This window comes from Fringilla coelebs (genome assembly GCF_963513975.1).
Source record: "Fringilla coelebs genome assembly, chromosome: Z".
NCBI lineage: Eukaryota > Metazoa > Chordata > Aves > Passeriformes > Fringillidae > Fringilla > Fringilla coelebs.
The window spans coordinates 22232412-22376590 of NC_140031.1; the positions used below are offsets into that span (position 1 = coordinate 22232412).

The 144179-nt window shown below is 39.7% G+C and overlaps 1 protein-coding gene across 1 annotated transcript; it reads left to right on the forward strand.

The window, feature by feature from the left end:
• The first annotated feature begins 14963 nt into the window (after positions 1 to 14963).
• On the forward strand, positions 14964 to 75371 carry PIK3R1 (phosphoinositide-3-kinase regulatory subunit 1). The gene is made up of 16 exons (XM_084224523.1): positions 14964 to 15092; positions 19627 to 20375; positions 48491 to 48583; positions 49976 to 50050; positions 52850 to 52981; positions 53866 to 54067; positions 54269 to 54348; positions 64370 to 64472; positions 65153 to 65251; positions 65373 to 65553; positions 66036 to 66161; positions 67157 to 67299; positions 67573 to 67749; positions 67847 to 67915; positions 70229 to 70399; positions 70849 to 75371. Exons 2-16 carry the CDS (start codon positions 20045 to 20047, stop codon positions 71036 to 71038), a joined length of 2172 nt encoding a protein of 723 aa, XP_084080649.1. The 5' UTR covers positions 14964 to 15092; positions 19627 to 20044; the 3' UTR covers positions 71039 to 75371.
• Positions 75372 to 144179: the final 68808 nt, after the last annotated feature.

Genomic DNA, 144179 nt, shown 5'->3' on the forward strand with positions numbered 1-144179 from the left:
CTTTTGTGTTTATATGCAGTTGAAAATCTATCAACCTGTTATTTCTAGAGTTCATTCCCACTGCACAAGGCTTTAAAGGCATCCCCTAGGAGTGTGTGCTGCAAAATCATCCTCCTATTTGAAGACAGAACAGCAGCATTTCTTCACAGCAGTGTGGATGCCTAGGGCTCAGTAGCTTCTCCTCTCTTTGGATGAGTTTCACTCCTCTCACAGATGGTTAAAGGATGAAAATTACATGCTTAGTATTTTTTTTTCAGGAATTCTGCCTTATTTCTACAGTGCATTGATATAAAGGTCAAATTCCATCAGCTTCTGCCAGAGAATTTTCTGAATTTTGTTCTTTTCTTTCCAGAACACCCAATTAAGCAGCACACATGCCTTTAAAATGTTTCATCTTTTGGGGGTTTTGTTAATTTATTTTATTCCAAAATAAATGTTACCTTTGTAAGCCTTTTGTTGATTTCTTTATTTAGCTCCATTATTTCAGCATTTAGTCTTCAGCAATGGGTTGAGTCCTTTCTTTCATTCTCCAAAGCTCTCAGGAGTGAAAAAGAACATCATGTTCCTGTGGACTGCCCAGGACACATGCTGCACAGCTGTGCCAAATTTGCAGCTGACCAATTGGCCTATGCTGCAAGACGAGTCATTTTCAAAATTTACAATCGTTTATTTTAATGCGTGCCAGATAGGCCGATTCACTGTGAGAATTCTTTGATTTTATTGACGCTTAGAGACTCATCCAGTTCCCAGTGAAGTCAATGGATGTCCTTCCAGTCCTTATAGCGGGACTTGGATGAATGTCTAAGCAGGCAGAACCGCTTCCTGTCACCTATTTTGCTCACTGAGACATACAAAAGCTCACCAATCCCCATTCTGTACAATATTATTTATCCTGGAATTTGAAGGAACTGCATGATCTTTAAAGGTAGCCAGCAAATTCAAGGGGGCAACTGATTTAAACTAATAAAATCCACAGTGATAAGCTTGTCTTGGAAAGAATAAAAATGGCATTATTTTATTTGGTTTTTTTCCAAAAATAATGTCCCATTTCGAGTCCTAAGCCCAGCTCAACTGAATATGGTGGCTTGTCTGGGTAAAGGAAGTACACAAACAAGGAAATGGTAGGCATCTAATCTAAAATACAATGCTCTGATTTCCCTAGCAGAATTTTTAAAAGAGTAGAAGCAGGCATAACTCAACCATAAAATGTTTTGATTAGCATTTTATGTCTGTAACTATTTCAGATGGAATATTTCAGTTTACAGTGCATATAAATAGACTTATGAAAACTAGAATTTACAGAGATGAAATCATAATCTGGAAGACTCCAAACCCAGATGACATTTGAGTCTGAAGCCAATAATAGCATCTCCTCTGCAGTATAAAATCAACAGGGTAGTAGCAATTTTCATGTACTTACTTGTATGTTAGTTCACAAGCATAAAAAGCATGTATACTCTACATGCTCTGATGCCATTTTCTGGAGCATGCATAAAGAAAGATCAAATAGACTGTTCAGTGCTTTTTTGCACCAATCTAGAAAGTTATTGGAATAAGTCTCCTAAAAACAAAAAGAGATTATTGTAAGCACAAAGGTAGGTGACTTCTCAGGAGTGTATCTAAATTATTGTGACATCTCAAGAAAGATATGTAGTGGGGAAGTCTACAGGAATGTAAATGATACCCCTCATAGAAGAGTGGGAGAACTACTTCAAATGTTATTACTCAAGGTGCTTGAAAATATCTATATGCAACAATTTTGGTATGAAGAGCATCAACTAGAATTATAAGGGGGCATTTCCATTCCCACTTTCACTACAATCTAACATAATTGAAAGTGCATTGTTTGAAAAAGTAAAAAACATTTTTCTATATTTCTGTAAAAGAAGTGAAACTCTATGAAATCAGTAAAAGGGAAACTCTAAATTTAAAGCCAAACAAATATAGAAGTAGTCATGTTAGATGGCAAGAAGAAAGGAAGAACAGACTTCCCCCCAAAAAAACAAGAAAGGGAAGAATAAAAATCTATGCCACCACAAATGTGAAAATTTTAGTTTTCTTACTAAAATGGTTTTCCAGTTGCATTGTTTTCCAAAGAGAAAACAAAGCCAGTCATAGAGAGCTGACAAGATCATGTAGGACAGATTGACTGTGGCTGGATGATAGGTGCCACTCTATCACTCCTCTCCACAACTGCAAAGGGGAGAGAAAATATAGCAAAAGGCCCTTGGGGTAAGAACTGAGAAAGATCACAAACAGATTACTGTCCTAGACAAAACAGGCTTGACTTGGGGAAATTAACTGAATTTATTACCATTCAAATTCACAGCAGAATAATGAGAAGTAAATCTTAAAAACAACTTTCCCCCACCCCTTCCTGCCTCCTGGGATCTACCTCCTCCCCTCCAGTGGCGCAGGGAGATGAAGAATGGTGTTATGATCAGTTCATTACAGATTGTTTGTGATGCTTCCCAGGGAGAGGAGCCCTTCCCCTGCTCCCGCATGGGGTCCCTCCACAGGAGACAGTTCTCCACAAACTGATTCACACTTCTACAGTGTGATCATTGCCATGGGCTACAGATCTTCAGGAAGGTGCAGTCCTTCAAGAACAATGGACAATAGGGTCACAGCTCCTACCAGAAAACCTGCTGCTGCATGGGTTCCTCTATCCACAGGTCCTGCACAGCACAGGCTTCCGACAGGGTCACAGCCTTCTTTTGGGCATTCATCTGCCCCAGTGTAGGTCTCCTCCAGGGGCTGCAGGTGGATCTCTGCATCCCCCAGGACTTCCATGGGCTGCAGGGCCACAGCTGTCTCACCATGGTCTGCACTAGGGGCTGCAGGGGAACCTCAGCTCTGGTGCCTGGAGCACCTCCGGTCCCTCCTTCACCAATCTTGATGTCTGCAGGGCTGCTCTTCATACTTATTCTAACTCTGCTCTTCTCTGAGCCCAATTATATCTGTATTGTCACTTCTCTTTTGCTTCTTAAGTGTGATATCACAGAGGCATTACAACCTCCTCTGGCTGGTTTGGCCTTGGCCAACAGTGGGTCCATCACACTCCTCTCCCTTCCTGCTCTTGCTGATCCTCAAACAAAAGAAGACAGCTGTAATGAGAAGGACCAAGAAATTACTTTTCATGAGTTGCTATATCTGGGGATCTACAAAGCCTAGTTTTTTCACTCTAGGAGGGATGTAAAGATATGAAAAGAACGGAAATCTGCCTCAGCTACTGGAGTTAGTGTAGTGGCTAGCTAAGATAGCACTCACCCCTTACTCATACTACAGCATCATTGAGCGGACAGAAGTTTCACAATCTTTGTGCTATGTTAGCACAAAGAAAGTTATCCTCTTATTGGGGCAGGAATTGTAAGGTAAAATGAGTGTTTTGAAAATGTGGTAATCAGTGAGGTGAAAGAGAAGAACAGAGAGACGGCAGACAGAGCACATCAAAGAAAGATGCTGAGAAACAGGTCTTAAGTCGGTGTTTCTGCCTAAGAAAATAATGGCCACTTCTTAGACTGTCCATGGGCTTAGCAGCACATTTAGTCATTTCAGTTCTCATCTGAACAAAAGAGTGGCTTGTACAGGAGAAGATCATGAAAATAGCAGAGTTTGAAAATTATGAAGGTATTATGGATGAGTATGCAGGTATATAAGGGGCAAGTGATGTCACTGTTCTTGGGCTTTGCTAGGAAGATTTCTTTACTACTTTTTTACTATTTCTTTACTGAGAACTATATCATCAACAGTGGTACCAAAAGGCCTGGAGGGGTATTGCTTTAAATTCATCAACCTCTGTATGCTGTGATTCACTGAGTGAGATAGGTAGTAGATCCATTATCAATGACTTTTAATTATTTATTGGAAGTACACATGTGGAAGAATGTTTCTGGACTACACATCTGACCAACAGAGCTGAGACTGCTGGAATTGACCAGGGCTTCATTATTTATTCTGTCTACCAGCTACACTGATTAAAAAGGAGGCTGCATAAAAATATACATAGGGTATTGCAGCAGGCGGTGCTGGTGATGAGGGCAGAACACTGATTTGCCCCTGCAATCACCAGGTCTGATTTTCAACCACATTGATGAACTTTCAATGGAACCATGAACCTAAGAGTAGGGCACAGAATACAAAAAGATAACCACCTCTTCTGAAATCCTAATTAAAGTAGCAATGACACTTAATTGGTCATTAAGTCACCTTTTGGAGAATGTTTATTAAAAATGAGCCAAATTGCTCTTTTAGCTTGTTTGTAACAATGTGTCCTATTGCAGGAGCAATTAATGTTCAACTAATAAACGAATAAATGAATGGTTTAGATCTGAAATAATACTCTGTTTCATATGGGCTAGCAATTTGCTTAGAGAGTTCTTGATAAGGATCTTAGATACAGAAGAGGAAATTGTTACTAAACCCTTGTTCAATTATTTTTACTTTCAACATTGCCTCAGTAATATTCACAGACTGCCCACTGAAGAATTCCAACTCTCTTTCTCAGAGATAAGCACACCAACACTCAAGATGTTCACATAAAAGATTAAAATTCCTTTCCATATCAACAACAAATTAGTCATTCGTTTTCACATTCTTGCACACTGGAATCAGAAAAAAAATTATTAACTACTGTTACACTCCATTTACAAGAGCAACTATTTTAGTTAATTGCTCTTTGAGGATGGCTTATAAACAAATGAGAAAATGCACTGTAAATTTTAGCACTCAAGTATATAAAGTGGATTCTACCAGGAACAATGTTAACACTTAGTGGGGAGATTTGGGGAGCAATTCTTCAAAGGAATAACTCTTAATACAAAAAAGATTTGCTGAAGACTTCATTTTCCTACATAGTAGTATAAAAATGGATTAAAGTGTTTAGGATACTATTTCTGTGGTATTTAGTTCCTATAAGTATTTTCTTACCTCCTATAGCAGAGAGTGCTTTTATTTGTAGACACGGGAATATGTTTACATGCATTTGTGATTATTTAATAGGTCTGTGTGGTAATTTAATAATAAAATCCAATTAAATCTTGCCTATTGACTGGATGAATAATTATGCCAAGAATATTTAATACTTTATTTCATAACATTCCAGAAAGGGAATCCTTTAAAAAGATTTGTCTGCATTGTTTTACTATCAATAAACTCAAATACATAAACAGACTAATGGCTTCAATAAATATATGCTGGTACACCTCAGGTGAGAATCTACAAGTAGGCTTTAATGGGACTCAACTCAAGGACATGGGACTATGTGGTTTGATTCCCCTGTGATTTGGGACAAGATATGAAGTAAAATAACTTTTCACACAGGTAAAGTAAGTCCTGAAATTATAAGGAATGTCCAGTGGAATGTACTCCATCCAGATTTATCACGCAAAAAAGTCAACATATGTAAATAAAGAATCAGCTCACAATTTTCTGAAATGAAAGAGCTTCTTAGGGGTTTAGATCTATGAATTAAAAATTGTATTGAAACATTAAAGTCGGAGAATACTCTTTTTTTCTTCATTATACATGAAACAAGGTCCTAATGGACTGAATTAGTGGTCCATCACAGTACCCCACCAGGATTTTGCTCACCTCTTCTGCAGATGAGAAGACTCGACCACATAGGCTGTAGCCAGGTGAGTTGGACATAATGGACTGCAAACATAGAACTTAAAGCTTTCTGCTCAGATTACAATAAAAATAAAGGCTGGTGAGACGTTAGGACTGTTGAATTGGAAAAGCTGTAGACCTGCTAACTGAGGCCTATGCTCTGTGAGCACATATGGGAAGAAGGAATTTGCCCAGTTACTTTACAGCTAGAGGATAAAGTTAATATGCAAAGTGTGAACTCGCTGGCCAAAGATGAGGCTCTGCAGAATCCTAGCAGGTTTCTCAGCATTGCACTACTCTTCTCCATTGGATCTGCGTAGTTCTTGATGCATTATGGAACAGAAGTAACTGCCACTAGCTGGAATCTGACTGCAGGGAAAGCAGTGAGACTCAAGCATTTCATTATGGAAGTCCCCAACTTGATTCTAAGCCTGACTGTCCAGTCCCAGCAACAACCCTGAGGGATACCATGCATCCCTGCCCTGCCACACAGCAAAACTGAATCAAGGTCAAGGCATCCAAGCCAACAGAGGTTTTCATGGAGAATGAAGCCACAAAGAGAGGCAGCACTCCAAGAGTACTGAGCACAGAGGGAGGCCCTGGTTGACATAAGCCCTTTACCTGCCTCTCATCATACAGGTCTCCAGAGTGAGCCTCTTTTTGCAATGCCTGTTCAAATATAAGCATAGCAGGGGCTCGGATCCCACTTCCACATCTAACTACAGGATATAACACAGAAAAAATTAAGAGCTATGGATCACATATATTTCTGTGAAGACACCCCTGCAACAAAGCTACTATAGAGGTATCTTTCTTCTCATTTGGAATTTGTGAAAGAAATTTTTTTTCTTTTTCTATAAGCACACTGGCCTCATCATCAGCATAAGCTGACTTAATGAGATGTCCTTTGACAGAGACAAAGGGCAACAAACTGAATATCCCGCTGTCTTCATGGAAGAAGGGTGAAGTCTTCAAGAAATACTGAGGCTCCAGAATTAAAACTCCTATTGAATGGGAAGTCCATCTCAGCCTACCCCCCAAAATTGCCTCTCTTTCTTGCCAAGGCTCACTGAGATTCCATGGAGTGGACATGAAAATGAAATTAGCACTTTGCAGAAAACAAGTTCACCAAGCTGAATGGAATTACTTCATTCCCATTTAATTGTTACACTAATGTATGGAACTCTGATACATAGATGATTCAGCCTGACCCTGTTCCTACTACAAGTAGTGGAAGCAAATTAAGGTTGCATTGTATGAAAGCAGAGAACTGAAATGTTCTTTAAAAAATTCAGTACATATGATACAGTCCAGTTTGAAATAAAAGAGGAGTCCCAGCTTGCAAAAAAGACACTAGCTCCTTGCAGACTATAAGCTCCTTGTTTATTCTTTCAAATAAGGTTCTTTCCAGCTCCCTGCTCCATCACAGAAATGCTATTCCAGCATTCTTTGCAACATTTTGCAAACCATTAGCAACAACACATGTGCACAAACAGAGAGAAAAATTACATAGGGGAAGCTTTCAGTAAAACTGGGATATTTGATGGTGAATTCAACAGGCCCCATATTCTCCCAGCCCTCCTGATTTTAACACTGTAGAGCCGTACATGAAACACCATGCACAGTGTTCACTCAGACCTCCCTCTGTCTCTCTCTACTCAAAGGAGAAATGCTCTCCAAGGACAACTGCTTACAACTTTTTTTCAAAGATCAATGTACCACACTTATCCCTGTACCTCAATTTTCCTGTGGACCTGGAGAGAGTTTTGCTCTCCAGCTGCTTCCATTTTCTTTCCATTTTGAGAGACCATTGTGGCTACACTAAGGCAGACAAATGAGATTTGAGAAAGACACCATGGGCTCACTCAGATTGGAGTTCCTCTGTGTGGCACTTTAGTTATGAATCTATTAAGGCATCTGTGCTGAGTGAGCACTGTGAGAAGACAACCCTGCAGAGATACTGGCCCTCCTTGGACCCCCATTTTCTACTTCCCAGCCTTGCAGAAAAAAATGTAGACTGCAGTCCTCAGGTGCTGTGGCTCGATCTGAGACAGGAGATTATCTTCCCACCGTTCAGACCCTTGTCAGTAATTCAAATCAGACTCATACAAGAACAGCCACAGTTTCAGAACATGTCACACTGTTTTAATAGCACTTCCTCTCATCATCTTCCAAGAAAATGTTTTGCTGTAGCAGCAATTCTTCTGTCCTGCGTTTAACCATGATGTTTCGTACGGTTACCTCACCCTCTGTTCCCACAGCCTATACATTTTGCATCTTTTTTCCTAAACTCAAGCCAACAGCATTTTCTGCCTCTTTTAAGACTTTCTAGAACAACTCACAAATGTCAGGTTTTTCCTTTGTCACATTTTATGGTGGATACTGCCTCAACCCACTTCTGTACTGAGTTCAGCTAGTTCTTACATCCTCAAGGCTATCACAAGATCCCTCTGAGATCTGATTTACAATATGACACAGCTGATGAACTACAAGTTCCCAAAATTGCTTTACTTCAGAAAGCTATGTTTAAAAAAACAGGCCAGAGAGCAGTAGTGTCTCTTAAGAGGCTGGTGACCCTACCATAAGCCCCAGTTGCATCACATCGAGGGAGTACTTTTCAGCAGAAAATTGCATGAATACTTTGCCCTTTGTAACATAGTTTCTGCTTCAGGCAGCTGGCACACTCAGACAAGGATGGTGAGAACAACAACATAACTCACTTTCATCATGATTTGCAGGAGATTATGGTATTTTTGAACCAGACACTGATTTTTGTTTGCCATCTAAACCTATACTTGTTCAAAACCAACAAATCAAATAAACTCCATACAACAGTAAAAAATACTGCTGGAGACTACATGGCTCTGTTCAAGGTTCATTTTCCTGTCTTGTGAAGGTTATTAAGAGGTGCTTCTTTTCCCAAATACATTCTGTTTCCAAAGTCATAGAGAAGTGGAATACTTGTTCTCACATGAAACATGTAACAACAATGTACAAATTGGTGGGTAATGGTAGACACTACCATCCTTATCTTTGAATTTCCATTCTTTTTCTTAGACCCAAAACCTTGCTTTAAAACTGTGGTTTGTTCTCCCTCCCCCAAGGCTCCCCCCGCTTTTCTTTGTGGCTTAACAGATAAAGTCAGAACAGGAGGAGGTTTCACCACTTTCACTGCATATAGAAAACATTAAATAGTTCTGTTATTCTGAGGCTTGCTGATAGTATGAAAATGACAACTGAACACCAAGGATAGCATTTTCTTTTTCTGCTAGTAACTGAGGGGTTCTCTGGTTGGGTTTTTCAGTTTAATAAATTCCCAATGCAATTGTCTTGATATGAGCCTTTCAAAAAAATTTATTCTTTTCCCTATTTTTTTCAAAGAAAGTACAATTTAAGCATTTATTATTTATTTATTATTGAAATATATTAGATCCTATGCATTTGCAAAATCCTATTTTTATCTCATTAAAAAGATTTCCTAGTAGTACATACCAAATAAATACTCTTATAGACATGTTGCATATATTATATTCACTCTACTACATTCCAAGTCAAAGTGAAAGAAATTAAAATTTCATAGAATCACTGACTCACAGAATAATTTAGGTTGGAAAGCACCACTGGGGGCTATTCAGTCCATTCTTTGTAATTTGCTCCAAGCATGGCTAGCTTCAAATTTAGATCATGTAAACAGAAAAAGGCTACAAACACTAATTGTTCTTATAATTGCTTCTTTTACAGTGACATTCATTTAATAGCTTTGTGACATTTTTACAGTAAGACATATCTTTTTTTAGTACAGCAGCTATGCTGTTGCCATAAAATGACACAAACGCCCTACTCAGATGGCAGGCACAAATAATGATCAGTTATATGTGCATATGTGTTTGTTGGTATGCAAGTGCACTGCAGAGACCATGATGAATCATCCTGTCCTATAGCTGAAAGGTGGGACTGAAAATCTTCTGTTTGCTGCTCCTTTGGAAGAGGTATAGGTAGGAATAATAGAGGCAATTTGCTGCCATGCATTTTCCCACAAAAAAAGTGAAAGGCAAATGTTCACAGCCTTCTCAACTAACTGAGATTTAAGGAAGCCTGACTTTCTAAGGTGCAGCTTACAGCTCCTGCATTATCATTTTGAGCTTGCGCAAATGACAGCTGTCATGTTGTGTGATAATATTCGCAATAAAAAGCTTGAAATTTTGGGCCTGCACCCTTAGTTAGCAGTAGAATGCCTTGATATATCTAATTAATCACATAACAAATTTCTCTCATATTTTAAAAATATGATAGCTCTGCCCCATCAGTTTAAACACCAAGAAATAATTTATTTATTGCTGCAAGAAAACAAACAACCAAACCAACCAACCAAACAAACCCCAAAAAACAAACAAACAAAAACCCAACCAATCAAACAAAAACCCCTCCTCCTTTCCTAGTCCAGGAAGCAAAAGGATACTAAATACATTTTTCTTTTGGCCCTGAATTCCTACTAGCTTCACAGAATGACCCCTAATTTTGTATTTGCTTCCTCGTACTGTAATTGCTGGATATGTCACTTTAGATGCATTTTATGTAGGAGCAGCAGCACATGTTCCTGCCTGGCAGAATCTGGATTATTCATGCACATATTGCAGTGGTTTTCACAGGCTGTACAAAAACACATCTAAATTGGCAAGCTTTCTGACGCATGGTCTTGCATCTTATCCACTCTGAAAGAGAAGAGAGTGTACCACCTATCAAATATCCATACTGAGATGTTCTGTGATAAGCGACTCCTCTGAATAATTGATTTAAGGATCCAGGATATCTCAGAAAATTGTAACAATACGTGACACCTTCCACCTTGATGTTATTGAAGAAATGACACAACTCTTACTCTGTAAAAACTGATAGATACAAAATAACTAAATGGTCTCAGCTTAAGTTGAACATCATCCTTTCCTGAGTTTATTTCTGCAGAATTAAAATTTCCCAGTCATCAGTGTCAATATTGGAAACTACAAACAGTATCTTTAGGAAAACAGTTTCAATAGAAAATGCAGCTACAAATGACCCTGGATATTAAGGAACATTAGTACACATGGAGGTCTTATTATTCCTAGCAGTCTTACTCAGACAGAGCTGAAATGTCAGTATAGATGTCAGTGCAAAAATGATACAGCGCCTGAGAAAACTCCTAAAATTTCTGTTCACTCTGCATCACTTCTCTACACTGAAGACATGAGTTTTACATGGCTGTCAAACCTGACTTTTCTATCATTTAGCATACAAGCATTGAAAAAGCAGAGGAGGAATTACTCATAGATTTCATAAAAAGCAGAATCTTTGTTTATGTAATTTTATATGGTTGAAAGATAAACACAGATGTTGCATTTGCAGATATTATATTTATAACATTATTTTATCAATTATGCTGTGCTTCAGACATGGAAAAACATGGTGTATTTATATTTCCTAATCCTTACAGATTTTTAAAAGTTTTTTGACACAATGCATATTTTCATACATTTCAAAATTATGAGACTAAAGAAAAAAATTAAATAAAAAGTCAACTTTCAGATAACTGAAAGTAGTTTGGGGGTTTTTTTAAGCAAAATATTTTGAAGAATTTCATGAATACAAAGTGTTTCCTAGATGAGATTAGCACACAAAAATCTTATTTTCCACTACTTTTGTGTTCTAAAAATGTGATCTAAAGCAGGCTGGAGAAAGTCCTTGCTAAAAGATCAGATTGCAGAAGCAAGGCCTTTTTTTTTTGACAATTGCAGTCACCTGTCTTTCAGATATTGAGTAGGAGCGGAGGGAACAAATTTTGGGCCGCTTCTATTCTCATGGGAAAATTTATTTAAGAGAAAGTGTAATTTCTTAGGATTTGTGCCTGCTTCTGATAATTTGTATATATGTCCACTTACAGAATCACAGAAGGTCTCCAGTGGCCATCTTTCTTCGGCTGAGTATGGGCAGCCAGTATCTCAGCTAGGCAGATATTTGACTACCTTCCTAAAAACATTTAATGATGGCAATTCCATTGCCTCTTCAGGTGCATTGTATCTTGAAGAGTGGAAAACAGCCTTAGATGTCAACCATGACATGAATATAAAGTGAAATACCTAAGGCAGATTTGTCTGATTAGCTGAGATATCAAAATTTACTGCTGATGTCAGAGTTTTAGCCAGAGAGAAACCATTCTATCCTTCCCACAGAACAGAAATAAATTCAAACCAAATCACGTTGTGATGCCCAATATGATTACCATGCTGCTAATCAGCTTCCTTCCAGTTTTAAAATGAAAGTTGTCAGGCTTACTTCTCTGATTCGTAACGAGATAGCAAGTTTTGCTTCTTTATTTCCTGAATTTCTCTGTCTTATTTTTAGCTCTTTCTTTTCCCTTACATGCTAGAAAGCTCTTAAGCAGCGGAGGAACTTGCTTTTCACAGTACTGTTTTGACTTCTGAAACACACTTAAAGCTACATTTCTGAAGAGCAATGTTTCCTTGTCCTGGCTATGACAGGAAAACATCACCATTCACAGTCTTTGATGCTTGTCCTTCTTGTGATCCATTGTACTTATTTTGCATTTAATTCATGTCTACAATAACTATGGATAGTCTTTCCTGTTGTTTCCGTGACTCCCATTCCTTTGGGAATTTTACATGAGTTATTTACCAATGTGTGCTAGTAGAACAGTATAACTATGCTGTATGAAATAATTTTCATCTTTGGAAGCAAAATGGATTGATTCTCCTCCTTCCCTGAAATCAGCTGCCTGAAAACCCCAGTGATGCAGGATGGTATGATAATATGTAATAAATCACAGGACCCTATTCTGAACTTAGTAAAATGGCATGTGCGATTAGCATTCATCACATCTAAGGTATATTCCAATAAAACTCCTCTGCACAGTTTCTTCCACCTTTGTCTATCTGTCCCAGGAGACCAGATTTGGCACTGGTAAAATCATAGAATTATTGATCTTAGAAAATATTTTTAGGATCATTGAGTCCAACCGTGAACTTAACACTGTCCATTAATCTAGGCATCTTTCTTCACAAATGGATTTGCTTTTACATCCTATAAGAAACAGAAGGAAATTTTCTTGCTTAAAATGTGTCAGTAAAGAAAAAAAATGAGTTTGTCAGTTGAAGTGGAAGAGATCCTATACTCTGGAAACTCGGCTTTCCCCACAAATCCTCTGATGAGGACGTTTTTTTCCTCTCAGTTTCCATACTTTAAAATTTCATTTGTAAGATCTAGCTGAACTTTTTTCCTAGAGGAAAGGGAGTTTCCATGTAGATCCTCTCCAGTGCTGCATGACCTTTACCACAGAAAGCTTACACAGACATAAGATGCAAAGGCTCATATCATCCAGCTGCTACTAGTACTGAAAAAAGGACCTGCTCACTTTTTTATTGCCTTCTCGTAAGCAGCTTCTAGCAGGAATGCTCAAAAGGTCTCCTGACAGATGGAGACTACAGTTGTTTTAGCCAAAACATGTGTGTATAGCTCATACCTTGGTGATCCTGCCCTCTTACCCATATTTTACCCTTCCATCTTCTGCTTTTCACTGACTGTTGCCTTGAAAGTCCCTCCTGTTTACATACTGTGTCAATAATATCCTTCTCAACAAACCTAGAACTAATCAAACACACCTACATGCATTAAAGCCCACTGTAAACTTAATATGCAAAAGCTTTATGGAGTCCTTAAGACCCTCTGAAAAGTAACTGATAGAAGAAGGAACACGGTTTTCAATTTGTGCATTCTCATTTCTGCCTCCTGTCTCCTGTTGCTTTGCAATATTCCTAGGGCAAAACTTGTTGTATAACTTTCACCTACCAAGATTAAACATATGAAATTATTCCTGGAAACATTGGGATACTGCTGTGATCTATGCAGAAAGAGGTGTGAAAGAGCTGGAGTGACCTTGAGACTGAAGTCACAACAGACATGACAGCAAAGTCAGCAAGGGAAGCATCAAAGTCATGTGCTGCTATTGCCTACTTTTTCTCTTTTGGGTCTTTTACTTTCTTTGATTGACAGAGAAAGCAGCAAGTTAGATGCTTAAGGTGAAATCAAAAGTCAAGTTCAGGGAAGAAAACTTGTCCAAAAAACAGAGACCCCCACACCCTGGAGCAGCAGAGGGTAAACAAGGAGGTGGTGCTGGAACTTCCAAGAGAGACTTTTCCCTCCCCTGAAGGATACCATGCCAGCAGGGAGGGAGCCCAGACATCAATTCTAGCCCTGCATTTCACCTGTGGGACAAATCTAGTCTCACAAGCTGGGAAATACTACTTGAGAGATCTTTAGTTACCCTAAATACCCATTGTTAGACCAGTGCCCAGGACTGGCATTCCAACCAGCCAGTCTGCCTAATCCCCACCAAAATCCATGCTGTTTTTGCCTTCAGCAATACCAAATGCCAGAGACAGCAGTCTGGACAGAAGAAATGAAACATCATTTCTTAATTCTGCTTCTGCCTGAATTTACAATTCCACAAACCCACCCCCCACTCCACCACCCTCCCAAAAAAACCCTGTACGAGCTGACATTTTCCTCAAAAATTTTACTGTTCACTATTTAAATTAGAGCAATGTTTTTACTTGTGTACAAGCAATAGTATCAATTTTAAAAGCAATTCTGTGTCTTCAGGTTGCCAGGTAGACTACTGAAGGTATTTTTACCATATTCCAGGGTCTGGGTCCTGGACCTTCAATATACAGCCTCGCAGGGCTCTTTCACACCGTGTGGGGTCAAATCCACACCGCCACCAAGCCGTGCTGCGGGGGGAGCCCCTGACAGTCTATCGAGGGAGGACAGCTGGCTGTACTGCACGGCCCTGCTCCACACACAGCCGGGCATCCACGGCCCACGGTGGTTGGTTTGTCTGGAGTTCACCAACTTCACATTTCACCAACGTGACACACCGCCTTAATACGGGGCGGGGGGGCGAGAGGGAAGAGAGAGGAGGAAAATCCCCAACGAGGAACTAGGCAGAAGCACGTGCTCCTCTCGCTGCCGCCTGCCGGCCTGGACTGGCGTCCCCGGGCTGCGGCGGCGCCCGAGCCTTGCAGGCATCTCTGAGCGCCGCGCCCGAAGGTCGCCGACGGCGGCCCAAAGGCCACTGGCCACGGCGGGGGGGCTGCGGGAAACCCAGCGGCGCCCGTGCCCCGGACCGGGCTGTGCCGAGGCCCCGGCGGGGCGGGGGCGGGCGGTGCCGCCGTCAGTCAGCGGCCGCGGAAGGCGGTGCCTGAGCGGGTTGGCGAAGGCGCCGGGGGCGGGGCGGGGGCCGAGCCGGCGGCGGGCACGGCACCGCCGAGGCGCTGAGGCGGCGAGCGCGGTTGGAAGCGCGGTGGGACGGAGAGTGGGGTGTCGCGGCGGTAGCTGCTGCCTGGCGGTGGGAGGGAGGTGCTGACGCCCTCACCGCCCTCACCGCCCTCGCCGCTCTTGCTGCTCCTGCTGCTCCCGCTGCTGCCGCTGAGGTAAAGGGAGTCTGCTGCATCCGCTGCAGCTGGTGCTGCCCCTCGGGCGGCTGCCGGGGCACGGGAGCGGGGCGGGAGGGGGCGGCGCGGGGCCGTGCGGCCGCCCGGAGCCAGGGCACCGGCCAGCCCTGCGGGGTGACAGTCCGAGCGGCGGCGCCGCCCCGCGCAACTTTTTCCCCCGTGCCGGGGCGGGCCGTCCGCTGCGGCCGAGGCCGAGCCCCGAGGATGGTGCAGCCTGTCCCCTCGCGGCCGGGGGCGGCTCGGCCCGGCGCTTCCTGGACGGGCAGGGCGAGCGGCGCGCTGCGGCCACCGCGGGGCTGCCCGGGAGCCCCGGCTCCGGGTGGCGTGGAGAGCCGGGCTGGTGCCCGCGCCGGGATACAGCCCCCCGGGTGGCGGAAGGGGTGTCCGTAGGGAGCGCTGGAGCGGGAGCGGTCGGCGCGGCGTCCTCCGTGCCCGGGGCTCAGCCATCGTCCCCGCGCCGCCGGGGAGCGCCGGCTCGATGCAGCCCTGCCCCGGCGGTGGAGGGGCTGCAGCCCCTGGGCACCGGCCGCGAGAGAGCGGCTGCTCTGCGGCGGGAACTGCAAGTCGGCATAGGGCTCCGGAGTGGTTAACCTGCCGGCCTCTTCAATAGGACGGAAGTTCAGACTGTACTGCTTTCCTAAGTTTTTTTAATTATCACCTCCCTTCGTCCATAGTTTGCAGCCTTTATGAGGTCTTTGAGATGTTTCAGAATGACATGTGGTGTGCAGTGCTTAGAGTACTTATTCAATGTGTATATATTGGGACTCGTTCAAAGACTTGTGATAGAATGTCCACAGATTTAAAATAATTATTTCAGACTGTAAGTGGTATAAAGGTATTACTACGTGATACATCACAGACCTCACTTTCTTGCAGAAAATAGTGTTCTAATGTGGTACTTGGTCGTCTCCGCTTGGAGAGCATATTTCAGAGAAAGCTGCAGTTTGAGTCACAGGTGTGTAGACACCTAGTGGGGAGAAGACTTGGTCTCCAAGCAAATTTCCCTGATTACCTCTCAATTCTCCTTATTTCAGTGTCCCCCTGGTATGTTAGTCAGCTCCTCTATCTACCAGGCTTATCCTGCAGTGTAAGGGAGCTTGTGTTAGGCACTTTTTCTCTACAGATTTTTGGAATTATTATTAGAGAGATTGCAGTGCAAGGAAATACAGTTATTAAATTTGTTAATGCAAAGGTGAAGAAAGTCTTTGCATCTTGTACTAGGCATGCTGTACCAGTAACCAGCCCACCCCTCTGGTATCACTGTGCATGTATATGCAGTGTAGAAGTTTTTGTTCTCCAGCACCACAGGCATGATAGCTTGTGTGGGAGGAAACCCTTGGGTACCAGTGAAGTGGGAGCCAGATGTCATATTTAACAGGGGAAGAAGGGGAGGCTGAAGGGGAAGATTTCATGTCCCCTTCGCTTTCCACCTAAATTTGTAGGAATGTCTCGAGTTTTTCTGTTGAATTTTAAATTTTATCCCTACTGAAATGCTCAACATAAACCATTCTGCTGAGAGACCGGAATTCTGCCTGAACTCAGGAATCTTTTAGTGGCATCATGCTCTTAGACAGTAAATAAAAAACAAATGAACATTGATTCTCTTACAATACTTCTCCCACCTTTTCCATTTGACCAGCCAAATGGAAATCCAGTAATAAAATCATCTCAAATATAGGAGTATTTCTTCCCTGAAGTGTTTGGTTTGTTTGTTTTAATCTATTTAAGGTGGTGTCTGAGCTATGTATTTTAGGGCCAGTCAGTTTAAGCCAGTTTGAGTCAAAATGCCTGAATGTAGAGACTGTGTAATTTCAATTGGAGTAAAGGGAATTTTTTTTTAATGCAAGATCTTAGCCAAGCACTCTAAGAGGGCATTTTGAATACACTGTGGTGTTACTGAGCAGGTGTGGAAAACTTGTGTTTGTCCTTGTGTTAGATCTATATGCAAGGCTCTTGAACTCTGAGTCTTTAGTTCATCCCTGAACCTGAGACATAGTAACAATAGAAAAAGGCATAAATCCAAGGAGTTCAGAATGGCTGACTCACAGGAGTGTCTCCAGGTACATGAACCATAGATCAGGAGGGCAGATCCCGGGTACTCTGTACTGAGGGTGGTGCTGATAAGTGAGTATGAACAGGTACTGCAGCTCTGAGCCCCAGGGAAACTGGATCTAAGGAAACTTTGCTACCATAACTTCATTGAGTTTTTCTAACGGTTTGAGTTTTTAAAATATGCTTTAAAATTGTCCTAAGAAATTCTACTACAACGTTTCCAGTTCTATATTTTCAAGAGATGAATAAGAGACAGAAGTACTCATTTAAAATATATGGCCATAAAGTTGCTATCATACGTTTGATAATAAAAGATCAGAGGAGTAGGTCAAGTCAGTTGAATTATGCAGTGTTTAGAAGACTTCGTTGGCTGCCAAAATGCCCACAGGCAGTAGGACTTAAATAAGTAGTTGTAGCAGAGCACTTGTTGAACCTTCCTTAAAAAGAAAATAAATATTTCAGAGTATTTAAAGTAGTCAGAGTGGTAATTTTCTAGCAGGCTTTGCTGTGTGCATAGTTGGTTTTGATTTAAAACATTTGTATTAATCACAACACTTGGATCAAAACTGTGTAAGTGCATTTTTTTTCCTCTTGCTATGCGAAACAGGAGAAATCCATACTTTTGTAAAGTCTTCTCAGCTATTTAGTTGGTACACTAGTACTTGTACTTTTTCCACAGTTTTTGTCGGTAGATTTTCTCTGGTAGAAGAGGCAAAATTAAATACAAGTGAAACTATTCATGCTAATTACAAAGCCTGTGATATTTGGTAGCATCAGTAAGGTAGGCAACATAGTTTGGTTTTTCAGAAGTGGCTGCAGAAATATCTAATTAAAACTTTGGTGGGAGCTGGGTGCTTAATACATATGGATAGATTTGCAAGTTGTTAAAATAAATACTTATGTGCAAGCTTTTTGAAATAGGAAGTCTAATTACGGCTCACATAATTCTTTCCTACAACAAAAACTGGTTGCAAGGGATGATAAGGAAGTTCTTCAAGAACTTAACAAGATTTTCTTCTGTGTTTTGTCACGAGAGATGTTGTGCAACATGCTGCAGGGACCTGATGGGCTAAAGAGGAGCCACTTACAAACTAGGGATCAGGTTCATTCACTGGCACAGAAAGCCCATATGCATTCTTATAAACACTTCTTAGCTTGTCAGTCACATTTCAAAAGACTTGATGACTGAGGCATTAGAAAAAATGGTATGGAAAAGAGCTGTCAGACGTTCCCTGTTCCAGCCCTGTCTACTCATGTCTCTTTACAGTGTAAAAAGGGAGTGTTTCACAAAAAAAAAAAAAAAAAAAAAAAGGGGCTCTGTATACATTGAATACGTAGTATATATGAATACGTAGTATATAGTCAATATTTACCTGCTGGTATTACACAGCTCTCTCAGGTCTTTTATTCATATGTAGTTTAGGACTTTCAGTGCAGCTTTGTGTAGTTAGTACTTTCTGGTTCCCAGTATAGCATTTCAAATTATGATTTGGCTTGTCTTTTCAAGTAGATGAAAATGAGTAACAGTTGAAATAATATTTAGAAAGCTTTCAGTGTTCTATATGTCTTCAAGCAACTGTTCTCTAAATAGATTTGGGTTTTAGTAATATTTTTTCTTTTACTTTATGGTTGGGCAACCTTGAGCTAAAAGTTCAGGCCTGTGTTCTCTTGCCTTAAATGTAATTTAAGCATGCACCCTGATACTTCACTCCTGTTAGGGCTGCTTAGGTGGTCTGGGTGTGCCTGTTTCAGTTGCTGATTGTTTTTCTAGTATTATACCATAAACACATTAAAAAACATCTGGCAGATGGGGGAGTGGTAAAGCCCCTCTTAAAAAAAAAAAAAGGCGGGGGGGGAAATATGCTAGTCATCAAGTAAAAGTTCTTTTGAGTCTTTGGTTCTTCTACAGATTATGAGAAGACATGTTCCTCCAAAAGATTTTTGAAATACAAGCTTTAGGATGGGGACTGTTGCTCATCCTCATCCTTGCCATAAACCAGAGGAGACTGGATACCTCAGTGGCCTATGCTAATTACAGTAAGCTCCTCCTCTGTCTTGCCAGACCTTTTGTGGAGAAGGGGTGTGGCTGTCTGGCTTCGGGGAGATAATATATAAATTCGTGCTGCCAGGTTAGATACTGCACTGGAGGAATAGCTCCAGGGCTTAGCCCTCTCACCCTGAGACTTTTCAGTAGCTGTAAGTCACAGAGAAGGAAGTGTGCCTCATACTGCAGGGGTACAAATTTGGTGCAAGTAATTTGACATATATCCTTTATAGAAATGCAAACATTAGCTGGAGATATTTTTTGTGCTCTTGCTTGATTTTATTGTCACATAGGATTCTTGCGTGGGACACAGCCTTTACCAGGGTTGCAGAAAGCTTAAGTCAGAGGTAGAATACCAAGTTCGCAATCATCAAGCGAATGTGAAATGATTTAATCAGATTTCTCTTCTCTTTCCAGGAAAAGCATGTGTGCAGAGTTTGGTGGCCGAATGTTTAAGGTATGTGGGCAGTCTGTGGCAAATACATCTGAAGAAAGCATGACCAGCTAAAGAGTCAGCTGAACTTGTGTATGGAGACAAAGAAGTGCCGGGAAGCCCAAGAAAAGAACTAACTGGAAGAATATTGCTGGACACAGAAGAATTGGAGCACCTAACTTCTGCAACAGACAGTGACTAAGAATAAATACATTGGTAAAAACATCAACAGTGAAAAGGCAGACTGTGTTTTTTCATTATTTTTTGGATTTTATTACTTAAGAGACATTTTCATCATCCCATTTATTTCATCTTGAATTTCTTTGTACATAAAACTATAACTGGACAATTGCATTTTAATACTGTTTAGTAACACTTTTTAATGTTAAATCATTTGCCAAGATGAGTGCTGAGGGATATCAATACAGAGCTTTATATGACTACAAAAAAGAGAGAGAAGAAGATATTGACTTGCACTTAGGAGATATATTAACTGTGAATAAAGGTACCTTACTAGCACTTGGATTCAGTGAAGGGGAAGAAGCAAAGCCTGAGGAAATTGGTTGGTTGAATGGCTTTAATGAAACCACAGGGGAGAGGGGGGATTTCCCAGGAACTTATGTAGAGTACATTGGAAGAAAAAAAATATCTCCCCCTACTCCAAAGCCTCGTCCTCCTCGGCCTCTTCCAGTAGCACCAAGTCCTGCAAAAGCTGAATCGGAGAGTGAGCAAGGTCAGTATTCAGAAGGTGCATGGTTTCAGGTATTTTTGTTTCACAGTCTTGTCTGAGTGCACTTTCATGTATATAGCACCTGCTGGTCAGCTAGTGTACAGCTCATTTCAGTCAATTAAAAATTGTTTCTACATTGTAATGTTTAGGTCACACACTTTGTAGTTTTGTGTGGTTTGTCTCAAGCACAGGGACTAGTGACTTACTGTGAGGTACATCTCACTGGTTGGAAAGTCTGCTTCTAATTCTCTGCTGTGAAACCCTAAGTGGAAAATGAGCCAATTAACGTTTATTTTAGGTTTCTAAGAAACTGGTGGGAGTATTTGCTTTTGTGGTTGAGAAAGTTCTCAGTGAGTCCAATACTATGCCTTCTAAATAAAAGTATGTTCTTACCACAAATCTCTTGCTAGCAGCAAAAGATATATTCTGGTCATGGGGAGGGTTACCTGGCATTAAAGGTAAAAATGAATATTTTAAAATTAACAGTGAAATTATAAAAAAGAGAAATTCAGATTTATAAGTTCGGCATGCAGTAGAAAAGATACAAAAAAAGGTTAAACAGAGGAAATACCTTCCTATGTTACTTTTTAACCTGTGTTTGTAACAGTATGTTAGGCACAACTAGGAATTTTTTCAGAACTCTTTTGTTAAGAGAAGAAACAAGTATAATTGGAAAAGCTTTGGGGTAAAAAACCAAAAGAAACAAAACTCTTCCTCCAAGTGATTTTGTCTCTTACCTACTGACAATCAGATAGTTGGGTTTTACAGATTAATAAGCCAAGTACATTTTAGAATAGACTTTACAGCTTACTGGAGAAGTCTAGAGTGGCTTATATTTCTTCAACTTCTAATACTTCATAAATTCTCTGAGTTTCTAACTGTAGGTAATAAGAGTTGTAGTATGTGGTCATGATTTTCACAGTGACACCATAGTAATCAATACTATCATCACACTTCCTACACAGAAATGTTTGCAGCATCACTTGCAAATTTGTGGTATCAGTTTATCAGCTTTCATCCCTCTGTGCATATTATAAGTTTATATTCAGCTGTGCTGATAACCAGCAAAGATAAGGGCAGAAATATACAAAAATGTATGTGGCAACTAAGTTAACCTGGCAGAAGCATTTTTAGGTTAGTGGGGACTTAATAAACAGTGAATCTGCACTGGTTTTATAGCAGTGTTCTGAAGCACTGCAGCAGGTGTGCTTACAAGTCTGCAGTGCCTAGATGTAAATCATTGTTAGGATAAAGTTGAGAGCAGATGAGGCTGTAGGGGATTTTAAGTTATGCTGTCCCTATTTCTGAAGTCCTTGAACTCTTAACTGCTAGTCATTAGAGCCTCGTGTTTTTTCTTTCGTTTGCATAGTTCTGAAAATTGAGTATTTCCTTTTAAAAGCTATTACATCTTTGATCCTTCCTTGTATTTGATATTAATTATGCTGCTTAGGTGACACTGGCTGTTTTCTTAACCCACCTGTGACAATAGTTATCACCATCCTATGTAACTGCAGAAGAAACATGGTTTTTTGGCTAGGTATCTCAATGCTGACAGGTCATTTTGAGCAGCAGAGGATGGAAAGAAAATCCCATTCTTTACACGTGCATGCTGTGGGGAAGCAACCGGCATCCTGGCATTGATGTTCATTGGTTTAAAATGTAGCACTTTGTAACTTCTTTGGTTTCTGTACTCATGCTTGCTCGATGCTTCTGTTCGCAGCACCATGCTGTGAGCTGGCCACAGCGCTGCACTGGGAAGTCCTGGTGTTAATCTTGCTGTTTCCAACCCTGCCCCAGGACTGTGTTTGTAACAGACATTTATGGGAGTTTCAGCTGCTAGGAGTTACTTTGGGAAATTCTGCTGCAGGTTTGGGAGGGCTCTGCTTATATGTAACCTTCTGTGTGAGATTTATTGCCTTTAGACAAAGTACTATTTACATGCAATGTGTTTATTTTTAATACCATGGGACTCTGGGAATTGAAAATAAGAAAATGTTCTGATTTAACTGAGAATCTTCATCTCAAAGCCTGCACACATAATCCTGCTGTGCTCTAAAATGCTTAAGAATCAGCTTGCAGTCCAACCTTGTTTTCTTCTGATCAAAAAAGAAAAAAAAAAAAAAAAGAGGAGTTCCCGTAGTTGGTTTTGAATTAAAGATTTTAAGCTTCATATAAGAGGCTAGACACCTCCATAATGCCCTAAGACCGGGGATTAGACCCTTCTGAATAGAAATTTGAACTTCAGGCTTAATTACTGTTAAAATAAAGTATGCTTTCCTAAAAGAAATTAGGAAAAGTAATTATAAGTATTCTCTCTTTACAGATTTTTTTTCTGAAGAGATCTAAGGCAGAGAGTACTTTGAATCTTAGAAACAGATTTGGAAATGTACTGGAAGAGTATTATAAAAATCAAAAGGAAGGTGAAATTTTTAATTTAGCAGAATGCTAGGAAAGTTAGGGTAAAACCAGAGGTGGGGGCAGAAATACAGTTCAGATAAAGAACAATGTAGCAATATATGTTTGACTTTCAGGTGGCTTCACTGTTTTTTTGTGTTTTATTTGGGGCAGGGAATAGCACAGTTAACATTGTCCAGCAGCCAATGTAATAGGCAGTAGGCCAAAAGATTCTTCCCAAAATGGTACTTCTCTCTACACCCTTAGAGTGTATTTCAAATAAATTAATGTGTAGTGTGAAGCTTGCCTGACCAAATGCAGTCAAGTTTACATTTTCACTACTTGATGAATTGAAAGCACTGTGGATTAAGATAACAAATTAATGTGGAACTGTAAGTTCTTAACTGTAACTTCTTAAATACACCTCATTTATTTGTAATCTGTATCCTTTTTTAATTCTGTGAAGAGTCAATTCTATATGTTCTGCTGTTGCGTATATGTTGAATAGAGTATTAGAAACTTGTGATTTCAAAGAATATATATGCATAATCAAAGAAGTTCCTTTAATTTGCCATATACCTAGGTATATGCCATATGCCTAGGTAAATATGGCAAATTTTCTTTTTGAAGAAAACATTTTTTAATACTTTCAATACTCTTTAATACTTAATTATTCACTCTGAATGGTTTTTCTCCTTGTCTTTATTAAGCCTGATCACTTTCTCATCAATGTCCAGATTGCTTTGTAATAGATATCATTTGCAGTATTTAAGCACAGTGCTGCCAGTACTCACAATGGCGCATTACTCATACACAAATAATCATAGACATATGAACACACTTTGCAGTCAATGAGACTGGTGACATGGGCAGAGCTGCTCATCAGGCCTGTGTCTTATGCAATCAGTCTTAGAAACAGGGAGCTTCCTAAATGTTAAAAGGCAATCTGAAAACAAAACCTCCCTTGCTGGTGGTTTTAAGTTCCATTAAAACAGTTAACTCTTTCCCCATATTTTTATTTTATTCATCACATAGTTTCTTGATCTGTTGGTTTAAGACAAGAATTGGCATTCCTTGGCTGAAATTTTAGGACTATTATATTTTGCCAGTCTTGTCTTTGTCAATAAAGAACTGATTTTCTGGGGATTTTTTTTTTAATTGCATCTGAAAGGATATGAAAAGAAAAGAGAAACAAAAGCCCCAAGAAGTCTCTAGCACCTTCCAGTCTCGGGCCTGATGCAATGTCAGAGCTATGGCAAGAGAGATGTAATTCCTCTCACTTGTTGAGAGGTTCCAAGTGACCCAGCATGCCACATTTTTTTTCCCACCAGGCAAAGGTGCCTGGCTGCTGCTGGGAGGATTGAGGTACTTGCAACAGTGGAGACACAGCGTAGGGTCATCTTTACTCCCCCCATTATATATCTGAAGTTTATGTGAAGCAGTCAAGATTTTACAAGACTGGGGTTTTTTTCTCTTGGAATTATTTTTTTTTTTAATTGAAGCTACATTAGGCTGGTTCCTCTTGCTTATCCCAGTTTTCCTCAACTCTTTGCAAATAGAAAGTACATAAGCTGTACAAAGTCCAGATATGTTTTTCAAATGTTGATTCAACTCATCTGATACAGCCATATACATTTAGAGTTGATTCATACAGTATAATTTCCCTACCTGTTTTGTGAACGCTGATCTTAAGCAGACTTTGGAGCATAAAGCTTTGATTGATGGACTGAAATACTTACAGATTTAACTTGGAATGCTAAATTCTTACTTTGAAATGAAGATGAGATTGCAGAAGGGTAGACCAGAACTTTATATGAATAATTTGTCTGTTTTGATGGTTTGGCACTTCCTGTAACTTCCTGTATAACTTAAAAGGGTTGTTTATGTTGACACTTGGTTCTATTTCAGCTGATTTTGGGCCTAAAAATAATCTGAAGCTCTTCCTTCTTGTGGTGAAGCTATAAAACAGATTTTTTTTTTTTTAAAGAAAAAGTCCAAACTCTTTTTCACTCTTCTCCTAGAACAGATACAGATCAGCAAGTTACACAAAGATAATGACACATAACATTTGGAAACTCTTTCCTTTCACCAACCAGGTTATGCAATATCTGATAGAGTTCCAAACTGACAGAGGGCATAAAACCGTTTGTGCACGGTTTAACAGAATGTGTTGTAGGATTTTTTTCTTTAATTTTGCTATAAAGCCAGTGTAGCAATCCATTTGAGAAAATTATTTAGATTTATGTATTGAGGGACATAAGAGTAAGTGAAATGCGGTGAACCTGGAGCCTCCATTGGCAAGAAAACAGTCATCTTGCCTGATTTAGGCAAATGGAAAAAGGAAATTATGGGACGAAGTGATGAGTCACTATCTCATGACAAATACAAATGGTAAATATATTTACCATTCAAGCCAGAGCCCTTGAGTTTTTTCTTTTTAGAACCAGTTTGAGTATAAGCCTTTGCCCTGCTGCAGTTGTCAGAACTTCATTGCAGTTATGAATTTTCACTTCAGTTGAGTTTGACTTGCACTGAGAAATGGGGCAAGTTCCTGCCATAAAGCCTTGCCAGCTACTTGTGATAACATTTCTAGGCAAATTTCTAGCTGCCAGATAAGTGCATGCATCTGAAAACAGGAGTCCCTGCCAACTGCTTTATCACTGATGATGGCAAAGATTTTTGCAAGCACCACTGAAGTGAAATAGAGCATTTTTTTTCACAGCAATAATATCAGGCTTGATAATAACTAAAAAAGCCTTTGTAAGCACCACAGGAAGCACAGGGATAGGCTTTGCGAGTTCGAACGCACGTGGATAGAGGGCCTGGGCAAGTTCATGGTTGATGCGTGGCCCCACCTGCTGGTACAGGAGGAAGGAAGCAAGAGGGAGGAAGGACCTTTAAACCCGGCGTCTTCCATGTTGCATTTTCGTCCTCACAGGATAAAAATTAAAGTGAGAGAGAGAGAGAGCTTTTTAAAATAATACTTTAATTGAAAAATAGGCATTTCTATGAAAAATATATGACTTGGGGTACACAGAACCCCCTTTTAGTCCTCAAAGGTGATCTTAGACTGAAAAGGCTTGTGTGACTGAAATGAATCTTTTTTCCCTGACTGTATCAATCTAATTAATCTAATAAAAAAATTTTAAAGGCCTTATTTTACACACTTTTGCATTAAGAAGCTGAAATAATAAGACACTCCTATTTAGATGCTGTAACAAATATTTGTCGGTTTTGTGTCATACTGAGTTTAATATGCTGTTCTGTGATTACAAAGGCAGCACTATGTCGAATAACTTTGCTTACATTTTCTTAGCCTTCTGTTATACTGATTTAGTCTGCTAATACCTTGTGCTGACATGAAAGCTCAGGCAGATGTAAAGCATGGCAAAGGTGAATTAGCCTACACCTCTCATTGCAATAATCTTGGTCCTGTAGCTGTGATCCAGGAACATCTGAGAAAAACCTTCACTAGTTAGCAAGTAGTTCTTACTTAGGGTTGCACGTGATAACATCAGTTTGTGAGTTTTAGCAATACATGGTACTAAGTGTTTGCCAAGAATGGATCATTCAGCACCCCAAGCAAATAACTGTGCCCACTTAAATCATTGTGTGATGCCATATATGGATCCAGATTTTCTTGTGTGAAAGAACACAAGTCTGTAACTGCAGCTGGCTGTGCACTGTTTCACATCTGCGTCTTACCAAAGCCACTCTCCATGATGAACATCCATGAAATCGATCTGAAGTCTGAAATACAAAGGACTTCTTTATTTTCATAGCTAAGAATGACAAAGGGAATTACACAATATTAAAGACATGGTTATTTTAACTGGAGAAGGATATTAAGTCCTGAGACTATTTTGGTAAGAATCTAAGTGCTTGAGAGAACTTAGAGAGAATTTCTGGCTTTAAAAAAAACCAACCAGTAGTAGCTCTGGTTAATAGTTGCTAACTTTTGTTCATGTCTTCAGCAAAATACATGTCTAAAATGCAATTCTATTTTATGATGGTTTCATTAAGAGAAGGCGCATGTGTACGCTTTTTGTTAGGGTTTTGGTTTTTGTTTGTTTAGTTTTTTCCATTGTGTTGTAGAAATGCCTGCATCCTTGGACATTGCCCGAAATCTTTTCATAAAGTGCTAGCAGGTGTAACCTTTTGTACTAACATGACTGCTTTTTGTTCAGTCTTTTATAAATGCTGTATGCTGCAGTCCACAAGAATAGCACCTAAATCTTATTCCTTATTTTCACACGTTGACCCAATTTATAAAATAGTTTGCATGTAAGACAGCATTAAAAAATTATATTTAAGCTGATGGCTTTTCAGGTAACAAGATCCTAAAGACAGATTTTCAAAAACTCACTATTGCCCTGATCCAGAGAAAGATGTAATTGCATATGGCTTCTACACTTCAAAAATATATTTTGAGAATATCTTCTACTTCAAAACTACTATGTAAACTATGACATGAATGATTAAAAACATCTTTAACAGTTCAGTTAGCTGTCATACAATTTTCTCCTACAATCCACTAGGTCTGTTTGTACATGCTCCTCATCATTTGCTATGTTAGAACATTTCCCAGAGGTCAGTATCTGAGATAATTTCTTCACTGGGGGTTGTGGATGTTGAGGGCAAGAAGAAAGATCTGCCTTTGGTAGGTCTAAACAGGCCAGTTTCCATCCGTGCTGGCAAATGACTTGGTGGCATCTGGGACCAGAAGGTGCTCCTGAAGAAGGGAGCACCTTAAAGGAATGGCACTTTAAGTCCATTTAGGCTCAGCTATTGTTATCTTTCCAGTAATATAGATGGAGTTGATTTTTCTCTGTGGGTTTTTTGCTTTTTTTTTTTTTTTTAGTGTCTGTGTTTTAGAAAAACAAAGTTAACTCTGCTTTCCTTGAACATTTTGATGCTTCCCTGTAAAGCATATGCACACTTTAAGTTGTAAAGGTAGCAGCAAAAAGCCAAATTATCCCATTCAAGAACATTTAATTCAAGTGGTCTCTACCTTGCTCTTTCTCCTCTCTGGGGCTATATTTGTTGGATGCAGCATGTTTGACCACTCCAGTTCCATAGCCTCCTGCTCACCACCTGGGAAGGAAGGAAGCGTAGTGCAACCTGAGATCTGTAGTCTGAGAGGGAATGCACCTCTGAGCTGGTTTTTGCTGGGATAGAGTTGCCACGACAACCTAGTACAAGGCATGGCTGCACCAGGTTTGCATGTCTTGTTTACAGATATAACAGTGGAATTTATTTGTTGGGGTCAGGAGAGAAAACTTCAATGTGTTTTTCCAAGATCTCTTCATCCTGCTTGCATAACATTGGTAGATAGTAGATAAGCATGGAGGACTATTCTTGGCAAAGAAACTTTTGAATGGTACACTGCAAATCAATGTTTCAAAGCATGTTACAGCTTCTCCAGCAGTCTCTCTCAAGGAGAAGCCTCTTAGTTTGTGAGGTTACTTTTATATTTCCCAGTCCTCTTCCTCATCTCTTTTTTGCTGGAGGGAGATGAAGGCACTTAAATTAGGGAATTAATGAAAGAAACCTCTAACTATGCATCATGGTAGATAAGGCAGCACGGCTGTATGTGGTTTCATTATCTCTTTATCCAGGAACATTCCAGAAATAAGTAGTTAAGGGGAAAAATTTTCAGTCTTTTTCATATTTGCACATGGTGCTCAACACTGTGAGCACGCATTCCAATCCTCTAGTGCTATTTTTTAATGCAAATTTCATTGCAATTTTTCATGTGCTGCGCTTGGATGGAGGGAGCAGGAAAATGTCTCTTGTGTTTTCAGCTTTACCCTTGAATTGTCTCCTTGCCAAGATGCAGCTGCTTGGCACAGGTGAGGAGCAACAAAGACCACGGCAAAACCCTCCATCATTTCCTGCTTTGCTCTTAGTTGACTTGTACATGCATGAGAGACATCTGTCCTGATGTGGTCTGCAAAGAGCTGTGAGGTGCCAGGACACAATGGAGTGCAGCGAGGTGTGATCTGTTACTTGGCCTTTCAGTCTCTGCCAGTATATGGGTATTCTGGGAAGGCTGATTTTAGGTACTTTGGAGTAAAATCTGTACGGATGTTTAAGTACAATTTAGAATATATTCTGCCCAGTCCAAATCTACTCAATTGTTCTGAAGCCAGAATAGTGTCAGTAGCCTAAATAAGCAATTTTCTTAATAAGAAAAATATTAAGGGGGGCTTTTTTGCTCCAGTGAAAGCCAGTTCTAGGCATAAAATTTTTTCTAGTCATCCTTGTAATCTGGCCTGGTCAAAAGATAGAATTTTAAGGAGCACATTCTAAACAGCAAGTAGCAAAACTTTCTTCTGAAACAACAGAAAAATAGGACCTCTGTTCATTGAATGAGGGCTTCTTAAGGGCACAGAGTGATGAATGTTTGAATTCTCTTTGCTGTATTTATAATTAATTACTGTTGGTTGAAAGATTAGTGTGTGTTCCCTGCAACTTCTGTGTTTTTCTGACAATCTCTTGGATCAAACTTAGTACTTACACCTCAAAAAACTTTCTGGTAGCCTGTGTAAACTACAGTTCCCTACACGAAATAAGAGATTTTCTCAATCCCATTATTGTCAGGATTTGGGTATAATATTAAACCACTAGTTGAACAATGTTTACTACAGAACAACTGCATAAATCTTGCTTCTTAGCAAGTTGAAAGTCTCATTATTTTTGATATTAAAACCTTCATTGAAAAAGCTAGTGGGCTGCTGGTGCCTCCCAAAGTGATTTAGGATGCAGGACTTCGAGTTGCATGAACAGTTTAGCAAAAAAGGGGAAGACAGTTACCAACTGTTATGCTTTTTCTCCAGATGTTTCCTCTAAGACAGATATGTAGAGTTTTATTATGATACAGTAAGAACATGCCAATTAGACGAGAATGGTTGTTTTGTTGGGGGGTTATGTGTGGGGGTTTTTTTAATTCTCAGTCTGTTTGAACTAAATAGCCAGTCAATCAAATATGGTGGTAAATTGTGTAGTAGTTTGGATGGAACATGCCCATGCTTGCTAATGTGAGCTGCTCTCTTCTAAATAGAGTATTAAAATCCTGTCTTCAAAATCCTTTTGGATGCAAACTAAAAATTATTGTAAAGTACTGATGTTCTTGAAAATGCTATACATGATTTAGGGTTGGTTTTTTTTTTCTTTACTTCAAGAACTTGTTCATACAAGAAGCCATAGGTTACTATTCTATTTTCCCTTAAACTGATGGCAAAACCCATCTTGACTTCAGAAGGAACAGGATCAGACCTATAGTCAAGATTTAGTAGCATTGGCAAAAATCCCATAGTTCTTAGTCTTAGTTCTGTTTGGCAAAATTCACTGTATCTTTAGGGTTTGGAGCACAAATCTTATCTCCTTTTGGAAGAGATTCCAGTATACCAGAATCATAGAATATGAATGTGCATGAAATACTACACCATAAACATGGGCGTAAAGAGCAGAGTCTGACTGTCCTTTCATAAATTTTGAATACAAGTAAGGGAAACTCTGTTGTGAGCATCTCTTCTGAAGTCCTGGGCTAAGGTAGGGCATGTAATTTCACCCTGTTATTCCTGTTTTGAGCTCCTAACTTCTACATGAATTTAAAGCCTGTTACTAATTAGTCCAAACTGCTTCCTTTAGTACATATTCTGTGTAGATTACTTAAATTTTTATCCCTTTAATATCCATTAAATGGTAAGAATTGTGAATTTAGTAGTAAAATGTTTTCATTTGGGAAACTACATATATTTAATTGTATTTGGTGATGACAGTATAGAAACTACTTTCACCAGGTTATTTTCTTTCAATATATTCATAACTCTTCACTGGTTATTTTCTTTCAATATATTCATAACTCTTTACTGATACATGTTAAAAATTTGCTCTAGGGTGACAGATACTTCTGCACAGCTGATGTTTTCCTTAGGGCTGCCTGTTTGGGTAACTAATGTGACAGTAATAGGGGTTTCTTATAATTGAGGAAGTGATATGGTGACAGTTTTATTTGTATATTCTGTTACTGTAATAAATTACTATATTTAGAATAAATACAGAGTTTTATCACCTTGATATATGTATGTATAGACAGTGAGCTGCACACTACAGTAGGAGAACATTAAGGTTTCAAAACAGCATCTAAATCTTGTGGTTATACATAAAAGTAAAACTTCTTTCAGTGTATACCATCTGATACAAGTTTTTTTTAGTGATATATAGTTGTCCCACACTTTCCCCCACTTACTCTTGCTTTGTTTTTTTCAAGGTCTTCACTGAACTAAAATTGCTTCATTCAGGTTGATCAGCTTGTGGTATTAAGCCACCTGTTCTTCACAGCCTTCAGCCTTCTCTCTGGAAACAGGTTTTTTCATTGATACTTGTGCTGTTTCCAATGACATGACTAATTAGTGTTTCATAGAACTTCATAATCACAAGTACTAAGTCATCATTAGGACACTGTTGTGAGCAAAGGTGCTATCATGGTTCCTGTAAGGAATAAGGTAAATGAAACAGACAATAAAAAAAACAACCAAAGAAACAAACCTACTGCTTCAAGATAGTCTAAGGTTAATCTCTTCATCATAGGAGGGCTACTTCAAAAAGGTGAACCTGGGGAGTAACTCTTAAAATCTCTTAACATATGAGAACCTTAGGAGTTACATTTCATTGAGATAAATAAAACCAGGAACCAAAAATGGATTAGGTTTGACTCTGTAAATCTTTATTTGTCCCCAGGAGTGAGTACCATATTCTCACTCCATGTCTGGCTTCAGTTATTATGTGATGGATGTCCAAAACAATTCCTTGCAGAACAAATCTTCCTCTTTCTGCATACCTCTTTCTGCACCAGCTGGAATCCAAATATAAACATAGAAATTAAAATAATTACTAGAACGTGAATACACAGATTCAACATACATGGTAACATAATTTAGTGTTAGCTTACTTGTTTCATGATTTTGCAAATCCAGAGTTTCAAATTCTCAGTACTTTGTTGTACATGTTAAACATGTCTCACAACAGAACATTTCAGTTATACATGTTTTAAGCACCTCTTACTTTAGGTTTTTATGGTGCATCTCTATTAGTTTTGAGGGGCTTTTGTTGTATCATAGTTGTGATTCACAATACAGGAATTTTTGCAAATGATGACACTACGTAGTAAATTACCATTCTTGAAACTTGATTTTTGCTCTTCTAATACTAATAAATAACTTGCTTCCTTGAAAGACACTCTTGCTCCCATCCTTATCTTGCTATGTAGTAAAATGCAACCTTGCTTAATCAAGAGGTGCGGCAGCGCAATTTTATCCTAGTATGACAAAGTTCAAAGATTTTCCTGGGTTACTCTGTTGCTAACATCATACATTAGATTCCTCTTTCAGGAAACACTAGTTTAGAAAGTGAAAGTCAAGACATCAAGTGTGGATGACAGATGAGTAATGGAGGAGGTATCAAAAATATTCTTTACACCTGGAATGGTTATTCACTAACTTTCCAGACACGCTGGAAACATGGAAAGAGTGTTCTGCCATGGAGGAATCTGTGCTGTCTTGCAGGAGATTTCTGCCAAATTGGAGAAATTGAAGGATATACTTACTCCATATGAAGTTTTCTGCTCTTACTCCCTATGAAGTTTCCTGCACAAAAACCTTTTTGTTTTTAAGTTTTTCGTTTTTCATATCTTTGGATGTTAATATAGAAATTGCAGGGTCATTTGGTTTGAGTGTACAAACAAGGCAGAGAACTCTGGAGAGCCATGGCATTTGATCTGTGAAAACTATGTATGAATGCATGCTCCTCTGAAAACCCCAGATTGCAAAAATCATTTGTAGTGGGCTAGAGAGGTATTTGACAGATTATGTGCAAGTACATACATGTGTGTTTCATTATTTGATTGCCTTAGGAGACTGGTGTTTAAGTTGGCAGATCTACTTACTAAAAGCAAAGCTCTTTGGCTGGCAGGATTACAGAATTCCTGAAGGAGAGAGTCCAAATGCTGAGAGCAAAAAAGAGGGAACGTGTAATGTGCAGAAAGCATGGGGAAGTTATAAAGCCAGCAGGAAAAAATAGACTTGAATATGGTTCCAATTTTTTCTGTTGGGCTCAAGTTGATAGTCATGCAGAAGTAAAAACATGAAATTCTCTTATTTCAGTATCTTGTTAATATTCTGGAAAATACTGTGTTTTCTGTCATGCTAAGTATTATTTGGTTACCTATTTGCAGCTTGTCAGAAATTTTTAATCCATGCTTATTTTCTGACTCAAATTTTAAAAAACATCACCGCTTGTTTGGATATTTACAGAGCGCTGTCAGACTGTGACATAAGTGGCCACTATAATAGGCTATGAAACTTTATTAGCATGACTCAAAACTACACTGTTGCTCCCAGTATATGTTAAATTTCTGCATTTAATTTTGTGATATGTAATTTGTTGCTATTCTGGGAAAAAAAATGAAATAAACCCCCTACCCAGTCTTTATGCATGCAAGCTTAGAACAAAACTGTCCTGCAATGTTTTGTAATCAGCAGACAAACAAGTTAAGTATGTGTAGCTAGAGAAGTCCACACCTGTGGCCTAGCACTTTTTTGATGTCTTGCTCCTCAACCTCAGGCAACACAGATTAGCATTTTGACTTGATTCTTTGAGTTGCTCACTCCTATCTGAATGCCATTGTACAGTAACCAGCCACCTTGCTCTGTCTCCTAAGACTTGCTTCTCAGTTTGAGAGCAAGGTTTGAAATATGGGAAGCTGACCAGTGAAAAGCAGACTGATGTACTGAAACAAGAAAAAGAGAAGCAGAAGGGCTGGCTCCCCTGAGAGATCAAGAAATTTGAAAAAAAACCCAACCACCAAAAAAGCAAAAATAAAAGGGAATTTCCCTTTAAATAAGGCCACAGTTTAGATGATTGCTCATACTGATACATCTAAATTATTTTAGAGACTACTAGTGGCACATTTACCATGAAATGGTAAATCCTTTGAGAGGTAATAGGTCCTGCAATAAATAGGTACCTGGTGGCAGCATAGCAGAGCTTAGATGAGTTAGACCAGCTGTCTCTGCTGCCATTTTTGAGGAGCTTTAGCTTGTAAAATCCTCAGTAAAGTTCTCTGAAGTTGCCACATCTGAGCTATTTAGGAGACAAGTTTTTCCAGCTTCATGCAGGCAGTTTATGTGAACTGTGCTTAAAAACAAGGAGTCACATGAGTTTTAGAAAAATCAGGTCAGTTTAAAATTAATGTATTCCTCTTTTTTCTGTTCTCAGCAGGGAACTGGTTCTTTTGGAATTATTTTCCTTCTGGGAGTAAGATACCCTTTTTCCTTCTGGCATAGCTGACATTTAAACAAATAGATAGATAGATTTATAAATAAATTTGAAAAGACAATCAAAATGAGGAAAAGGTGTTCCCTTCTGTTAGGGCCAAAAAAAGGTAACTGGTTCTTTCTTCTGGCAAAATGACCAAGGGATTCCTCTGGAGCACAATAACAAAAAGACCATAAATATAAGACTTCAAGACTTCCTTTCTTTCTCCTCTCTCTCTCTCTCCCTCCCTCTTTCCCTCTTTCCCTCAGCCCCCCCACCACCCCACACCCAGTAGTATAGCAGGAAAACAAGCAAGATATAACTGGCATTTTGACAAAATAGTCAATTCTCAGTCCTTGCTGGCCAGTGTGGAAGAACACTTACTCCAGTCAGCCAGCAGCCTTTCAGCCTCTCAATCCCCCACCCATTTCTTAGTGAGTCATAGCTAGAAGGCCTTTTCACATGCTTGATCACATCTTGTTCAAGTCAAGAATGTATTTTCACTCCTTTATTGCATCCTATAAGCAACATTCCAAGTCAATTGAGTGATTGTTGCTTTAAGCTCTGTACATAAGTGGAAATGGAGATAAATATATAGATAGTGCCACTATATTTTCAGATATGTATGGGTTAGAAGACCAGCTAACTTTCTTGGCAGGAGCAGGATGGTGGAAAAACTGATTTGGATGTTTTATGTGTGTGACCTCTACAAGAGCTGTACACAAGCAGTACTTAAATATTCAAGACATTAGTTTTTCTTGTCATTCTCATGTATACACTTAGTAGTCCTCTAAGTTCGGAGATAGCATTGATCCTGTTACCCATGAATTTTCTACAAGCAAGTTGGAGAATATCTACAGCACATTCCACTGTGCTGGAGTAGGTCAGTGTAGGGCATCTGCTGAGTTGCCGAAGTAAGGAATGGAAGCAATGGATCAGAATGCTTCTTGATCATCCCTTGGGTCTTTGTAGAGGACCTAAAAAGATCTTTGTTTCCTCATTTATTCGATGAAAGAGCTGCTTTTATTTGATTCCCCTGAGCTAAAGATCAGAAGGAACATGTTGTCAGTTCTTAACCAGATTTATGTTTTCTAGTTTTGCCCTTCTGTAGCTTACACCTTCCAAGATCACTTGCAAAATATTTCTTCAAGTTATTTTGTCCTATTCTGCTCAGTCTCAGTCTTCTACAATACACCACTGTTTTTCAAGAGAGAGACATTTTTCTTTGGTTTAGACCACAAAATACTTTTAACACTGTAAGGTTAGAAAAGGATTTCTTGGATTTGAAGTGTTTGGTTTTTCTTAAGGCTTTGTCTCTTGTTTTTGGTCTCTTTGCAAAGGAACGCTCCCACTTCAGACTGAAATCCTGTTCCATACCTTCTTACCCTGACTTCAGTTAATCTTTCGCTTGCAGATGGTGATGTAAAAACAGCCAGTTTTTCACGAGCACCATCTTTGTTGTCATTGTCAATTTTCTTACACACTTCATACAAACAGGTTTTACACTATATGAATTTTATAACACAGTGTGATGGTCAGTACACAAATGAAGGTGTTTTGCCAGTTAGGGTTAGTTCACCAGTTGGAACCCTGACAGCTTTGTAAAGGTTCATGAAATTCAATCGTCTCCCTAAGTGCTAAGGTCTGAATTAAAGCTACTCAGCAGAGAAGTGTGAACAAACAATTATTTATGAAAGAGAGATCTTTAGGTTCATGCATTAAGTACACGTATTTGAGCTGGTATGACATGTTTAGGATCTTGGTAGTGTGAAATATATTGGAATAGGAGAATAACACTGATATTTCTATGCAGAGAGATCTCCACAGGTGTATGATATGGGTCAAAAATTCTTATTACATATAGACTTAGAGTTTTCTTCTTCATCTGAAGGTAAAGATGGGGGGTGGGATTTCCTCTCTGTAGATTCTGTCCAGGATTTTACTAATAATGTTGGTTTTGTATCTATGTCAGATCACCTGATGGTTTAATGGCTGTAAGGATTAACCCAGTTTTACTTTCTTATAAGACTGCCTTTCAGCATTGCTCTATTCTGTTGCTACAGTTACGGCTCTAAGCTTTTCATTTTTTCTTTTTTTTTTAGAAGAGGAAACATGTTTGAATTGATTTGAAACACGTTCAATTTTTGAATAAAAGTTGTGGTTCTGGAGAACTGTTGCCATTGTTTGCATTTTTTTTCTGGGTGACTGCTGTACACTCATTATTTTTAACTTTCTGTGTACTTACAAATGTTTCCCATAATTCCCAAAAGATGAAGGAGCAGTGTTGACTTTTATCTGTCAGCAGCTTCTGCCAGCTCTTTTATGTAAATCTTCCAGATCTAAACAACTTGACTTCTCAAGCATAGTAATATGCATTATCTTTTTCTTGCAGCTGTGAAGAGCCTATTCTTTTCTTCTAGATTTCTTGTCTGTGGATAGTTTGACAGGGATTTGTTGGCATTCTTCTCCCATTAGTTTCTCCACAGCAAAAAGGTAACAAAGCAAAGCATTCTTTCAGAGCAAAACAACATACTGCCCTGAATTTTTATGTATTATGATTATTGAATAAAAATAAAACGCTTTAAATTCTGCTCTTCTCAAGCAGAGATACTATCACAAACCAGTATTTGCCCTACATAAGAAACTTTATGTTACTGGAAAAAAGGACACAGCAATAAGGAATAAGGATCCTTTAGAGGTAGGACAGGTCATTCTCAACAGTGCTGCAGCGACTGTGGTATCTCACAGTGAAGGTTCATCCACCTTCATAATCTGTCTTGGTTACAAAGAGCAGATGCTGCAGGAGCACTGTTTGTAACTGTCACCATTTATATGGGGAAAGGGAACTGAGGTTTGTAATCTTTGTAGGATAGCTCCAGACTATCATATACATTTTACTACTTTTTAAAATACATGTTCTTACTTTTTAAATGAAAACGGTTCCAGCACATGAACTTGCTCTATCTGTAAAGTTTTATCTGATAGAGGTCATTGAAATAGTCTCACTGTGGCTTTCCACTGATTGGCCAGTACCATAATTTTCAAGCACCTCTTGAGATGGACCTCAGCATTCCTTCCCTTAAAAGATAGCAACTGCCTCTTTCCTATGTGTCAAATGTTTCCAGGAAAAACCAAATACATATTTCCTCTCCCGCTTGCTAGGAAGAACTCAAGAACAAATTGTGGACCAAAGTATTTTTACATGGGAAGCCATTCTGAGATGAGATGATAGAAAATTCAGGTTTGAAGAGGAAAATAAACAGAAGAATATAAGTCTACTGCATGACATGTTCTTGTACAGTCCAGATAATATTCCAGACAATATAATATTCCACTAAGGTACTCAGTTCTTCAGCTGAGTTTTATCCCTTGAGAGCTCTGATCTTTGTGCACTGAAATGGGCAGTGTAATTTCATGGGGAAAATTCTATGTCATATGAAAAGAGACAAAAGCATGAACTGAAATTGCACATGCAGCCTTAGTTCTTTGTGGTCTTAAGTTTTGAGTGCTTGACCTTGGTGTTGGTCTTGATGCTCTTACAATATAGTTTTGTTAATGTGTTTGTGTAGTATGGCAGGCATCAGAGGGAGCTTTGCTGCTCGTTCCTTAGGGAGTGATCGTAGCAAAAGTACCATGTAAATATATTGGCATACATCTAGTCACTTTACAATAAATTATATTTTTAGTGAATTTTCACTCTTGCTTTGCTAAAAAAAAAGCCTAGAGTGCAGAAGTTAATAGAAATCATGGCATAAATATCCTTGGGAACGATGAGGTAGTTTGTGGGAAGGCAGCTGGCAACAGTTCTAAGGGAATGCTTAGTTAATCATAATGCCAGTGAGGGAGGTTTTGTTTTGAAAACTATCAAAATTTTGTCTAATAAGGACTTCTTTGTACCACCACTAAAATCTGGATGTTTAATGGCAATAATAACATTGGAGCACCAGGAACTTGATAAGTAAGTCACAAGATGCAGCTGCCAGTGGAATGTGCTGTTTGTCCTCACACCAGCACTATCCATACTACACTTGAACATTCGGTGGTATATATTTCCCTTCTTGATAGTATGTATAGTTTCATGTCAAACCACTGCCAGAAGCTGAAATTGCCATTTAGTGTCTCTGAGGAGAACTAAGCAGGCCGAGTTACTCAAATTCTTGTAGATCTCAGTTCTTTTCTAGTCCTGGAACAGCAATCCTGAAGGAAGGGGAGGGAATATAACAAGCCTTATTTCATGAAAAAGGCAGTTTTGCACTTCACTGGTTCAGCTACTTCGTTGACCCTGTCCTGTTCCTTCCTTTCTGTCATCTCTGTCATCATCTCCTTGCATGTGGTGATGCAGTAACTTGGTACCTACATCACAGCTTACCTCTCATCTGCTGGTATCTCTGACTGAAAACTGCTGGCAGGGAACCTGCAAATGTCAACAAGACATGAAAAACAGGTGTTAGCTTATTAAAATATTTTTTTTTTCTCTGTCATTAGAATCATGCACTGAAATCCATGCTGGCTTGTTCTATTTAGAGACGTTAACCTGTCCTTCCATTTAAAGTGATGGTCGTAGGGAATGTGAGAACACTATTACTGCTGTGTTTCTGCATGTCACACAGGGCTTAGGTTGATCCCTGAGAGTGAAGGGTAAGAAAGAATTATTTGCTAGTCTGCCACGCCTGAGAAAAGCATGAGAAGCCTCAAGCTGTGCCAATGCTCCAAACCACTTGAGGAAGGTGAGATGTTCCTCTCCTGGAAGCCAGCAGTGTCAAAGTTCCAGTGCTAGCCTGCTTGGGTTTCAGCTCCAGCTAAGTCTATCCTGACCCACACTCTATCCTCCTCAGCTTTTTGAGTACCCCTCTGCTTAGAAGCAGAAAGACATCCTTTACTATGTTCTTGCTTATTTCTTATTTTTTTCTTTCTGTTTATCTCATGGATCCTTGAAAAAAGAGTTGAATAAGCAGGTGGTTCTCCCACCTCTTCCTTGCTTTTTGGGGGAGGTAATTTCTTTTGCAAAACTATGCATTATGTATGGCATTATGCAGTGTACTTCATGCCAGCACATTTTACTTAGTTAATGACTTTTTTTCTTCAGTACTGCTCATGTTTTCTAATCATGCTAATAATAGTTGTAAATAGTTGCAGCCATTAAATTCGATTCTGTTTGGAAAAAGAGTATTGCAAAAGCTCACCCATAGAGGGAGGCAGAATACTGTCTTAACTATAGGCTGCTTTTAAAAAATTATTCATGCTTCAGATGAAGCCAACAAAGAACATCTGTTGTCTTAATTATAGCTTCTATTTCTAAGAAGTATGTTCTGTAGCAGATGAGAAAAATGTCTGACAGCTCATAATTCATAAAGTTATTGAGATTTAATCTGATAGAATATTATGTACAGAGTTTCTTCCCAGTACAGACATTATCACTTCCCTTTCAACTGATGATAGAAACAGGGCTTTATGAAATATTAAATTAATAAGTGTGAAACATGATTATCAGCCACTATTGAAAGTATTAAACTGTTATAAAGAAATATAGTTCTCTATACTATGTTGCTTTGTGGTTTTGTTTTTCTGCTTATCTCTGCAACTAAACTTTCCTCAAGCCGGGCACAATTTCTTTGTTCTTTTTTTCCCTACTTTCATTTTGCTTTGTCTTAGAGGAATTCTTAGTTGATTAATGCAGGAACTCTAGAACAAGTATTCATTTTTGTGACAGAGAAGGGTAAAGACCCTAGATTTCTTTCAGAGAATTGGTATCTTATTGAGTAAGACTTTCAATATCTAATCAGAGCTTTTTTCTGCCTAGTCCTGCCATCTATTCTTTACAAATTATTTTCTTGTACTAATCTGTATTTACCAGGGCTTTTTCACCCCTTTTCACATAGTAGCCCTTGTTCTTTTTAGCCCTGAGAGTGCAGCTGGCACAGCTTCATAAACTGGGATGAAGAGAGGGATTAGTTCTCCTGGCCCCCAAAATTCCCTGCATAGTCACCATGCACATGATACTTTATCAACTACATTGGTTGCATGTGTGCTGATAACCTTGGGAAGCATCTAGGCAAAGAAGGTCTCAGTTACAACATTGATTTATGCAGGTAATTTTGTCTTTTTGAGATACTATGTGCAATTAGGATAAAATGAAGTAACATTCAGTTTTTATTCTGACTCTTTTAGATTTAGTGGGTTGGACTATTAATGGCCCAATCTTAATATACGTGTGTTTGCCCTTCTGAAAAACCTTATTCTGTTAAGTGTCACAATGGCAAGTTTTGTACATTTTTCTATAAAAATGGGTTTGAGGTCCCTTTTTCAACTGTATAGGTTTTATTGTTAGTACCTACCTTACACAGAGGAATCTGGAGATGTTGGCTTTGTTTTGGGCAGTAAACAGGGGCTGACGAGTCAGTAGATCGTGCTTGTGAGAGCTGCTGTTTGTCATCCTTTTGGAATAAGCCCCTTGGATAAGTTGTTGTTACTCGGTGTTACTGATGTAGGATCACAGCAGAACTATGAATGCTTTACAAACATATTTGAAGTCTGAAAGTGTATTGCCAGAATACTGTTTTGCCATTAGGGTTAAATATTGCCATTGATGACCTTGAAAGGCTTTATTCAGATGTTCCATCATTGACGACAGAGTAAAAAGAGGAATGACAGCTGATGTAATAAACTGTTTTCTCAGTACAGATCTGTATTTCCTGGCTAAAATCTTCAGTGTTCTGTTAACAGGAAACATGTAAATCAAGTTACCACTTTGTCCTCCAGTTCATACCCAACAACTGTTAGCCAGTGGAAGAAGCAGACTGTCCTGGGTCCATAATATTCAAGGATTATAAAGTGATAATATTTTCTGCTTTGAGGTTGTACCCCAGTAATTTAAAGTCACCAGCAGAAATAATTTTCCATATTTCTTTTCATAGCTCTGGGGTCATTCATATCACAATAAATCCTGAGTCTCAGACATTTTTTGCCTCCATAACAAATGGACTTCTTCTGAGCTCAAAGGCTCATAGTGTTGGTGGGCATGACCATTTCTTTTTCTAGTGCTGCAATACTCTTCACCTCACTTCAGTTCTCCTGAATCTAGTCTTCTCTACTGCCAAGGCTTCTGTGATATTCTGAGTCTGCATCCTGCCTGACTGATGACATCTCACAAAAGTAAGAGACAAGTAATAGTTGGCAGATTTATCAAGCTGCTTGTAACGATGCGTCAAATTCATGGATGCTTAAGTCTCTTTCATGTTTTCCCATGAATGGTGTTTGTGTTTTAAAATCTTTCTAATGAATCCAGTACTGGAGAAAGTGGTTGAGCCCTGGACAGCTCTTCCTCCTGACACTTTAAATGGTGCTTTCACCCTCTAGTAGCATTTAACTGTAGCCAAATGAAATTACCTCAGTCGGAGCTGAGAGCTGAGAAGTATTCTCTACCAACAGTTACAGCTGAATTTGCTATCTGTTGCAGTCTTTGATTTATTTGAGACACACAGTAACACTGACTTTCTTATCACTCTCACCTCTTTGTCTTTCATCTTTGCCTAGTGAAAACCTTTTACTAATAGCAGTTGGGCAGTTCTGAACATTGTTCTTTTAGTAAATACAATTAGGTTATCTGAAAATGCAAATGTCAAGGCAAGGTTGAGCTTTTCAAATCTCAGGGTGAGTTGCTCTTTGTTATTTTATTAATATCAGGCTTATCTTTTGTGTTGGTCTGACACTGAACCCAAAGCACAGATTTCTATGGAAAATTTCTCCAGAGTTAGAGTTTAGGGGTCTTTTTAGCCTTTCATACTGTTGTACTGAAACTTTTTGCAGTTTCACTACTTTTTTAGACTGCAAAAAACATTTAGTGGATCACAGAATTCCTTTCACTATGAGTAAAGAGTTTTTTTGTCAGTAAGGATCCTTTCACTCAGATGTATTGTGAAGCTCATATGGCCTTTTCTTTTCCACCTTAATCCAGCAGGTGATGAGTGGGCTGTGATGGCTGAGGCTCAGCATCTGTACCAGCTGCCACCACACAGACAGGAGAAGCTTCAGGTTGTGCCATCATCTGTGTGATGATGTACCTCCTAGTGCTTTCCTCTTTTCCAGGGTCTGAACTTGTGTCTCCACAGGCATGGCTTTTGGTGTGTTCTCAGCACAATCTCCTCAAGCTCTGCTGTCTCTGATGTGGGAGTCACTAGCAGCCAGCACCCTGGAGGAGTACATGGGATAGCTCAATACATACCACTGCCTGCAGAAAGGCCTGCAGAACTGCCAAACTGCCCTCATTTCGAATGCTTCTTCACTGGAATTCAACATTGTGTACTGATAAGCTGTTGAATTCAGACCTTATGGATCCTTATTGAAATCCAGATTCTGTTTTGAGGAAGATGGATAATAATAGTGGCACATTGTTTGAATTCCATTTCCCATACCTAGTAGAGTACTTAACTGCTGAAATAATAGTATTTCAATCAAGAAAGTAAGCTCCTGTGTTTCCCAGAATTTTCAATAGCAAGCATGGGTGTTGAACTATGTAGGAAACCCCCCACTGTCCAGCTGGTAATGCATTATACTGGTGGTGCCGCTGGCATAAGTATTTTAGGTGCTTGAGCAGCCATCATTTCTTTACAGTTTGTTGGCTTATCTGGTTGGAGCATTATCACAACTTGCTTGATCATGATCCTTACCTTTGCATTTCTTCTTCTGCATTAATTAATGTGCTTATCTTTAATATAGCTGATTTAAGTACTGGTAAAATGTTTCATGTCTGGAGTTGTCGCATGACTTCCAAACAAGGGACCTGTGTAAAGCTATAGAAAATCATCCTGTTAGTGGATACAGTTGTACCCATACATAAAGAGTATGTCTGCATGCACCATAAGTATTATGATCATCTTAAGACCTGAGCTCTCTGTGTTGTCATCAAAAGCGCAAAATATGTGCACAAACTTTAATGCAATTTCTGGAAAAATAAGAACATTCATGGAGTAATTAAAATTAAAATTAATCAAATTTAAATTCAAGTAGAGTTAGTATATAGTTCCTGTAATTATTTAGAAATTAAACTCCCTTTCTTAGTACGTACTGTACATTTTAAGGGATTTTATTATATAGGTTTTTAAATTTCATTCTTCTTCTAGTGGTAATGAAAGATATGTCTCAGAATCATCTGAAGCCAAATTGCAGCTTTAAATTTCCACTTGTCATTGCCAGGTACTAACTCTATATCTTTTTACTGAGAACCCTTCCAAAAGGTGCAGCTGTGTGCTGGTTTCATCTTGCACTTTGTAGCTGTGCTGCCAACCCTTGAATGTAAAGTATGCTGTCATCTCCCACACATTGCCATTGCCTTAGAGCTGTTCAGTCCTGTCTGTAACAGGGAGAAGGAGGAGTTTGCAGATTGGAGAGAATCCTTGATTTGTGGTTCATCTCATTGATGCTCACTGTGGCAAGGTAAAAATAGACCTAGTGGAAAACACAGCTTTTATCAAGTGTCATCAGAAGCTTCCTTACTGTCCGGAGACCCACTACTGGACCTAGAAAGAAGACAGTTTTGAGAACCAATATGTTTTGGAGACCCTGGGATAAAGAAAAAAAAAAAAAGAACAAAACAGAGGCATTTGGAGAAAAATCTTGCTTTTAATGAAAAACTGATACAGGATTTTAGCAAAGGCATCTACAAATTTGCTCGAATCCTTTAGAGTGGATTTGGCTCTTCAAACATCTTTGCTGCCCTACAGCATTCTTCAAAGAAAAGGACTAGTTTGAAATCAGGTACTAAATGCAGGCTGCATGTGAGGTTTTTTCCAGTTGTCTTTTACTAAAACTGACCTATCTAAAAAGTCTTCCTTTCCCACTGTAAATCTTAACATGCATGCTGGGTTTTCTCCTGGTACACATAATCTAGAATCAGGCCTTCTTTAATCATAAATTTTATTCTGGCTCTTGGAGTAAAACAAATTTATTTTTCCAAAAATTAGGTGCAGTTTTCTTAGTTTAGCTGCTCAGATTTCCCCTCAGCATTTTGAAACTGAAGCACATTGTTCCCAAATTGGGCTGTCTTCTTTATAAATGTAAAAAAGTGGCTTCAATTCTTTGAGTACTGTTAAGTTTTTGAGATTTTTTTCCTGACTACATGTATCTTGTGAAGTCTTTTGCCTTTAAACAAACTTAATTTTCTATTTTGTGCAAAAGTTGGGAAATTTGAAGCAAAAGTCAGTATGATGTTATGCATTAATTATATTGAAGGTGACACAGTGAGTAGGAAATCCTAGAACAGGTGGGAGGGTAAATTATTTTAATTTGTTCATGCCGTCTTCAACATGCTGATGAAGTGAGTGTTTTTCTTCTACATTGCTGAGCATTGTAACTATGTGACTTAGATGTTTTCTTCTGTAATTTTGGAGTTGCTGATAACTGCAGGTTTTGGACCTGCCATTGTGTGTCTCTCTGTTGTTTGTGTCTTTTTGCTGTAGAGCTTAAAAGAGAGATGAATATCCTGAGTTTTCAGTCAAATGCACAAGTATTTTACATACTATGTATTTATGGAAGGGATTGTCATTCACTTGAAGTCTCTCTAAGTTAGTCATATCTAAAAGTTCAGCAATGTCTTTGGCTATATAAGTTTCCAGTTTTGGAAAGGAATGGGATAAATAGAGGAAGAGACATCAGAAATCCTCTGAACTTCTAAAATGCATATTTTAGGCTAGCAGAAAAGTTTTAGAAACTTTTCATTTTAAGCAATGTGGCATTTTGTTTGCATACACATGTTTTATAGACATATTACAGATTTTGTGTAAATATAAAGGGAAATCCATAGCTTCCAAAATGCTTTCAATAAGTAAGAATATTACTGATTGATGAATACTCTGCAACAAAGATATTTGTAACAGATTATGATACAAACCTCGTTTTAAGGTAAAGTTCTGCTTAAAGTTAAGATGAAAAGCATGGAGCATCAAAAACACTGCAGGAAGAAGCCCTCTCTGCTTAGATAGTTTAGGTAAAGTCTACAGAGACAAACTGTTTTCTGAATTGTCTTGTCTTCATCTTGCAAGGGGCTTCTTTCCCTGATGCTGGGTTCTCCTCTTTGCTTTCCTTGGACTCCATTCCTTGTGTAGAAAGTCTACATCAGTGGAAATTAGCATTATTTTTCCAAATAGACCTTGTTGATAGGTATTTGTTGATGTCTTGCCATCATTTCAAGGCACAATTTGGTTAATGGAAGAAAGCCCTGTGCTGCGCAGTAGCCTAGACAGGCCATCCCTGAACTGCCAAGCTGTCACTTAATGAGGTCCAACTGTCTGTCAGTTTTGACATCCATCTTCTGTCTCTATTTATCCTTCTTTGTTTCTTTCCTCTGTTTCAGTTTAGGCTGCTGACTGTGGCTGTATGCTGCCTCCATCTGGAATTAGGAAATTAATCTTTGTTCAGAGATGATGCAATTTTGTTGCTGTTATGAAAGAGGGAGGAATTAAATGTAACTAGCTCCCTCAGGGACCTGAAAGTTAGTTTCATAGGTAAAAATATGTAAACTCTGTTCTTAAAACCTATTCTTCCTCTGCTACCATGTAAGGGATCCATTTTAAGCCCTTAACATTCTCTTGAGTCTATCAGTATCTCACAATCTGAGAATTTTCATGGCATACCCTTTGATACTACTCTAATCTTTTGTTTATTATTTCAATAGATTTGTCTATATCATAAGATAGATACATAGTTTAGGGTTGAAAAGAGTATTTGAATATTGCAAATCTGTTGGTCTGTATTTCAGTATGCCTCAGCAGAGGCTAGTTAGAGTGCAGCATTTTCCATTTGAGCCCATCTTGTGTTTATGAAGCAGATATAAAAGAGATGTTCCAAATGGAATCTGAAAGTGATTTGAAGATGGAAAGAGTTGAAAAGTTCATTTGCTCCCTGAGTAGCTTGTTCTGCATTAATACACCTATAAAAACTGCTTGCATTGAATTTAGTTTTTAATTGGAATGTTATACGAAGTCAACTGTCTGACAGAATTTTGGAGTTTATTATGTCTACTCATTGGCCTTTTTCAGCTCACAAAGGTGCCACTTAGGAAAGAACCTATCTTCTAAAGAGCTGTGGAGATGATCCTTAATTACAGCGCTGTCTGCTGTCTTTTGTTCCATTATGTGAGCCTAGTTTTAGGTTTTTCTTTTTTTGCTCCAGGACTTACAATGACAGTAGCATGTAGGCATGTTACTAGTCCTTGCAGAGTATGGATCAGGTATTAAGAGTTCCTTGGATCTGTGGGAATTATTCTTATTTTCCTCAAGTCATTAAAAAGCATCAGCAGGGCAGAGATCTGCATAGGCAGCTCCTTTGAAACTCCTGCATAGTTATCTTGCAGGCCTCCTAAGTTAAACTGTTACAACTAACAGATGTTTTTCTAATACCCTCAGTTATGAATGGGTTAGGAAAGTATTTCCGTCATTATGATACCATAATTTTCCTTCTTTTTGCCAGTATGCTTCACTTCCATTATTACTATTGTCTTTCATTTCACTCCTCATCTCTCTACACTTCCAAACTTCTGTGCCTTCCTTGCTGTCCTACTGTGTTTTAAATTTATGCTGGTTTTGACTGGGGTAGAAGTAATTTTCTTAATAGTAGCTATCATTGGGCTGCATTTCAGATTAATGCTGGAAACAGTGCTAAAAGCACAGGGATGTTTTAATTATTGCTGAGTGGGGTTTATACAGTGTAAAGGCCTTTTCTGCTTCAGACCCCACCTCACAAGTGAGGAGACAGGGAGTGCACAAGAAGTTGAGAGGCAGTACAGCCATAACAGCTGTCCACAAATGACACAGAGACATTCCATACCACAGAGCACCGTGCTAAGCAGTAAATCTGGGGGAAGAATAAGAAAGTGGGAGATGCTCAAAGTGATGGTGTTTGTCTTCCCAAGTCACCATTACCCAGTGATGAAACCCTGCTCTCCTGGAGATGGCTGAACATCTGTGTGCCCATGGGAAGTACTGAATTAATACTTTGGTTTCCTTTGCTTTTGTATGTGGCTTTTGCTTTCCCTATTAAACTATCTAAACCTCAATCCACTAATTTTCTCACTTTTACTCTTCTGATTCTCACCCCTATCCCACCAGAAGAGAGTGCCTGAGCAGTTCTGTGGGACTTGGTTGCTGGCTGGGGTTAAACCACAGCAAAATTGTTTGCATTTTTATGAAGTTATGTAATTCAAAATAGGGTGAATTACCAGCCAAAACTGTCTGCTCTCTCTTTCTCAGTTGATATATATTCTTTCTCAGTTGATTTTTTTGTTGTTGTTGTGGTTATCATCTCAAAGTTTTTCTTTAAAAACTCTCTGTTCATAATATTCTGGGTTTTTTTCTCCTTCTACATAGTTATCATCATCATTTTGTCTCAGTCTTCTGAAAATAGGGGCAGAGGGTGTGCACGTATGTATTTATACGTATCCTTACAGACACCTTTGCATATGTGTGTTCAAGAATTGCTCTCTGTCCATGGTGAGTTTAATTGAGCAGAGATCACCATTGCTTAGTCAAATGGCAATTTTTGCTTCAATCATTAATTTTTTTTTATCGATCATAATCCATCAAACTATGCCAGATGGTTCTGGCAGTAGTTTAATATCTTTATGTAAACATTTTTGTTTCCAAGTGTTAAACAGGAAGACTCTAAATTTTTTGAATTATTCTTTTGAGAAAAATTGTGTATTTAGAGATAGATCTTTCCTCACAGAACCAGAACATACTTTTGAGAGTATGTTCTCTCCATTAAGAAACCAGATTGCATGAAAACTGACTTTGTATAAAACCTGTGTGCAGTTTTGTTTGAATCTGCAAAGTGTCCCTTTCCTATTATACTGATATTTATTCCTAACCAGTCCATGTAGAAAGGAAAATCCTTGCTTCAAGTAAACTATACTGTTAATAGTATAATGCTTGAAAATTGAAATGCACAGAAATTACTGAGCTTGTGTATGAGCGTGAAATACTTGTATCTACTGCTGTTTCAGGCCTTTTTAATTTTGTTTTACCCAGGGGTTCAGGCACTCACAGAGAGTTTTGTGTTTAATAGCTCCTTCACTTGGTGCACAGTGTATATAAATATCTCAGACAGAAAGACTTTTTCTTTCCTTACTTGCATCATATTTCTGCACATCCATAGACTGCAAACTTTTATTGTGTTTTCTTCTCCTCAACAATATGGTAAGTGAATCTAGAACTGAGGTCCCTGAAAGAAAATGCTACAAAAAATGCAATTGTCATTTTATTCCATTTTTTTATTAAGTACGGAGTTTTCTCATACAGCCCTGACAAGTTGTTCTGTGATTAAAAATTAACTAGTTGCATTACATGTCATGATTTTCATAAAAGTAATTGCATTCATCTGCAGCTTGGCTTATTTTTCTTCTCTTCTTTTTACAGCTTTTTCACTTCCAGACCTTACAGAGCAGTTCACACCTCCTGATGTTGCTCCACCAATTCTTGTCAAGATAGTAGAGACAATTGAAAAGAAAGGTAGGCTGAAGAATGATCTACGGAAGTGTTCTGTTGCTTATGTGAAGCAAGACTGCAGAACTGGATCCAGAACTGGATCCAGAGGTGGCATGTCCTTTTTCTAGAGCTGATAATGCATTGCATTACTTAACATCCAAAATAATCTCCTTTAAGGTTTGTTGCGCTGGTTTTTGCTCATTAGAAGTATTTGGACTGTAGGAGCAAAACCAAAGCTTACCTCAAATGGCATTTAATAATTAATGTAAGTATTATTGGAAAGTAAAGGAGAAGGGTTTGGTATTGTTTTGTTTTTTCTAACGAGTAAGCACCTTTAGCTGATTATGTAAATGCCAGCATTACATTGAGCTGGTGGCACAGGGAAAAAAGTAATGTTTTGCCCCAAAGCAGGAGAAAAAAGAAAATAATAAAATATGAAAAGGTGTCAAGAACTGGTTTTATTCTTCAGGAGTCAATTCTTTATTGATGCTCTATAGTTTGCTAGATAGCGTTCATTTTATTCTTTTTTTCCCCCTCACCTGCTTTCCTGTGTTGATGCCTCTCCATTCTTTTGAGGCTTTCCTCTTTCTTTTATGAAGTCATACTTCTTTTGCCCTATTTGTATCTTCCTGGCATCTTCTCTGATGTGTCTTTCATAGTGCTGGTGAGGTAAGGAGCAGCTCTCTGAGTCCTGCTCATTTAGGGGCCTTAAGTTGGGGCACAAGAGCAAAAGTGGTATTCTGACGAGAATCAGACTGCTGTCCTTGGGTACATGTGTTCTGACATACTCCTCTGGCACTTTAAAAGAGTGTAAGCCTTTCCTGAAAGAGTAGAAGCTTGCTGATGCCAACGTGGAGGGCCAGTATTTAAGACAAGTGTGCATAAGGAGCTGCTGCTTTCAGGAGACACCACTGATAGTGTTAAATCGTCAGTGCTCTGCATTGCTGCATATGGCCTCTTTCCTTGTGTTTTCTCTATTTTCACTGATGTAGGAAAGTTGCAAACAATATCTTTAATGTGAAAGCATTTTACTGATGTCTTTTCTAGCAATTTAGGTGAATTATTAGACATATTATGTGATATATACAGATATTTTCTCTGACACCAGTGTGAATCTGTTTCCTAGTCCTGGCCTTTTACAGTTGGCCAGTAGACAGTTCTACAGAATATGTGGGACTACTGGCATCTCAGATCTTTTTTGGCCCTCTCTTTCTGCAGACACAGCAGCTTTAGTGCACAAAGAGGTGTTTTACAGCCTTAAAAAAAAATCACATTCTGTAGTGTGTTAGGTGAAAAAATGTTGCTAGTTTATACTGTAAGTACTTATTGAACAAAACAGAAATATGTTGTATCAGGGCAACAGTCACCAAAATATTAATATTGTCCTGAATGTGTCCTATCAATTTTGTTTTGAAGGTCTGGAGTACTCGACTTTGTATGGAGCACAAGGCTCAAGCAGTGCAGTGGAATTAAGACAAATTTTTGAATGTGGTAAGTACAGTTCTCTTTCTTAAAGCACTAGACAGATTTTGTGGTCAGACCACTCTCACTCATATGTGCTGGTTCTCAATAATATACTTTTAAAAAGACATATATAAATAAAAATATTTTCTAACTTTTACACTTGATATGAAAAGTATTTTCCACTTTTACAAGTTGACTTTTTTCATGGATCAACTGCACTTTTTTTTTCTAAGAGTATTTATTTTAATCTCTTGTTGTCCCCCTTGTTCAAACACTGACAGTCTAGCTGTACTGGGGAAAACAAGATGTTTTGTTCATAATCAAGATAAAGATACATTAGTCCTGAAAGGCTGCAGGTTATTATTTTGTAAACAAATGGGCAGTTTTTTACATACAGTTCTGTGGTGCATTTTTTTTGTCCAGTAGGTGGGGTGTCAATAACAGCCCGTTATCTACTGCTACAGAGTGATACTGAAGAAAGAAAATTGAATTAATATTGCAGGCTGAGTTCTCAGACAGTAAAATGCAACTACACCACATACCCGTTCAAGTTCCTGAAATATATTTCCTCTTTTTTTTTTGGTATACTTAATTTCTTCTTCAGGACAGAAGCATGGCAGCACTGCTTCAGTATGAGAGTAGGAGGAGCGTTTGACCACGACTTGGCAAGCTGGGGTGCAATGTGTGGTGTGAGCTTTCATTTGCCTAAAAGAGTGCAAAAATACAAGGGGTAGAAAATGGAAATGGTTACATGCCTTGTTGCCAAAGGGACAAAAAAAGCAAACGCACTCAGTGATTTAGTTTCCTTATTTTTAATAATTGCAAACATTAACAAAGCAAATAAGAGATTATACTGAGTTGTCTGTTTTTTCAAAACAAAAGAGCATCCTGTCCTATGCTGATTGTGGTAGGAGTGAAGAAGTGTATGTGTACAAGCAGGGAGAGGAAGATAGGCATGTGGTGCTAGCAGCCTCATGATAGCAGCAACCTCCTCAGTGTTGTATTTATGTTTTTCAGTCTGCATAAATCCATATTTTTAGTGGCACCAATATGATTGCATCTCTATTTTTCCGAATCCTTTCTTAAGTCTCTAAACTGAGCTATAATTTTCTGAAAGGCTTATCTGTCACTTGAGATTTAAAACTCATGGTTTACATGTATTCCTACTAGGTTTGAGTAACAGAAACAGAATTTTTCCCTTTAGTACTTCTCTTTAAGATAGGATTAGGATCTTCAACTCAGAGCTGGTGCAGTGAGTATCCAGGTACAGGGACAGAGGCACATCTCATTCCTCTACCTGCTCTCTTTGAATTAGCAGAATGCTAATTCAGAGAGGAAAGTCAGCTTTGGTCTCAAAGTTGTGAACTTGCATTAGTGTGCTGTTCTGTTAGTGGTTAAAATGCTCTCCATTTTTTAATTGGATAACTGTCTGTGAGCATCAACACAATACTATCTAGCTCCAAAATCAAAGCTGATTTACATCTTGTCAGCTCAGCAGATGGAAGAGTTCAGGTCTGTTTATGATATTACACCCAGAGAGTTGCAGAATAAGTATATTCTTAGTCATGTATTCATTATAGTAATTTGGGACATACTTCTAAGAAATGGTCAACACTGAAGATGCATGATTTAACTTGGCTTATGAAGTAAAGAACAGTCAGTAAGCAGCAAAAGTAATAAAAGCTATTTCTTTAAGAATTTTTGGATTCTCTGACACATAATTGCTCTTGCAGAAATCATTCCCACACTGCAAATTTTATATCATCGAAGACATTTATTATCCCTTTTCTCTCATGCAAATTCTTTGGTGTCGGAGAAGGTTTGAGCTCATACTGCAAGCTCTTTGTTGGGGAAAACAAAGGAGGTGGAGGAGCACTAAGTTTCTCACTACCCCCTCTTGGCTGCCTTATTTCACAGTATTGGTAGACACACCACTTATTTGAGTCCTCTACCTCCCTGTTCCCTTTGTTTAAAGTAGACAAACAGATTCAATAGTTATTTTACCAAGAATCTTGCTAGATAGAAGGTTAATCAGCATTAAAGCCTCTAAATTCTTGTACAAAATATGGATCTTCTTGTATACACTTAGGACTTTACTGTGCCAGAGTTTCATGTTATGGGATGAACCCTAACCTTGCTTTCTCTAAATAAGGATTTCTGTATTTTCCCATTTTTATTTTTGCTGCTGATATTCTTTGGTCCAACATTAACAAGTAGTTCTTTATGTGACACTGCCAAACCTTATCCCAAGTCATAACTATTCTGGAAGGGTATCAAGTTTTACAAGATAAATCTCAACAGCTGCATAAAACACCAAGCACACTGTTCTGCATGTGTATATTTGTTTCGACTTACTTACATAAATATTTGCAGACTTGGATCCCCAAGATGTTAATCAAACTTTTAGTCATAATAGAAGTAGCTCCCTGTAGAGAAGCTGCATTTGGCCAAACCTTTGGTTAGTACTCACTTCTTACACAAAATATTTACACATAAAACAGAGCCCTCTTAAAAATATTCTGATATTCCATAACATTGCCAAGATGCAGCAAGTCACTACCGTTACTCTGAGTTCAGCCATGAATTGTATGTGACAGAAGACAGACCACACACAGTTATGGAAACCATTTGGTTCATCAGATGCCAAGGAACTGGACATGGTGTTGAACTCTGTGTGTTTTTCATCTCAAAGATGTTTCTTGGGGTCTTACATTCTTATGAATTGTTCCCCATGAACCAGATATAAGTTAGCAATTTTGGCTTGTTATGAGCTTGTGTATTTTTTCCTTTCTGAAGTCTAAAAAGCATGTTGCTCTTTCCCTTTAGATGCATCTTCATTAGATTTAGAGGCATTTGATGTTCACACTTTATCAGATGCTCTCAAGAGGTATATCCTGGACCTGCCGAATCCCATCATTCCAGCAGCTGTTTACAGTGACATGATTTCTGTATCTCAAGGTATGATTACGACATTATTTCAAATGTCAAACAAAAAGGCTTTTCGAATTCTGGATAACTGTTGGTTCAGCTGTTACCCACAGAAGAGCAAAAATTCTACAAACCTGGCAGCATGTCAGAAGCCATAAATATACCTTTACCTTTTCCTATGAAGGCTGTTTCAGTTTAGATCTAGACATTATTCTGCATTATTCAGTTACTTATTTAGGCAAACATAATGTAAAATATAAGGGATAACACAGTTCTCTTCATTTTTGTAACTAGAAATACTATAGAAGAATGGGCCAAAAAAACCCAAGGACTTAACTGTATACAGAAAGCTAATTTTTAACTTCTTATCAGTGCTGACAAAGTAAAAGTATTAGAGGTCATGTAGTGCTGTGTTACATTGGGGTTGCAGATTATGAAGTGAGAAGTACATGCATGTGAGATTCGTCATCTACAGTGGTCATTTCAAACAAGTACAGCTTGTAGGCTTTCAGCACATGGGCCAAGTATTCTGTTATATATCTCAGGACAGGATATTGTTACTGGTAACCTTCAAAGTTAGAACAGCACCTGTGAGACTTATCTAGTGCATCTCAGAATTACCCAATCATGTGTGACGCTAAACACAAGACAGACTTCTACCAGTACACCCTGAACACATTGTGGTTTTTACCAAAATGCATATCTGTTTCCATTTGACTTTTAAATACTTGTTCTTTACTCTTCCCTGAACATTTCTCTTATTTTAAAAGAAGAAAGATATCTTTTGGTTCTAATGAAGGACGGGGGGTTTTTTTTTCTGTAAAATTGGTGTTTCTAAAGGAGACCCATATAGTTTCATTTTACTTGAATGTTCCTGTGCTGGTTTCAAGAACCATTTATCTGTTTGCGTGCAGAAGTGCAGAGCTCAGAGGAATATGCTCAGTTGCTGAAGAAACTGATCAGATCTCCAAATATACCTCCTCAGTATTGGCTCACGCTCCAGTATTTGCTCAAACATTTCCTCAGAGTTTGTCAAGCCTCCAGCAAAAATCTCTTGAATGCAAGGTCTCTGGCTGAAATTTTCAGCCCTCTGCTTTTCAAATTCCAGATAGCAAGGTATGTGGGTCATCTTTACCGTATTATGTACTATTTTGTAAATATGAATTAGTTGTATACAAAATAAGATTAATTAAATAATTTTCTGACCTTATTTCTGATGTGAGGGCATTGTAGTAAATTTTTTCCATTTAAAAAAAATAATTTAAAGTAAACTTTTGTATTTCTCCTAGTTCTTACTGCCTAATCCATCTCTTGCAGCTCTGATAATACAGAACACCACATAAAAATCCTAGAGGTTTTAATCACAAGTGAATGGAACGAGAGACAGCCCGTACCAGGTAAAAAATATTTTTAATTTTAAAAGTTATATGTTCTCTTAAATATTAAAATTCAACTTAATGACAGTAAATTGTATGCTTGTAATTTTTTCTATTTAAATCAAACAATGCAAAACAAAAGTGGACAATTACAGAGCTAAGCAGAAGTTGTGTGTTTTATAATGGTATGCAATGTTTGCTTTATAAGAAACAGTATTTTTCATTAAAATCATTTTAGTGCCAATAGTTTGTGCAGCCTTAGGACTTTTGTTCTCTTTCAGTAAGCAGCACATTGGATTTTGTGAGTTTTTTAAGATCTCTAAACAAGTAGAATGCATATCATACATGGTGGGGGGGGGCTTATTCTTGGGGTTTTATTGTGCTCTCAGTTTACTCCCAGACAAATCAGGGAAATTTTCTTAGATTTGGTGTACCCAATGGAGACATTATTTATATACACATATTTTTTAATCCAGATACACAAGATATTTATTTATCAATATCAATAAATAATGTAAAAAATATTAAAAGGAAAGTTAGTTCCTTCTTGTATTAAGAGGAAAGTTAGTTCCATCCAGGAAAGTTTGTGCTTGTATTGCTTCTGTAAGTTAACATCTAATTAAGTCAACAAATAGTAAAGCACTCCTCTAATTTATGCAAAATCCCTGGGTTTGAATCAAGTATTCAGTAGAAGGAAGGCAGAGTTGCTAACTATGTGCAAAGGAAATTATTAATGCAGAGAACTTTACATATTAGCTGAAAGCAATTCCTTTCACAGCATATTAACAGAGAATAAGCTAACAAAGGAAAGGATGAATAGAACATTGGACATCCTATACCTTTCCCACCTCTGTAGTCAAAGGACAAAATAAAAAGTTCATGGCAGTAGGATTTGTAGGGTTACTTAAGATCTGAAGAGCTAGAACACAGCAGAAAAGTACTTTATTTCCTGTATTTCAGGTAGGCACATTGTATAATCCTCTTCATCAGCTAATGAAGATTAATTTAAAATGGCTAAAATTTTTGTTCCTAATGCTCTGTTTGAAAGACAGATATGCTTTTCTAATCTTGCCAGTTCTGTTAGTTAGGAAACTTTCCCTAATATATTGTATACATCTGTTTTCAGCTTGCTATTTAGTTTTGTTGAATTCTGGAGAAGTAGTTAACAGGGATTTCCAGAACCACTGTGTATTTTTCTGCCTAATGCTTCGTAACAACTAGGAGAATCCAGACTTACAGTATTTGTCCTATTTTACTAAAAATCGGCAAATTGCTAATTGTTAAAGAATTATTGTCTTTGTCACAAGTTGCAAGCCTTAAAAAGCAAAACAGATTCTAATAGTCTGATGCTAATAGCATTTTTTGTAGTTACATGTTTGCAAATGCTTTGGAGTATGTAAATATATCTGTCTAGAAGCTGGTTGGGAGGTTACAAAGGTAGGATCAACAGTTCCTTCAGTTTCAAAGCAAGAATTTTATAAGTTTCATTTAATAGAATCACTTGATTGCTTATCTGCCCAAGTTGCTTCATGTGAGGAAAGTATAAAAGTGAAAGGTGTTGATGTTAGAACTACTAATGAGGACAAGGAATCTAGTCATTTTGAGAATGTCATTAAGGTGCTTGAGGAAATGCCTTGTATCCACCAGATTTATATGATTTGACACTACATTAGTATTTATAATGGAACACCTGATTGTTTTTAATATTACTTCTGCATTAATTAATATAGCATGATGCAATAATTTACTTTGACAGTCCTAGGATTTTTCATGTGACCTGTTACAAAAACAGAACTCCTTCACTGTGCATTAAAGTCCATCTAGCAGAATGTTTTTTAGTAGACCATTTGCACATATACTAATATGCTGGAAAAAAACCTCAGATACAAATTTTCCGGCTTTGTAGTGTTAGGTTAGCTAGTCTCTGCCCTCAGGCCTGTAAGGAGTTTAAATAATTTTCTGAAGTTGAATCTTACTAATATGTTCTGTGAGTTTGCAGGATTAGGTCATGAGTCCATTTCCACACCAATATTATTCAGTGACCTGAACATCTGAAATGGTCTATTGTTATTGTTCACATAGAACTATAAAAAGCACTCTAAGATGTGTTTTTCAGAATTGTCACCTTTAAGATTATTGCTTTTAGTGACTTGATATTCCATAAAGACTGTTTAGATAGTCTCTAATAAAAAGAAAATCCCAATAAAATGTACCTTATTTATCATGTAAGTATTTTGAGAATTACAATCTTAAATAGAACTTTACAAGTGGAGAATTTGAGATCTTAAGCAGAAAGTTTACTTACTGAAAATAGCATAATGACAACTAAGTGATAACAGGGAAGCTAGTGCTGCCAGGTTTCTTCTCTTTTTCACTGGCTGGTGTGATGGCTTCCTTCCTTCTTAATTCTTTTTGTTAAGATGAAAACATTCTGTCTAAAACAAACTGTGCATGAAGTTCTAGTGGTATCTTATGCAGTATATGAATACAATAAGTGTGGTGTTAAGAGATAACCAATCTGAATAGCAGGCAGATCTTTGCACAGCTGTGGGTTTTTTCCTTACCACATCACCCATTAATTATACTTCTTACCTGAAAACACTAGAAAGTAAGCAACTGGACCTTACATCATACTGTATTTTAAAATTAGTATCTTAAATTAGGCATCTTCAGTTGGGCATCTTTTAGCTAGAGTGGTGCTTCTTGGATGTCATAACATGAAAAAAAGAGTTATTCCTAGACCATTACTTGACTTACTGCAGAACATATGGATTGGGGTATTTTGTCTGTCATGGTGTTCATCAGCAAACTATAGATTCTAGTTTGTGGATTAAAATAGTGCTTAGTCCTACACAAAAATACTAAAGTTAACAATAGCTATTAATAGAATTGTAGATTTTTGTGTAGCAGATGCAGACAAAGTAATGTTGCAGGAGAAATAAGGCTGGAAAAAATTAGATCAATTTTCTGGTTACTGTCTCATTCTTCAAGTTTGTCAGTAGGAAAGACAAAAGATGGTGTTAGTGGGCAAGGTAGGTGATTTTTGTATCCCGTCTGAACATCCCAGCTTGATGTACAGCTGCACAGACTTTAAATTAAAGAGCACAGTGAGAAACAAAGTGCAAGCCTCTAAATGTGCTATCCTAAACAGTACTATTAGAAGAAAATATCTTAATTGTAACATATTTTAGCAAATAGTGCTGCTCAGGTCTCACAGAATCTCACACATCGTACAGACTTGTGAAGGTAAATAGTGGAAAATAGACTATATTAGGCTATATTTGAAGGTATAGAAGACTGGGGTAGTTTTTCAGTTAATTGTCAAGTATTTTAGAGGCTCCTGGTTTTTCTTCCTGGAGGTGGCTTTCCCTGGATGAAGATCCCAAAGCTGCCCATAGTAGGTGTAGCAAGTGCTCAGAGCAACAGGGTCTGCTTAACACTCGTAGCTGCGGAAGCAGGCCACACAGAGAAAGTTGGGAAGTAATTTTGGGTGGGGATTTTAGGGAGATAGGGGTCCTTTCTGGAGCTGGGGTGTGTGAGAATAATGTCTCACACACCCCAGGAAGGCAAAGAGGAAGTGGGGTGGCGAGAGAGCAGGGGGATGTGGGGAGCTCGTAGCACTGCTGGTGAAGAGCAGAAGAGGAGCTACAGCAAAGAGCTGCCTTTTATCAATGAATCAAAACCTCCAATAGCCTGTGCACTGACTAGAGCTGAGCTGCTGTGTCTGGGCTGTCTATCCCAGTTTATCCCTGTTTCCCAGGCTTGTATGTAACATTGTAAATAACAGCTCAGACTGAAATACTGCAGGCTGAAGAAGTAGTTTTTATTACTCAGAGCATCATACACAAGAATGAGTGAGGTAATAAGGCTGCCCTATATGTAACTGCTCACTTGTTAGGGATGAGGTGAAAGTCCTGGTAGCATCACGAAGGTGCAGAAACTTTGCTTTTGGCTACAAAAAATATTCACAAGAGTGGTGTCATAATAGCTAGAGCAGGGCAATGTAAAGGCTGATCCAGTTCCTCCTGGAATTTGATTCCTCCTCAAAGATACCCTGTGTTGTTACAGGCATTAGTCTAAGACCACAGTCCTGTCAGTAGTGTCCTAGGGACATAAACAAATGTGTAGGAATGCTATCAGTTGTCAAAACTCATCTGCATCGTGTCAGAGTCTTGGCTGGACTGCAGCAGCGCCGAGCGGAGTTTGGAGCAGGCAGAAGGTGGAGAGTGCCAGGGACAGCGGATGCCGTGCCCACGGCAGGCGGGGGGGGGACCGTGTGCATCCGTGTCCTACCCAGCAGAGGGCTCCCCTTCTAAGCTAATAAAAGTCAGGCTTTATCCCTGACCTGACAGAAACCACCAGGCTTGGCTAACCACCGTACTTTGGAATGCTGTATCCTTGGTTTAAGTTTTCACACAAGCCAGTGCTTTATGTTTCTCAATACCTAATTGCAAGAATTTTTTAAAAGTGAAACAATACGTACAACATTATTAGCATTTTTACAGATTGTTATGTCCATGTGCAGGTACGTATGTGTAAAACACGTGGGAGCATGTCAAACATGATAAGTTCTTTTCCTGCTTCAGACATAATATTTTAGAAAAAAAAAGTGCTATGTTAATAGAAGAACACTGTGAGTATGATTGCAAGGAATAGTAAGCTACAAATTAAATGGGCACCACTCAAGATTTTGAAATTTAGATAAAAAGAAAAGACTTGGTGAAATTTGAAAATACAGGTGTGTGCATGCCAGTATTTCTTTTTCACAAGACACTTGTAGCTCTCCTGCAGGATAATGAGGAACTCATTATCTCTGTGTGGGTATCTGTGCTTTTTTAGTTGATAAAAAGTGAACCAAGTTTGCATTGTCTTTTCTCCTCTGACCATATACATCTGTGTTGTGGTCCTAAAACCCAAGAAATGTTCTCAAATCCTTCTGTAATTTTAACAGTAAAGAAGTATATCAAGTACAGTCTGAAGCTGAATTAGTTCAGAAATACAAGTTTCCACCTCCACTTGAAGTAGGCTGTACCTTTATGACTCTGCAGATTTAAATTATATTTAGAACTGACAGCTGTTCAAGTAGGCAGAGGCTAAAACTAGGGAAGCAAGGGATTGTTATAGGTGAAGCTAATCAATTAAGTGCAAAACATCAAAATGTACTGCAGGTATTTGGGATTTCATTATTAGGTGCAAGTGGTGTTTCATAGTGTAGGAGGATTTTGGTATGTGAAGTATTAGGAAGACAAAAAAATTTTGATACTATTTGACTGCCTTAAGGAGCAGCAAGGAGATCTCAAAGTAATTCTCAGTGTTTTTATTAGAAATTCTCACTGTTTGCAAGAAGTGTGAGGAAAATATTAGTCCCCTCCTCCCCTTTTCTTAATGTGTATGCTTCTTTTACTTTGAATTTATTTCCTTTTGGAAGTTTAACTGGCAAAGAAAATAACCTCTGAAGGCAGAGGGAAGTAGGCTCTTCAGTTGCTGCTCTGTTCCTTTAGCAATTTTGATCTCCACCAAATACTAAGGCAAGGAAAATAGATTTAACCTAAGCTACTCCCTCTCTGTACAGTTCCTTTCCCACCTGCCTGTCCAAGAAATTAACAATCCTGATGTACTGGAAACCACCACGGATGCAGACAGATTTTTTTTTTAAATATTTTTAGTATATAGGAAATTGATAAACAGTCTCACAGACTCAGACTAAGGGTCTTGATGCAGCACCTATATTTGTGATCCAGAATGAGCATGTACAAGGTGATGCTGTGCTTGCAAGCAGGCTATTTTGCCTGCACAAGGCTGCTTCTAGAGATGCAGCTCTTTTCAAGGAAAATTTTTATTCTATTTTTTCTGCAGTTAGCCACTTCCTGCATTTGGCTGTTCATTGTGCTTTTCTCATCTTCAATACTGCATGCAGCAGCCAGTGATAGGGACTATTTTAAGGCTTCTTACAATGGTCTTCTCATTTACTTAGCTAAAATGAGAAAGTTAGCTCTGCATTGGCCACTTGTTAGTTGATGACAACTTTTACTTTGAATCTGGCTCCCATCCCCCAGCTGAAATTCCTGGCTCAGCAAATATTTGAACCTACCCAAGTTAATCATGAAACTGAGATCTTTATCTGAGAGGGACGTGCAAGCTACTGAGGGTGGTGGTTTCTTTTTTTTTTCCACAGTACTGAAGTCAGGTTCACTTTTTAATGATGAACCAGAGTAAGTGGATACCTTCTGCACAGCACAGAGGTTTAAGCAGTTGAGAGAGAAGGCTTGGATTTTCTCACTGCAAGTTACAACTCTTTTAGGGGGTTTTGTGGAACATTGGTTGGAAAGCAGAGCAATCTCTTTTTCTTCATTGCTTCAGAGAAGCTTCCTAGTAAATGGAGGTTTTAGAGTTTATTTTTAAGCAAGATTTTTATAAGAGGAAACCAATATTGGATTGTATTTTCGACTGTTTCACAAGAGCGATCATTTGTGATGCATAATTTACAAAGTAAGTGATTTTGAATTTCTGTGTTTTTTAAATCATCTTGTGGAAGTATTGTACTATAACTGATTACCAGGTAGAGTTTTAAAAGTCTTAAATACATAAATTCAAGTCTAGTACTTCAGTACCTCTCCAGGTTATATATGGAATGAGTAATAGCCTATCTGCCTCCTCTGTCTTTTCTTGCCTGCAGGCTAGGCTAGTCTGAGCTGAGCACTAACCTGATTATACAAGTTTGTTCAGTCCTAGATTTACCACCACTGAAACTCTAGGGAAGTAATTTTTCCTGAAAGGTTTTATTCAGTGGAATAAAAAAAAATACTGATCCCATATGAGACCTAAAAGCAGCAATGCAGTTTTTAGGAAGGAAGGTAGGAAATCTTTGTAACTGAATTTAAATAATTACCTTGGCAAGTTAATTGTTTGGGTAGCAGGTGGGCTAAACCCTGAAGTTTAGCATTTAGACTTATGTCTGGGGTGATTTTCATCTTGGAAATTGAAAGAATCTTCAGAGTGTATCTACCTCAACAGGAAGGGGACAGTCTACTTCAAAATGAAGCTTCTTAATGTACAAAGCAAACTAGCTTGCATCTTTTTGTATATGTTTGTACTCCAGGCATGCTCTTGTATGTTGATGCTTGTCTGAAAGGGGTAACCTGCTCAGGGGCAGACAGTAGAGGGGTGAGGGGGGAGGACTGGGGTGAAATGTTTGGAAATCATATAAATTGCGTTAATTTTTTAAAATCAGTATTTGTGAGCACAGTAGAGCACAATAGAGCACATTGCAGCTGTTCCACAATTTCTTAAGATGTAGGCAGAGATAGTTGCTACAGCTAGTTGTAGTTATTTTTGGTCTCTGGTTTTCTCCCCCCATAGATTATAGCGAGTATATTGCTTTACATAGCAGTAATAGTCTATTCTGTCCATGTTTCTTCCAAGAGGTCAGAGAGAGTTACAGTCAGTGATGGGGGAGTTAAGATAAAATATCTCTAAATGGTTGGAGGATGCTGCTGACATAAAGACAAGGTGTGAAGGAGACACTGACAAGAGACTCTTGCTTTTAAAAACAATTAACTTGAAAAATTTCACAATGAGAATAGGGTAGAGAAACTGTGTGAAAAGGCAGACTAAATCTTATTGTATCCTCACAGCCTTTTTTATATTCAGCAAAACCATTTTTGAATGGTTGTTTACTCAGTTATGACTTTCTTCCATTATTTGAGTGAATCAGCTGAATGCAAGATTACAATATTTGGGGTTTAGTTTTCAAAATTAATTAATATAGATTGATTTGAATAGTGGTTATAATAATGGTAAGAGAGGAAGACATCTCTGCAGTAAGCACAATTATATCATAATATAAACTCTATCATACCTATGTGCCCATAAAAATAGTAGAAATATGCAGAGTTTAAAAACAGAATCCATATTTCATTATGTGGATATGTATATCTCCTTCTGTGTGTTTGTTTAAAATGAGTATGTAATGGATATACACACAGAGTCATGCTCTTCCATAATGCATCTCTAATATGGGCAGTAGTTATAGAATCCTTTAAGATCTTTTTGAATGGCAAACTTCAGGCATTTAAGCAGGAGTATGCGCCTGAGATGTGACCCACCTGCTTCTGAAGGGAGCTGCTCTGTGTGTGAGTGTTGTGTGTGCCTGTGTCTAAGAGCTACGTGCTGCAGCATATCAGCCTTTTGTCATCCTGCCAGGATTGGACTGTACCATGCTGCAAAGTCAGGAAAATGAGCCAGGAATATGGGCAAGGAGAGTCCACTTGCTCCTTTTGCGTGAAATACCAGCTTTATATTGCAATTTTGCTAAATGTAGATTCTTCCCAAAACTGAAATTGTTTTAAGATTAATGTAGAACAAAATGAAAAAGCAGGAGTGGTTTGGTGACATTATTTTGACATGATTGGCTGAGGATTATGATGTAATAGGTTACAGTGCAGCCCCTTATAGGTTTTAAAATGAATTCCAAGACACCATTACAAAGACAGCCTGACTCTTTTCTTGTATCTGAGCTTACTCAGTGAAACTCATACAAATGTACAATACTGTTTGGAATATGGAAGAACTGGATATAGAATATCCTAAGACAGATATAAATTGTGGCACAGACTTGATGTTTTACATAGAAATGGATCCACCAGGTAAAACTGCAGTCTTATTATAGAAGACTTACTTAATTTTGGTCTTTACAATAGCTGCTGAAAAATTCTTACTGGATATGTAGGGTTTCTTTACTTTGTTATTGATACAAATAGTTTTCCTTTTTTCATAAATTAGTATAAATTTGTGGATTAGTGCATGGTTGTAGTAATTAGAATCTTAACATATTAAAATACCTGATTGCTTACTTAATTGAATTTTTTGCTGAATTGACCTGTTTCTGTTTTGATTTTATTATGTCAGATGTAGTTTTAGTCCTGCTATTTTATAATGTAAAAATTGTATTTCTTTTATTTCTATTTTTGCTCTCTCTGTTCCACTCTGTGCCTAAAAGGAGATGCTGTAGTAACACTCATATTTCCTGAAACAGTGATTCCAAATCATTGGCTTGGTTTGTTTAAGGAAAAAACATTTTTAAAATCTAGCAATACTAATGGAATGCCTGTTGTAGCATCATTTTTTCATATCATATGAAAGTATTACGCTATCCTGATATTCCTTGCAACTTTAAAAATATTGTCTTTTCATCCTGATCATAATATACGGGACAGGAATGTTGTACTTACTGTAGAACTGAAAGAGCTGAGTTGATTTTTAATCCTGATTCCAGTGTAGTCCCCCTCGTTACTAAGTCAGTGCTGCAGTATCTTCTCTGGCACCCACTGGTATACATATGCAGCTTTGACATTGAAAAAGAGGGGGGGGGGGTGTTTTTTTAATCAGTCCTGGCATTTGGAACACAATTTATTCTGTAGGATACTAAGATTAACACAAGGGATATTTGGGTCACAGATGGGTTTCTAAAACTGTTGGGTTTGTTTTTCTGGCTTTCTTGAAAATCATTGCACAGAATGCTGAGGATTTCAAAACCCTGATTCTTCTTCGAATATACTATATTGCTATGGGTTTGCATCTTTTATTATTCAGCTTCTAGGTAAGAAAGCAGCAACATTTCTCTAAGATCATTACATAGAAAGATAAAAAAAAAAAAAGTGGCGTGTTTGTTTTATTACTTGTGTTCACCCAATGACAATGAAAGAAGGTAAAAGCAAACTTCAGATTTTTTTTTTCTCAAATGCTTTCTTCACAGGGGCAGGAGTTGAGTATGGTGTTATATTTTCCTTAAAATATATTATTGCAAGATAACATCATTTTTTGAAAAAGTAAAACTTTATTTTGTACTATTTTGTTTTCAAATTTCTAGATTCCTGTAATGTCTTTTAAACTCTGTTAATGACGGACAACTCTATTTGGTAACCAGGTCTTTTTTTTAATGCACTCATAGAATTATAAAATTTATGTATTAATGTGTAATTTCAGGAATATATGGTCATGTTTTCAGTGAGTTACAACTTTTCTTCCCCCCTTTCATTTGCAGCACTGCCTCCTAAGCCACCGAAACCTAATACCGTAACTAACAATAGCATGAATAACAACATGTCATTACAAGACGCTGAATGGTACTGGGGGGATATCTCAAGGTAAATCACCTCAAGACATGTATTTCTTTTGTTTGGCTTTGTGCTATTATTGCTGTGCTATTCTGTGAATATGTATTAGGCTTTAAGTATAGAAAAGTCACAGTTTTAAGAGCAATTTTATGATAGTTTCCACCATAAACATATTACAGTTGGTTTTATTCCAAATTGACTAAAAAGTTACTGGCAGTCACTGAGAATGTAGTATGCAAAATGATTGTTCTATTACTTTAAGACTTATATGAAATGCTAGCATGAAAAGATAGCACTAAGAAAGAATTTTGTTCTTGTCTTTCATTCAGAACCTTAGCTGTGGGCATCATAGTCTGCAAGTCAGACTAACAAGTGCCATATATTAGCAACATTTTTATCTGTACTATATATAGCTATATTAGACCAGCACTGGCTGCTCCACTTGCATAGGCTTGTATGAACAAGCAGAAAGAGCTTTGCATGAATAATAATTTTGTCCAGTAGTGAGAGCACAGAGTATGCCATTTTTTATCCCACTTGTTTTCTAACAATGTTAAATAAGGTGACATATAGTTGTATTAATATGGAGACATAGAAGGCTTCTAAAACACACTTACTTCAAAACATTTAAATTTGAATTCAGAGCACTGTGGAAGAATAAGTGTGTGAGAACTGATTGAAATGATTGGTTACTTTTGCTTTCATTTTAGAGAAGAAGTAAATGAGAAGCTTCGAGACACAGCTGATGGTACCTTTTTGGTACGAGATGCTTCAACCAAAATGCATGGGGACTACACACTGACACTAAGGTAAGACTAGTTACCCTGGGTCTGTAATACTTGATAGTAAAATGCAATAACTGCTCTTAATGCAGAGTATTCTTAGGAATACTTGAAGCATGCCTAACTTTTCAATATACTTTATTTGCAGGAAAGGAGGAAATAACAAATTAATCAAAATTTTTCACCGAGATGGAAAATATGGCTTTTCTGACCCATTAACATTCAACTCTGTGGTCGAGCTAATAAACCACTACCGGAATGAATCTCTAGCCCAGTATAATCCTAAACTGGATGTAAAATTACTCTATCCAGTATCTAAGTACCAGCAGGTAATTTAGTTTATTTTCTTTGCATTTCACTTAAATACAGAAAAATTATTGTTGAACTTGCCAAACATGAAGAACTCCAGCTCTGTTATTGTTTGAAAAAATCAAGTGGGTACAAAACCTGATATTTTTGTTTAAAACCAACTCCATGCTTTGCATGTAAATATTTAAAACTTTAAATAATGCAGACATAATGTTAGGAAATAAACATCTTAATAATTATCCCACTCAGTGGTGAAATATGTAATTTTCAGTATAAAGCTAAACACTTGCAATGCAAAATTCCTTTTTGTCAACAATATCTCATTTGCATATTATGCATTTAGTGTATCTCCATATTGGTGAAAGAGGAGTCACATTTCCATGTGATTATCTAAGCATTTTTAAGCAGTTTTATCCAGAAAAGCTGGACAATATAATTGTTTCCTTACAGAATATCTTTCTTTCTGCTTACAGAATATCTTTCTTTCTGCTTATCATTTCAGGATCAAGTTGTAAAAGAGGATAGCATTGAAGCAGTAGGAAAGAAATTACATGAATATAATACCCAGTTCCAAGAAAAAAGCAGAGAATATGACAGGCTCTATGAAGACTACACAAGAACATCTCAGGTAAACTGGATTTGAACCCAAGGGAGAATGGAAGACTTTGCAAATTTTGAAGAATATTATTGTGAATTTGTTTTTTCATCTTCTTACTCCTCTCTCCCACCACCACTGCATTTCCCTCATGTGCTTGCTCAGAATAGTGCAATTGCTTACTCATGTTTGAACAGCCACCACCTGTAAACTAAACCACCCTCTCCCCAAGTCTGACAGCTGCATCCAAAGCAAGTCTGATTTACAACTGTCTTGATTTACACCACCTCTGCATACTGACCTCATCCAGCTGAGTTACGGTTTTCAAGGCACATTTTCAGGGAAGCATAAGATTTTATTTTGGGTTTTTGAAGGGTCTGATTTACCTATGCAGTATAAAGAGATGACGTGTAGACAAAATGCAGGAATGAAAAGCTGCCTCATTCAGCTTAATGAATTATTAGCCATGCCTTGAAGTGCCACTGAAAGTCCAGTTTTAAAGTCCCAGAATCAAGACTGCTTCTTAAAGTGTGCAGGAAATACACCTAAAAAGAATTGAAGAAAATTGGAGAATTGCTGTCAACTTGAACTAATGGCTTAAGACCTGGTTACCAACTAGGTATCTAGAGGCAGGAGGGTAAACCAGATAACCTCCTGAGACCTGTCAAGGCCACCTTTATTTCAGAAAGCCAGGTGTGCCTCTAATGACCTGAGTTCATACAAAGGGCAAAGTGCACTGCCATAAGGTTCTAAGCATCAATTTATTTATATAAAGCAAAGATTGTAACTGATTCTTTTTTTAGCAGTTCTATTTCTTGATAAACCTCATCATGGAAATCTTATCACAGTAACCTTTTGCACAGGCCTGTTGTCTCTATGCCATGAGGATCAGCAGACAAAATATGTTTTGGTTAAGGGATATTGAAAGGAAATTCTCCTACAATATACTGAAGTGTTTCTGTGATACAAGCCAATAACTCTTCCCCTTTATCTGATAACAACTGCAATAACAATTATTTTATTTTCAGGAAATCCAAATGAAAAGAACTGCCATTGAGGCATTTAATGAAACAATAAAAATATTTGAAGAGCAGTGCCAAACACAGGAAAGATACAGTAAGGAATACATTGAAAAATTTAAACGTGAAGGAAATGAAAAAGAAATACAAAGGTCAGTATTTGATTTTGAATATCAAATTGTATGATTTTTGAAAAAACAAACAATGCCAGTATAGGTCTGCCTAAAATTGAAGCAAGATGACAAGTTTGAAATTGTTCAGTTGTAAGCAAAGAAGCCTCAAATAGGGTAGACGTGAACTGGCAAAATGTATAACTATATCTAGAGAAATAATCTGTTCTCATAGGTGTCTACACCTCTAAATTGCAGACTATAAAGTTATGAATAAGAAATCAGAGTGTAACCTACCACTATTGTTCCATCTAGAATCATGCACAACTATGAAAAACTGAAGTCTCGGATAAGTGAAATTGTGGACAGCAGGCGTAGATTAGAAGAAGACTTAAAAAAGCAAGCAGCTGAATATAGAGAGATAGACAAGCGTATGAACAGCATTAAGCCAGACCTCATACAGCTGAGGAAGACAAGAGATCAGTACTTGATGTGAGTATCATGAATTAACAAATTTTAAGTTGTTTGGTTTTTAATGGTATCCAACTCTTGTGACTAAAAATTAATTTCATTTACAATTATTGTCCAGGTGGCTGACTCAAAAAGGTGTTCGGCAAAAGAAGCTAAATGAATGGCTTGGAAATGAAAATGCAGAAGAGTAAGTATTGAAAGATTTAGATATTTCTGGTATTTCAAATAACCTAAATACAGAAGTGAGATAAGGCATATTTAAGTCTTGGACCACAAAGAGGAAATCTCAAGCCTAGGTCTTCAGTAACAATGCATACTATTAAGACATGACAGCCTACATAATGCAAGTATTAGAAAGGGTGCTTTTTCAGCGAAGCGCATATTCAAGTTACTGTAGCAAAGCACGGAAATGTAACCTATGTCTTTTTTCTTACTAGCAAAATTAAGTTCATAAGGTGTTAGTATTTTAGAGAGATGTTATAGGGATGGATAAATTATTCAGAAGGTCTCTTAGGCATGAGCAGGCTTTTTCCAAATCTCAAGTGTGGGTCCCGTGATGTTATCCAGTATGGGAGTACCCACATCATTGTGTCACATTGCTGTTGGAGATGATGAATTTGTATGGGCTGAAGAATATCCTGTAGTTTTGCGGTCTGTTTTGTTTTTCTGGAAAATGGCAGGCTAATATTCTGTCATTTCATACAGTTAGTTTACTGTAGGTTCTGACAGAGGCTAGGCTGATGAATGCATTTCATTTCATTCCTGTAAAAAAAAGGCAAAAAGTGCTTGGCTTGTGTAAACATAGGCCAAATTTAAACAAAAGCAAGACACAAAATAATATCTGAAGCACAGTAACAGTGAAAAATGAACAAAGAGAAAAATCAAAATTGTCTCAGTAGTATTTGTATCAATATTTTCCACCTATGTAGTTTCTTGTGCATCCCTTTTATGCTGCCTGGTTGAATAGAATATGAAAGCAGCAGACTGACAATGACTTTAGTGCATTCTGCCTTGCATTCTGGCCTTGTCCATATCTATTTTCATTTGGTTTGGTTTATTGTTAATAAATAAATTCTTACTGTTATCCTGGAAATTGTGCTTATCACTGTGGTAGAAGCAAGAGATAAAAATGACATACACATTTTAAAGCCATGTTGGTTTCTCAGTCTTAGCACAACTCAAAGATGAGATGTTATAAAATATGTAGGCACCTGTTCCCACCAGTGTTCCTATCACTTAAACAGTAGACAAAGAACACTCTGTGGGTTTAATGTAGCATCAAAATAGTAATGAAACTGTTTAAAGAAAATCTTCATCTTCTCACACTCTGATACTCCTTGCTAGCAAGTCTGGTAACTGCTGAAAAATTAAACTTTTAGAATATGGCTTTTCTTCTGAAGTTGCATTGCAGAAAAAAATCCCCCAATATAATAAGCAGGATGAAACAAGAATTGCATTCTCTAGATGCTGGTTGAAAACAGAGCCACTACTGAATGTATGTGAATGTCGTGCAGGTTAAAAGAGTGATGGGATAAAGGACCCAGAGATAATGTTACCTGAAACAAAAAGAACCTTTTCTCTTTATGAAAAATAAAATTCTGTGTGCGATTGCTGGTTTTTGTTGACTACTTTGAGAATCTTCAGAAAAACATAACCATGGATGAATGAGAAGTTATCTTTTCTTAGGCCAAGGAAAACTTATTAAAAGCCTGTTACAGAGAGAATAATGCATTAGCCTAACACAGGCTTATTGCAAGCTGAACAGGAGAGGAAGGGCCAAACACTGCAGGCTGTTGTGGGATTGGGGAGCTCTGGAACTGCAAAATTCCAAGGTGATACCCACACAGTTGAACCAGATGCTTCTTTTTTCATGGTGGGCTTTAACTCAAAAGGTTCTCTGTAACTCTGAATCAGCTTTATAGCTCGTTGCTGATTTAGTAGAGAAGCATGTATTGCATGCTACTTTCAAAATCTCATAAGGGGCAGAGGGGGGGAGGAGAGAGAGAGAGAAAGCACTCTACTCTTGCACCTTTTCACAAAGCCATTCCCCTATAAATAATTAATGCCTCCCTATGCAACTGCTCAGAGGTTCTCTAGGCAGCAGCTGTAGTTGATACATTGCATGATTTTTCACTGCTGACCAAGTGTTCTGATCTTTGGAAATAAAGCTGACTCAGAGGGTACTGATTTTGTTGGGCTTGCTATTTACCAAAACAGTGAGCAATGGCAGAAGTACTAAAGTGCTCACAGTATATTCTGAAAAATAGCACATCATTTTTTTATATCCTTCCTAAAATTTACGTGCATGTTCTTCAAAGAAACAAGAAACGGAGCTTATATTTTACTTTTATCCAGTGGTTAAAATGGTGCAGTATTACTTAGTTTAAATTCTTAGTTTTACCAAGGAGGCATCCTGATAACCACTGTAACATAGAATAAAGATTACTTAATTAGTGGATTTTGTTCTGTGTTTCACAAACACATTTTTTCTTTCCAACAGCCAATACTCTATGGTAGAAGATGATGAGGACTTGCCTCATCATGACGAGAGAACGTGGAATGTGGGAAATATCAATAGAAGCCAAGCTGAAAATCTGCTGCGGGGAAAACGAGATGGAACATTCCTTGTTCGAGAGAGCAGCAAACAAGGCTGCTATGCCTGCTCAGTTGTGTATGTACCCTACCTTGTGAATGATATAACCCACATGCAAGGGGCTATCTTCAGCTGGGGCAGATAGTGACTTGCATATGCACAATTCCTCTTGAATCTTTTGGCTTAGAAGCAGGTAAAGGAGTCCTGAGGCCATTCTTATTGCTGCTCCATTTCCTATACAGCTCCAACCTATTCCACTCCCACAGAGGAGCCTCACTCAGAGGGGAAACCAAAATATGTGTGCTATCCTTTCTGAGCAGCTGCTAAGTCCTGCCTATCTCCTTCCTCCCTAAGCTAGGATGACATTCACAAATTTGGACTCAACAGAGGTTTTTACCGTTTTCCTACCACAAAACAGAGTAATTCTATGTACTGACTAGCATCTTAAGATATATTGCTTTCTATCTTAATTTCACTCTACATAGAAACTAAAAACTGTTTGTTTTTGCTGATTTTTTTTTTTTTAGGGTGGATGGCGAAGTAAAGCACTGTGTGATAAACAAAACACCTACTGGGTATGGATTTGCAGAGCCATATAACTTGTACAACTCGCTCAAAGAACTGGTGCTACATTACCAACACACGTCACTTGTGCAGCACAATGACTCTCTCAATGTCACGCTAGCCTACCCAGTATATGCACAGCAGAGGCGATGAAGATCCTAATACTCTGGGTTGTTTGTTGGTTTTTTTAATGAAATTATTTGGCAACATTGAGGCCTCTGGAGAGAAAAGGCTCCTTTCAGCTTTACTCAAGAATTTGCAGTATCAAAGCTAGTTGTCTACAGATGGAACTAAAGATTTCCTTCACCACTGCAGTGGGAGAGATCACAGTGTTATGCTGTGAATATATGTTTGTAATCTGAAGTGCTTCTTTTTTTTTTTTTTTTTTTTGTAATTATAAAAGAAAAACACAAGAGAAAAATCCAAACCTGATCTCCCTGCAGGGACATAGAGGCCTTTAAGCATGGTGCTTGTTTACGACCACTTCTGAAGCTTTACCAGCTAGAACATTGGATTATCCAGACACAAGGTATAAGAGGTCTGTATCATTCAGTTATTGGAATTTTGTGGTCACAATCTGACTTGGAATGGTGTTGCTGCACTCAGTGGATCCAGACATATACAGCATTGTGGTTCTATTTTAGTTTCTGGTGAATGATATGTAGCAGAGTGGCACTTTCGTTTCTAAGGGACACTTTAAAAGGACTTCAGTTACAGTATGTTGCTCAGAATAATTGTAATAGCAAAGTGCCAGGAAGTGTTTTGTTTAGATGATTAAAAATCCTGTTTTAAGAATATATTTAAGACTGAATAAAACAGGATTTTCAATGGCATACAGTGTATAATAATGTACATAGTACTGGATGACTAATTGTCATTGATGGAAACTGTCAATACCAAACTGCTTTGTTTTTTCCTTTTCTGTTCGCTGAAAGCTGAATTTTTAGACTATGCTATGCAATACTGAATTTTCTTTAGGCTGTAGTTTCAAGCATATCTACAGATTAAGCTTGTGTTTCTTGGTTTTTTGTCTTCTTTTTTTAAAATTTCTTTTCCCTAAGGATATTCTTCCTGGTGATTACTTTTTGTTAATAATTTCCTTGTTTGGTTCGTTTTTTTGTTTTGTTTTGTTTTGTTGTTTTGGTTTGTTTTGTTTTAATGTACAGGGAGCCAGCAAGAGTTGGCTTGAAAATTTAAACTATGAAATATTTTACAATTTTCATTGTATAGAATATTGAGCTACTAGCTCAAAGTTTAAAAAGTTCATAATTTTTTTTTGACTAAATACTTTGTTGGGCAGTGCCTGATAAGCTTCAAAGCTGCTTAATTCAATAAAATTATATGAACATTACAAAATATCACTGAGTCCAACAATACTGTTTCAGAGATATCTTTAGAATACGGTACCATGCTACATTTGCATCTTGAAGCATTTTGGACTTCTATCATGATTGTCTTTGTATATGGAAGACAAGGAAAATAGCGTATCCTTCTTTGATAGTGACTGCAGAAATAAATGGGGATATTTTGCTACTGCAGTGTAGAGTGTAGATAGTTTGGATCTCAGAATGAATCCACCTTCAAGTAAATAAATGACTTTTTGACCTCCTGTGACAGAATTTTTTTCAGCCTGTAAAGGTATTTTTATTTCACATGAAGGAAGTTTCTCCAATCTGTTGCCTAGGTTTGTTCTTTGTATTAGTATTGTGGAAAAAAAACCCTTCCACCTCTACTGAGAACATTCTATATTCTCAGTAGAATATAGAACTAATTAAGACTGGAAAATATCTTTTTTGAAAATGATTAGGCTATGATACATATTTTCAAAAGTCTGTAGGCTGAGGCAGTATCAAAGTGAACACTTCCTTAATTTTAGGGCACCAGAGACTTACAAAATCATGGTTTTCTTAATGGAAATAAATACATAAATCTCACTAAAACAGAGTTACCCAAAATCCTGAGATATTTCACTGCCAATGGTTTGCAATGGTTATTTATTGTCCTGACCACTGAAAAGATTCACACATTGCAAATCAATAAAGTAATGACATTCAGAGAAATCTTGGAGAAGATTTGACTAAGTGAACATATGCAATTATTCTTCCCCCAAGATGCAAAATATAAGATCTATTACTATTAAAGAGAGTTGCACACACAATCAAAAGAATGAGACCCATGGAGTTCTCTCATAATAGCTCTGATTAGAGATCCTCATGTTTAATTTCAAAGTACGCAATGCTTTATAAGCTATTGGAAATAATAATAAGAAATTTGCCAGTCTCTACCAATCTTTTTACAATCTTTTACATTGTCAGTTCAGTTCTGAGGCTGTAAGATTTTTGGTTTTATTTTGACCTTGTGGTCTATTTTATTTTTTTGTGAGTTGTCTTTGCTTTCCCATTGGTGTATTTTGTTATTTATATTAGGAAACAAGATCCAACAAATACTGTTTCATGGTAGTCATCACTTAGAAAATTATTCTGCATATTTTTCTGAATAGAAATTTAGTCTTCATACCTTCCCTTTCTCATTCCACACTTTTTTCAGGCCTGTAGGACCATGTGAATCTGTTATACTAATAACTGGTTAATACTACAAAAAACACCAACAATTACTCTAGCATACCAGTTATACTACTGGGCTTGAACTAACAGATTAGTTCAATATACAGCAGTTAAATGCTTATAGCAATCCAAGATATTCTTTGGACATGTATTAATTTCTGAATGTTAAATATTTTAAGAGTAAAATTGTATTTTTTCTCTGTAGGCAAAATATATGTAATCTGAATTGATGTTTTACGTAGCATTTGTCAAGAAATTTTATCATAGTTAAAGCATTTGGATCTAATTTTCCTCATATTAAGAAAACCCCTGCTATGTCAGTGGGCCATATCCTTAGCATGCCCAGCCCAATATGGAATATAATTCATTCCGTGTGCTGTGCAACTTCTCTTTGTGTGTGGCTGTAGCAGAAAAAAAATAGTGTGTGTGCAGATTTGACACTTGCTTTTCTTGCACAAGCAGCAATGAGAAATAAGCCCTATGTTGTAAGGATGAATGCTTAGGGCTTCTTAAGGGGATGTTCTGCCTACACAGGGTCTGTGCAATTTGCAGGGATCATTTACGCCCTCAAATTGGCATGAGTGGGTTTTCTTTGGTACTTACATATTGTGTGGCCTCTGCATTTCTCTCCCTCCTTAATGCACAGAGCTAAGTCCTGCCAAAGGCCCTATTCACTGCAGAGTTGTTTGTCTTTAATGTACCATACTGTTCACTCCAGTTTTGATCTGATCTCAGACTACTATATACAGAAAAAAAAGCATGGGGATATAACTGAAGAAACACAGTGTTTTTCTGTATTTCTATTGATGCATCATTTTTTTCATCGAATATAATCAATGGATGGGCTTTACTCTGTTACTTTTTTTTTCTTTTTTTGATTTGCATAACTTTTTGTTTTATTTTAAATCCCTGAATTATGCTGCACTGCAGCATCTCTTTCACAAGGCCTTCAAAAGGCATGAGACATAGCAAAGAGAACCAAAACTCACAGGAAAAATTTAGAGTTTATGATTTAATTCAGTTGAAATATGAATTTGCAGGTTGGGGATGGATATCTGTGCATACTCATACACACTTGCTGTGTTTATGTATGAACAGTTCCCAATATAGATACCTTTTCACAGAACATGATCGTTTTGCTGAATTTAGTAAGTGATATCATTAACTTTGTTTAAAGACGCACACATGCACACTAGACCTTTGTGGGTGCAGCATGTTTCCAGATACAGTTAGAAAACTGAGTTTCTGTGTTGTTGGATAGTTTATTTAAAAAAAAAAAAAAAAAAAAAAAGCTTGTCTGTATGGTTCCGTTATCTTGTCAAGCAATCTGTAAAACCAAATCTTCAGATTTTCTATTTGGTGTCAACTGTTCTGTAGTGAAAAAATGGCTTTGTCTTGTAATTGGCAATGAAATAATAATGCTTGGGAAAACATTCAGATGCTTCTAATGGGGGAAACTGCCGATTTTCACACAGTGCTTTTGCTATGCATGGTATTAAGTTGGGAAAGTGAATCCTGATACTGTTTTTTTTCAGGGTCACTTTAGAAATGGGCAGCTCAAAGCATAATGCCTCCCATGGGACAAGGTTACAAAGTGCAACATTTTATGTAGAGTCATGTTCTGTTTACTGCAGTTGAGACTAAACTGTAAGAGTTGGTAAGGTTACATTGCACTTGTCCTGATGGGATTGCATTAGCTGCCCAAGATGCTGCTATTTTTTTTTTCTTCTTGTTTTTTGAAAATAAAGCTCTGTTCTGTTACATGTCTTTAAAACATTAAGATTGCTTTGTTTTAAAATTGTTGTTGAGGAGGTGGAGAGTAAAGCAGATTGTAAATTGCCTTTACAAGGCAACAGTGAAAACATGCCTCCTTAAAATTTTGTTCAAGCTGTAGAGTTGATGGAGCTGTGTCTTGTTTTTGAGTTGCTTTAAAAACTGTAATAAGTCTTCAAGCAGAATAAAGGTTGTTTTGAAATTGCAGTTCATTTGTTGAGGCTTCAATAAGGACCATGATATCTATTTACCAGCATCCTTGCCTAAGTCTTCCTGTCGATATGATGCCTTCTTTGAAAGTGATACCCAAATGCTCTTAGTATTAGAGGAACTAGCGAGCAAATAATTTCAGCTGACTCACAGTCATTTTGTGTCTTGAACTGAATGAGGTAGTTGAGTAGCTCCAAAATAATCTCGTCAAACAGTGACAAAATGAGGGTTTTGCTCATCTCATACTATTGCAAAAACAGTACAATACTCATGATCTGTGAGCTGCCTCTTGCAGTGCAGATAAAGTTATGGTTCTTCTGAAAAGAGCGTGAGTTTTGTCACTGATTTCCATGAAGCCGTCAGAATTTGCAATTGGAAGTCATTTACCAGCTTCCTTTCTGCATCTAATTGTGAAACCCAGCATAAGATTGAAGAAGAGGGAGGAAGTATGGGGCGAAGGGGATTGGGTAAGGGCACTTGTGAATATTGTTTGCTCCCCCTCATTATTGGTATATGGTATCTGACTTCTTCAAGTTCATATCTTGCCCCAAGAGAGGTCCTCCAGGGAAGTCAGCCAGCTACTCTGGAAGAAGGAAAAGATTCCTATTCCCATTCTGTCCAAGGTTTCCATTCTAAAATTTGCTTACATATTGCTCACACTAATGTGGAAATACCCTTGACTGAGACATTCAGCGCCAACTTGAACAATTTTTAACAACCACAACATTGTCACTGGCCCTTAGAGATTCTTACAAGAAACTCAGACTAAGGGCTATTACTGTATTTTTAGCCTACTTAATAGCAAGAGGGGCTAGACCTCCAGCACTTGCATCTGTTGCAGTTTTTCTCAGAAGACTGATTCTTTTATACTGACACTGAATTTATCTCACTCCTGCCCCCTGAACCAATGTTGGGGACCACAAAGGCTTCTGCAGTCACAGAGTCATCATTGAAAAATAAGGTGAGGTAGGTGGTGAATCATGTGTTATCTATCATCATCTATTGGAGAGAAATTAAGACTGATGGATCATAATCCAGAAAAATCTATGGACTGGCAGACTTCCTACCAGTATCATACATTGTATAGAAATCACTTGGCAGACTAGAAAAGTAATTTGCAAAAATGCCATTCTATTTTTACTGTCTGCAAACGCTCCCCCATTTTCCCTCTCTGCTTTCTTGTTAAACTTTGATGGTCCCAGAATCATAGGAAAACTGCTTAAATCTATTTTTGTGCAGATACAAATGGGTGTGATATTTTTAAAGGCTTGAGAATGCTCATGGGTTGGGATTTTTTCTCCCAAAGTTGCTTGACTCATGCAAAGTTGTGTGCAAGTAACTTCACATAAATCTCTTTATTTAAGCTGTGAAGCCAAAAAGGGGAGGGAGGTTTTGAAACTCACTGTTGCCATTTCCGCGTCTCTGCATGGATCAACAGGTGTCCCAGGGCTGCAGCCAGGCACAGAAGGGCAGGGGCAAGGAGAGCAGTTCTGAAGCCCTGGGCCACCCATCGCTGCTCATAATGGCCCTCCCAGCCATCATGGGGGAAGAGCCGCTCTTGTTCATATGGACTCTTTTGAAGTGATTGCCATTAGGACACATCTAACACTTACCACAGGGGCCCCATTCCCTCAGTTAGAGGGTGCAAACTGAAGAAATAGCAAACAGCAGGGACTTGCCAGGATCCCTGACTGGAAAGAAGGCTAAAAATAAGTGGTTTTGCTTTCCCTGAAGGGCAGCTTGTGGGGGAGGGAGGCTAGACATGCTTCCAGACAGATGTAGGCTGTGCAAGAGGCATCAAGCCTTCCCTATAGCCTCTGGGACAAGAAAAAGAGGAACTGTGGGAACACTGCGTGGTTCTGATATCTCTTTGAGGACCTATGTCCTCAAATACATAGACCACCAAAAAGAGAAATTCTGTTGGCACCTTCTAGATAAACAGATATTAATTGATCAGTCAGTGTTTAAACTTTGGATAGTCTTTGCAGGGACAAACCTTTTGACCTCTGATCAAGCAATGAGATAACCAGAAATGCCCTTCTTTGAAAAAAATGGGCTTTCATCCATGGCTATTCCAAGGCTTGTTTTCTGCCAGAATGATATTACAAGGACACTACTTGTGCCATTCTGTCCTCTATGAAGAAATTACCTTTGCATACTAAAAATGGAGGCATTTAGGGTTACTGATTTAATTGTGCAAATATTTACATGAGTAAAATTTAACAGGGAGCATATAAAAGGATCTAAAGCCTACCATTCTCAGGTCTTTGGAGAAAAAATATTGACAAAACTGGACACTGGACACTGAATATAGTTAATTCAGGTGATGATTTCACTGTCCTGTGACTGGTATTCCTAACTCATTAGAATACCATAGATACCATTAGAACTCATTAGAAGTCCATAGCCTGAGAAGAAAGATAATGAATTCATACCTGAGAGCATTTAATCCTCTATAAATGTTTGTTTTCTACATGATTTACTTCCCCCCCCCCCAATCTTGTGCTTGGTATAAAACAAATATTGCTGGATTCATACTTTTCACATTTTTGTTCATGTTGTAATTGGTGGAAGTCCTCCAGCAGTCATCCATGGGGTGTTAGGTGAAACAGACACACTGAGAGTCAATGTTTGGAGTCAATTCTGCAGGAATTCTGTGTCTTGTTTGTGTGACAGGGTCATCCATTACCCCTGCCTGCACAGTACCCATGGCAGTGGTTCATACAGGTGATGGCTTTCATGGGCCCCCATGCCTGTCACTGCACTCACATCAATGACCAGTAAGATTTACCGATCTAAAAGGTATAGCAACTCTTGTCGTACGGCTGAATGGGAGTAGAGACCTCATAGAGCATGATATGGAAATATGAAATGAATGCAAATCAGCAGGTGTCAGAACTGGAGCCAGACCTTGGAGCAAAAGTGAGAGGAGCAGCTTTGCACCTCTCACCGCAGACTGAGCAAGCACCTCCCACCCAGACTGCACCGTCCAGTTGCCTTCCACCCTGCCTGTGAAATCCACGCAGGATTTGCCCTGGGTAAAGGCTGTCACTTAAAAACATCAGTTGTTTGCATTCTCATGCAATTTGCAGCTCTTCGTTGTTTCAGAAAAACAGTGAGTTTGAACATTCAGAGGTGGGATTCATCTCATCTAATTTTAAGCACATAAAGAAAGGCTTGTCATCAAAGCTGTCTGGCAAAACTCTCTTCAGAGAGAGCCAGGCAACTCCCCAGAGTGATTCACCCCACCTACCTCAGGCACTATTCCTAGGATGCAGTGAATCACTCTATGGAATTGTTCCATTGACTGGAAGGAGAGCCCAGGCAAATGGCTTATGCTAGATGTGCAGCTCTAAAGTGGCTATGGTTAGATGAAATCAGTCTCTTCCCTGCTGATAGGCAGTTCAGTTTTAGCCTTTCCAGTACCAGCTGCAATGTCTTCTGCTCTTAGGCATAATGATAAAGGACAATTAATTTGGGTCTGGAATTTCAACTGGTTCATAGAACTTGGGGTTTTTATAAAAATTGCAAGGGTGACAGACAGGTTCAAAGAGATGCTGGCCCATATCTTCCTTGGAGATGTAATGCCGGACTCCACACAGAGGAATCCAGATAAGCAGTAATGCCATGACACTACCGCCTTCTCTGACTGCTTCAGGGAAAAACCTGGCACTGCCTCAGACCTGGCTTATCAGTACCTCCCAACAGCCTGTCTTTATGAGGGATATAGACCAGTCTTTTGAGAAATAATTTAGTCTCTTGCTAGCCATGTGGTCACTGAAGAGACATGGATGAAGAAGATGCTGCTGTTTTTTCCAAGTAAGAGCAGTTTGTCAGTCACCACATCTATATTTTTCTTATCCAAGGGAAATCTAAGGAACTTGACTTTCTTTCCTTCCAGTTGGTTCATAGCCAAGACCATAGGGTGGGGTATTGTGATAGTAAAACTAAGATAGGAAGGACTTCTGTCAAATTTCCTCCCAGTCAGACTGAGTTCTACCTCAGGGCAAGAGAACTGTGTGAAATCCCCCAGGCATCTACTACATGAAAATTGCAGGTCCTATGGTGGTTTTTGGGTACATGAGTGTGTGCATACCTACAAACCCAACCTTTCAGTGCAGAGTGTTCTACTGGGAAGAGTCTGCAGAGGGAAGAGTCTGCAGACAGCCTGGGGAGTTTCCCCATCCAAAGAAATGGGAGATCAGGCCTTGAATAGCTTCTATGGCTAGAGCAGATCCAGTGTCAGGTCAAAAGCAGGAACATTTTGGGGGGAAGCTTCAGAAGTCTTGAGATGAAGGAAGACAAGCTGCTATGCAAACAGTCTGTCGCTCTACTGATAAGAGGCAATGTAAACAAGAAAGCCAGGATTGACAAACAACCCTTGAGCACCAGGATTTCTCAGGATATGTCAGTAAAATCCTCAGAGTGGGTTCACAGCATTGCACCTCTTTATGGTAGGTACTGTAGATTTCTGGGCAAGAGCATATTGCTTCTAGGTGAAAACAGACTGACCTAGTTCATGAGTGAATTTGTACAGCCAATCTCTTGCAGGGCTGTATTTCAGAGAGAATGAGAGGACAAACAGGTTTTAAGGAAAAAAAAAAAAAACCTGTGTACAAATACACACAATTAAATGACATTGCTATTTCAAAATTTCTTGATCTGCATTACCAATAACAGTGTTACTAAAACTGAAATCTTGTCATGCCCTGTCAAATTTGCACTGTAATCTTGGCAGGCACAGATGAGCTAGGTCTTGTCCATGGCTCTCTAGTAGAAAAAATGCCTCTTATCTGGCTGGGCCACATGTACTTCCAGCAGGGTGTGGCCAGAGACCAGACATAATTTGCCTATGTGCCCTTCTGGCAGAAGTGTGAGGCAACTCCTGAGAAATCTTAACTCCAAATTGCCATTTCCAGAATATGGGAGCAGACAGGAGAAGAAAGGAACTGTTATTAAAGTTTTGATAGTACAAAGTTCCTTTTGGTGCCACATACCGAAGAACACATCCTCTATTAAGATGGCTGGAGAGAGCTCCTTTTACTGGGGAAGACAGTTAGCTGTGGCAATTACATGAACAAGTTCTCCCTTATTTTCACTATACCAGTGTACATGCACATGCTCCCTTCAGCATGTCTCAGTGACTGTAACGTCCACGACCTAAGGCTCACCTGACATTTCTCTAGTGGAGTACACACAATAACATGGCCTCAGGTCTGAAGACAAGCTAACTTATGGAAAATGTGTGTAGATTCTTAGCCAGGCCATGCCAAAGAATAGCCTTCCTTTCAAAATGCCACTCTTCCCAAATTTCTGAAATTCAAGCATCCTTTGAAATTAGTATAAAATTGAGGAAAAGCATCTGGAGAAGCCAAAGAAATCCATGTCAATGCCTCAGTAACGAAGTAACTATGCTGCCCAAGTGAAACACATTGCCATAGAGGTTTTCCAGAAGAGACACTTGTGGAGCTTGATAGATCCCATCCCTATTGTACATATTTGTTTGAGGTTAGGATTTTTCCTTTTTTGTTTTCTATTTCTTAGGGCATTTTCTCCCATTTTGTTGCTAAAAAGCAAAATGATTGGTACTTGGGAGAAAGAAAAGAAGTGACCATGGAGAAGGGGGAGGAGTGCAGCTGGCTTTACGCTGGTAGCTGAGGGACATTCTCCTGGAAAGGGCAGAGATACCACAAGACTGGGGCTGAGGGAAAGGGCTGGGTGCAGCTCCTAGCTCTGTCTTGCTCTCTCAGCATTCGGGGGTAAAAGAGGCTGGGGCCACTGTCAGAAGAATTCACCACCACTGCAGGATTCTGTCTTCTGCTGCCTCCTACCAGGAGTGGAACTCTGCTCATAAGAGCGGCCATTGCACTGGGACGTCATTAACGCCCTCCCTCACCAGACAGGGGATCCTTCCCCATCTGCTTGGCTCCCTCACGGCATCCTGGGATCCCTGAGCCTCTTTCCCCCTCCAAGGGAACTTCTCCCTGCCATGTTCAGGAGGCAGGCTGCCGCTGTCCAGCCCCACTGCTCCTCTGCCACTGCTCTGGGTTTTTTTTCCCACCACACTGTAGCCCCACACCCAGTGCCTGCTGAGGCCTTCTGCTACAGCCGCAGAGTTTCTGATATATCCCGTCTACTACTCCGGGACTTTCCTCATCCCTGCCGTTCCATCTGCTGCTCCAAGGTCCCTGCTACAACTCATTACACTATCTAGAGGGGCACCTGAGAATTTGTAAAGAAAACCTTTTTTCCATCCTTTCCCGTCTCGGCCAAGCCCCACGAGCGGGCGGTCCCTGAGCACACGGCACAGCGCCCCCTGCAGCCGCGGGGGAATCACCGCACGCCCTGCCCCGCCGGGAGCCAGCAGCGCCCCTGCTGGCTGTCACCGGAACTGCACCGAGGGGGAAATGGGTTCAACCGCAGGGAGCGGGCTGCATCGGGTTTTCTGGTTGGTTTGTTGTTGGTTGTTTGTCTTGTTATACACATACATACCAGCAAAGAACCGTTATTCCTTTTCCATATATTTGCTTGAGAGCCCCTAATTTCAAATTTACAATAATTTGGACAGATGGGGGTCATATTCTCCATTCCAAGGGAGGTTCCCACCTTCTTGGAAGACATGTGTCTTTCAAAGCATGGCAATATTTATTATTTCTATATCAGATCTGATCTATTTATCTCCAGTCAAAAAACAAGGGCTGTGTTCTCTTTGACTGTTCTCAAGTTTTAGTGTTCTGACCACTCATTGGGAAACGAGCTGAAGCAGCCAAAGCTACTCCCACCCATGCACCTGGGTTGTCTTCTGTGGCAAGAGAGCTGTGAAGGAAGGTGGTGGCTGACTTATGCCCTAATATGAAATCAGGATGCATGTGAGAAACATGCCTGATCCAGAAACTCAAAAAAATACTCTCCCATCTGGTAATACATATGTAGCCCTTAACTGGTATATGTCCATGCCCAATTCAAAATGTATGTTTTCTTCTTTGAGCTGACACCTTCAGAGTCTCAGCACGTAATTCACACTTGAAGTTTATCTACATTTTCATCTCTAAGGCTTCTGATGTCAACCTAGCTCTGGAGCTCTGAGAACTAGCTCCCACTGTGAGAGGAGGATCACAAGACATGAAAAACCAGGTTTTCTTCCATCACTTTCCTGAGCTACCCATTTGCAGTGCATTATAGTCCTGGTGCATCTTCTTGAATGCAATCAGAAGGGTCAAGGCACAAAAATATGTCCAGGTGTCCATACAGTTTTCTAAAACCTTGGATATACTTATCTTTTTGATTTTGCTCTGCAGATAATTGTGGATAAAGTTTTCCAGCCCAACATCCTTATCAATTCAAAAATAGTGGTGTATTTGTTAGTGCCCATGCATTTCATAATCCAAGGTTATATTCCTGCGTCATATAAATGACACACTTAGAAGCATTCTTCGTCCTTTCCTAGAAACTAATTTAGTCATGAACTTTGAAAGACCCTAGGAAGGAAAGGCTCAGAATGCACAAATTAGAGTTGATCAAGAATCATTCTTCCATGGAAATTCTTATTTTAAAACCCTCACTTATCTCATATGAAATCCTCTCAAGGGTTATGAATTTAGCAGAACTCTTTCACAGAACACAGAATCACAGGATATTCTGAGTTGAAAGGGATCCACAAGGATCATCAAGTCCAACTCTGAAGTGAATGGCCCATATGGAGGTTCAAAACCAAAAGTAGGACTTAATTTTAAATCTAATAAAGCCTCTTAGCCAACAGTGACAATTCTAGTAGTTACTTAGCTCCTGTGAGATCTAGGAGAGCCTCTTCAGTGAGCAGAGGCTGAAGTCAGGGAGAAGATGCTCTAGGTGAACGCTTTAATGTAATTTCCACCACACTACAGAAATAGTTTCAATTCATTGATGGTTTTAGTCCACCAATAAAATAAAATAAATTAAAATATTCCTTTGGATAAAGAAAACTGATTATAATGCTTCGTTATTTTGTCACTCTGCAGATAAAAGGGAAGATTGAATTCACATCTCTACTTCAATAATTACTGCATGTCTAGAGCAAGAAAACTAGGCAGACATTGGGTAGATATGGGTAATTGTATCATTATAAAGGTGGTGATGCTTTTCTATAGGCAGTTTGTGGTTTTGGTTTTTACTGAGTATTACAGATCAAGAAGTGATATCTAGATCAGAACTATTTTTAGATCAATATCCACATTTTAAGGTTTGATTTGTCTGCAATGTGAGTCTGGCTTTGGATGCCAAAGTATCAAAGTCTGGGAGATTTTTTTGTGGGAGACCACAAAAAAAACATCTCATGCAATAGTAGAAATGACAGACCTGCTGCTTTGGACATAAGCTACTTAAAAACAGAGCAGGAAATTAAACCTAGACAGATTTGAGTATGACACAGAAACCAGACTGGACTGGTATATTCATAACCATATCTTATCCATTCAGAAATCAAAGGTTTGGCTCTATTGTACTGAAAAATTCAATACTGCCTAGTCTTTTCAATTGGAAACACAAACATTTGACCACAGCAATTAAAAAAAGGCCAATGAATGCTTTAGAATCTTTTATGGCTGCATAAAAGACTAACTATGAAGCATAACTAACTATTACATTGATTGGAAACTCCAAGTTAGAAAAGATCCTTTGCTATTTGTTTCAGACCCCTTCCCTCTAGACTACTCCAATCACAACAGAAATTTGTGTGAACTAGAAATGGACAAATATACACAGTGGAACTACATGTGCCAAAAATCTCTTTAGGTTCACTGATCCCATCTAATCCCAGCACAAAATGTCTTCCAGAAATTATCTACCCTATTAGGTAGGTCTGGCTACCATTCAGGTCACTATTTTTGGTGTTAAATTAAAGTGATCAGCACTGCCTACCTGCTAAACTAGAATATTTTAAAATGGTTTTTGCTTTCTTTACCAACATTTTAAAATGTGCCTGAACTAAAATCACTGGTCAGGCCTCCCAGTCTTGAAAACATGCATAATCTGTTCAGGAGAAACTCTTCTCCTATCACTTCCAAGGGAGCAGTATCAAAGTGCAAAAATTATGAGTGAGTGATAAAATTGCATCAGGGGTATTAATTTTAAAAAGTTTAGCAGAAGGAAAGTCACATTAAAACTTCACTCAGACAATCCCTTTCACAAATTATTGGATGAGTACTTGTTCAAATGCTGTTCAACCAGCAAAATGGTGATCATATCCATTAGGCTATTTATTTGACAACTTTTTCAATAATTTATCTAGATCTGATGATACTGCTTTATAAGTGCTTTTATAAATTATCTGTCTCACCTAATTTTTCTGCCACAAGTTCCTGTTGACTGCTTTTGTACTAGTGTCATAGAAACCTTCTGTGCCTGACTGCACCTACTGCACCTGAATAATATTTGCAATGGAGAAGAGAACTTGTCTCTCCCAATTAGAGAGTTTGACTGTTCTTACAGATGATCAAGTTTCTTAATCTCTTTGTCCTTTGAATCTGAACTATAAATTTTGTTTATACATTGTTCACATAAGGTGGATTTTGTCTTTTTAAGTTCTTCTGCATGTTCATCTTCCTGTCTGAAAAATAAACTGATGGGAGTGAGGGAGTGAGGGCAAATTGACAGTCTGATCAGATACTTGTCTCACACAGTCAGGAGCCCCACCCTTTCAGGATGGGGCAAGCAGTTGGTATAAGAGCAAATTTCAGGGGGTGATGAGAAAATTTTCTCTTGGTGGTTACCTTATTTTGGAGGGTTCAATATTTTCTGTCTCTTGTTTCTTTGTGGAGATAGCTGGGGTGGGGTGTGCAGAGGAAGTGGCTTTTTTCATTAGTCATAAAGGCAAAGGGAGGTGTACCTTTCCTCTTCTAAAACTGCAATGCTTCTAAAAGCTGGTTGTATTTGTTTGGTGCTTTGGTTTGGTTTTTTGTGGGTTTTTTGTAAGTGTTTCTTCAGGCACATAGAACAAGTGAATAAGTAAATATCACTGCTAGACCCTGCCCGGCACCATGACGACAATCAGCCTGAAGACCCGTCCAGACACACCTATTTTTTCTTGGGCTGGTAGCAGAACTTCACACTTCAGCGTTGCCTTATCAAACCCGAACCTGTGAGAAAGCCCTTACATAGAACCCATCCCAAAGAGGCTCAGTTCATAAATTGGTAAACAATTCAGCTCTTTCAAAGATAGTGGGAGACTTTGACTACAAACTGTGGTTGTCTTCTTCGTGATGGAAAAAAGCAGATGAAAAGAAGATGAAAAAGCTAGCAAAAGTAGAGATAGCATGACAAATGTGATCAAAGGTGTGGCATAGCTTCACTGAAAGAGGACACAAGTTTGACTAGGGTGCTTTAGCTCAGCCAAAGAAGCTGATGAGGAGGTGTGATAGGTACAACCACTTCTGAAAGACAGAGAGAAGGCGAACAGAAAATTTAGTTACTGCTTCTTAGAACACAAGGTCCAAGGGTATCAGACAAACTTAAGGGGGTTAACTTAAAACACACAAATACAAATAATACATAGATGCACTGTGAAATTCTTTAGCCTGGGAAACCATGAATATTGAGGGGTGATAAGACAAATTCATTGCAGTCAAATACAGCCAGACAGCTGAATACAAAACTGCTGCTACAATTACAGGCAGGAAAATCTGTAGACTGCAGGCAGAACTGACGGAATGATAAACCACCGGAGCTTTATTATAAAGGGACTAACCAAATATATAATAAAAAGATATTGAAATCATTCAGACGTGGATGCCAAATTTTTGAAGGTTTTGGGAATTAGACTCTTTATAGGGTCACCTGTGATTATCAACTTCACATAGTTCTACATTCAGAAATGTCAGGTCTTGTTATGCTTTGCCATTATTCCAGAATTTTGGTTCACATTTAGAATATCACTTCCCCCCCCCCAAGTCTCCCGGAGCTCATGACTGATTTAATAGAAGTTCTGGAAACATCTGTAGGATCTGTAGGAATGCCATCTCTACAAGAGTCTGTGAGATTCACTTTCAAACTCTGGAGTGTGCAGTACCATAACTACATCACATATTTGTTAACATAAACAAATAAGGTGATATTCTTATTTCATTCTTATGACCTTTTGCTTCAAGGGTAAATGCAATCTTAAATTCTAACATTCCTCAGCTTTTGCAGAGGCATTCTAAGAGGCTCAGTTTTAAACAAGATGGAACATGTTCACAGCTGAAATCTAAATGGGTTCTGCATCCCTGTTGAAATGTTCTGCTTAAATGTTTGATCCTTAATGCAGTCTACACTCTGCCCACAGCAAATGTTCCTCCCAGCTGCTGTTCTTCACATTAACAGGAAGGGGAAGAAGAATTAAGGTACTACTCTACCCAAACATGTTGAAGCCAAGAGTTCATTAGCTGCAATCCAATATGGATTGCACTATAATACATTTAGTAGCTGCCTGGCCATATATTCAGAACTCATGGTGCATGCAAATAACATTTATTTTGTTAGAAGCATTTTCCTGATAATTTAGTCCTTTAAATTTTCAGTCATTCAAACAGGGCTTCCTCTTCTTTTCCATTCTGGAAAACACTTACCAATTAGGATAAATATGAGGATTTTTTTTTCATTATTTCCCTGTGTTTAGCTGCAAGGGGAAGTTTTGTCTTGAAGTGAAAGGAGAGAAAACCAAAGCCTGAGGATCATGCTGGATTAAGCCTATTAATCCTTGAATTATCATAGATTAGTCACTTCATCACATTTCCACCTGATGAATTTCTAAATTTTTATTCCCTCCTGCCCTTTGTCTCCTTTCTCATTTTTCACTACTTGAACAAGTATGAGGAAAATAGAATCTCCTTCTATTTCCATACACTGCAGGTACAAGAAACAAAACAAACCTAAAACCCAAAATGAACAAAAAACAATTACGAAACAAAGACGAAACTAAAAAATCCCTTTTTTAGACAAAGCTAAAAGAAAAGTAACAACTTTCAGATTAACACAGTGACAAGCCAATTTTTGTCTCCAGCTGTTTAGATACTACTAGAAAGTTATATCATCCTGAATAATTTTCAAGGCCGATATTGCAGTTCCTCCTGTTCGCTGGAATGCAGATACATCTGGAATTCATTCCAGGCATGAGATGAAGCTCTGTCAGAGGATCCACTGTGCTACATGAGCCTGTCTATCCCTCAATTCCTCAGTCTCCAGTACCATTAGAGCCGCTGTACTTCATTTTTGGCCTTATGTTAATAGAAATTAATTGGGAGTACACTTTTCTGTCAGACCAGGCTGCTTGTGGAAAGCTTGATAACACTCATCACCCTGTCTCCTTTCATCTAGATGACTCTGGGAGGGAGACATAATTCACCTAAAATATTTGGGTACCAAAAATTTACTCACTCCTCCCTGGGAAGGTTGGAGTATGGGTGAGTTCTTTCCTGTTCAGATTCTTTCTTTTTCCTTGGGTTTTGTTTTTATTGTAGCCAACTGACTACAGCACTGACTAACACAGCATATTAGGAAAGCAGAACTCATGTGAGTGTGTATCAAATTACCCAGTGCAAGCTTCTTATTGCAATTGGTCACATTTTTTCTTTTTTCTGTTTTAGCAGAGCCTTACCTCTTAGCTTTCTACCACAAGATTCTTTGACGTGGGGAGGAAAGGCATGAGAGAACACTCCAGCCTTAGAAAATGAAAAGTAAAAAATTAGACACACACATGAAAAGTGAAAAACACCTCTTAAAAGAAGCATTTTGGTCAGGCTCTGTGACTGCAGAGCTTCCACCTTCCATGTCAGGGAGAAATGACCAAGGACAAAGTACTTCTGGAAGAGTGCTGTGATATTATAACCATACACCATACTTAGCAAAGTAGTATCATTACCAGACTCTCCACCAATACCAGTCTCTTTTGTGGGAGTTATTCTTCTCTGTGGAAATAATTAAACATTCACTGGCCTAGAGCAATGATAGGCAATTAGGACGGATATGATGGCACAGTGGCTAGATCTCCCACTGGGGGATATAGGACACAAGGTTCAAGATCCTTCTCTAGCACCTATTTAATTATTTATAAGCTCTAGTAGACAGTATTTCTCTACTTTAATAGAGAAATGAAAACTAACAAGAGTTTTCATTTGGAAAAGTCATATTTCAAGTATGTGGCTGCATCATGGTGAGAGTACTCCACTGCATTGTGGACAAGCTATTTTTTGATTTCTTAAACTGACTCAGGGACAGAAGCTCCTCAGCAATTAGAGATTCTAGTGAGCATAAGGCTGTTCTCCTTTCCCTTGGGTTTTCCCCCACCATTCCTGTGGCAAGAAAAAAGCATCCCAGCTGTAGGTTTCCCCATGTCATTTGACATCTTTTCTCCGGAATATATAAGAAAGTTGTTATAGATGAGTTATGTAATAGCTGGCTCTCACAGTTAAGAGATACATATTAGGTGGATGTTAAAATGTAGAGTGATGTTATGGTAATATGTCCTTCCATAGTCCCTTTTCCCCTTGTAGTAGCCTCAGTAGCCAGGGCATTCAGAGAAGGCCAGCTTGTTAGCAGGAGACCCAGCATAACAGCACCTGACCTCCAATTAAGATGCAAGAAAGTGATCTCCAGCAATGGACGGCAGAGAAGGAGTTGACTGACAAAACTGTGGGCAGGGCTAAGGGTATAAAAAGCAGAACATTCGGTTTATAGATGAGCATGTGGCTGGTAGTTGCGGGGGTGGGGGTCAGCTTGAGCTCGGCTCGGCTCCCAGGACTGTAATTTTTCCTTATTTAGTCCTTTTGTTGTATTTTTTGTGAAGGTTTAATAAACCTTTTAAAATTTTAAAGGTGAGCAGTCATTTCTCACAAAGTCAAGAGCTGTTGTAAATGGATTTTGAAGTCCTCTTAAATGGGCTTTGCTTCTGGGAGCAACTCAGCAGTGTGGCATCATTTTGACTCCTTTGGGAAAAAGAAACCCAAGAGAAAACATTCAAGCCATTACAAGCTCTGGGCAGGGTGGAGGGGCCACAATACTAAGGCCTGTGGAATAGACTTTGTTACAAACCAGCTTAGCTGGAAAACAGTTTTTTGAGGATTACTGAGAGAACAGCTAACAGCAGGATAATTTGATTAGAGACACGGAATTAGGTGAAGGAGTGGCTTAAAATAAACTGCTTAGGTGTTTTAAAGCTGTGACTAATAGGAGACACTGAAAGAGTGTTCTGGATTATTTTTGTGTTAGATTTCTGAAGAAAGCACTCAAGAAGATTTGCTGGTGGCAAAGGCTGTGTTGAGGAGGAAGTCATGTGAGTGTGAGCACACGGAACCAGGCACAGGTACACAAAGGGCTGCTGCAGGAGTCTCTCTCATGGGAAAGGGTGCCTGGCAGGGCATGGTTTAGGAAATGCTCGGTACACATGGCTTGTTATTCCAGTTTGGACTATGAAATATTTTTCTCTGTTTTAATAATGGATTATGGTTGCAGTTGATCTCAAACAGAAACTGAAACACTGATGCAGCAAGCCCTATCAACTGTAAAAGTACCTCTGGGAGGCAAAAAATCAGTATCATAGTTTATGCTTGGAATGGGCTTGCAGCAGTACCAATACTCCAATTCATCCCTCACTAGGCAATCTGTCACCATCATTTTTCCTTTAACTGCACAGAAATTTAAAAAAGAATTAATATTTTTTTAAAAGATCACCAAAAAAAGGGCCAGTAAAAGTGGCAGTCAAATTGTCCCAATAAGTGATCAGAAATAAGAGAATGATTACTGTGGTTACTGTGTCCAAGGCTTCAGTAACCTCCTAAGAAGTATTTCAGGTTTAGTGTAATGAGGCAGGCTGTAAGTTAAGTTTTGAGAAGAACTCATTTGAGCAGTGGAGAACCTTTTGCCAGAGTAGTCCTGCTGCACCATGCAAGTCAGATGTCTAAAACTGCAGGGCCCTGCCAGGCCCTCAGTTTCCCAGCTCTGCCTCTCACTTTTACAGGATAAAACTGGGACAATGCACAAGGTGTTGAGAGTCCAGCTTCTCCCCGCCCTGCTCCGTGGGCCCCGGCCCTCCAAAGCACTGCTTTGCTTCTCGGACAATGCAATTCTCCGTGGCAATTGTTCTCCTGGTTTGTGCATGGAATCAATTCCTTCGGAGGACAGGAACAAGGTGTCCATGTGCACGTGAAGGGCACCATCACCACGCTCATTGTTGGACCGCTGCCAGTCGGTGTTCGGCTTTGGTTACACCACGCCAAAGTCAGGCTACGCTGCAGGTGGGGCGTAGGTTTGTAGCAGGGCTCTCCTTTTGAAGAGAAAGCATCAGCAGTTCCAAAATTTTAAAACATGGTGGTTGCAGTGGGCAGGGGAATCCAACTCAGAATATTCAGAAAGCTGACAGCACCAGGGAAAGGTAAGCCATGCTTTGCTTGATCTGAGCAGCCTGACCTCTGCTTGGCCTGATGTAAGGCAACCTTGGCCATGAGCTACTTCCAGCACAAATGAGGGGTGATTAGAGCAGTAAAAAACCCCCTCCTGTAGTTCTTTTAAACTCTATTGGAGGCTGGGTGGAGGGAGGGAGTGGAGGGGAAGGAAGGTGCACCAAGAACCCTGCAGTGCAAGGACTTAGAGAATAGAGATTCATTTCATTTCTCTGTCAGGAAAAGCACACAGTCATAATCACTTAAAATTCTGCACTTTAGACTTCATTTGCAATAGAGCATCTCTTCAAGGAAGACAAAACTTGAGAGTATGGCATAAGCCATGATGACCTCATGAGCCATTATAACTAAGGAATAGACCTAATTCTGTTCTGTGATAAATCATGAATTGACCTTCCATTTACATCCTCTTTTTAAAAACAGCAATGTGGCTACAGCTTTGGGGCCATGAAATGGCTGTCTCATGGACGGTAATTGTGTTGCTGTTTCTGCACATCATTTGGGAGCAGCCCAACTTGCCTTTCTATTTGTCCCTTCGCAGCTCCCTGCCCTGTGGCTGGGATGCCAACACAGAGCAGCCAGCATCGTGTCCTGCCCGTGGCTGCAGCCGCCTGTGGTTTGGAGCAGCTGCAACCATCGAGTGCCTCAATGAGCTGGGGGGACGCGCTGCGTGGGAAGGAGCTTGAGGGTGCGGCAGCTTTCCACGCTTGAGAGCGTCCATTTGCTGCAGGGGTGGCGAGCAAGGCCGTGTCCCCAGTGCGGCAGGAAACCTTCCCGAGGCTCCTCCAGGCCCGACTGCGCTGGCGACGAGGCGACGCTGTGGCTGAATTTGCAGCGAGCCCTCTGAGCTCAGGTGCACGGCAGCACTGCCGGCCAGCGGGACTTGCCTGGCATTCCTTGCGGGCTCTGCACTCCCAGGGGGTGTCTGGAAACCATCCAAGCAATTCCTGTTCCTGCAACCAGGGCCGGCGCTGACCGGGCCTGGATTTTTGAAGCCCCGTGTTTGTGCCCCCGCGTCCATAAACCGAGGCGGCAGTCAGCCGCAACACGGAGCACGGCTCAATTGGCGAGCAAAACCTTCCCATCGGAGCGTGAGGGCCGTGAGCCCTTCCTGCCGAGCCCCCTTGCAGCAGGTAGGCCGAGGGGAGCGCGCTGTGCCCGGGCATGAGGGCCGGCCGGCTCAGAGCAAGGACAGCCCTGCCTTTCCTTTCGGCTGTAGGACATTGTGGGCACAGAGGCTGCGTGAGCGCCCAAACAGAGGCACCGAACAGAACTGCGCTGCCCAACACATCATCCAAGTGCAGAGGAAGCCTCGGCTAAACCAGACACAGAGTGGAGACCCAGAGATGGATGCAGCTGGAGACACGACAGGGACCGGCGGGAGTGCCGGGGTGGCACCGCCAGGCTGTGCAGCTGCAGGAGCTGCAGAGTGGGGACAGAGAGCTCCGTTTTCTCTTTAGCCTCACAAAGAAAAGCTTCAGTTTGAAGTGAGCTTTATATTGCCTCTTTCCCGCAAATGTTCAAAGCCCCAGTCTTAATGGGGCTTTGAGCAACCTGGTCCACTGAAAGTTGTCTCTGACTATGGCAGGGGGGCTGCAACAGGATAATTTTTAGGATCCCTTCTAATCCCAACCACTCTATGACTTTATGATCCTAAACCTTTTAAAAACTGAGTCTTGATTCTTAGTCTGGGTTTGAAATCAGAAAGCTGGAAGCAAATCTCTGCACAAATTTACTTCAATCAAGCTGCTATGTGCTTTAGGACCAATAAGAAAATGTGTGTCCTGTATAAACTTACTCAAGCAAAATTCAACTATCTGATTTACCCTGACTATTCAGTCAGATGAATACCATTAATTACAGTTCAGAAATAAGGAAGAGGTATCTTTGATCATGTGTCTTTCATTCTTCTTTAGGAGTAGAAAAGGTGTAGCTAGGCTAATTTAGGGTGATTAAAAAGCCCAGTGCAGCACACAGATGAAACCTTCAAATATTTTAGTAGCTCTCTTATATCCTGTAGCTTTTTTGTGGGCTCTCATATCACTGTTTTGAATGTCGCTGCAAAGAAGTTTAAAAGTGAACAAATGTAAATGTAAATTAGTTAAATAAGGACTGGCTTCTAATGCTAAAGAAGTTAGAAGTTAGTGCACCTGTATGTACATCTATCTGCATATATACATATTGGTGACACTTAGTCTCTTAAAATATGTTTATACCTATATTGTTTCTTGGTTTTGTTTATACTACATTAAGAGCAAAGCGAAGTTTGAAGGTATACAGTGAATTGTAGCCTACACTATTCCCCCAACCAAATATGAGCAGCTAACAAGTTTTTGAGCATATTAGCCTGCAGTTTAACAGTCTTTGAACTGCATGATTTGCATTGTTTGAGCTAATATGAATGCAAAATTTTACCTTTTAGAATGCTGAAACCATCTCTGAGGAAGCAGGAACAGAGTTCAAAGTCAAAGGATAAACTTATGCTGGAGATTGATTTGTCTGCCCAAGAAAATAATCAGGCCAGATCCTGAAGGCTTGTGAATGTTATCATAACTGTCTTATAGGTGTGGAGCAAAAGCTACTTGCTCTTTGCTCTATCCAGTAAGATTTCTAGTCCTCAACTTAAACCATATCCTTAGACAGCCAATGAAGTGTGGCACACTTTGTAATGCTGCAGTGAAAAAGACTTTGGAAAACTTGTTTTGTAGCTGGCATGCATAGGGTCCCCATGGTTGGATGGGACTTCAGTCACACACTGCTTTTCCAGCCAAGTTACACAGAGCCAAAGTGCTGCATTGTCTCAGGACTGCATCGGAGCCTACTGTAGAGATGTTGATCTCTGGGATTGTAGACATTTCAGCCTCTGCCCACCAGCAGGTTATCATTTCCCTACCAGCCCTGTCCCAGGTTCTGATTTGCAGTGAGCCTGTTGACTCAGTCCTCTCAGAGAAGAGATGCTGAGCACCTACTGATCCTTTTAACATCTTGGGATTCAAAGATTTTTGTCACCACTAGGAATTACAAAACACCTAGCAAGGTCTAAAGGAGGAAACACTGAATGCAGTATATTTCTCTGTTACACCTCTGCTAAGAGCAGCACATTATGTCAGGCCACGTACAGATTTAATGTACAATTGGTGATTCAAAACCATGGCTAGTTTTCAGAAACCGTTCACTACATATTTGTCAGCTCTCTGCTCACTCACTACACTCAGAAATTATCCTAAATACAGATGCTTCCACTTGACATTTCTTCTCAAAGAAGAAAAAACTTGTCTTTATTAGACACTTCAAAGCTGAGGTTGTTTCCCATTATATCTAGAATAATGTGGATGAAAAAAGAGGTGATGAAAGCTGCTTCTCTATTATGACCAATCTGTTCTACAGGCCTCATTAGGCCTTGGGTGTACTGATCCTCACTCAAACATCAAGTTGAAATGCTTAAAATAAATTCTAACTGTAGACCATTACTCTACAACTGTGCAGACAAGATTGTTTTGTAGTCTTGGCTTTCTCTTGCCCCATCCAGGCTCCACCTTGACCCCATGGGAATGACAGCATATAGCTACATAGAAATGAAAGACTCAGAGACAGTTTTAACAACTTTTTAATGCAAGATCTTCATTATTTTTTTAATGGAAAAGAGCTGTAATCCTACTGTTCGTTACATAATTTCCCTATCCCTTGGAAGTCTTAAACAATAGACAGACAGCAGATAGCCTGCCTTATCTCCTTGAAATCTGGACCTCCTCATGGACAGTTTGGAGATTATTAAATGCCTCTCTACAATATTTAGAAGAATAATAATTAAAATAATAATTCTTCCCTTCATCTTCAGCTTCAGAAATGGCCTCAAAAGCAATAAGCAGTAAGCATTAATCCTTAAATTATCCTCTCAATGAAGCCATTAGTGTAAGTATTGCTCTCTCCTGTATCACCACCCTGCCTCCACCTACTGCTTTTCCTCTCTGGTCCTCATCCAGTAAGGAAATAATCTGAAGGATTGAGACTGGTACTGGAAGAACCAGCTCACTAAGGACATGATTTAGGCTTGAAGATTAGGAGCAGAAGAGCCTCCAGAAATGTTGAGGATTTTTTCTATGTACATGACTATACTTAGCTCTTTGCCCACCTTCCAATTTTCTCTTTAATACACCCTTGCAACTTGTAGGCTTGATTGCTTTTTTTTTGTACCTGTAGCAGATCTGAAAGACCTAGTTCATATAGGCAGGAACACTCACTGGGTAGCTCAGTGCCATTTCTGATCTGTTCCTCAAGTTCCTCAAGACTTCATGCCTTTAACTGCTCCTACAGAGGATACTTGATATTCCTTGGGAGCCCCTTTCCCTGCACTAGACATGGGACTAGGCGGTGCACTTGAAGGGAACGGATGCCTTATAGCATAACTTCTCATTGGTACTGGAACCATCAGAACTGGGACAACCCCAAAGCTCTTTGAAGCAACAGAACAATTTTTAGTCTTATGAAGTGTAAAACTTGTTAACAGGAAACTTGGAATCTGCTAAAATTGAGCTAATGCAAAGTCAGAAGGATCACATTTGATTTACTTAGAAAGACATATATACTATAAAGCTATGTCTTTCTATACTAATTTGTCTTCATCAATCTTCAGGAGTATCCCACAACTGCAAGTTTTTCACTTTCTTGATGGTATAAATCTGTGAGAACATAGAACAGGATGAAATACATTCAACGACTAATGCTTTTGGTTAACTAAGTGCAATGAACTCTCTTTTGAATACATGCACATATTTGTAAAAATCAGATGTAGACTTGTAAGATTATGATATAATTTATCTACTGTAATATAAACACAGTCACTATGTCAGCAAATCTCCTTTATGTAGTTTCACCAGACTGCAGTGTGACAGAATCTGGGCTGCTTCTTAAAAGAACCAAGAGGCTTAGAAATCTCTGAGATGGAGTTAGTTGCCAGAAGAACCATCTATGGCATATAAGGTACTCTGCATGCAGGTGATCCTGATCATCTTTTCTCCTTTGATGTGATGGTATCAATGTCTTAATTTGCAGTTTAGGAGAAAGATGAGAGTTCACAGATCAGACTTCCAGAACGAGACAGTCAGAACTAGAAGGTCAAACATTAAGTGAAACAGTAAACATTTGTAAGTACAGGGAGTCCACACACACCAGACATCCCAGTTCTGAAATACCATCTTCCTGTTTAGATTGCATAGAAATACAGCTCAGTGCAAATTAGCACTTCTTTTAGATAAGATAACCCTCCTCTGAGAACAGAGATACTGTGTCAAGAGTTAGATGTTCAGAGTTCAAATGTTCATTGCAAAACATACCATGGTTTTCGATCTTCCAAATTTGTTTGCACCATATATACAGATTTCATTAGCCTTTTCTTGCTCTGCTAAAGATAAAATGCTACTCAGAAAGAAGCTAGTTTTACCCTCAGTCGAGGACTAGGTCATTACCTGGCACATCCCTGAGCTCTGTTACTACCCAGGTCCATGGGATTCATCAGTGTCAGGGGATCTGTTATGGCTCATTCCTACACCACGCCACCACTTCAAATACTGATCTCACAACCATTAGTTAGAACTGAAGAGCAGAGCCTGAAGAAGGCCAAAAATTGTGATACTGGGGAATACCTTGAACTCCAAGAAATCAAATTTCTCCTTCTCATGTACCTCTCCTTTTTAGCTGAATGCTTCCATTCAGTGCATTGAGAAAACTTGCCTCAGAAATAACAAAAACTTTGCTTCTTGTTGTACTGTTCAATTAAAGTAGCAACTATCCATCTCCAAAGTACTGCTCAATTAAAGTAGCAACTATCCATCTCCAAAGTCTTGAACTTGGGGCTTTTTGGTCCCCACCTTTGCTGTCTAGCTGCAATGCCTGTAGCAAAGTTTCAGATGCAGGATGGGCTATGGATACATTGTTCAGTTGAAGGGCTTTGTCACCCATTTGACCAAACAGCTTTTCCAGTAACTGGTTTCACTTGGATAGTAAAAGCTAAGATGAAAGGTAGCATTTATAGCTCATTGCATCCCCAACCACAGCAACAGGCCCCATTAATAGCCACCTAGCTCAGGGGGAGCTGCAGTCCCAAATGTAAATCAGTTAAATGAGAAGGACTGGCATCTAATGGTAGATAAAATTATTTGACATTGACAAGGTCACAATTGCCTGTCTGTTTTTAAAAGATTCTGCTATCAAGTTTAGAAGATGTAAAAGGTCAAGTGTACCATTTCAGGAAATACAAGGTTAAGGGAAGAACCAGAGAAGAAGATTTAGCGGCATGCTCCTTAGGTAATGATATTCATAGATTATTCTTCCATTATTCTTCCAACTACAGATCAGGTGAGAAAGGACAATACTTGTTTGGTTTTTCCTTACACCATCTTTCTCTACTGCATAGACTCCGCAAGCTGTAATCCAGATTCAAGTGGAGAAACTTGTCATGCTTCTGATGGGACCAGAATTTTATAGGCCCAGTAACCTCCTGTTTACTAGGAGCAAAGTTTAGAGATTTCTCACTGGGGATGGGTCAGTGGAATGTGGATGTGGAAATTGTTTTGCCTTGACACCTTGAAGTTTGGTTTGAACCATTATTAGACAATAATACCTATGTAGTATTTCAAGTGCAAAACTCAGCTGGTCTCTTACCAGGGAATTAAAGCAGTTGCAAAAACAGTCAGACTGGAGTGGGGAACCAGAAACTGATTCCCTTACACATTCCATTTTTCAGTGTGAAATGGGAAGTTTAAAATCTGTCTGTAGATATATTTCCTTTGAATTAGATAAAAATTTAAGGTGTTTTTCATTGAGTCTCACACAACACAGGATTTTATTTGTGATCTTTTCCTTTGTTTCATCAATATGAAGATTCAGAATTGTCCATGCAGTTCATGTTTGCTGTGTTCTGCAGAAAGTTCAAGTCATGAACAAGGAAACAGTGTAGCTGTACCTGTGGATGAATTAGGCCATCGGAGGAAGAAAATCTCTTTCCTTTTCAGACATGTCTTGTGTTAGGGACAGTCTGATCACCTGATTAACAATCCCGTCCTCTGCAAAATGACTGAAACATTTTTCTTTTAGCTTGCTGGCATGCTGTATAGCTATCTGGCTGGATCTCTGCTGAGAGCCTGATGGCTGAAGATGGATACTGCTGGACTGCCTCAGCACTGGCCATTAGGATCAGGCTGCTGGGCAATTAGACTGCTTCTAACAAACCTGTGAGCCCAGCCTAGTCTTCAATGGTGCCTTGAATCCATTCCCAGTAGTGATGGACATCAGGTCTTTATAAAATGATGGCTGTTCTCAGAACAATGCTGATCACAGAGCCTGCATCGATTTGCTTGAGATGAATTGTGTGCTCACAGTTGAGTGGGAACAAGCTGTCAGAGCACAATAAGCAAAATAATCAGCACACAGCTTAGACACTTTCAAAAGACCCTGTTCCAAATCATATGGCCCTTCTTTTTAACTAGAATCCCTCAATCAAAACAGCTAAGTAAAAAATAATATTTAAAAAATCATGTTACAACAGGTAAAAGAAAACTATCTTTAAAAAAATCTATACACAAAGTAAATAGTGAACATTTTTACCAATAAAAGAGAAATATATGTGAGTTCTGCAGCATTACACAATTGCCACTGATTTTAAATGAAAGGTTTTCAGGTACTTTGCTAATAGTCAGCTACAGAAAATCCTGAGACAAAGAGTTGTAGATGTATCTCTCAGTGAAAAAGTTTCTTTGTCCAACAGTTTTGCATTGTTTCTCTGCATAATCAAACTTCAGAGTGTGAAATTACCAAACCTGTAGATATCTGTAGTCTCATAAAGCAGGCACAGCTTCTCTTAGGAACACTGCCTTGAACTAGAAATGTCTCCATGAAGTACAACAAGGGCTTGTGATGGCAGCTCTTTCCTTTTCCTTCAAAAAATCCTGAGACTCCTTTGTATAAGAAACACGTTTCACATAGGCAAAGCAATCTGCTATGTATTGGCTTCTATTTTTCTGTAACAATAACCAAAAGAGCTGCATGAGGCAAAAGAAGGAATTGTTCTGGCTTTGTCTTGTTCTAAACAGATACAAAAAACATTGCCATGAAAATCATCCCTCAGTGGCTGATAAAAATAGAACTGCAATTTATGCTCCCAAATACTACCTTTATCTTAAGGCTCTTAAGGAGCATTTTCAGTAATAATGGCTGATTTAGATGGATTCCCAGGGTGCTGGATCATTGCCAATGACATTAATGGTTTAAGGCTCCCTGAATTTTGATTGATTGCTGTAATCTGCAGAAACTATTTCAGGACATAGATTTATTGTTATTAAGCCTATAAAATGGTGTCACGGTCAAAGCAAGTTGGTGATTTGTGTTGTGATGCAAACATAGCACAGGAGAAGATGAAATCTTTTAATAAACGTGAAATTTGTGAGAGAACAATGTTTCATCTTCTTTGAAGAATCTGGGACCAGCCAATTCAGATTGCAGCAGCAGGGAGAGTGTATTTAGGCTAAGGCTACACTGCAAAAATTATTTTTGAGCAGCCCACTGATTCCATTGAGTGCTATTCCACACAGTGATTGAGGTATTTCACTTCTTTTACAAAGTTAAAATGTGCTCACCTCCCCTTCCTTATTCTCTGTTTACATAATCTGATATGATATTCTTTATTTCACTAAATATTGTGGTCCTAAATCCATCTAATATCACACAACATTTCAAAGATGGTTAAATTTTTCCCCTATAGGGCTCATAGCTAGATAAAAGGGAGACAAACTATACTCTAACACCTCCAGAACATAATGGAAAAGGCCATACCTGAATCTAGAGATCACTGGGGTTTTTTTTCTATTTAAATGGGTGCTCATAAGCAGAATCAGAGCAGATGATTTCTTGTAAAAAGGAGAAACAGGACTATAACAAAGGAATTCACAACATTGCATGATGTAAAAATATCCTCATTTTCTTTTCCCCTTGGGACTGGATTACAAAATGTTGTCAGACCAAGGACTAGTAGTCAGCCAAGGAGAATGAGAGAAACACATACTCTCAAAAATGAGGTGGCACATGGTTGTTTTGCAGTAGTCCAGACTACATGCTTATGGGTTAATGGTTCTTTATGTAACTGAATAACTTCAAGAAAAAGTCCATTTTCTGCAGTTGACAGCTGCTGAAACACTAAGAAGTCCCCAAAATCTGATCATTCGTTTATTCTGGTGGCTCTGATCAACTAATGACTTGGATGAGAGATTACCAGTGAGCTCCAAAAATCATTATGTTTATTTTATACTGGCACTGTTTAACTTCATTTTGTCCTATTGTGTATAAAACTATTGTCATCTCACTAATAACTTACTATATTATTGTTGTGAATACAATCTACTATCACCAACAAGATGCAAAACCAGAATTAAAAAGCCATCTTTATCCATATAGGTTTACAGAAGTAACTTAAAAAGCAGAAAGACCTAAAGAAATAGGATTCAGGAAAAAATAAGCAAAGTGCTTGGTCTTTTTAGTAGATTGTGAGGTGTTGTAAATATTTGTAACTTCTGTGTTTTCTGTCATTATACAGTGTTCACTGGAGTTGAGGCAGGATATTGGAAGAGAGGGAGAGAAGAGGAATGGGCAAGGCAAAGTGCACAAAGGCTGCTACAACAGGATTTAGATGTTAGCAAAAGCCAGCACCTGCAGAGCATATAAGCAGCTACCTAAAAGAGAAGCTATTTCTGGAATTGTAGCTGCTGAATAAGAAGCCCTGGAAGATTAAACTGTATTTGACAATGAGAATCACAGATGAGGAGTGGAGAAAGGAAAGGAAGGGTACTCATGTGTGAGTAGGACTAAGAGGAACCTTTTGCACTGGTTCCTGTGGTTGAGAAATAGCAAGAAATGAAAACCTGTTGAAAATGGCCATAGGTACTCTTAAATCCTGTTCACTAAAAAATGTTATACAAAACTGACAGTTTCATGAATACATTATGGTTTTTTATTTGAAATTATAAAATTCTTCTAAAATAAAATTTTTCCCAGTTTTCCCAGTTAGTCTAGTACCTATTGTATCATCTGTAGCAGTCTGTTTCGAGTGTGTCTTTCATGTTCCAAAAAAAGTCAATTTAAACAGCTTCATCCAAAGGCAATAAAATATTTTATTTGTGCCAAGCTGTATATACAAGGTGCTGAATTCCTTCAATATTCTGTAATATCACTGGAGTCTGTAATATCACAGGCTGGAGCCCTGGCAAGGATGGTGCTCAGGAATACATGAAGATGACAAGCAGTCTGCCTATAACAGTTCAGTCCTGCATTTTTGGCCACTTTTGGGAGTTATGTCCATAAAAAATTCAGTGGGATGGAGAAGTAACACTACAGGGAATCTTTTTAGTGGGAATATCCCCAGAAAATGCAGTCATTCCTATGACCAGTGCTGAAAATGTGTGGACAGGAGGTGCTAGCAGCCCAGCGTTGGAGAGCTAAGGGAACAGCTCTGGTTCCTTTCAAAGAGAATCTGAGCAAGAATTTGGATAAGCTTCCTCAGTGACAGCAAGGAATATATCCACATTTTTCTTCAGAGAGAAAAAAATTAATTATCCCCTGTAGATAATATTGCAAAATAGTTCTGTAATTTGGGTTAATTAGAAGGAATAAACACTCTGTGTCAAAATAAAACAGGACAATATAATCATTTAGGGGTTTTGCCCTTTTCCCATATTCTTCATTGTTTCTGACTATCTCTTTTTGTGCATATATGTGCTCAACTTTCGTGGTACTCTTTGGTAGATTTTTGGGCAATGTAAGGAAAAGCCTTAGCGTCAATTGTATGTTGATGACCTTAGCAGTCTTTTCCAAACTTTAAACTCTGTGATTCTCTGTATTGGCTGAAAGACGACTGGGAAGTTGTTAATTTAAAGCTGAATCCTGTATCAGGCAGTCTTTCCAAAAGTGAGATGTCATGTTTGAGACCATACTACAGGCCAAGGAGTTGGATGCAGCAGTGGCTCAGAGGCTGAGGGACTTGGGACACAGACACCAATCAAAACACGTGGAAACACATGAGGTCTCTTTTTAGGAACTGGACATAATCAGTTCACAGGATGGGTATAGTCACTGATCAGCCAGATGGACAAGCTTAATTCGCTAATTACTTTGTAGACCAAGATAAAGCTGGTCAGTAATGGGCTCTTTCATGAGTCGTTTTAAACAGTGAAAAGTAAAGGGGCAGAGGTTTGGAGACAAGTGTGAAAAGCACAGTAAATAACCTAGTGAAATTGGAGTGTAAAAAAGTAAACAAATTGATAGAGCATATTTTCTGTAAAATTGTTTTAAAATCATTACTTCTTCTTACTCAAATGGTAGAGTGTGAGCACTATAAAAGTCTTTGGAAGTCTAAGCTTGACTTTTGGTGTGGTTTTCTAAAGTAATGAAGATTATGTTGTTGGTCTGCTGTCTCTTCAGTATGTTTTGAGTAGATTGGCTGACTTCTATTGGTTGATTCTTTAGAAAGGCAGAGTTAAACTTGAGCTGATTTTGTGTTTGTTTGAGTTTTTTTCAGTTGAGACCTTTATTATACTAGAATATATAGAATATTATCCTAGAATATTATACTGGTCTTCACTCCTTTAAAACAGATATACACATCTAAGAGAGTGTGTGATTCTCCAGTTATGCTTATGTAGAGCTATACACTTATATAAAGATTTTATAAATTACACGTATATTGAGGTTTAAACTATCTTAAAACTGCAACCTATGTTTATAATTACAACTATATTGCTATACAGCTTTTTCACAAACAAATTTAAATATTAGGATGATCTGATAAATGTTAAACATTTCAACAGGCTCCAGGTAGCTGAAAGACTAGATGGAACTTTCTAGAAGGTTGTCGTCTTTTTCTGTGTTCGCCGGTGCTACGCTGAAGCTTTGCAGACCTTATCTGTGTTTTTCACTCACTGCTTTACTTCTTATCATGTTATGGGGGCATAATAATTACTGCATCTGAACAAGCAAAACATTAAATCCCCTCACTTTGCTGTTAGTTCACCTCACTGCATTACTGCCAGAAGAAGAGATTTACTCAGAGTTGCAGATGATCTTAATAGCAGAGCGTGGAACAGACACCAGATCTTTTGACTCACAACCCAACTAAAACAATTCTGGCAATCTAGCTCAACGTAAAAACTGTACAGCACTGCTGATAAGATTACTGATGAATGTTTGGAAGCAAAAGGTATATTTGGAAAACGGAACAGCATTTCCAAGGTTACATTCCTGAGCTCATAAGCAGAAAAGTCAAAGTAATAGGGCTGCAGCTATATCTCTTTAAGGAGATGACCCCACACCCACATTCACCGTAGTCTGATAGCTATGATTTCTGAGTGTGGCATCACTGGTGCCACCTCCCAGCAGGACCACGCCATACTGCATCACATCAGTCTGGAGACGCTGCACCACAGAGGGATTAGAACTGAGCTGGTCCAAGGGACAAAGAGACAGCTCTGGAAACAGCTCCTGGGATCCAGGGATGAGCAGGACTCTCTCTATAAGTAGCCAACTCCCTCCTCAAAAGACACAAAGGATTTCCTGAAAAAAAGGCATATGACTTCCAAAATAGGGTCAAGCAAAAACACCTTCAGCTTTATCATGCCTCACTCCTCTGTATGCCTTCTTTGACATTTTGGTGGATTAATTTCAGGTCATTGGAAGAAAGCCAGAACTTATGTCTGAGAATTTTCTGAGAAAGGGACCTGTCATAGGTTCTCAGAATCATGTGCAAGGCACAAATGCAGAGTGACCTAGTGGGCCATGAGCAGCCTCATTCTGCAGCACAGAACCCACTGCAGAATACTTCTTCCCCACAGGAGCAGAGCTGAAGCTCTTGCTCCCCTACAACAGAGCAGAGACACCACCATCTAGATCTGAAGGTAAGTACTGCACCTGAGTATTAACCAAGAGTAAGGGAAAATAAAGCCCGAAAGGGTGAACATCAGCCTTCCTCCCTGCAGTTCTGGACTCCCTGCACTTTCCTCCTAAGGAAGCTGGGAGACAAGTGACTGGCACTGCTGGGCCATGAAACAAGAAGTATTTAACTGAAAAATGGGCACAGAGCAAGGAGTGGGGAAGCTGAGAAGCAAAGGAGCTAGCATCAGTCACCCACCCTCATCCCTCATACATGAAGAATCTTTGTTACCATACCTAAAATATTCTGGTAATCAACTAAAAAAAATCATAGCACTGGTGGTGGTGGGAGTCACATATTCAATTCTGCAGGCAGTGTGGGGTACAACAATAAAGGAGGCCAATATACAGGAGAGCTGTGATAATGGGAGGAGGACTAACGTTAGCTATGCAGGCTGAAAGGCCTCATGGAGAGCCTTGAGTACAAACTGGATCTGAAGGGGTGTTCCGGGGGGAGTTGTCCCTCGCAGATGTATAGGCAGGTCTAGAAGGGTAAAAGCAGATAGCCATGGCAATCAGACCAAGAGCAAAATTTTGTCTTCCCTTTTTCAGAGGCAGCAGATTGCTTTGGGTGTCCTGGCTTCCAGGCAAAATCTGTTTGATTTGCTGTGATCTCACTTTATTTCAAAGTTAGATGGGGCAGAAAGCAAAGCTTTCCTAAACAGTTTGAAGAGGAGACGAATTCTAATGCTGCACTTCTTTTTTTTTTTTTTTTTAACCAACCTTGCTCTGACTGTTTCCCAGCACCAAAGGTAGGGCTCTCCCAGGACAGCAGTTCTTTTTCTGTGCAGTATCTTAGGATAAATAAATTAGCCAGCAGTTCCTGCTTTCCTTTGCTGGACTGAAAGGACACCATCACTTAACAGCTCTCTTCAGTTTAGATCAACCTTGCAAAAACATCTCAGCTTTGTCAGTAAAGATACATCTTCTTTACTTTGTCTAAACTCAGAGTTTTCTGAGTAAAGTTCAAGGAGAGTTGAACTAGCTCTATTCAGGCCAAAGTGAGATACAGACTATTAATTGTGCAGGTAAGCAACTGACAAGGTTTCTTATAAAGGGTCAGAGCTAGTCATGTGGTTGTTTCAGAGGCACATCTGAATTATTTCTTTGTGTAATGTAATCTTTGTCAAATGCCCTTGGGCAGGAAGCCACTGTAATCAAGTTGACTAATTTACCTTGTCCCTTTATCAAATGCCTTACCTAAGTAACCAGTTCTGAATTTACCTGTGAGGTCTGTGAAGAAATACAAAATGAGCTACAAAGATAAACAGACTTTTTAATCGTCCAGGTGGAAAGAGAAATTCATGGTTAATAACTTATCCAGTTAAATCAGCCTATTTGTCTGCTTCCAGAATATCCAGAAGCAGACCACAGCTCCCCCCCACTCACTCTGTTTGCATTTTCCAAATGAGTATGTTGCAAGACTATACTCAGTGACCTGCTCCCTTCTTCCTCTTGCCAGCAGACTCTTCTTTGTAAGAGCCTTAAATGGCTCTTCTTTCCCCAAGAGTCTGCATCTCATGTCCCCAGCAACTCCCCTTTTCTCACTAAAATCCTCAGTCTCCTTTTCTGAGTTATCTACTTTAACATGAGACTTGGAGGCTGCTACTGGTCTCAGGGAATTTTTTCCTCTATTTTCTGACCAAATGGTCCATAGCAAGAACAGAAGAGAGTACAAAGTGCTGTGAAGCAGCTGTAATGAAGAATTACAGCATCTTACAAAATTTTTGTTTAAGGCCACCTGGTCCTCTTGCTCAGAGTCTTTCATGGGAGTGATAGTCTGTTTAGTTGGGTAAAGTCCTAACAATCCATATCCCCCTCTTCCTCTGTGTAAGATCATGTGCTTTTCTGGAGAATATACCTCATTTAGGAAGGTTTCACTGGAAAACTCTTGACTGGTTTAACTTGCAAAAAGATGCCCACATGCAAACTTCTGAGCCCAAAAAGACCTTCACAACAGTCAGACCATGCAGACGTCAGACCTCGTGCACCTGCAGGGCTACCTCCATGCCAGGATGACTCAAAAAGTTGTGGAAGGCTTTTCCTTCTTTTTTTCCTAATGTCAGTTTGATCTGTTTAAAATATTACAGCTATATATTAATGGTTGCTCTGGAGTTTTTTGTTGCTTCTGTAAGTGACACTAAATAAACAAGCGTGTGTGAACCCATGATTGCCAGTTTCTCCTCATCTCTCTACCAAAAAAAAAAAGGAGGAAACTGAGTGTCTTTTGCACCAGAAGCCAAAATCTAGAGCCTGCTGCCTCCCATGGATTGTTAATGGATGCACAGATTGTGATTTGTGCATATTTCACGAACAGGAAAAATGTTGCTGTGTTCCAATTAAGTTTCAGTACCATCCAGAATGATTCATATAATTCATTAAAGTATTTGTATCACTCCAGAAAGCAAAGATAATTACATGGAATTTGGCAGATGAAATCAGTGCTACAGGCTTGACCCAGTGAGGAAACACAGAAGTGCACAGGTATTGCAAAAGTGTGTGGACCCACAAATAGATAGACAGGCTTATTTCCAATGTGTCTGAGACTTGTTTTAAGGCTGTGGTGTTTATTTTTGCCTATTCTAATACATTTGTTCCACAACGCCAAGTTTGGCGCAACCAAGAACCAAGCTGAAGAGATTTATCAATCATGGAATGGATAAAGTTGAAAGGAGCCCTTGGAGGTTGTCTAAACCAACCTCCCTGCTCAAGTAGAGTCCCCAGACCATATTGCTTAGCACTGTGCCCAGACATTTTTTAATGTCTCCAGGGAAGGAGACTCTGCAACCTCTGTGGGCCTCGTGTTCCAGTGCTCAATCACAGCCATCACTGTCACATCAGTGCAATAAAGTTTATCATGATGTGAATGATAAAGAAAAAGAGATTTGACTAGCTGCAGAAGATTTGTATTGGCGAGTGATCCACCTTCAGATACGCATCAGATTTTAACTTTCCCTTTCCTTAAAATGCTCCCAAACTGAAATTGCAGCGAGAACTATTAGTGAGAACTATTACATGTATTTGGCATAATTGTCCTCTGTCCCATTCTATTGCATTTTTTCTGCTCTGTTTCCATGGAAATGGGAGAAAGAAGGTCAGGCATATGGTATAGGCAATTGTTTTAAAGGAGCTTGAAAGGCTTTATTATTCCCTGATCTAATTTTTGTCTGAGAATGGTTGTAGGAATAAAAGTCAGACACCCCACTTGTTATTTTTGGTGGTATTTAATTTCAATCTGTGTTCCCACAAAGCCGAGAAAGGCTATTTTGCTTCCTTCTGCACCTAGGAAGAACATTCTTTTTGAGAGAAAGTGATGTGATTACATAGGCATCTTATATAGGAATCTATTCCTGATCATATTAATATAGTCCTGTCAAGTCAGTCATGCTGAATGACGTTGCTATGTAGTGTCTGAAAGGCCCAGTCTCAAACAAGGACGTTCACACCTCCGTGGGAAGGAAGCCCAAAAAGCCTGTTTGTCCATTAGGAAAAGAGAGGACTATTTCCTCAAGGACATTTTGAGGCTAGCTGCAGTTACTCTTGGAAAGAATTTTGACATCCACCACTAGAAATTGCTCTAGATGGAAAGCATTTGCCTTCTTGCTACTACTAAGTAGAAGTAAGATAAAGGTATTCAACTGCACTCTTTTGATGTTTTTTCTTATTTTATTGTCATGCTGTTAGCTTTCCATGGAAACAGAGAGGTAGTTTTTAGCAGTGTGCTAGTCATAGTTGCCAATAACTTGTGTAGATTTTAGCTGCTGGATGTTGGCTGATAACTATAAAATGAAGGCACAATACAACGGGAATGACAAGAAGGAAAGGATGGTTGAAAGAAGGTGATCCAGACGTTTCAGGGGCCATGAGCACCCCTCCTTCCTAAAAAAAGTTCTGGACATTTTGTGGTTTTCTCCTGCTCTACTTACCTTCATTTTCCAGGCCTGTGCTTGGACCTGGCCTCCTTTCTGTTACATCTGTTTCAGTAAGTAATATTTCATTGCCACAGTGTCTGGAGGCCCCAGGAAACCCGAGGCTCTCCTGTGCTGGAACCATGCTGCTGTGGCATAGGAACGGTACTTCTCCATTCAGTGCTCCATGGAGACTCTCCCAGCCGTATGCTGCTCCTACTGGAGGCACAGAAGGCAAAGGTCATGGGCTAAATGAGATAAGAACAATTTACCGGAAACAGCAATGAGATAAGAAAACAAATAGTAATGGCAAAAATATTATTAACAAAGGCTATAAGAAAATAAAGTATTCACATTGACAAACATCCCCAATAATAAAAAATACCGGACAGCTCCTTCCACCATGCTTTCTTGACTAGGGGCAACCCTGTCTCTCTGGAAGTGAGAGTTCCTTTCCCCTGCTCCTGGCATTGACATGAGATGGTACAGAATAACCTCCGTGTTCCACCTACACTCCATTACAGTTACTGCAAAAAATTAACTATATCCTGGCTGGAACCAGGACACATGCAAACATGAGCAAGAGACATTACCAAAGTGTGAAGGAAAAAAAAAACCACAGGAAAGATGAAATTATTTGGGTGTTATTACACACAGGATGTTGGCAAAGCCAAACCTGGACTTTATTCAGAGCTCATTGCATAGCTCTCTCCTCTTACTAACTGTTCACTCAACCAATGCTGAGGGAAGCATGCCTTTTTGACTTATTTCTTCAGTTTTTCTGTGCTTCTTCTGAACCTGTGCTTTTCTTCCAGAAAATGTCTTTCCTACTTGCTTATTTATTTTAAGTTTTTCTTCCATGGCTTCAGCTGTCTACAGATCACTTCTTCACTGTCTCTCCCACCTGGAGTAGAGCATTCTATCCCAGCCCTGCTCAGGCAGAGCACTGTCTTAACTAAACCTGGTGTGGAGGAAGCATCTTCCCTCTCCCCAGTGTATACTAAAACCTCCCCCAACTGCCCAAGCTGCCTGTAGTCCTTCAGAGAGAAGTTTTGCCAATGAATTAATTATATCTTGAAAACCCCTGATTAAAATGTTCCTCATCTTAGAAGTAAGTGAGAGGTTGCAATAGTAGGGCAAATCTCTAACTGCCAACTCCTTATCAATTATGGATACTTCACCTTTCAATTTCTCAGCCTGATAACACACAAGCTGTTCCACCTTTCTCCTGAGTTCTGTGATCAGTTACCCTCTTTGCTATTATGACCCTTGGTTAGGAGCCACAAGTCTCCTAAGGACACCACTATTTCTGAATGAAATTTCATTGTGGAATTATTACATTTTAATTACTTCATTTAAAAAAAGGTCTTCTGACTAAAATGACACTGAATGAACAAATTTTTTATTGTTCACAAGGCAGCAGGTGCATCACTCAATATTGTCAGCTTGACAATTTTTTGATTGAAGAAGTTTGTTGCCACTAGTTACACTGGTTCATTGAGATACATAACCTTTAACTCACCAGCATTGCAGGAAGCTGTTGGAACCCAGGAAATTCCTCTGACTGCCCTGGAGGACTCAAGTCCCTTCCCAGGGGGCTCAGAGACCTTGGCACAGAGCCCAAGACCCCTGTGCTTTTGACCTTGACCCATGGAAAAACAATTACCAACCTTTATATGAAGAATTACAAGTCAAGTGAGTTTAAGTAGAATAATAGTTTGTCACCGGGTAAAAAATAGATTTTTGGGGTTTTTAGAATGGGGGTTCAGGAGGCAAGATGGAAGAATCCGGGCATGTCCAGCCTTCCTCCTTCTTTTTCTTGGCCTCCATCTTCTGCTGTGATGTTGGCACTTCTGGAGTGGTTTAAGGTAGAAACTCACTGTCTAACATAGGTGATAGCTATTGGGAACTGATGGTAAATAGTGTACATGTAGTTTTTAGTAAAAAAAGATAACACCGCCCCAAGGCAGTCAGTGTGCCTCAACCCAACCTGCCAGGCAGACCTGTGGCCAGTCAGAGAAAGAATGTTATAGATAAGAAACAATAAACAACCTTGAGCATGAGAACAGAAAAGTCCTGACTCCTTCTGCAACTGCCAGGCTGGGAAAAAGAGGCTTGTACATATCTCAGAGTCACTCTGACCAGCCGAGATTCTGAGAGGAAGCAAAGTGTTGCAGGGAAAGAGGACACAGCCCAAAGGCCAGACTCCTAAAGGGGGACTGAGCCAGTTTTTCTGATGATATGGGAAAGGACTATATTTGGGCCAAGCAGAAGGGAAGAATTTTGTTTTGGAGATTTTAGTCTCTGTGCTAAAGGCTTGGTCATACTCAAGAGACCCAAGATATTAATTACTGCATTAGCACAGCTGACGAGATTGTCTACTAATAAAGCACAGGAACAGTAGGATGAGGGACATTAATGTGAAGTCACTCTCTATTGAAGAGTGTATTAAAGACTGTGTTTATGAGAAACAAATTTACTGACTGAAATCAGTACAGCTTTTCTGCTTCTCTCAAGACTTTCACTCTTTTGGGTACTCCAAATTTAATTTACAACTCAGGTCATCACCCCTACCTTTATTTTTTCATTGAATTCTCAGGATCTGTGTATCACTCTTTTCAGTTAAGAAGAGGAAGTCTGAAATACCCTAAGTATCCAGCCAAACCAAAAAGCTTCTTGTGTAATTACTTGAACAAGAACATAACCAGCCTTCCTCTATGTATTTAGAAAGGATTGGTATTCATAATGTTAAGGCAGGCAGCATAAAATCTCCTAACAATCCTAGTATATTAGGATTGTTAGGAGATTTACTTTTTTGGTTGGTTAGTTGGTTTGGGGTTTGGGGTGTTTTTTGTGTTTTGGGGTTTTTTTGGGTTTTAGGTTTTTGTTTTGTTTTGTTTTGTTTTGTTGGTTTGGGGTTTTTTGTTTGGTTTGGTTTGATTTGGTTTGATTTTGATGGGGGTTCTTTAGTTTGGGGTTTTGGGGTGGTTTTTTGTTTGTTTGTTTGTTTTGTTTTGGTGGCTGTTGGATTTTTGTCTTGATTTGGGGTTTTTTGTTATTTATTTAGTGCGCCAGGGCTGTTTTAATCATTTGCTGTTCTTCTTTTTATGCTTTCCAAGAAGAAGAGAAGCAGTTAGGGCATTTTGTACTATAGGAAGAATGAATGAAGAGATGTATGGTACAGCACTATTCCCTTTGCACCTTAGAACTCAACAGAGTAATACTTCCTCTCTGTGTGTTAACTTCTTCTTCCACCTTCAGCCACAAAGTGTTTTATTGCTTCACACTTGAAGTCTACACTGTAGGACTGTTTCTCCCTTCTTTAAGCACCTAAAAACTGATTATAGCTAAATACCAACAAGAACTGCCTGCACTCTTGCTAAGTTGCAAGAGTGCAAGCTGTCCCCAAACCACTCCTGCAGAAGAAATCAGTTTTAAACATGAAAATGCCAAATAAAACAAAAGGTTTGGAAAAGATTACCAGATTCAGACATGCTGCAAATGTTCCCGACATCCTCTAAAATGGATGCATCAAAGGTAGGGTGAAGTTTCAGTTCTGTTTGCAGCAGTCAAATTCTTTTCCACAATCCTGACTGTCCCAAGATTTACATCCACTTTTCAGCCTTGAGTGCTCCCCATTCTCTCCAGACATCAGCTTAGCACAATGTCATGGACTTTGCACATTGTCAAGGGCAGATACAAGTGATAGGCATCCTTGGCACTGCAGAAGATCTTTCCATGTAGGAGACCACACTGGAAACACACAAAACTACATTTCCCCTTCTTTCACATTTCAGCATGTTAACAGAGCCATGCATCAGAGAAGTGCTGCAAGAAATCAGAGTGACCACATAGAAGTCAAACCTATTCCAACCATAACTAATGAAAAATACCTATTAATAGCATTACCAACAGTTTGTCTGCACTGCCTTGAGGAAGGTGGTTCTCCTGAACCAGAACTTGGAAACTCCTGGAAAAACTTTTTGTACCTGACTGATTCTATAAATTGCGCTTGCCACCAAAGCACCTCTCAGTTATGGGATTATGAAGCAAGTAGGGAAGTATTTTCTTTTAAATCTTTTGACCAGCAGGTAAACCCCTGAGACGAAATCATAGTTTTGCAATACATTAACATGCTAGCATATTAGCATCTACCTATGTCTGCTAAAAAATATTTATTCTTGCTCATAGGGTTTGATAGTCATCTCTATTCAGAAATTGTTCAGTATGGGTTGAAGGAGAAACTTCTGAAAAACATTAGCTCTGATAAGCACCAAAATAACAGGTAGGGGGTGAACTTTGAGTGAAGACCAAAGGGAAGTAATAAAAATACCTGAATACAAATAGTGTAGATGAGAAAACAAAATCGTGACATGCCTCTACGTCAAAGATGTTTGCTCCTACAGCATCAGAATAGATTATAATTCAGCAGGCTGTCTCGTTCAGACTGTTCAGAGTGTTTGCCTGAGCTAAACATTGTGTTAAATGAGCATTGGATTCATATGAAGAGTGGTGAGTGCTGTGTTTAGTGTGTAGCAGCAACCCCAAAATGCGTTTAATATCTTGCAACTGGAAGCTAACAAGCAAAAGCCATCCTATGGTACCATACTTGTGAGTCTTATTCTACTTGTGCCATTCACTCTTCACTGTCTCACCACACTGCAGATGTGCCACAATGTGGCAAAGCAAAAGGTTCAGGGAAATGTAGATAACCTAATCATTTTGGATATGCCTAATGATTTCATTCCCCCAAAAAGCTGAACCCAGAACAGAGTTTTAGAAAGCAAAGAAAGCTCCTGAATACAGTGATCACAAGACAAATGGCATTACATTTGACAGACAAGCTATTTCTCATTTAACCAGATCTAATGGGTGGCACCCCTGTCCATCGCAAGGGATTTGGAATTAAATCATCGTAAAGGTCCCTTCCAACCCAAACCATTCTATGATTCAATGATTTCTTTTGTACTTCTTTGGAAGCTTTTTCTCTTATAGCCCCAAGACTCGAAGAGCCTAGAGGAAATCACAAGAGGGAAGAAAACACTTCCTCTGGGGAAATTATACTTTCTTGGGATGATCTTCCACTAAATGTTCCATTGTAAATAGATATGGCATTGCACTCCTTTTATTAGCTTGGGGCCTCCACTGTGTTTCTTTTTCTTGTGTGCATGTATGAATAAAAAAAATATTTACTATCAAGCCATTTTTCCTTCTTACCCCTCTCAATGAGACAGGAAAGCAAAGCATAAAAAGGAGAGCATATCCCAGAAACGAAAGAGCAAAGTTCTGGCCAGCTCATCCAAGGAAAAGAGCAGTGTCCCTGTGGCATTCCTCTTGTCTCTTCTCTTCTGGAAAGTGTTCTGGTTCCCTGATGCCATTCCATGTGCAGATACCTTCCTGACAATCAATCTGCCTCCGTCTCTTCCAGTCTGCCTCTGTCTCCTCAGCCAGCATGCTCACTCCTTTTGCTTGCAGGGCAGCTGGAAACAGAATAAGAAAAAAAAGAAAAAAAGGTGGAAATTATAAGAAGGGTTAGCCCAGAAAATAACAGGGAGTCTACTATGAATCCTTCATCACCCTGGGTTTGAATAATTCTAGCTTTCTTTTACATATATCTCTGGTAATATTTCTTTTCTACTGCAATGAATTATATTAAATTTTTCCTACTGTAGATTTTCTAGTTTAAATATTTTAAAATCGATTAAACCTCTTTCTACTTGAAGAACTGGATCCCTGCATTATTTAAAACTTTCCTTACCCTACTAATTTCTCTTTATTTCCCTATTTAGGCCATGGGTTTGGGAATTTTTTCTTTACTTCCCCTTACTTTCTCTGTTTTAAATCTGACTCATATTGAGCACTTCAGCATAACAGTGCAGAATAACACCTATTCTGCACTGTGTCCTGTAAGTTTATCAAAGAACTTGGTTAGTCAAATCTTGATCTTTGTCAGGCGTTAGCACACAATTCTCATGACTTGTGGAAGGCTCTGGAAGCACATATACAGGCAGTTAGGACTGATCACTGCATCCGTTTATCTAAGACCCCTCACAAAACTATTCATCAATATAGCAAATATATCCACAGAGCTCATGGGATAAGTCCTTAGAGCATAAGAATAGGTACCAAAATGTCATGGTTTCAGAATGGCACAGAAGATTACATTTTTAATGGCAGCACCAAGAAGGACAGAGAACGGAGCATCATTTCCTAATGACAATTCACATTTTGTTAAACTTAATCATTTTACTTAAACTTAAAATGGTGTCCTTAATATCTACAAATATCAGAAAAAATGGCTTTACAATCTTCCCTGTGATAGAGCAATTATGACCTGTTATTGAAAAAGCAACCTGTTTTCTTCATCCCAAGCAGATGTCATCTGAAGGTTCAGGACAGGAAGATGGGTCACATGTTCCTGCAATCAGTTTCTGAATTTGTGTGGCTGAGGAAAAATCATTTGACTTTTCTGTGATGTAATTTCCTCATCCGTGGAAATAAGAGAATTCCTGTTCATGCTTAGAGATCATGTAAATGCAAGTTTTGTGAAGTACATTGTGAACAGCACAATGGAGAGATGCATTGTATGAATGTGAAGATTCATTCATACAATGCAAATACCTTATTACTAACTGACAACATTTGGCAGGACCTTGAGTCAGTCACTTCAAACTCCTAGCGTCCATAAATTCTTTCCATATGCTTACAAGAACGGGCCATGCTTCTGGAGTTATGAGAGACAAAATCAACTTCAGTTGAATGTTCCAGTTTTATCTTTTTATGTCTTTTGCTAGCTCTTTTTATTTGGATGCTTTGTCTTAGGAAAGGTTAGAATAGGTGGCCATTTTGGATTGTGTACCCTGTTTACCCAGAAGAGCACATTGACCTCCCAACCCCACCTTTCTGCAGCAGAACTGTACCTGTGTGCGGTGCACATGGCTATAGAGTTAAAAGCTGGGGCTGGGCGCTAGGAGGTTATTTTTGTCACAGTCAGTCATACTTGAAGTTGTGCATGGTCATGAAGATAAATTGGAGTTTTTGTTTTGTGGCAAAGCAGAAAGCTTGTGGGACTAGATTTCAAAAGAATTCTCTGTGAATCAGTCACCTTCAGGGACAACGCTGGCAGTTGCTGGCAGTGCATACCAAGCTGGATAGGAAGGAGGATGTCTGTCTTTGACATACATAATTTAGGTAGTCATTTTGATGTAAAAGAAGCAAAGGACAGATTAACATCATTTACTGTTTGTGTGCTGAGGGCCTGTCCTAATGTCTTCTCTTGATTAAAGAGAATAGCTCCCCAAACAGATGAAGGCTTATCAAGTCCCTGAGGACTTCTCCATGGGAAAATAGAGATCGGGGGAGAGATGCACCCTCAGAGACAGTCCTGCCTATCCCCGTGTGTGCATCTGGCTCTCACAGCAGCAAGTAGGGCATTGCTGGCATGGTTTGCTCAGCTCCTTTCCCCCATCAGCACTGCAGCTTGCATCCAGCCCTGCTGTCCCAGGTGTTCTAACTGTTGACTAGCAGTCAACAATTCTAACTGTTATTGTTAAGACCTATGATATCATCTTGCACCAAAAAAAAAAAAAAAAAAAAAAAAAAAAAAAAAAAAAAAGAAAAGAAAAATCAAGTTATAAATCCTACCTACAAGCCAAAAGAGGGAAATTGCAAGAGAAAATTATTGCCACTGAAACTAACAAAACTAACAACGCAAAATCTTGTGAACGCCTGTGAGTACAGACAACTCAGAGAACACCTCTCAGTGCAGCTTTCACATCATCGCCAACTATTGCCTTGAGAGAGGCACAAATCAGGCAAACTGGTAGAAACTCACACAGTAACAATGAAAACAAGAGTTGCATGGACACTTCAGTCTTGAGAAGGTGCATCCTTACTCCATGTGCTGCAAGGACAGGAAGACACTTTTGGTGGCTTAGTCAGCAGGTTGGATATCCTAAGACATCACTGCTGTTTTTCTACAGCTTATTTTGGCCACTTTAAAGCAGAGATCACATATTATGTGGTATCTAGTACAGACCCTATAATATAAGGTACATAACATGCCCTCATAAAATATATAGCAACATATGATACAGGTTCAGAAGGGTTCATCTGAAATGGGACGTCTTTGTGAAAATCAGTTGAGAGAGAGGAGTCAGTGCACAAACACCCAGAATCTCAGCAAACATTTTTCACATACTTCTGCAGAGCAAAATCCACTGAGTTCCATAAGACCATGACAGTACTTCATCAGACTTCTCCCTTTCATTTGTTCTTCTCTCATTCTATTTTTTTGGCTTTGCCTCATGGCAGTGCTAATCTCTTATCTCCCTTGCACCCAATATTAACCTCCACCATCCCATATTTAGTGCTGTTCTCTGCCCTTGAGGACATCACCGTCTCACCCTCTGTGCCTATAGCTCAGTTTGAGATTTCATTCGTTTGAATAAAAAGATATAATTTGATTTCCAATTTATTTATGTGTTGTTGACAGTTCTTAGTTTGGGATAAAAAGATGTTTAATGAAAATTGTGTTGTCTCCTCCCACACAGAGAAGGATGAAGTCTGTAATTGCACATGGCACTATATGGTTCTGCTATCCCTCAGTGACCACAGAGGTAAATCTAAACAGATACAGACATTTGTAGTGATGCAGCCTGGCCACACTATACAGTATTCCAGCATTCCAGGGTGCATCCATGGACCTCTCCTTCACACCATCCTTCCTGGCAGAGGCAGTTTTGAGCAATCTAGCCACACTCTTCTGCTTCATGTAGAAGAAGAGATAGACAGCTAAAATGGGTTGTCCCTTTACCAATAGGTTCATGAGAATTTTTCTTCCACAGATGGGTCATTATATAATGGCTTTACTGCAGAGTAATGTATATTACTATTCTTGAGACACTAAAAAAAAATCAGATAATACTGCTTAGTATTGCTTAGTCCTCAACAGTTACCAGGTTTTGCTTCAATATGTTGGAAATCCATTCCATAGCAGGAGCCTTTGACACATGGAAATTAAAGGTAGATTGTAACTGACATAAAAAATGGTAAAAGAAACCTGCTCGGGAGGATAGTGTGTCACAGGGGATTTATGAGTAAAGCTGTGTATGATTCCTTAGATGAAATTATTTTCTCAGCCTCTGAAATGAGCACAGAAAGATCCTGGAGAGAAACAGATCCAATGAACAGCTTGTAGGAAAACTTTCTAGAGGTCTGTAAGGGAAGGATGCTTGGGAGATAACTATTTTTAGTAGGTCCAGGACAGGGAGGATATTGAAGTACCTCCGGGAAAAGCCTCAGAAGGGGCACCATGTAAGGCTGGAAAGGCAGTTGAGCAGGGCATTAGGTCAATGTTGAGCTCCACTTCGAGGGTCTTCTCCCTTTTTTATGCACAGGACTGGGCTGTTCCATCAGAATTCCTGTCTGGAACAGGATTAGGGGTCCACACACTTACAAACAGCTGGTTAGCTGCAGCAAACACTGTGCCTCAACAGCGTGGAGCATACAAAAGGACGTGGGGAGTGAGGGAAGGCTTCTGTGTTACTGCTCTTCACTGCATGAGCCTAACATTTAGATCCTCAGGCTTGAACTATGGTTGCTGAGAGCTGGTGTAGAGCTCATCCTGGCCACAGCTGTAATGTAATCTGAAAATGGTATCTTTATCTGCACTCAAATCCAAAGCTAATGCAATCACTAGTGTTGCATTCTTAATGTGGGTCTGTATGTGACCCTGCACTCTGCAACTGTCCCTTATTGTCTAATGTCAGTATGCTTGGAGCTGTGTAACTGAAAGAATAAATATAATCCCTGGTCTTATGTTCACCCAACTGCTTTGCAGTACTGTAAGAACATCTACAGAGGCTTTACTGCCTTAAACTGCATGTGAGAAGATCTAATTTACCCAGGAGCTTCTGCATGAAGGCTGCAATAGGACCACAAGGCAGTTGCAGTTATTACCCTTGAGTTCTCAGTCTTTGTGAGTTTGAAAAACATTCACTTTTTCAGCTTAAAAGGTTCATCTCTGATTTCCAACCAGAAATAAATTATTTTAGTGGCTGTATCTCTTCTATTGTGACTGAGTTATGGCAGAATACATAAAACGTATTTTTCCTTGTGTTGCAAAATAAATTCTTGCAATGCTGCTGTGCTGTTGTTGGGGGGATTCTAAATAAACAACAGCATAACCAGCTGTACTCTAGGAAATAAAATCTGACAAGGCCTCAGTTCAGCTAAGGATTGATCCTTCTGTCAGTCCTTGCTCAGGAAAATAATTTAGCATGGACAGCAAGTTGATGTGCTTACATCCCCTTCAGGTCAGTGCTAAAGTTACAGTTAAGTATGTGATGAAGTACTGTGTGGTATAGGAATTGTTCACTGAATTTTGACTGAGCTGTATTTCTTGCCTGGAAAATTAAATGCCTAAGCAGGAGCTGAGGAAAAGCATTTCAAAACTAGATTCTCAGGACACAGAAGAGACAGATCAAGTCTGCAGAGGCATACTTAAGCATGAGGGTCAGATATCCAGGATACTGCAAGCAAGACTTTCTCCCAAGCTGTCACTGCACTTATTAAGTCCCCGAGCTGGAGAATTTGGGAGGGGAAGATGGAATGGTTCCATTGTGTGGGACTTGCTGGCCCAGCACTGCCCACAAAACTTTTCCAGAATTCAGGCAGGCTAGGATGGATAGAGAGTAATATTAGATGGATCTTCCTCTTCAGATCCTCAGTCTTGCCCACGACATTCTGCTGCCCAGGCTCCATCTCATACCAGAGAGCCCCTGAACTGCTCTGACCCCTGCACCCTGCGTATGTCCCACCATCAGCTTAACTGCATCTGCTTCACACTACATTCTAAAATACCAAAATTAAAATTCAGTTTACATAGTCAAAGTCTAACACTTCTGCTGCTGTAGTGCCCCTTATCTCTGTTTAATTTTTAATACGTAATACTGATAAAAAACAACAATCAGCAAGTGTCTCTCTGTCTCTTATTTACATGTAAAAAATAGACCACATTGATGTACTGTCAATAAACACCAATATGTCTGGGGTGTTTTCCATGGAAAAAGATTCTTGAGAACTTGTAGATGCTCTGTTGGCAGGGTGTGATTTTCCAGGCAAGCAACTTTTTTCAGGCTTGCTGCACTCTTGCACCAGGATCTGGAAATATTTTTGTATATCATCATGGTTCTTCTCAGTCAGTAAAATCCTAATTTCAGGATGGTGCACTTCATTTGGAAACCACAACCCATTCTTAGCAAGCTAACCACTGGACCTGACATGAACTTGCTAACTAATATGACCTAAGCAAAGCATCATCAGGTTGCCTCCTGAGCTGGCAGCAGGAGGTCACATTGTCAAGTCTGCAGAGTCCAAAAGCAATGTGAGCAAAGCTTTCCTGTAAAATAGAGATACATTAACTCAGGTTCAGAGTACAGAGCAGCTGTATGGATGGAAACCTCTGATTAGGGATTGCAAAAAAAGAGGTTAATGTTTAGCCGGCTTATCTGCTGATGAAACATTGCCAAAGATCTTCCTCAGCTTCTGATTTCTAAATGGTACACAGCACAATCTGGGTATCACAGGGCAATTTTGTCTGGGTCTTAGTGAGCTGTGTAAGAACAGTGATGAGTATATTTTGTTTAGATTTAGCTTCTCTGTTTTTTATTCTGTCCCTGACTTCAGCGTTCAATAATGTATACAAGGTGTCTGTTCTTTCAACATTCGAATGAAGCAGGGAGATGAGAATGGTTTAAATGTTTTCAATTGCTGAAACCTTGTAAGATTTAAAAATAGCTGATAAATACTTCTGAGCAAATAAATTAAAAATGTGCTGAAGACTGAATTAGGAGATAAGAGTGTGCAAGGCTGAAGTCAGCCCAGCAGCTCTGTATGCAAACACCAGAGCTCCCTTTTATGTTTAAAGTGCACTTTGTTGCACTGCCAGGGGATGTGCAACACCTTCGTCTTGAGTTCTAATACTTCTTTGTCCATTTTGAAGACAGTGGAGGAGTTGGAAGAGGCTGCAACAAGCTGTTTTACACATACCCTGAAGTGGAAGTGGCACAGCATGTTATGTATCCGTAGTATATGCACTGTATGTTTCTGCTGTGATCCACCAGGACAGATGTCTGGCAAGGGGACACCCTTGCATTGTTCTTGCCATCACTCCTCATTAAGCTTCTTCGAGGGCTTTCTTTACGTGAAGGACTGATCTAGGCCAGTGCTAGGGATGCAAGGCTAACTGCTGTCCCATAAGTCACAGCACTAAGCCAAGGCATTAGAAACACTGCTCAAAGTCATTTTTTTGTTAATCAGATTTTTTTAATTGACTATCCAGTAACTGGTTTTGTTTTGTTTTGTTTTTTTAATTTTTGCTGTCATCCTTTTTGCTTATGTTCTGTTGAAGTTTTATTCTTCTAGGATTCTTGCAGAAATGGGGTTGACTTGAAAACTTACCCATGTCAGTTTGCAAAAATCACTTTTTACTTCTTGATTAACTTGTTGGACCTGTCATGCAGGGCTGAAGGAAGAAGCAGGTTGATTCTGCTAATTTGTGGGCATGGAAAATAAATAAATGCTATTTACCTGAAGTAGAAGTGGGTTGATTCCCTCTATGTGCATTTGCTCAAAATTGCATCAGTGTGAGATTTCACAGAACAAACGTCAATGAATCAGGTCCCTGTTTGAACTTCTATTCCTGGTATCATTGGCAAAATTTTCTAGGACAGTGGCCATTCCTGGGAGCTGTGCATTTAAGTGCCCAGAAGGCTTTTTAGGATCGTGGTTGTTTACTCTGGGATATTTTTGTGTGGCCTTCAGTGACAAAGTGCTTGGGGCTTCAGGGAATTCAGCATATCCCTGAGTGCTAACCCTACTTAGTTGTTCCTATCTCTGCATGCATAGGGATGGATTTAAGAGGACTTCTGATTCTGTTCTACCTGCTGGTTGATTTTTGTGTACTCAGGTGGTAGCTGGCACAATCACAAGGCAACTTGTGAAGGTACAGCTGTGTTTGCAGGTGAAGGAGGCTTGGCTGTTTTTTGCAGTTTTTCACAGACAACCTGACATCATTAGACTGCCCACGCGCTGTTTTGATATAAATACTCACTCTGCTTAGCCAGCTCCCTCCTTCTGCTTCCCTGCCTTCCACATGCCTAAGACTTCTCTTTCTGCTATCCTGCAGTCTCCAAGAGGGGAAAGTGCCTCTGCTCTGTGCTTGTTCACTGCTTGGCACTCTGTCTCCCAGCATGCAACAACGACTGTCTACCACTGCTGCCATTGATGGAGCAAGAGAAGGTGCAGCCTAGGTGTCTTAATTGGAATGCTGTGTCCTGCCATTAAAAGAGACATGATGAGAGCAAAAAATAAGGTATGGCACTGTGGATTTGATATGCTTATCTGTCCCAAGAACCAGAATGTCATGGACCTTGAGCAGAGCTTTTAGATGATGCAGCAGGGGTACCAATGAACAAAAGCATTCTTCAACAGGAAGACAACTTTTCCCCTGTCTGTAAAGCATCCCTTACAATCTGCTTCATATGCAAATGGGCAATGAGAAAGGAGCCAACATGTTAAGGAAATGTTATTTGATCAATCACAACAGAATGTGCACACCTCCCCCTGGATGACAGTCCATATTGATGTTAAGTATTGTCACTCCTGCAGATGTGTTTACCCTTCAGCATTTGTGGTATGAGCAAAGACAGAATATGCCAGAAGCTGATAAGCTTACCACATATCTTATTATTTAATAAAAGTGCTTTCTGTCTTTGTATGGGACACAAAATCTTGCTGTAATAGGGTACATATAAGCGTGCCACAGACGTGACTATACTCAGTACTTTGGTGATGTAAATAAAACAAGAAGTAATGGATTTGCCCCTTTTTCTTCTGTAGAGATTGAGCATCAAGAAATTCAACAAAGTTAATTTAAATTTAAGCAAATCAGCTGGAAAAATAATCAAAGGAGTTAATAAAGGAGATAAATAGAGGGCAGACATACCAGACCCCAGAAAAATTCTAAAGGTGCTCTGAGAAGAAGCTTACAGCAGTATAGATCCCTACATGACAGAGTCATAGTCTAAAAAAAATCAATAGTAGTCCAGACACTTCCACAGCCATCTTGGTGAAGGCTGTACCTGTAGGTATCTTTAGAAAAACACTGGGCACAAACATTTGCATGTGAAGATAAATCCAGGTCCCTTGAGTCCCTGATAAAAAGGTTTGACTTTCAGAAGTACTAAACCTCATTTGGACTTGCTAGAGTAACCAGCATTGGAAAACAAGGTCAGTTCCCTCTACAGTCACTTGTAGGATGCAAAAGCTCAGCTCCTGCTTCTCTCTTACAAACATCAGTCCTGGAACTTCACTGCATTTTACCTGAGAGGTAGCCAGCCACCAAAGCAGAGCTTTATCCAAACTTAATGTTTATGACAATATACCCAGTGGAAGACCTTCCTGCCTTGAAATGTATGGAAAATACTCTTTACATTTTAAACATCTCGTTTGACTTTTTTAAATTTAAAGTTTTAACCATTTGTTGTGTCGTGCTGGGTAGGTATTATAGTAGCAGTTAGAGGGAAAGTGTTGAGTACCTTACACCAGCTTAGCCCCATTGTTTTTAGGGAGGTTGTGAGAGGACACAGCAAGAGGTGTGGGCATTTATTGTGAAGAGGAAGGGCAGATGGAAAGGGATAGCAGATCAAATATGACACATGACTTCTTCCTAAAGACAAAAAATAAAAGGAAAAATTAAAGGGAAAGACACTAAAAAGCATGACACAAAAGGAAAGAGGGAAAGGGTATTTGTCTTGGCTTCCATTATTTCAACTTTCTGCCTCGATCTGAGCTACAAAAGAATTGTGAAAGCCTAAAAACTCCCTCAGGTTGAGGAAAAAATCTGCTCCAGTCTAGTTATTAACATCTCTGTCATAAACTCACATCCAAGTTCTTTGTCTGCAATGGCAGGCAGTTCTGGCTGTTTTTACTTTTCAAGACTTAAAGCCAGGCCTACCTTCCCTCTAAAGTCCAGACCTTATTCTCAAATCTGTCCGTGGAGAAGTGTAGGTGATGGCGCAGGGCTCAGTGCGGGGAAGGGCGTGAGCTGCCAGCAAACGGTGCTCAGCCCACGCCCGCCCTGGCTGCCACGAGAGGCACTGGAGCTTCTCATAGGGCAGATTTAGGAATGAGCTTTGTATGCCTACGGATAAATGGTCAGTGCCAACAGATACCTCCACATCAGCTAGTGTTCAGGACGTCTCAGACAAAGGCAGTGTGAGCTGACGTCCAAGAATCCTGAAGAAATTAATGTAATTTAATTATAAATCCTGTTGGATATAACTTCTGTTCAGTATATAACTATCTTTAGTGGGTATAGAATCTAAATTGGAAGTGATGCCTTTGTTATAGTGATCTGATAAAATGAAAACCTAAAATGTTTTATTTTTCTTGTCTTCAGCAAGGACTTTCCTATAAATTAATGTAGCTACAGATCATGAGCCTTGTGCCACTTCAAGGATTTTCTTTACTGAAAAGGGTGGTTTATAACTCTTCACATAGAGAAATCAAACAAATGCTTAAGGCAGGTGGCTGTGCTCAGTGTACCAGCATAAAACAAGAGTGTGACAAAGCAGTAACTACTGAAGGTTGACAGGGACTCAAGGGGACACTGGACAATTATCTACTGAAAAACAAATAATCTGAGGTATTTAAGTACTGGTCTCACTGATTTTTTCCAGCCTATCCTATCCAAAATAGTTGTTTCCTCTCCTCATTTTCCTCTCCCCAGAAGAGCAGAAAAACAAACTATTAAGGGGATAAACTCTAGAATAACGTTGAGGAACTCTGCACAGAATATGTTTCCAGTTAAAAATATTCTTCTGCAACATGGAAGCTACAGCTGAAAATGTGTTCTCTCTCTTGGATAAAGAACTTGAACTCTGAATCCACCACAGTCAAAATTGAACCGCCCTCTTTGGACTACAATTGCACGTGGGTTTTTTCTGCTATGGTTTTCACAATGAACATCAAATGTCTTCAGAAGATTTTACTGGAGAAATTGTGAATTGTGGTAACCACAAAAACTTCTAATAAAAAACCCCATTTCTAGCTGGCCTTCCACTACGAGTGATCTGATACATGTGACTTCACAGACATAGGCAGCTCGAACAAACCTTCCTGTAACCTGGCTTTCCCTTGTGGAATCACACCATGAGACTGAAGGCCTTCTGTATGTGCCTCACATTATCCAGGGCAGCTGCTGTGATTACGTTTTCCATGTCTCTGGTCCCTAGCAGTCTGAGAAGCAGTTTTTTATTAGAATAACTAGAAAATTGCAATGAAAGGTTCCACCTCTGCAGTGAAGACTGGTCTGCTAGACAAATGTTTTATTCGGTTCGATTTGAATTTTCCCACTGATAACAGAAGTTACCACAGGATGTTTGGGTCAGATGTCTATGGCCTCTCTGCTTGTCTAGATTTTATTCCAGATTGGTTCAAATATGCCCTAGAGAAAACTTTCTCTGCAGTATGGTTCTTTTCACTTGTGATGTTGCCATGGTCTGCCCATCCCATCTCACCAGTCTTTAGAGAAAGATCATATCTTGCTTTTACTGTTCATCCTCTCAACAGAACAACTGGTAGAAACAATTTGCAATTTGTTCTTTATGCAGATTGTTCTCTGACTCTTTCTAACCTCTGTCTTGAAATTGCCACATAACTACCTCAACTGAAGTGTTCTGTGCCACATAGTTTCCTGAGTTTCTTTCAAGCTGATGAAGTAATTCCTTTCAAATTGATGGGCTGCCATGCTTTGTGTCACAATATCCCTTTGGAAAAGAAGACAGCTAGGCACACCTCAGTACCCTGAAGAGGATTTTGTATAAGCGCCAGCTCTGCAGTATCAATAGCATGTGAGGAAAGTTTCCAGAAGCTTCCACTGAGGTCTTTTTTTTAAAGGCTTGTCATTCATGGTGCCATGGTTTGATCCTAGCGCAATGCCAGTGCCCCCATGAAAGTACTTTCTCTCTGGTGTCTACTGTGGGATGTGATCAGAAATAGAGCAAAGCAGGCTCCAGCTTAGGAATAAAAGGAAAAAAAACTTTATTAACCTACAGCTATATATAAAGAGAAACACACAGAACTCAGAATGAAAACCTTCCAAAAACATTCTTCCTCCCCCTGCCAAATTTCCAATATATCCACTCCTCAGATCATCCACTCTCAATCTATCACCACTCTTTAGGTAATCAATTCTCAAATCATCAAGGAGAGAGGAGTCTCTCTTCCACCACGGGCTTCCCCTGGACACACAGTTGAAACCTCTTGTGTTTCCCTGTCACACGTGGCACCGCCCGGAGATCATTTGCCATGGTGACATCTTCCTTCCATGCCCAGTGCTCTCACCACTGCACATGGACCAGAGCTGCTTCTAGGGTTCTCCTTTTCAAGGGTGCTTTGCCCAGTTCCCAAAAAGCACAGTCTCTCACTTTTGGGACACCTGTCCCCCCCAGATTTCACCCCCTGGGGCCGAGGGGTCTCGAGAACAGAGATCTTCTTCTCCTTCCCTGAAGATGGAGGGCACCACCACCACCCTCCTCACCCGTCCTCTCTGTTCATGCACTCCTTCACAGAACATCACTGCACTCTCTTGGCTCCGAGCCATTGCCTCCCCCTAAATGCAGTCTCTGTGCCACAGCAAAAATGGTTCTGTCCATGGCTGTACAAGAAAAGTCCAGCCAAAGGCCACTCCATCACCTCCTCCCACCTAGGATTCTTCTCTACTTCTCTCGTGGCTCATTTCCTGTTATCTCATCTCTATCTCTCTTCTCATTCAGCTCCAGGAGGAATCAGCATTTGTAAGGTTCCCATCACCCAAAAAAGGGTTAAAAGTCTCAGGCTCGGCCTGTCCGAACTCCCCCGCTGGCCCTGCCGGCACCTCCTCCCCGCACCCCCCTTCTCCTTCTGGGCCGGCCGTGCTATCAAATCTCAGGGTGGCACAGGCACAGACACCGGCTCGCTCTCTCTCTCTCCTGGGGGTGCTGCCCGACGTCTCTCGGGGTTCCTCCACCCTTCCATCCTGCAGGGCCTTCTCCTCCCTTCTCTGTCCAAGGCCCGGCCTCCCTCAGCGGCCGCATGGCCTCCCCTCCCCGCCCAGCCCGCAGCCGGGCAGGGCAGCTCTGAGCCCTTCCACAGACGGAACCCAAGAGCTTCCCCTGGGAGTTCTCAGCTTTTAACCCCCTGTGTTCTCACAGGCGTGTCCATGTCCTCAGTGGCCACACCAGGTGCCAATATTCAAATATGAGCACCTGTTGGTTTGACCGCAGTGTCCCAAAAAACCCGCTTCCTCTCAAACCAGGACAGTGGTCACCTCCTCTTTGAAGGTTTCCAGTGCTCAAACAAACTGAACATATTTCTCATGTATTTTTCACATGTACATGATCCCGCAAGCCCCTGTTTCAGTGTGGCCTTCAACACAGAAGGCACCTACTGCCACTTCTGAGGTAGGTGTCCTCTCTATCACGTTTTCTGTGATAGAGAGGACACATCCCAATATTTTTGGGTGGGTAGCTATGCTACATCAAAGTAACCATATGGCTCATTTGTGTAATACTAACTGTGAAAGTCTCCTTTCACCTAAAGATTCTGGGAAAAACGTAAAGCTAGTTTAGCCGTGTTAATAGTCTGTAAATTGACTGAATCCATTTAGTGTGGATTTGAGTTTTCTTACTTCTGCCTTCCCAAGGCCAGGTTACAACTCTTGTGTGGTCAGTGGCTCAGTGACACCACCTCCAACTGCAGTCCTGCATCCCTGAACAGTCACAGAAGACAGTGGGGATTTCTGCCATGATTTGCATCAGCCTTCCCCCACTGATTGCATCTGTGCTGCCAGAACATCATCTGCTGTGATGCGACTTCCTAGGAATTTTGTTTATATATTGTTCCGGTAACATTGGAAGTTGCCCTCAGTCTTTACCCCAAATGTCATTCTTTGCCATTTCTATCAACCTAGTGACATACCAAATATGGTAAAGTAGCTCTAATGACATTTATTAATATCCATTGTTGGTACTGGTTGCCAACGTCTTGCTGTTGTCGACTCAGTTTATACGTCTCCTTTTGCAGACCTTTGATGTTGAGCTCTTTTTAGTACTTTGTTTGAAGGACTAAGGGTTTCTGGCAAATAGCTTGCCTGATTTCTAAGGAAGTACCCTGCTACTCATCTAGCTGTTGGCTTTTGTGACAGTACGATCTGCTTTTCCATTTTCTTTGCTGCTCCCACTCTTGTTCTTTTGGCTCTTGTAATGGGAACAGCTCCTATAATAACCAAACTCTTTTATCTATTATCACATATTACAGTTCTGGAAGATATTCTTGCCCACCAAAAAAGAAGACCAAAATATACCAGTAATTTACTAACCCTCCAGCTGCCTTAATGAAACATAAAATTTACTTCCTGCTGCTATATCTTCACTTTGCCATTTTTCTATGAGCAGAATATTTCTTTTGGCTCTGGGATTGTTAGGGTCATATATTTTAATAAAATCAGAGATTTCTCATTCTTTTTTTTTCCTTCTCTTTCTACCTGAAATTCCAGCCTTCCTCTTTCCTTGTAATCTGCTCTTAAGTTACACTATTGTTCTAGTTTTTGAGGATGTCAACATATGATTTTAATTTTATTTGTTTTGCTGCAATTTCACTCTCTTTCCTTGCAGAAGACTTGGGATACCTTTGTGATAAAGAGCACAAAACCATATCCCACTGTCTATTTAACTTCTGGCTTCACTTCCAGCATCACTTCCTTCAAGCTCAAGACCAGTGTATTCCCACAAGCAAGGAATCAAGCAAAGGGGCCAGAAGACCCACAGAGATGAGCAGAGAGCTTCAGAGCTTCTACAAAATCTCAAACAGAAGAGAAAAATTTATAGGATGTGGGAAAAGGGACAGGCCATATGGGACATCTATGGTAACATTGTCAGAGGATGTAGGGATCTAATGCCCATTTGGAGTTGAGTATATAAACAGAAATCAAGGACAGCAAGAAAGGCTTCTACAAGTACATTAGCAGAAAAAAGAAAGCTAGGGAAAATGTAGGGTCACTACTGAATCAGATTGGTGTCCTAGTGATGGAAGACAGAGAGAAGGCAGAATTACTGAATGACCTCTTTCCTTCAGTGTTAACTGCTGAGGCCAGCCCTCAGGAACCCCAGACCTTGCGGCAAGGACAGGAAAGCTGGAGAAAGGGAGACTTCCCCCAACCATAAAGGGTTTGGTTAAAGAAGAACTGTGCAGACTTATAACACACATAAATCCACAGGCCCTGATGAAATGCACCCACACCAGGTGCTGGGGGAGCTGGCAGATGCTGTAGCTCAGCCACTCTCCACCGTCTTTGAAAAACCATAGGAAACAGGAACAGGGCCCGATGACTGAAGGAAAGCCAATATTACTCCCAATCTTCAAAACTGGCAAGAAGGGGGATCCAGGAAACTACTGGCCAGTCAGCCTCACCTCCATCCCTACAAAGGTGATGGAACAGAACATTCTGGAGGTCATCACCAAGCAAGCAGAAGAAAAGAAGGTCATCAGGAGCAGTCAGCAGGGATTCCCCAGGGGGAAATCATGCTTGACCAATCTGACAGCCTCTTGTGATGGCAGGGCAGGATGGGTAGATGAGGGGAGAGCAGTGGTTGCTGTCTGCCTCCACTTCAGCAAGGCTTTGGACACCATCTCCCATAACATCCTCACAGGCAAGCACAGGAAATGTGGTTTAGATGAATGGACAGTGGGGTAGACCAGGACTGGCTGAAAGGCAGAGCTCAGAGGGTCAGGATCAGGGCAGCAGAATCCAGCTGGAGGCCTGCAGTCAGTGGTGTTCCTCAGGGATCAACACCGGGTCCAGTCGCACTCAGCTTGTTTATCACTGGCCTGGGTGAAGGGATCCAAGGTACCCCCAGCAGGTTTGCTGAGGATCCAGACTGGCTGTGGCTGACACACCTGAAGGCTCTGCTGCCTTTGGGCTGGGCCTTGGTGGGCTGGACAGCTGGACAGACAGAACCCTAATGAGGTTCAGCAAGGGCAATGCAGGGTCCTGCAGCTGGGGAGGAATAACCCCAAGTCCCAGCACAGGCTGGGGCTGCCCCACTCAAGAGCAGCTCTGCAGAGAAGCCCCTGGGAGCCTTGGTGGATCCCCAGGTGACAACGAGCCAGCAGTGTGCCCTTGTGGCCAGCAGGCTCAGTGGGATCCTGGGCTGCACTGGGAAGAGGGTGGCCAGCAGGTCAAGGGAGCTGATCCTGCCCCTCTGCTGGGCCCTGGTGAGGCCACATCTGGAATGCTGTGTCCAGTTCTGGGCTCCTCAGTACCAGAGAGACAAGGAGCTCCTGGAGAGTGTGCAGCAAAGGGCACAAAGATGATGAGGGGTCTGGAGCATCTCTTACGAGGAGAGACTGAGAGAGCTGAGCCTGTTTAGTCTGGAGAAGAGAAGACTGAGAGGAGATCTCATCAATGCATATAAATATCTGAAAGGTGGGTGCCAAGAGCATGGCGCCAGACTTCTCAGAGGTGCCCGGATACTGGACAAGAAGCAATGGCAATAAACTAAAACATAAGAACTTTCACTCATCATGAGGAAGAACTTCTTTACATTGAGGATGGCAGAGTACTCTAACAGGCTGCCCAGGGAGATTCTCCGTCTCCAGAGGCATTCAAAATGCACCTGGACATGTTCCTATGTCGCCTGCTCTAGGTAAACCTGCCTTGGCGGGGTATTGGACAAGGTGAATTCCAGAGTAACTTCCAGCCTTAACTATTCTGGTGGTGCTAGTTTATGCATCGTTTTGGCCCTTCTCTTGCATCTGCTGCCGAGCTGTACAGACATCTTCTGTTCATTTGTGTGTTTTGTCCTTGGTGGTTTCCTTTGTGCTACACTGAGCTCATGTATGTGCAAGTTTTCACTCCCTGGATGCCTGCTTGTTTATGTGGTTTCATCCCTTTGTTTCCCTTTATTGCAGAATTTTTTCTCATGACATTCAGAGTGTCTGCAGTTTGTATCCTCTCTGTTTGAGCATGGTTTCCCTCTTTATGCCACCACATTTTCTGGCAGCAGCTCCTTTCTGTATCCTATCTTTGCTCTATCTTCAAATGGAAGATTGTGTACTCAACTTGCCCAAATCTTTGTGGAGTTACATGGCTGCTTTGGTAATTTTCCTTTGAATGCCTTTCACCCTGATTAGGGATCTAGCAATAACTGTTTCATGTTTTATAGCTGCTCCTTGCTCAAGTCAATCCTTTTGCCTTCACTGTAATTTGATCAGTCTCTTGTTCTCTCTGTTTTTGAGTACTCTCACTCAAAAAATAGATGATTGCTTTGTGGCTCTGGGGAGCTGAGTGTGCTTTCTGAGTGTTTTTAAGATTTTGGATGGAGCCTCCCAGTCTGCCATTGCTGGATGTTGCTGATGCAGGTGATGGGCATTTCCCACCATCTAATACTATATCTAGTTCTTAAATTTTACTTTCTCTTTTTTTATCCAGCCTCTTGCAGGCTTTTAGTTGCTCCATCAGAATAAAAAGAAAACAGTTTTGCCAAAAAAATGTATAAATTCATCTCTTTTCAAGAGCCCATGCTTGGGAATAAGATATTGGTCACAACCATCAGATTGTTTTCTTCATTTGAGGAGTTTAGCTTTCACTGTTCTGAGCACTTCAGAGGTTTTTTCCTGACCCTGATTTATGTACTCTTTTGGAAGTCTTCTGTCTTTTTCAGCTGTGTTTTCCTGAAAAATGGCTACATCTGAGTAAAGACCCCAGTCCCCTTCTCCCTTAACTGAGGGACTGACTGCCAAATTGCTATAGCTTTATAAAGAGAATGAATAATGAGGGCACTATCTTGCCTTTGGACAAAACCTATGGGGAAAATTGGAGGTATTCTTCCAAACACTACAACCTGCTCTAGCCTGCTCAAAAGAGAACTGTGCAGTTCTGTGCTGTCAGTATTTAACAATGCCTCACAAGAAAATGGTTTTTCCTCTCTGCCTCCAGTATAGTCCATGCACCAGCTGTCTGTCTGTATTTCAAATGTGGGGGACAACACAACGCAATTTTATCTGTAGTGTTGTGTTTGGAGTATTATGCATTGCACTTAAAGATATGCTGAGCGTCAAAAAAAGCAGTATAATGGTGCATCTGTCTGGGGGGGGGGGGGGGGGGGGGGAAGAGGAAGCCAAAGGCAGAGAGACTTCTGGAATAAGTACTTCCCACTTTGTTGGAAATTCTTCCATTTCCAGTGCAAAAACACGTCTTACAGAAATTCTTTCCCAAATCTCTGTGTTAAATCCTGTTGTGATCATGGTGATGTAGTCACAGTCATATAATGCTGGGAATCCCTCCTAATTTTTGCCTGAACTGTTTAGGGTGCTGCTGGTCCACTAAGACAGCAGGCTCAGGTGTGTGAAGAAATCAGACGAGTTCTATGGAATTAACAAATTGGAGTCTCTCAGAGAAACACTCTGCTCTTTTGCCTGTTTGAAATCTCCAAGCACCAGCAATCTCCTGTGTGCTCTGCACACAACTCTTCTGATAGCACCCACTTTCTTCTTGGCTGGACTCCCTGGCTTCTGGCAGCAACCCTAGCCTGTCAGCTAAATGAATCCATAATCTGGTGTAACCTTGCTGTTTGCAGGTGAACCAACCCTTTGGCCAGGCTTCCTGCACACCACCTGAGGCTGGTGAGCAAATGTTTGTGGGACACTGCAGCATACAGCTACCCATTCCAGCAGAGAGGTTTCTTGGGTTGGTTAATGCTTGGTTTAAGTTATTGCTATCTTGATTATTTATATCATGGCACTGTTGGCATAGCTGCTCAGGAAGTAGAAGGCAGGATAACAGTTTCCCACCAGCCTTCATGATCCTTGTCAGACCAAGAAGTACCTGGCAGAAAAAAACCTTACCTAACCTCCAAACACAGTTCACCTCATGCTGGAGACGCTTGACACTCACCCTATGCCCAACAGCAGGAAAAAAAGCTGTGATATTTAGGACATGGACTTCTATGCCTGCAAAATTTTCTGTATAGTCTATAGTTTTGAAAACAGATGTCAAGCAATTATAATAATATCTCTACTGCTTTTAGATATTGATCCCTCAAACTACCCTGTAAAAAAATAACAATTACTGTAAAGAATATTGGAGATCACAACTGAGCCTCAGGAGCTCCAGCTGGAGACTGGGAGACGGGCTTATCTTCTGACTCATAACCCAAACAAGCTCCTGAATGTGCATTGTACATGGGAATAGATGAGAATGCTCTGGAGGAACAGAGCCAGTAAGAACAGTACTGAAAGTAGATAAGGTCAGACCAATTCTGGTAATAAAGGCTAATTAGTAAATCAGCAATGGAGTGTTTCAATAACACTGGCTGCATTGCATCAGAAAAAGGAAAGACAGAGTGTACCAAGTGTCTGAGGGCATGCCTGAAAGGATGAAGTCAGCACACTGAAGAATTACCTCTACTTAACCATTGAAGGGCTGTGTATGAGACCCATGATTTTATTCACTCAGCATTTTTTCAATGCTGGAGACCAAAAATACTCTGTGTGGAAAGGGAGGTGTTGAATGATGTATTTTCAGCATGAAAAGGATGCAGTTGGTCTTAGAGTAGGGCTTAGATTGAAAGCTAATGTTCCAGAAAAAGGTCTAGCCCTGCTTGAAAAAGATTTTCAAGGCAGAAGTGACAGGTCATTTAAGGGTTTAAGTGAAAATGTAAGTACACTGTGTTATGTTGCAATGAAGAGGAGAAATATCAAATACATGATCTGGACCAAGCATTAATATGCAAATCATACCATAGGTCCATATCAGATTTGTTATCAAACATTATTGAGAGCAAAAATGAAATACTATGAGAGTATTTCCAAGAAAAAGTGAAGTTGAACAAAGGAGTAATTAATGAGCGTATACCACTTATCTTTGCCTTTGTGTGTCAACAACCCCACCTTTTCAGTGAGCAGGAGACGGACTGAAAATAGCAGCACCTCTTTTGCTGCAGAGTGCAGTGCCATTTTTATGAAGGCCTTGAATGTTAGCTTTCCCTGAGGGGGCTGAGATGAAGCTCCTCAGACCTGCAGCTGTAAAGAAAGAAAGGAAGAAAGACAGCACTTAGTCTGTCAAAGGGGTGGCTCTCCAGTGCCTGTGCAGTGGAGTCTCCAGTGAGGAGAGCAGAGTGCCTGGTGATCCAGACCGCTGGCAGCGCGTCAGCACTGCAGACACAGCACCATGTGGAGACAGGTGGTCACAGCGCCCTGTAAAGACTCCACACCACAGGACTGCCAGCCCAGAGACAAGGGTGACTTCACATCATTGCCACCATCATGACAGCTACAGGACCTAGCTGCACAGCTTCTAGATGAGGATACCAGTGATCCAGCAAGTCTCTGCCTTAATGAATAGTAAAAAACATCCCTTGTCCTGGGAATTTCTATTTTTTAAATCAAAAATGCAGGCTAGAATACTCTGCAGACAAGGAGACTAGAATGAGTGGAGAGCTAATGAAATGGTGAGATTATGTAGTATAAAAGTCTCTCAGTAAAAACAGGTGGGAGTGATGGTATTTCAAGACATTCTTTTCAAAGTTTTGTCATCGTAGGGGTTTTGGGGTTTTTCAGTTTGGGTTTTTTTGTTTGGTTTTGTTTTGGTTTGGTTTTTGTTTTTTTGCTTTTATTAACACCCAGACAGCATCAATTATTAATTAAGAGGTCAAATTAGAAACATTTAGTAAAAAAAAAAAAATCCAGTCTTCACTGCTTTTCACTCAAACTGCACTCAAACACTCCTGAGACTTCCTCTTCTGCTCCAGGAAACCCAGAAGACCAGATTGCCACTTCCACTAGATTTAGTACAAACCTCTTTTTGCCTGCCTTCTGCCTCTCCTCTCCTACATGCCAGTAACAATGCTACAAAACATGGCCTCTCTCTCAAAATTGATAATTCACTTCAGACCAACCTAAATCAAAGAGATGTTATCTACCACAGTCTTGGTGTGCATTTTTTGTTACAAAATAGGAAATGGTCAAACCCATATTTAATAGAGAAACATGAATTTGAAGGGATTACTTTACAGCATTGATTTGATGTTGATCTATAACAGAGTTGGAGAGGAAATGGGTTTTTTTTATTAAAGATTTTCAGGAAAAAATTGGTGATTTATTGAGTTGTGAGCACTGTCCCAATCTTAGGAGTCTAAACTCTTCTTCCAAATAACAAGTGTAGAGGAAAGGTATCATTCCCATAATGCAGGATAACAAGGTAAGGTCTTGATGTGAGAAGCCTTCTTTCAGAGTATCCAGGAATGAGGATATCTGTCTGGGCACAGTTGACCTAGCCAGCTACAGGGTCCCAGCTGTGATGGGTGCTCCACCCTAGACTCATAGGCATTCCAGCTGTAAGCACATCCTCTTCTTGGGCCCTTATGAGGAGGTGCTCAGCAAGAGATGAAAGCAGGTGATGTGGAACCACTCTCCCTTCTTTCCATACTTTTTTGAATGCAGTAGGCTCAGGGTATATGTGTGACAATGAGCTGCAAAGTTAAATAAGTAGGAGGAGGCAAATTTTGTGAATTCCAGTAAGACTTAGTCACAAGTTACTCCCCGGACAGCACTATCATTTGCGTGTCTACCTGCCAGCAAAAAACATGTTCAAATTTAGAATCTTTTATTAGAAAATCAGATTCAGAAGAACCTACACTGTGAAATGACAAGCCGTGAGCAATACTGGAGCCTGGCAGTTGAGTTCTGATGCTTACAGAGACGTTTAGGCTAAATCTGTGCAGCCTTTATGAGCCATGAAGGGAGCCTCCCATCAGCTGGTGAGGGATGACTCATGCTCACGCTTTTTATGATCAGCCCCTTTGGAGCAGAGTGGCTGCAGCACAGCTCAGAACAAACCTTGTCGAGGTCCCTGTTGCAGAGCCCTTCATATTAATTCACCAGCATGCTCCTGAGCTTCACTCCTCACCATCTGTGCTGCACTGTGCACTAGGCCACACCAGAGCACACCAAGAAAAGGCAGGACACCTTCATCTTTGTTCCCTGGGAAGCTAATCCTCAACTATTTCCTGCCCCACTTGCGCCTGCAAAATTTTGCAACATGATGGCAGATGATCTTCATTGGGTTGGCGTCAGCCTGCGAGAGCTTGGGACAGGCTGGATAGGGAAGATTTGGGGTTATACACCCCAACTCACTTGGGGTTATACACCCCAAGTCACACTAGTACCATTGGGAGTAACCATGTGAAACTGCCAACCTGGAATTTAAAATTTAGAAGGATGGAACACCTCTTCTAAGGTGACTGGGTGGGAACTGGGAGCTTCAATGGGGCAACATTACCACTTTTAAGTCACCACATTTAAAAGTCACTCCCATGGAAAAGGTGTCAGACAACACAGCCTTAATGGACAAAAGACTCCATGGATATAAAAATAGAAAAAATTCATTGTGCTCACAGAGGTGACAGATGTTTGCAAGGCTACTCTGAAGACTCTGTGTATCCACATGGTCCACATTGCACAGTCAAGGCTACCCACTTTTGGGCATGAGCTGCTGATAAGCTCCATGTCCATGATGCAGCCACAGCAGGACAGTGCTAAATGATTTACACAAGCCCAGTCACAAGGACCTGCCTCTCAGATGGGAGGCAAGTGTCACTGCCATCTGTGCTAGTGTAGCTGCCCTAGCGCCAATTACCCCTGAGCCTTGCTCACCCAGCAGCAGCTCTCATCTGCTCCCAGAGGTTTGGTTTCCCTCCGGAACACCATCTCATCTGAGTCAGGAGGGATTAAGATCCAGTGGTGACGGTGCACTTCCTCTGGTTCCTCATCTTTAGTGCTGAGAGGTGAGGACATGGAGAAGGCACCTGGACTCCCTGGTCTACTGGGCTCAAGACAGAGCCCCAGGCCCAGACTAGATGGACATTGAACATGATACAGGAACAGTGGTACTGTGAAGATCTCCTTAGCAAAGGCTCAGTGCTGCTTGCACATCTGTGTAAAGATGCACTGAACCTTTTGATGGAAAAGGTTGCATTAAGCTTCTGAAATGCAAGCTGACGCAGCTCATCACAGTGATTGTACCTTGTGCCAAGCTGCTCTGCCATCTGGTGGGAGACGATGGAGTCCTGAGGGCATCTGGGATTCCCTTCAGCTCTTCAGCCCCAGCTCGCCCCTCTCTGCCCCTGCAACATGCTAGTTGTTGTTAGTATACCAGTGCAAAATAAGACAAATGTGTTTAATTGACAACCCACAAGCATAGGGTTTTTATCTCAGGAAAGCAGTGGTGTCTAATGCATGCATAGATGCATGCTCTGCCCACAACTTCAACAGATTATGTTAAAAGACTTGTGGGCTGAGCAGTGAACCCCAGCACAATTCCAGATCCCCACTAACTAGGTAGAGCAGACCCTGGAGCAAAGTCCTCACTCTAAAAAGACATGCTGAGAAAGTTGGGGCTGTTCAGTCGAAGAGGAGAAGGCTGTCTGGAGACCTCATAATAACATTCCAGTACCTGAAGAGGCCTCCAGGGAAGCCAGAGAGGGGCTCTTCACCAGGAACTGTAGTGCTAGGACAAGGAGTAATGGGTACAAACTGAAAGAGGGGAAATTTATGTTCCATATTAGGAACAAGGGTGGTAAGACACTGGAACGGGTTTCCTCAGGGAAGTTGTAGATGCCACAAACCTGGCACTGTTCAGGCTGGATAAGGCTATGAGTAACTTGGGGAGGTAGCCCCGCCCGTGGCAGGAGGGTTGGGACTGCATGATTATTAAGTTCCATTCCAATCCCTTAACATCCTGTGATTCTGTGATTCTGTTCATCAGCTCTGGGTTTCCTCTTGAGAGGAATTAGTTGGTCCATGACCCAAAGCTCAGGCATTAACTAGCATAAGGGCAGTGCTGAAGGGATCATGGTCTGCAAGAGCCCATGGAGAAGTGCTTTAGTATCCTTTCTCCCCCTTGAAAATCTGAAGTACCCAATCCCTCACAAGCTGGCAATGCCATAGTTGGAAAAAAGTTTAGCTGTTCCTGCTCTGAACATGCTTGTGTGAGGAGTGGGATGAAAATATTCCTTTTGACAGTGATCCCAAGACAATGCACGTATATGGTCTCCTTGTCCTGGCGAGTTAGAGAAAGAGCTGCCCTGCTTTGTGCTCAGTTGGGCATTTCCAGAAAGATGAGAGCTTTCCTTCATGTCTCTCTGATGAGTCCATCGGGTGAGTTCATTAACTCCCCCCTTACTCAGCTGCAATCTTGCCCATTGGAACTGAGGGCACTCATTAACCTCCTCCACAACTCTGAATGCTGCTAGTGGTTCAGCAGAGCTTAACCAAATATCTGTCCAGGCTTTCTGGAACTTGATTAAATTCCCAGAAATCCAGGTGGCTGGCAAAGCATGACTAAACATGCCGCTAACCACAGACCCTCCTCGGGGCCACTTCCCATCCTCTGCTTCTTACTTTCCTGTAATTAATCCCCATATCTAATTTCTTCCCATTGTTTCACTCACAGAGTTGAGAGCTTCTCAGTAACTGTACCTGAAGGCTATGCAATGCTACTCAGCATGCTGCTTTTCTCCCATGTTAACTAAAACAGCCTCCTGCATTCAACAAGCCATTTTCTGACACTATACTCTAGGCTGTATCTGTCATACTGGAGGATATTATTTAGAAGCACATACTGCATGTGCCAACAACTACATTTTAAAACAAAGCAAGTACAAGGTAAACAAATGTAAGACCAGTAACTTTTTTATTTTAAGAAAAGGAAGCCTATATAGGAAATTGTATTTCTGATTAAGAGATTTGTAGTAAAACTCAGCTGCTGGGTAGGAAGTACAGGTAGAATTTTCTGAGGCATTATTGAGCCAGTTTACCAGCATGATTAGATGGGGTCATAGCACTTTATCAAAACTGAGATCTTGATCAGATGGTACTCATTAGTTTCGATGCATAAATTACAGATATTTTTTCTTAGTGAAGCGAGTAGGGGTTTTTAAATTATTTTCTCTTTGTTTTGGGATAAAACACATCTTATTCTAGGCTGATTACAAGTAAACTAAGGTGAAGTGTTGCACGCAACACCATTGCTACCTGCAGCAGGCACCTGCACAACTTTCACCACAGGAAAGATAGAGAGGCAGAAATGCTGTTCTCTGGTGCACCAGAGGAGATTCTGCATTACCACAATCACTGTGAAGTGGCAAATGTTATTTTAATGACGCCCAGCTTGGTAGTTTCCCAAGGGTGAAATCAATATCTTGATGGTTAAACTGAAGCTACCGTTATATCAGTGAGAACATATGTATGACCTCATTGACAACACTCAGAACACTGAGCTGAGAGAGGGCAATCTCCTGCAGACATCCAAATCCATCTGCAATATAGAGAAGACATGTTCATTTAGATAATGCTAGGAAACAGCAATAGAGATAGCTAAATGTTCATTATAGGCGAGATTCCTTCTGCTGCTTTTGAGCTTAAGCAGTAAAAGGTCATACTATCTCTAATTGAATTGCTTCATATTGTTCCAATCTACATAATGTACTGTTTACAAATAGAGCATCATCTTAAGCACTTTGTGCCATGTGGCCAAACATTGAAATTTTGCTCTTTATTGCACTTGTGCATTTTGTAATTAAGTAATTGGTATCAGAAAACTGTTGATCCATTTAGAGATCTATGCTGCCGTGAAGGGACTGTTAGTGTATCTTCGTTTAACAACCTTTTATTTCTAAAATATGAAACTTGGATAGAAATTAAATAAATGCAAACACAGAGCTAAATCCACAAACAAAACCTAAACACACACACACACACACACACACAAGCACAAGCACCAAGCAAAACCCAAATCAAACAAATAACCAACAAAACAGACAGAAGGAAGAAAAACTACTCAGACGTGAAATGTGCAGCACAAAAATCTTGTGAATTTTTAAGAATAAGCAATTTTATTAGGAAATGTGAGAAGGTATGAATTAATATAGAGAGAACAATTTCATAATTGCACTTCTGTACTTTTATTGGCTGAATGGTGACTGCCTTCAAATCACAGCAATGCCAATACAGGCCTCAGATACAGGACACAGTAGATACAATTCTGTATTGCTGAATTTAATGCAATCCTCTTTCCAACCAAAATCATCCACTGCAGGCTTAAGTTACAAACAATGGGCAGCAGAATACAGGTAGCATTCAGGTGACCTTCTGTAAGATTTTTCATGTGCAAACTTTTTTAAAGAGCATTTCTAATCACAGGCAATAATTAAAGTGAGAATACAGAAGCTGGAAATGGAGCTGGTAAATGAAATATATTTGTAACATTGTTTGAACTCCAGTACCTATTCAACTATTGGTAATAGGCATGAAATATCATCCAAAAAATAATTTAAAGAAAATTTTTTCTTCCACATGACTTTACTACTGCATCATGGTTAAAATGCATGTTTTGGATATAATTTACATTGTTATCTAAAAACTGCTGTCTTCTTGATTACCAGCTTTGACATGTGGAAGGCAGCTCAGCCTATCTTGGTAAAAAACTTAAAATTCAAGTCACTTCAACTTTAAGACAAATTCACTCCATCTGCAAGTGTATGTGTGTACTTCATTGAGTGTTTATTAAATATAAGTGGCTGCTTAATAACAGTAAAAATAATGATGATAATACAGAACTCCCATAGCAAATACCAGTAGTTCTCTGAGTGACAAAGAAAGCAAATACTGTATTAAACCTTACAAGAGCAAAAACCAACCTGAATCATAGGATGACCAGGGAAATTAGGAATGAGTATTCCATCTTATCTGGTTTACTTATGAGGTACAACTGATAAAAAGCTGAGAGGCTTTTGTATCTAAAAGATTCTTACACTGGAAAATGTCTTTTTTTCTTTTTTTTTCTTTGTTCTTTTTTTTTTTTCCCATAAGAATCATAAGTTCCAGGAAAATTCAGCCGGAGGAAAACTGTTTTAAAAAAATTTACAGTCCTTCAAATAATATTTTCAAGACAGAATATGTTTGGAATGCAACAAATTTTTTGACTGAAGATTTAAAAATTTTTTATTGCTTTGCTTCTCTATATCTTCACAAAATCAGTAGTTGTACTACTCTTACTCAACAAAGAGCACATGTGCAAATAAATTAAAAGACACATGATGTAGAAAAAAAGAAACAGTATACTCAAAAATATTTAACTGAGGCTTCACATGCTAGATAAAATTTGAACATACTTGTATTTCTGAACAGAAAGGAAAACTAATTTTTCTGGAGAAGTTTCTAAGAAAAAGTATCAGAATTTCCATCACTCTCAGTTAAGCTGTTCCCAGAGGTCAGCACATTCACTAGCTCTTGCTTTGTTAGCATCACAAGCCCACACAGAGGAAAAGAGCAATGTCTGAAAATCTTGCTGTGTTTGAAAATTCATGTATATTCAGCCACTTCTGACTTTCATACTCACTTTCCACAAGCATTAACATGCTTTAAGTGTTAGTGTCACAAATAGTGAGGAACCAGATGGCCACACTAACCACCACTCACATCTCTGTAAATGTCAGAAAGGTCAGTTACAACTGAAGCACTCGTAAATAGGGAAATCATCTGAAAAACTGTGTTTCTTAGGTCTCAGAGGGATTTTCTGTAGATCTGATGGCTTTATGCAGTTGGCAGTTTTGTGAGCCGTCTGCTCCCTGCAAAACAGCGTGTGGGCTTGTTGGGCAGTGACAAAATGATGGCTATCATGAGCTGAGTGGGTGTGGGTGACAGGCAGTAAGTGTCTGCAGGGAAGCTTGGCACAAGTGTACCTGGCAGATCTACTGTAATTAATGTTAAAAAAAAATCAAATATTTAACCTGTAAGATGCGCATGAGCAAGAAAAATCTTAAGTCTTTTTCTCTCTCCTCCTGAGCTGAAGCCTCAGTACGTTTCAACTACCATAGGGAGAAGAAATATTTTTATTGAAGTACAATAGTCACAGCCTGAACAATCTGTTCTTGCTGTATATTTGAAGTTCAGATTCTCTCCTCTGAAATAAGTGGATTAGAAAGTGGAACACCATGTATAAACTATTTTTGATGTGAATAGTTTTGCAATGCTAAATAAGCCTATCGATTACTCCCTGGATAAAACAGCTGAGAGTAGTTTTCCATATATTTCAGCACTTGCAGTCTGTTCCATTATATATTGTTTCATTAAGCAATATGACTTCTGAGATACCTTCAGGTGTTAATAAATACATGCAAGGAAAAAACCCACACCCACTGCAGCAGGTTGTCCCAGGTGCCAGAGCTGTAGCACCTCTTTATCACTGTTACCTTCCTCACATTTATGTCCTACCGGTAATGCTGCGTAATGACACTGTAACATTTCAAACATATAAGGGGTCAGGCTTGAAAATATAATCTCTCACAGTACTCTGTGTGTCTTCCAATACACAGTCATTCCTTTTGCATGCCAGAGCCTCAGTCTTTATCTTAATCAAGCAGCACTTGTGTGATTTCCTGTGCCCTTGTCAGCTGCATGTGTTTAGGCAAGAAAATATAGTTGGCATTCCAGGTCATGCCATTTCCTGGTCTTAAAAATGGAGAGCCAGACACAGTTAAGGCACAAGGTATTTTATTAGGATCCTTATGGTGCACCACTTCACCAAGGTGGGATGCACCCCAAGGCACCCTCACAATAGATGGTGTATACAATTTATAGACCTTAAAAATCAGCAGATCTAACAGGGGTGCCTCAATGGGAGGCCTGAATGAATGGTGTGATATCCCCCCATCTGTGGAATTCCCCCCTGGATGGGCCAAATCTTCGTTTAAAGGATACATCCTAGAGGGGTCCTTGGTTTCTCTAGACAGGCTATGGCTTTCTGCCTCCTACTATGAGGCCTCTAGGATGTTTAGTCTCCTGACCTGACAGAATACTAGGGCTATGTTGTTATCAGACTAATGGAATTATGAGTACACATGCTAAGAGTACAGAGGATACATAAAAGGTATATAAAAGAAAAGACAAAAAATCATCTTGGCATCATAGGGAGAATGAGTATGTCCTGTAACATAGCCGTGTCTCCAACAGGTGTGATGGCTCTGTGGGCAGGACTTATTGAAACCTGTTGTGAACCAGTCACCTGTCCTGGCAAGCATGATATGGGAGGGAGATACAGCCATCAGACAAGCTACATTTTTATGGAATACCTTTCCCCATTTGAAGCAGATGAATCAGACAAGTAAAACTTACCCAAACTGATGTGGACACTAATATAACACTGAAGCATGCTCTGGTGAATGCTCCCATGAGAATTGTAAATATTCAACTATCTATTTCAGTGGACTTATCCCTTGTAATGATTATGAGCAGTAAAAATACAAAATGCCTACTTTCTCTGCCTTGCATATAGTCCCATTCCCAAAGGCAGGAACCATTGGTCGATAACCAGACAATGTACAAAAATCCCAAGAGTGATCCTGGTTTTGCTTCCCACCTGAGAACAGTAACTTTAATATTCAGGAAGGCCCAATATGGCATGATGAGAAGGGGCTAAATGCAGTATTCAAACTGCTGTCTCATACAAGAGAGCTAACTGTAAAGCTGAAGGTTTGGTGCCCATTGTTTCTTGACACTGTCTAGTAACCAGTGATTGACTCCTGACTTCAAGCTTCCTTATCCTAGGGGTATTTTTTAATATACTTGCTCTTTGATTCAGCATACTCTGAGGACCAAACCTATAGTTTGTTCCTTACTGCATCTAAAATGTTCACTATAATAATACATTGCATGTAGGAATGACTGCTTCCTTTTTTGTCTTGAAAATAAGATACATACTGATTATCAAGTTTGAAAAGCTATTGGAACCAAGTAATAAATGAATGAAGAATTTTGTTCGCCCCCATGAAAAAACCATCAAAACTACTGACATGAGAGCATTACAAAGGGATAAGCTGCTCATCAGTCTGTCCAGCTGCCCCCAGTACCAAAGTGTTCACAACAGGTTTCAAACCACAAACATTAACTATAATTATATTGAGGTCAGCTTGACCCTGTCTTGATATTTTGCTGCCTGTTTGCAACTCCTCAACTAAAAACTCAACATTTGTCAGATATTGAGAGCAATATATAGACAGAAAGACACCATTAAAGTGTCGAATTTGCCTTGGCATTAGCAAAATTCAATGGCCGGATTAGGATTGAGCAGAGAAGAAAAGGGAAGAAGATCAGGAACAGTGTGCATTTCCATAGAGAATATTTCTGCTTCTTAGTAAACCCGTAAAGAAAAAAAACTACACAGGGGAAAAAAACCCTCAAATTTATTGTTTAAAATTTGCTTCTTCTGCTAAGGCAGACTTTAAGATTTAATTTTCATGACAAGTTACATGAAACTTTAATAATGAACGTACTTGGCTATGACTGGACTTTATTGCATATGTAGAATAGGAGATTAAAATCTGTTACGAGTTATTTTTGCTCTTCATTCTATCACATGAGAAGAAAATACAGTAAAATTACATTAAGGAAGATGATTTGCTTGAAAGACCAGTATCAGGTTTTTTGAAAAACCAAAAAAAACATAACTTGCCAGAAGAATTTCTATTAATTGATGAGGGCAGGAACTAGGTAGCATGAGCTTAAGCATTTATCAAGGACTAAGATGAATTTAAGTGTCCTGATTGAAAAAATGGTTGGCAAACAGCTGTTAAGTTGGCAAAAATAACTGTACCAAAAAATAAAAAACAAAAAACAAACCACCAAACATAAAAGGTGCCAAGTACAAGTCATGATCTTTGGAGCACAAGCTTTGCTCCAAAGATTTAATGGAATGAGAAATTAAGGAAACAACAAAGCATTGGGTAAATGCCTCAGTCAAGACAGTTATAGCAGCCATTACTCATCAACTCTCTTTTAATAAAAATGGCAATAGCCTCCTAATAACTTCTGCAAGGGGTTATGGTTAAGTGACCTCTGCAGATCAGAATGGCTTTTGCTTGTGCAAATCCACAAATTCACACATATACAAAATCACAGTTGGTGGAAAATTTATTTTTATTTTCTAGTCATTTTCCACTGCACTAGACTTTGACATTTGTGAAAGGAGGGACCACATCCTGTTCACACCATACAGAGCTTGACACCTTCGGTGTGACTGAGGTACCTCAGCCAAGTTAGAGGCCAGACAAGTTAGCACACCCAGGAGGGGACAAGCAACAACAATGTTCTGATGACGAAAGTCCACACTGAGCATCATGACCTCCTGACAGTTCTATTCATCAGTCTTTAGGGATGATCCAGGAAAGAACAGAGTACTAGGACAGAAAAACCATATCTAGTGTTTAATGGACCTTCAGAAGATTAATGGGTCTGCCTTGAGGAGTCCCTGGACCATCTTTGAGGAATTTATTCATTTATATTTCTACATGAACAGCATAGCAGGTTA

What these genes read in the sequence shown, in the direction of transcription:
- PIK3R1 (XM_084224523.1), top strand. Translation starts at nt 20,045, where the DNA reads ATGAGTGCTGAGGGATATCAATACAGAGCTTTATATGACTACAAAAAA. An exon ending in TACTGGGGGGATATCTCAAG is followed by an intron (nt 64,473 to 65,152) that starts GTAAATCACCTC and finishes CTTTCATTTTAG; the next exon opens with AGAAGAAGTAAATGAGAAGC. An exon ending in ACAAGAGATCAGTACTTGAT is followed by an intron (nt 67,750 to 67,846) that starts GTGAGTATCATG and finishes ATTATTGTCCAG; the next exon opens with GTGGCTGACTCAAAAAGGTG.